The sequence below is a fragment of the Argentina anserina genome, chromosome 1 (assembly GCF_933775445.1).
Source record: "Argentina anserina chromosome 1, drPotAnse1.1, whole genome shotgun sequence".
Classification (NCBI taxonomy): domain Eukaryota; kingdom Viridiplantae; phylum Streptophyta; class Magnoliopsida; order Rosales; family Rosaceae; genus Argentina; species Argentina anserina.
In genome coordinates, this window is record NC_065872.1 from 4,429,103 (window position 1) to 4,549,044 (window position 119,942).

General features: G+C 37.9%; 16 protein-coding genes and 1 non-coding gene across 22 annotated transcripts; 6 read left to right on the forward strand and 11 right to left on the reverse strand.

Moving 5' to 3' along the window:
• Positions 1-16,147: 16,147 nt before the first annotated feature.
• LOC126796666 (serine/threonine-protein phosphatase 7-like) lies at positions 16,148-19,091 on the reverse strand. Of its 4 annotated transcripts, XM_050523413.1 has the most exons (4): positions 18,989-19,091; positions 17,304-18,549; positions 16,585-16,677; positions 16,148-16,487 (listed from the first exon to the last, which is right to left on the reverse strand). In XM_050523413.1, the coding sequence occupies exons 2-4, from the start codon at positions 17,388-17,390 to the stop codon at positions 16,407-16,409; spliced, it is 261 nt and encodes an 86-aa protein (XP_050379370.1). In that variant the 5' UTR covers positions 17,391-18,549; positions 18,989-19,091; the 3' UTR covers positions 16,148-16,406. The 4 variants fall into 4 exon arrangements, 1 of the variants encoding a protein (XP_050379370.1); XR_007672422.1 differs by lacking the exons at positions 16,148-16,487; positions 16,585-16,677 and having other exon boundaries at positions 16,712-17,439; positions 17,827-18,549; XR_007672421.1 differs by lacking the exons at positions 16,148-16,487; positions 16,585-16,677 and having other exon boundaries at positions 16,712-17,450; positions 17,827-18,549.
• A 4,783-nt stretch (positions 19,092-23,874) lies between these two features.
• Positions 23,875-26,727, reverse strand: LOC126796602 (putative pectinesterase/pectinesterase inhibitor 45). The gene is made up of 3 exons (XM_050523364.1): positions 25,453-26,727; positions 25,200-25,360; positions 23,875-25,062 (listed from the first exon to the last, which is right to left on the reverse strand). The coding sequence occupies exons 1-3, from the start codon at positions 26,382-26,384 to the stop codon at positions 24,362-24,364; spliced, it is 1,794 nt and encodes a 597-aa protein (XP_050379321.1). The 5' UTR covers positions 26,385-26,727; the 3' UTR covers positions 23,875-24,361.
• A 3,134-nt stretch (positions 26,728-29,861) lies between these two features.
• LOC126796619 (probable pectinesterase/pectinesterase inhibitor 12) lies at positions 29,862-32,019 on the reverse strand. Its single transcript, XM_050523365.1, has 2 exons — positions 30,932-32,019; positions 29,862-30,611 (listed from the first exon to the last, which is right to left on the reverse strand). Exons 1-2 carry the CDS (start codon positions 31,881-31,883, stop codon positions 29,923-29,925), a joined length of 1,641 nt encoding a protein of 546 aa, XP_050379322.1. The 5' UTR covers positions 31,884-32,019; the 3' UTR covers positions 29,862-29,922.
• Positions 32,020-39,033: 7,014 nt separating this feature from the next.
• LOC126796635 (pectinesterase/pectinesterase inhibitor PPE8B) lies at positions 39,034-41,776 on the reverse strand. The gene is made up of 3 exons (XM_050523367.1): positions 41,332-41,776; positions 40,372-40,893; positions 39,034-39,908 (listed from the first exon to the last, which is right to left on the reverse strand). The coding sequence occupies exons 1-3, from the start codon at positions 41,645-41,647 to the stop codon at positions 39,205-39,207; spliced, it is 1,542 nt and encodes a 513-aa protein (XP_050379324.1). The 5' UTR covers positions 41,648-41,776; the 3' UTR covers positions 39,034-39,204.
• A 4,904-nt stretch (positions 41,777-46,680) lies between these two features.
• On the forward strand, positions 46,681-53,162 carry LOC126796586 (alpha-aminoadipic semialdehyde synthase). Its single transcript, XM_050523362.1, has 24 exons — positions 46,681-47,061; positions 47,156-47,242; positions 47,360-47,489; positions 47,714-47,887; positions 48,127-48,209; positions 48,314-48,424; positions 48,509-48,584; positions 48,701-48,872; positions 48,951-49,047; positions 49,162-49,331; positions 49,450-49,504; positions 49,603-49,743; positions 49,960-50,304; positions 50,476-50,556; positions 50,789-50,854; positions 51,031-51,148; positions 51,249-51,378; positions 51,475-51,554; positions 51,693-51,851; positions 52,017-52,254; positions 52,338-52,446; positions 52,531-52,692; positions 52,778-52,847; positions 52,937-53,162. Exons 1-24 carry the CDS (start codon positions 46,813-46,815, stop codon positions 52,987-52,989), a joined length of 3,156 nt encoding a protein of 1,051 aa, XP_050379319.1. The 5' UTR covers positions 46,681-46,812; the 3' UTR covers positions 52,990-53,162.
• Positions 53,163-54,012: 850 nt separating this feature from the next.
• LOC126796657 (uncharacterized) lies at positions 54,013-56,566 on the reverse strand. Its single transcript, XM_050523390.1, has 6 exons — positions 56,043-56,566; positions 55,855-55,952; positions 55,702-55,726; positions 55,077-55,197; positions 54,850-54,984; positions 54,013-54,648 (listed from the first exon to the last, which is right to left on the reverse strand). Exons 1-6 carry the CDS (start codon positions 56,410-56,412, stop codon positions 54,444-54,446), a joined length of 954 nt encoding a protein of 317 aa, XP_050379347.1. The 5' UTR covers positions 56,413-56,566; the 3' UTR covers positions 54,013-54,443.
• A 750-nt stretch (positions 56,567-57,316) lies between these two features.
• On the reverse strand, positions 57,317-59,644 carry LOC126794351 (glucan endo-1,3-beta-glucosidase 5). The gene is given in 7 exon segments (XM_050521048.1): positions 57,317-57,626; positions 57,629-57,808; positions 58,029-58,091; positions 58,094-58,731; positions 58,950-59,002; positions 59,308-59,380; positions 59,499-59,644. Coding segments are annotated over 7 exon segments (1,437 nt in total). The 3' UTR covers positions 57,317-57,342.
• Positions 59,645-59,870: 226 nt separating this feature from the next.
• LOC126796560 (brefeldin A-inhibited guanine nucleotide-exchange protein 5) lies at positions 59,871-70,795 on the reverse strand. Of its 2 annotated transcripts, none has more exons than XM_050523361.1 (34): positions 70,696-70,795; positions 70,452-70,594; positions 69,792-69,885; positions 69,463-69,715; positions 69,104-69,222; positions 68,966-69,024; positions 68,684-68,741; positions 68,500-68,584; positions 68,205-68,399; positions 67,991-68,049; positions 67,821-67,890; positions 67,665-67,733; positions 67,259-67,381; positions 67,125-67,178; positions 66,960-67,048; positions 66,639-66,735; positions 66,440-66,538; positions 66,116-66,316; positions 65,891-66,001; positions 65,634-65,818; positions 64,811-65,437; positions 64,254-64,671; positions 63,873-64,112; positions 63,637-63,760; positions 63,395-63,543; positions 62,650-63,006; positions 62,278-62,444; positions 62,003-62,202; positions 61,632-61,792; positions 61,383-61,499; positions 61,125-61,261; positions 60,746-61,037; positions 60,333-60,428; positions 59,871-60,177 (listed from the first exon to the last, which is right to left on the reverse strand). In XM_050523361.1, exons 2-34 carry the CDS (start codon positions 70,561-70,563, stop codon positions 60,115-60,117), a joined length of 5,280 nt encoding a protein of 1,759 aa, XP_050379318.1. In that variant the 5' UTR covers positions 70,564-70,594; positions 70,696-70,795; the 3' UTR covers positions 59,871-60,114. The 2 variants fall into 2 exon arrangements, with proteins under 2 accessions (XP_050379318.1, XP_050379317.1); XM_050523360.1 differs by having other exon boundaries at positions 68,205-68,408; positions 70,696-70,794.
• A 260-nt stretch (positions 70,796-71,055) lies between these two features.
• On the forward strand, positions 71,056-71,129 carry TRNAN-GUU (transfer RNA asparagine (anticodon GUU)). The gene has a single exon. It is a non-coding gene; the product is annotated as a tRNA-Asn (tRNA).
• A 434-nt stretch (positions 71,130-71,563) lies between these two features.
• LOC126792359 (RING-H2 finger protein ATL65) lies at positions 71,564-72,334 on the reverse strand. Its single transcript, XM_050518804.1, has one exon. It carries the CDS (start codon positions 72,265-72,267, stop codon positions 71,677-71,679), a length of 591 nt encoding a protein of 196 aa, XP_050374761.1. The 5' UTR covers positions 72,268-72,334; the 3' UTR covers positions 71,564-71,676.
• Positions 72,335-73,682: 1,348 nt separating this feature from the next.
• Positions 73,683-78,104, reverse strand: LOC126786915 (uncharacterized). Its single transcript, XM_050512877.1, has 10 exons — positions 77,857-78,104; positions 77,470-77,526; positions 77,309-77,376; positions 76,095-76,305; positions 75,918-76,015; positions 75,168-75,240; positions 75,015-75,074; positions 74,859-74,909; positions 74,676-74,754; positions 73,683-74,195 (listed from the first exon to the last, which is right to left on the reverse strand). Exons 1-10 carry the CDS (start codon positions 77,929-77,931, stop codon positions 74,119-74,121), a joined length of 849 nt encoding a protein of 282 aa, XP_050368834.1. The 5' UTR covers positions 77,932-78,104; the 3' UTR covers positions 73,683-74,118.
• A 9,003-nt stretch (positions 78,105-87,107) lies between these two features.
• Positions 87,108-89,139, forward strand: LOC126789538 (protein TIFY 3B-like). 2 transcript variants are annotated; one of them, XM_050515729.1, is made up of 5 exons: positions 87,108-87,296; positions 87,947-88,055; positions 88,161-88,347; positions 88,432-88,489; positions 88,575-89,139. In XM_050515729.1, the coding sequence occupies exons 1-5, from the start codon at positions 87,196-87,198 to the stop codon at positions 88,726-88,728; spliced, it is 609 nt and encodes a 202-aa protein (XP_050371686.1). In that variant the 5' UTR covers positions 87,108-87,195; the 3' UTR covers positions 88,729-89,139. The 2 variants fall into 2 exon arrangements, with proteins under 2 accessions (XP_050371686.1, XP_050371694.1); XM_050515737.1 differs by having other exon boundaries at positions 87,111-87,296; positions 87,953-88,055.
• A 1,747-nt stretch (positions 89,140-90,886) lies between these two features.
• LOC126786490 (protein FATTY ACID EXPORT 2, chloroplastic-like) lies at positions 90,887-93,619 on the reverse strand. The gene is made up of 3 exons (XM_050512330.1): positions 93,172-93,619; positions 91,578-91,712; positions 90,887-91,405 (listed from the first exon to the last, which is right to left on the reverse strand). The coding sequence occupies exons 1-3, from the start codon at positions 93,590-93,592 to the stop codon at positions 91,266-91,268; spliced, it is 696 nt and encodes a 231-aa protein (XP_050368287.1). The 5' UTR covers positions 93,593-93,619; the 3' UTR covers positions 90,887-91,265.
• Positions 93,620-96,118: 2,499 nt separating this feature from the next.
• Positions 96,119-98,338, forward strand: LOC126782380 (N-acylphosphatidylethanolamine synthase). Its single transcript, XM_050507614.1, has 4 exons — positions 96,119-96,524; positions 96,621-96,706; positions 96,951-97,088; positions 97,588-98,338. The coding sequence occupies exons 1-4, from the start codon at positions 96,185-96,187 to the stop codon at positions 97,885-97,887; spliced, it is 864 nt and encodes a 287-aa protein (XP_050363571.1). The 5' UTR covers positions 96,119-96,184; the 3' UTR covers positions 97,888-98,338.
• A 2,247-nt stretch (positions 98,339-100,585) lies between these two features.
• LOC126782371 (kinesin-like protein KIN-14E) lies at positions 100,586-108,094 on the forward strand. The gene is made up of 23 exons (XM_050507602.1): positions 100,586-100,823; positions 101,073-101,145; positions 101,272-101,403; positions 101,485-101,723; positions 101,836-102,163; positions 102,363-102,462; positions 102,547-102,728; positions 102,927-103,042; positions 103,176-103,278; positions 103,535-103,687; positions 103,780-103,926; positions 104,059-104,256; positions 104,641-104,805; positions 104,888-104,995; positions 105,100-105,240; positions 105,361-105,555; positions 105,649-105,775; positions 105,908-106,110; positions 106,202-106,384; positions 106,606-106,701; positions 106,811-107,008; positions 107,187-107,458; positions 107,572-108,094. Exons 1-23 carry the CDS (start codon positions 100,672-100,674, stop codon positions 107,762-107,764), a joined length of 3,804 nt encoding a protein of 1,267 aa, XP_050363559.1. The 5' UTR covers positions 100,586-100,671; the 3' UTR covers positions 107,765-108,094.
• Positions 108,095-108,234: 140 nt separating this feature from the next.
• LOC126784759 (2-oxoglutarate-dependent dioxygenase DAO-like) lies at positions 108,235-109,914 on the forward strand. Its single transcript, XM_050510260.1, has 3 exons — positions 108,235-108,803; positions 108,995-109,310; positions 109,450-109,914. Exons 1-3 carry the CDS (start codon positions 108,475-108,477, stop codon positions 109,705-109,707), a joined length of 903 nt encoding a protein of 300 aa, XP_050366217.1. The 5' UTR covers positions 108,235-108,474; the 3' UTR covers positions 109,708-109,914.
• Positions 109,915-113,113: 3,199 nt separating this feature from the next.
• Positions 113,114-116,951, reverse strand: LOC126784748 (probable L-type lectin-domain containing receptor kinase S.5). The gene is made up of 2 exons (XM_050510249.1): positions 115,447-116,951; positions 113,114-114,167 (listed from the first exon to the last, which is right to left on the reverse strand). The coding sequence occupies exons 1-2, from the start codon at positions 116,726-116,728 to the stop codon at positions 113,314-113,316; spliced, it is 2,136 nt and encodes a 711-aa protein (XP_050366206.1). The 5' UTR covers positions 116,729-116,951; the 3' UTR covers positions 113,114-113,313.
• Positions 116,952-119,942: the final 2,991 nt, after the last annotated feature.

The window sequence follows — 119,942 nt, forward strand, 5'->3', positions numbered from 1 at the left end:
AATTCCAACAGTCAAATGAGTTCCGAATTGGGTGAAATTTTTACAGAGTCACTACATATATATACCGATAACATTAGCTTGTATCGATCGATCCCGAAAAGTTTATTTCATATAGTCGCTTCATAATGCAATAGTTTGAATATAAACATAATATAAATAGTTATGATACATTAGTTGACACTTCAGCGATTGATAACTCTAGTTCGAATATGGTCGATCGACACAAGCAGATGTGATCGGTATAAATATTCAGGGAACCCGTAAAAATTTCATCCGTTTTGGACATTATTTGACATGTCTGTACCGACGGTAAACTAAAAAAGTGGCGTTTTGACATATTAAAATATCCATTGACCGGGGCTTTGCCAAATGAGTTTCCTTGGTGTGACCGCACACAATCGGTGACAAAAATTAGGTGATTTCAGATATGCAAACGGTTTTCGGTGTTCGCATTTTGGTAATGAGTCTTCCTTTATGACATATTAGTATTGCTTTCGGTTTATCAGAAATTTTGACGGTCAGACGAGGTCCGAATTGGTTGAAATTTTTACAGGGTCACTAAATATATATACCGATCATATCGGCTGGTGTCGATCGATCATGAGAAGTTTCATTCATATATTTACTTCATAATGCGATAGTTTTATTCTAAATCTAATAAAATATGTATGTATAATATTTTATTATTTAGTGGGTTTTTACGGGCTGGTCTTTGCGGGATTTTGGCAGGCCGGGGTGGGTTTCACACCTCTAATCTAAGCCCGGCCCTCTACTCACAGAAGCGGGCTTTTACGGGCTTTCTCGCTGGCCGGGCCGAATAAAAACCTATCGGACTTGCAGGCCTCCGCGGGTTTTTCGGATCCACGTGATAAATGATGAGGCATATTCATGTTCGTATATGCCGGGACATTGAAGGTTAAGTCAATAATAAATATTTACTCCTTTAATCAAACGCCATATAATCCTTATCTGCTTACGTAATTCTATGTCTGTCAACCAAGTAGTCAGTAATCTTATTATATAATCGATCGTTCTCCCTTTCTAATATGAAATTAAATTTGAATTGGGGGGGGGGGGGGGGCTAGAATCTTGATTAAGAAATAAGAAAGAGCATTATTAGGTTGGTTGTATGACAATATGGTGTCAGATTCGGCCGCACAATTATATGTGCCATGTCTCATAACCTTGCGACGTCAGTAATTAAAATAGTAAAATGTCATTTTTAAATAAAAAGACAATCATATCCACGTTAATTCAATGACTCTAGATTATTATAAAAATATATTTTTTCGTTATCATTTATTCTTATTTTTTCATTACGATACTGCTTTCAAAGTGTAATTAATTTTTTAATATATATTACGAAAGTAGGCATATATATATATATATGTGCTTAAATAAAATTATTTCATCCGAAAAAAATATAGACGTGTGTGCAAAAAAAATATTTTAAAATAAAAATATTTTCATTCAAATATATATGGTAATTGTCGGCCATATATGATAATTGTTGGCCAATATTAATTATCATGAAAAAAATAATTTATTACCTTACATGTCCCATAAAATTTAATAAATTGTCATAAGATTATAATGTTGTTTTCATCACTTATAAAGTAACGTTTTGAACCAATATTGTAAAATAATTTTTGAATAAATGTAATAAGGTAACTAAATTGTCTGGAGTTTAATTTCTATTTACAAAATATGGTATAATAAATATGTCCATGAAAATATTTCTTTTTTTATAAATAAAAATATTTTTAAATTTAATAATCATAATGAATAAATATTAAGAATATGATTGTATTTTTGTTGAAAAAATACATTTTATGATTATTTTAATTACTGATCTGACAAGGTTATTAAACATATCATATAAGATTGTGGCGCTGAATCTGACGCTACATTATGGCGCCCTAGCAGTGCTCTATTAGAATTCTATTATAGGAATATTTTACGCACATTGTATATCTTTTGGTAATATTATAGGAAAATTAATTAATTAACAATGTATATAGCTCCACAAGTATATTATACCCCACACTTGGTTTTTGTTAGTTTCTTAGCAAAACAAAACTAAACAAGACACGATTGCCCCTAAATGATTGCCTCATAATCTCAAAACACATAGCTTTCAAGTTTAAGCATTTGAATGTAAGCACATAAATTCCAAGTTTCATAAACATGCTCATAGTATGAATAAGTCAGATACGAGAAAATAAACATTTAACATGTTTAGTCAATACAATCCCCTTCACAAGTCATACTATCTTCTTTTCACTCATATTCACGGTTATCATTCACAAACAAGTATATGCAAGAGAAAGGATATTAAGGTATCAAATAAGTTGCATATTTTAACAAATGAGAGCACTTTGTGAATAACATAAGAAAACCTCATTTAACAACTAAGTGCACAAATGAACTAAAACCATATGCTCAACTTTTGTGATCATCTCCACAAAATAATATTTGCTCATTTTAAGAATCATTAGGATCATTAGATAAGATAAATGTTTAGGCTTAGCTAAATGCATGGAGTATCAAGGAATCACAAAAGTAATTCTATAGACTTAGAAAAGTAAACATTATCCTTATGACACCACACACCATCAGAGGCCAAATATAACAAGTTGGGCATAATCATCATTTTAACCACAAAGTGAACATGGTCAAAGGTCAAGTAAAATTTTTTAGATCTTCAACTACAACTCAACTCCAAATCACAAATGGAAGACAACATAGCATTTTTTTTCTTTTCTTGCCGAGTTCATCATTCATTTTTTTTGTTTTTTTTTTCGGCAATGCTTGCTTAAAAGCTTGTTGATTTTTTTTTTCAAATGTCTTCCACCCCACACTTATTTCATGCATCATCACAACATTATTTCAACAAGAATTCTCTCAAGTCTATATGACAAGGTATAGGTAATTATACTAAGCATGAAGATAACAAAGGTGATGAAGAAAATGCTCAATGTAGGCTCAAATAGGGTTCAACTAAGAGGTCTCAAGTATGACACATAAAATGATACATAGTTGTTTGGCTAAAGTGGTGGTATTCCTAGAAATGATCCATAAATCATTTTCAAAATCAGAATATTTTATGACTTAAAAGTTTCAATAATCACAAAAGTGAGTTCTAGTTAATTCTAGAGTCCATTAAAAACTATGGCACATAGCTATTGAATATGCAAATAATAGTGAGGTTCATGAACAACCACGAAATTTCATATTATATCTCATGAAGAAAGTACATATATGCTAAAAAAACTCACAGTTTGTTATGAACTTAAACTAATCAAATATGTATGTCATATTACATTCAATCCAAATCTCACATGTTCATACCAAATCCACATCATGAATGCAACTTACAATTTAATTCGTATGAAATGCAAAACCATCATTTATGCATTTAGAGACCTAATCATCCTAGACTTTAGGGGCATCTTAAGACTCAATAAAATAATACAATTTTTTTCATTTTTTTCATTCATTTTTTCAGATTTTTTTATATGATAACACAAACAATAAATCAAAATAAAAACAAACAATCAATGATCTTGCAACCCTACCCCACACTTAGCAAATTATATTGTCCTCAATGTAAGCTCAATAGTAAGAATGTAATTCACAAGCATAGAGTAAGATCACATATTAACACATACAATTCAACCATGAGAGTGAAGAGATTAGAAAATTCAAACTCCTGTAGACGATTCCTCCATAGATACAGTTGAAATGGGTTGCCTCCCATGCAATGCTTGAGTTTTATAGTCTCTCAGCCTAGACTCTCTCATGTTCATTCTCCTTTAGGCGCATCTCTCACAATTGTCTCCTCATGCGTGTGCTCCTCAAATGACTCATAGTAGGGCTTAAGTCGATGCACATTCACCTTGAATGTCTTCTATGTTTTATCATTTTGAATCTTAACTGCACCATGAGTAAACACGTTAGTAACAAAAAATGGGTTAACCCAACGCGAACAAAGTTTCCCTAGAAACAACATAAGCATCGAATAGAATAACAGAACTTTCTGACTCACTTGGAACTTCTTTCCTCTAATTATTTTTTTATTTTTTTATTTTTTTAATGTTACGAAATCTACAAGTGTAAAGTATTGCTAAGTCTAATTGATTTTACTCACACACAATCCTAACATTTAAGGTACGTGGAGCAGAGAAGCTAACTGTGCAATTGACTGAAACAACCCCAGGTAAGGGTCTTGCTTTATCTGATATACATTCCAAGTTAGAATATCATTTTCTTTTGAAACTATATACATCTATTTATACAAAGTTATTTTCTAAGTTATAAAGTGAGGTGGACGTGCGGCCTAAGTATGTTGTATAGACATAAACTCATTCTTTCATTTCAGAAGGCTAGATAACTAGATTCAGAGATAGTCGCAAGACATGACTCATTTGTTGGATACCACGGAGGCTACACCCTCGAAAGGATGTTTCCACTATCGACTCGATCACCAAGATGTATGTTAGTCTATGGGCCTCTGAGATCCAATTTTGTAAACCTTGAACCAAGGTAATAAAAATAACATGGCCCTTACTCAGCTCGAAATAAATTTGTGTGTTACATTGCTCGCAAAGTGTTAATAAAAGCCGCCCTCAACCTCAAGTGACATTTGCAAGATACAAATGAAGGGTTAAGGCTAATATTAACAAAATGGACTTTACATATTCCGTTTAATTTATAACTTACAATAGATTAAGCATAAATAAGAATTTTAGCCTCCTTAAAAATTTATCTAAGTGTAACAAGTATCCTATATGCATACTACAATAAAATTAAAACATTTATCACAAAAATATAGAACAATTTTTTTACTGTGCATACTTTATTGTCACATAGTACTGTTCACATATATTTATTTATTAATTTTTTTCTTTTTTCGATTTATTATTTACTGTACACAAAAATTTATTTTTACAAAGATAAAGTTTTTTTAAAAAAGATTTACACTTTAAACAAAAAAGTAAAAAAAATTACAGAGATTTACTTTTTTTTTAAGATGTAAAAAATACTTATAATTGTTTTTACTGATTGTTAGTATTCACAGGAATTGATTTTTACAAATATACATTATAGTAAAAAATTAACACTTCAAATAATTGAGATTTTCTCAATTTCCTGGCAACGATGCCAAAATGATATAGCGTTAATTAAAACGTCTATAATAAACCCTGTAAAACATCATTGTTAGTATATAATAAGCATGGATAGTTCTTTCTGAGGAATTGAAGAGAACTCTAAACTTTTATGTTAACAAATAATGGGGGTTTGAGATTGATTATTAACTATTAAAATAAAACCTAAATTACTATTTACATGATCGACTTCTATTTAACAAACTTAAACCATATTTACCATTACACCACATAATTACAAGTTCGAACCTATCATGCATTCTAATTTGACCAATTACATTCTTTTTATACACTAATACAATTAGAGCCTTAGGGGATCATTTAATTATGCAAGATTTTAATTAACATTTAGATTGGCTTAGGGCCTAATCTAAATTTGCATGCAATCGAATTCAATAACACTTAGAAATCAAATAAGATTACATTTAAGTACAAAATCTTTGTTGGAGACATGTTTCGTGTATGGCGTCACACACCATGGTTTCACATGGAAATTTCCAGAATTTTTACCACTTTTAATTAACACAAACCGAACCTACTTAGGGCATGATTCGATTTGTTTCAATATGGTTGATGAATCTAGCACTCAAACACAATCTTAGGGACTGCATCAAATCACTAAATTCATATGCACATATCTAAAAATTATCTAAAAGTATGAGAAATATGATTAGAACACAACAATAGAAATACAAACTCATTAAATATAAGAAACCATCAATTTGGCAAAGTACCAAAAATCCAATAAAACAATCTGAAAATTTTGATTCTTAATACAAAACAATAATCCCACACAAACATCATACTACAATCTTCATAGACAAAGTATTGTAGAAAATCAAAAATGAACAAACACATGAAGAAGAGTTGCGAGAATCACATGTTGTAGGAACCTTGGAGGTGTGTTTTCAATGATGATTTCGGTGGAGATGGAACTTGTACATGGGGGAGAATGACTTGCTGTTTTGGTAAAGGATGTTTGAGGTAGTATTTTGGCAAATGTTTTGACTCTTGAATGCAAAAGAGAAGTGATGTTATTTGAGAGGTGAAACCATGTATATATAGAGGAAAGATGGAAGGTTTGAACTTGTCTCTTTCTTCCTATAATAATGCCATGTTTTATCTCCCTATATAATGTCATGTTTTATTTCATAAATCATGTCATGTTTTATGTCCTAAATCATGTCATGTTTTATATCCTAAATCATGCTATGTTTTAATTATCTCTTTAATCCAATCTGAAAATAAGAAAATAAAATCATAAGTAAGAGATAATTAGTTTCGAAACCTAACAAGGATTCCTACTCAAACTAGGACTCTAGACCAATTATGCGTTTTAAACTCGTGTAAACACAAAAATGCATCTAATACCGCCAAAAACTCTTACTACGGCACAATAACTGAATAGTACAACAATAAAGACTAAGTAAAGTACACATGGAGGTAAAAACATATTAAGAATGTCGCACAAAGTGCTTCTATCACCTAGCAGTGCTCAATTAGAATTCTAGTATTGGAATCTTTTACGCACATTGTATATCTTTTGGTAATATTATAGGAAAATGAATTAATTAATAATGTATACAGCTCCACAATTATTTTAATTATATCCCCTGGAGACCTGGCTAGAGTTATAATTTTTGTGCCATGCAATTTCATGACACGATCGAAAAGCAACGAGTTACGAGTATATACTCCTTGTTGATTTGGATTCGAGGCAATTTTAATTAGATGTAATACATCATGAGCAAATTCAACCTACGGTCTCAATTTCCTTCCGATCATGCACCACGCGCGTCTGATAGTTGTTTATTCCATAAAAAGAACGTCAATACTGAATAGTAATTCCGAAAATAAATCCTATACAATTTGATACGTAAAGTTGTCATTTTCTCATGACTTATATACGTCGGTTTGAAATATTTGATGGAAATGAGAACGACGTGTTTGGTAAATTGTTGACCAAAAGCAAAGGTAAGTTTATTTCTTTGGACAAAGACAAAAGACATTAATTAAGTTCATTTTCCCTCTAGTTTAAAGAATGACTGTTTAAAAGGGACTTGTGGGCTTTGTGGTGGGGCTGGATTCGGTTAAAAACCGAGGACTTTTACCAATACCGCAGCCAAACTGATGTTTCTTGGTGATAAAAAATTCAAATCGCAACCGAGCTTTCAGCTCGGTTTTACCGATCCTCGGCACACTTCGGTTTCGGTCAGTGTCGGTCAGCAACCGAGAGTACTTCTAAAATCTAATGGGATGTTTTGATTGGTGTTCTTCGTACCCTTTTATAAAAGATTCAGATCTGAATCATCTAATTTTGGATATTTGGAGTTGAGGATGATTTGATGATGGAATTCAGGTGAGGATGATCTAATGTTAATCTGATGGGGATTGGGGGAAAGGAAAAAGAAGAGAAGTACAAGAGATGTAGATCAAACTCACCATGAACTAGCTGGAAATGCAGAAAGAAGAAGAAGAAGCAGAAGAGAAGTTCATAAAACGAAAGGGACGAGAGAGAGACTGAGAAAGAGAAGATGTGGTTGGTGGCAGACAATGATAATTAATGGGTTTGATAGAAAATCATAGCTATCAGATGAGTAAACGTATGAAAGATGATTAAACTACGACTTGCTTCAATGGTGAGGAGCAGAGCTGGGGTGTAAAAGGAATGAGGAGTTCGACTCTCACCTCCTACATAATTTGAGTATTTTTGCGTAATCGTATACCGATGTATTAAATTCTTATACTGCAGCCGAGCCGAACACTCGGCAAACCGAAATCTCGACACAAAATCGGACCGGATCGGTTGGAAAATAGGCTGACTCGGTAGGATTGGCTCAAAATGCGAGCCCTACTTTGTGGCAGTACTCGTACGAGTGGCGTACTACTTTGGATATTTTGATTAGGTCAGGTTGCAATTGTCAAATAGTTATGGTCCTCATCTAACGCATAGGTCATTAGTCCCTATCAGAAAAATGTTATGCTGACTATGTTTGATGGACTACGCAGCTCTTATTGTTTGTGATGTTAAAAGTGTTAAACTTGATTGATTAGCCAAGGTACATTAGCACATGCAAAGGACTGTGATTGATGCTCACTAAATTCATTCACAAGTCACCCGCGATAAATTTTATATAGTAAACACGCTAACAAAATAATTTAAGACAAAATACTCGTTATTCTTTAAATTTTATTTTTTAAAATAGTTTAATTCTCCGTCTTAAATTAAACCGGTTAGTCTTTAATTTCTTAGTTCTTAACAATAAGATCTATTTCGTTGAAATGGTAAATATAAGTATATTAAAGTGACTAAAACACCCTCATTTAAAAATAAGTTTTTTTCTCTCTTTTCTTTTCTTAATTATTCAATTTTTCCATCACACAAACACACACTCACAAATGAGTGATGAGTCTGAAAAAACACATAGTTACCTCTTTCTCTTCCTTCATAGGTTTTCTTTTATATTCTCTCACCTCTTACTCTTTGATTTCTCTTTTTTCCTCGTACGTCTTTAATGTGGTAGATGTGTAGATTTTTTCATAAGAATTAAACGATAAAACAATATCAAGAATTGAATTTCATTTGGAGTGGTGAAGGGGTATGGTGATGGATCTAGTAGGATACTTATAGATGCATGTTTGTCTATGACGACTCCTGTAATGAGAAAAAACAGAGAAAAGAAAAATAAGTGGAGAGAAAAAAAAATTTTAATAGGGCATTTTAGTTATTTTATTAATTAATTGACCATTAACTAGTTTAATTTGAAAAGTATGAGATAAAATTGTTTTTAAAGATACAGTTTAAAGAGTAAAAGTATTTTGTCCTACAATTTATTATAATGAAGATATTCATCACTAAGAAAAATGTATTATAGAAGAGCCTTTAAAAAACAATGTCACACCAATGGCAGATGAATCGAAGGTTCTATTTTTCGGTATAACATGGTAAATGAAGGTTAAACACCATGACATACGGATACATATATGAAAAATTCAAAATTCAAAAACTTCTCTTAACACTTAACAAAAACCAAAACCCTCAATTGAAACAAAAACAAAACCCCTTTCAGCAATCATAAATCAAAAGAAAAAACTTCTGTCCATACTGGTATGGAGGCCTACGTCCATACTCTCCCCTCTCACTGAATTGCAGCTTGCCACATCTCATTTGTCTTTATCCCTTTTATTTTATATTTTTGAAAGGATTTAAAGGTGAATAATCAATAGCAACGTGAAATGAAAGAAGACCACGCGCGCGTCGACCTACGCTTCGGCCACACTTCTTTAGGGCGAGTTTGGCTTCGATGTGAATTTTTTATAATCAGTTTCAGCTGAGCTGATTGAATAATCAATTACAGTTGAGCTGTGAGAATAATCAACTGTGAGTACTTGAAATGTTTGGTGAATATTGGTATAAAAGTATGGTGAGTTTATAAAAGTGTGGTAGTAAGGTAATAGACAGAAAATAATATATCCCTCAGAATTAGAAACTCCAATTTGTAGCTTTTAGAATTTGCATTGGTGTGTGTGAAATTCTTATATAATCATCTACAATTTTTATTTGTCAAACACTTTAATCAGATTATTTGAGAATTTAAGCCCATAATTTGACAAAAACTCAAGGCCAAACTCACCCTTAGTTCATCCTCATAACCAGAAAACCATGATCGTATCAATCCCAATTAAGTGACTCCCATCCGATTCCCATATTAACTTGTCTCACATTCTATTTAACATTATTTCTACCAACCATGGATTATACCACCAAATCCAAAACCAACCCTTTCACAATTCCACCAAGCCCAAATAAACTAAATAGCAAGAGTGTGTTCCAGTTAATTCAAAAACACCAATCCCAACAAAAAAACATTTAAACCCAAATTGAACAAGAGCCCAGATCAATAAACCCCTTAATCGTCCAAATCCGACTATAATTTCAACTGGGTTTACTTGAAGCTAATCCACGGGAACACAACCCAGATCAATAAACCCCTCATTTCCAGCTCGTTTTCGACCGATTTTGGTGCGTTTCCTAATGTTTCCTTGGGACTAGACGAAAGAACAATTCAAGACGCATTGGAGTTTGCGTCGGATATGCCGGGAGTCCTACCAGAGGTGATCAAGTATGTTATGAAAATGACAATATTGCCCCTCGGGTTTCAGTTGAAACCTACGTAGCATGGAAGTGTGAACTTAGTCACGTTTCCCGCTTTTGAAGTGGAAGCGAAGCGAAACCGCGTCAGAATCGATTGGAAACGTCCAAAAGCGCATTTCCGAAAAAAAAAATAGGTTTGGAAGCTCGTTGGAAGCGTGATATTTTTAATTGGAAGCGATAGTAGCTATTATGCCGGAAGCGTGAAGTTTGGGTATGGATTTTGGGTGCCGTTTTCAAACTAACTTTTGTCATATAGAAACGATAATTAAGGGTTACAACATGTCTAAAATTGGAGAGGAGATCGATAGAGCAGAGAGAGACGAAAGATGATGAGGAATATGAGAGAGAAAAGACGGAAGCCAAGATCGCTCGGTGACCTTGAGCCAGTCTTGATGGCTTCTGTTCATTCGGTTGAGCTTCGTTTTAATTTCAGTTTGTTCTTAGGCTAGCCTTCTTCCTTTTTCTAGTTCAAGATCGATCTGGGTCTTTACGATCCCTATGTACTAGTTCATTCCTCATATCCTTCATTTGATATAATAAAAGGAAAGACCGTTTGAACGGCTAAAGAGAGAAGACAGAAAGAAGATGGCTCTGACAAGGTTTTAAGATAAGCTATTATAGAATTGATAGTTATCCCATAATCCCGGTCCAATCCCATTTGGGTAAGTAATTGAATTATTATTATGTTTTATTAATTTATATTTAATATAAAAATGAATAAAAAAGTTTGATAATTAATTATATATATAATATTATTTCGACGCTTATAAAATATACCCGTTTTTAATTTTTTTTAAAAAAAGTTTACACGTTTTTAAACGCTTCGTTTCCACGTACATGTACCCGATTTCATGCAGCTTAGATTGAAACTGTTTTACGCCGGCTAGGCAAAACCCAGTTGCATATATTTTACCATTCTGATTTGAATGATGATATTTCTAATATTTTAGTCGTACATTGTGAGTTGTGAGAGAAGATTATGCGTACGTAGGTATGTAGAAATGCTTGATTGAATGCACATTTTCGGCTTTCGATGGCCTTTTCCATATTGGCAATCGCCATTGTAAGAACAGAAAACTCCAAAAATGCTTGCAGTGCAGATGCAGCAAAACTTGCTTTCTTGCTTTTATACTCCGTCTTCTACGCATATATAGTTCAACAGCATTTCTCCCAAAATCGTCATCTACCTAAATGCTGTAGCTTCCTTGAGCGATAAGCTAGCTGAAAAGCACCCAAGATTTCATACAAAGTTCCTTTTAACTCCCATACCAACAAAAGATGAGAGCAGAAAGGCACTAATCAATGTGACTGCAATGAGCAATGGACCTGCAAATTTATACTAGCTGGGGTCTGCAAGTACTTGAGGAAGCGAATGAGCAGATCAGATGACAGATAGTGTGGATATCTGTGAATCGGCACTGATTGGTTATGCTGCAGTTTAGTTTTAGATCCTTCTCTCCCTATAGTGGCAACAAACAACAGTCAGGGGGTTCTCACACTGCAAATGTACACATCCGATTTATAACTCAATATGGATTTCATGTCGTGCTGAAGCAGATTGACTAGGGCACGAAATTTATGTAATGACACTTCTTTTGGGTTAAACACATATCAGTAGTGTTTCTTGCTCAAGCAATTGAATCATATTTCGCTCATGGGGGGCAAATGACACAAATTTGAGTAAGTGGTGGGAAGTTGAATCTTGATGCTTTGAACATTTTCAATGGAAACAGGTAGTTGCTCAGAAGCATTTCAGAGGTTAACACAACTGGCTTAACAGGGCCAATCAAGTTTGATACTGATGGGAAGCTGTACAGAGTGATTTGATTTGGCCTGGGGCAAACAACACAGGATTATGGTACCCATTCGAGTCAGCTACCGAATTTGGTTGCCCTGCACATCAACAATCCCATTCGTATAAATATGGCCTCAAATTACATCAACATAAGCTCACTCAATTGCATCAAAGATCCGAAAACACAAAAACTAGAACGCAATCCAAATCAACTCATTCGAACATGATCACTAGAAACAGGAAACCATTCAATTGATTCAAACAAATAATTTAGCCACAAATATGCACCACATTGCATCAAAACACTAAATCCTTCCCGGCTCGGAAAAGTCGCAAACCAATGCCTCAACCCATCAGCATCCTTACTCTCACAGACTCGCACTCAATCTCATAACAAGTCCCAAACTCATACTTAATTAGTCTCATCCACCACCAATTTCAACCCTTGCCAATCATACACAACCATTCACATTCCCCACAAACCCTTACACCCCGAGCACGGTGATTTCTTTGCCGCCATCCTCTTCTCCGGCTCAGCGGCGATTTCGGTGAGAATCGGTGGACGCGGCGGCGGTGGTTGTAGTTGCGGCATTGATGTTTTGAGCGGGAATTTCTCGTGACCAGTTTGGGCTCCGACATTGGGCTTCATTCTTTGTACTCACAGAGGCCCGGATATAAAAATAAATGGGAATTCATTAATTCATATCGCTGAACCGAAACAGTAGGGGTAAGACTGACTTTTTCACAAGCATCTTGATCTTCTTCGGAGTATTTACGGGAATATAAGGCGGCTACCCGGCGTGTGTTAAGACTCTAATGTCAATGCAATCAGATAAACAGTCGGAAACGCGTCATAAACAGACGAATTCGCGCCAAAAACGATACGAATACGTCCGGAGACTTGTCTAAAAGACATATATACCCTTTACGTCTTCTTAAAATGTTTCTATTTGAGCGGGTAATTATCGTGACTAATTTGGGCTCGGGTACTGGGCTTCGTTAGTCACTGATTCAAACAGGCCGGAAGAGCACACCCGAAATGGGAAGGCCCGTAGTTGAGTTTGCTTTCTTCTTCGTTTTGCGTTTTTAGATTCAGGGATTTTCTTCTTCATATGATCATATCTCCATTTACAGTTGCAACATCCTTCGAGTCTGGTATCATCACGTAGACAATTGTATAGATAGATCGATGTATTAGCTTTTCTGCAATTTAGATGTTGCAGCTATTCTGGGTTTGAGCATAATCTAATTTCTCTTAACATAAGCTTGTGGTTTAATACTTTAATCATGTGTTAGACCTTACTGATGAGCAATATTTATTCTTCTGCTTGAGTAGCAATGACGGGACACACACACATAAATTCACTTTACAAATTGAAAAGAGCTAGATGCTGATAACATGGCAGCCATAACAAACCCTAGAAATCTTAAGTGAGCAAAAGGAAGAAGATGAAGAAAAGAAGAGAACCTGAACAAGCTTTCTGTGATTATCAGTAAGTGCCAAAAACGTAAAGAAGTTACAAGACTACAACCCTATTTATACTTAAGAGTGACAAAAGGGAAATTAACTATTACATCTTGCAGTAAAAACTTGACATTGTAACAACTTTGCCACATCATTATGAACATTAGGAAGACTTTCTCATGACTTGCATACTCCATACTCGTTAACCGATGCATCCAAGAAAATGAAAGCTTCCACGGCCAGGACTTTCACTTTTGTCTGGGAATATTATAAGCTGCAGTTAATACATCCGCACTTCTGCAGACCTCTAAACACAAACCAGATTTAGTTAAGGCTAAGAATGTAGCAAATAGCCTCAAGCTTGTAGGATGGATGTGGGTAGTTATGTCCTTTGATTTTAGGACATGTTTTACCAACAAGTATTAGTACTTCGGTTGACACGATGTTTGATCAGAGGAAAGGAAGATATAGCTAGTGGCACATTGATACTGAGGCTTCCTATGATTCTCTCTTCTTATTGACAGTTGATTAGTAATGCTTCATAGGCTAATTACTGATCCATGTACCGCTTCGTTGTTTCTGTCACTGGCTACTACTCTACCTGACTACCTCAACCAATAACTCCTCTACCACCTTTACTTAGCTAATGCGAATTGAATTTTAATATGATACGATGTATGGGTCTGAATTCTGAAAAGGCATATGCTAAAATATCAGCCAACCCTTCATATATGCATGGTGCACCTTCCTAATTCCTTGGTTTGTTTGAAGCTCTTTTTTTTAGTAACAAGTAGGTTGCACTTTCATAAATAATGAAGATTTTTCAGCCTTAATCTCGCAGTCCCACTAGAATTGTTCTCCAACGAATTGTTTCCGTTCTCCCATGATAAGCCAGAATAACAACCATACTGAGAGCAAGAATTTCCAGATGGAACTAGTCCAAAAAATCCACACCTTATCTCAAAAGGAAAACATTGTCATATCAGCTCAATAAAACATCCTACTAAAGATGTGATGAGGTTCTCATTTACACAAAATGCCTATGATATTGCGTAACTATCAACATATATGGACAGATTCCACATGGTCCATCTATATACCAGCGCTTGCTTTCAATAAGTAACCAACTCATAACTCTGACTCAATCACTGCCACAATTTGTCGAATTCATCATCCAGCCAAATACTAAATGCTTGTGAAACTATCACAACAGTTGGAACACTAGTAACCGAGAACATATAGAAGGTTTACCAAAAGAAAAATTAAGGTTTAAGTCACGCCTTGTCCCTTGACTCCCTTCAACTCAGGCCTTGATTGGCAGTCACACTACACTATCAATAGTATGCAAAATCAAAAGTGTACAGGTTGAAATACAAAAAGAAGAAGATCTAAATTTGATAATCATCATACAATTCAATACCATCAACTATCATTTGCCTGTGATCAGAAACAACACAAAAAAAAAACAGGCTGAGAGTTTAAATTCTGGCACTACCTTGACCCCAATACAGAATATTCAATACAAGATAGCAAGCAACTGAGAATTCAGCTCAAATCAAGCAAGCAAGCAACCTCAGTAAAATTGACCTCAAACTTCTGAAAATAATGTAAGTCAAGTCAAGTGAGGTCGATTGTAAACCATCAACAAGATTTATATAAACAATTACATGCTCAAATGCAACTCAATATATTACCGAACGTAGACAGAAGCTGAGTAATTGAAGAGGAAGAGGGAGAAAACCCTATACCTGGAGCGGGCTGCCTCTGAAGATTTGAGCCGAGGTTTCCTCTTTTCTATTTCTCGGGTTTTTATACCTACTTATGGGTATAAATGTCTTTTCCCAACGTTTTCAGAGCGTGTTCGCTCGTTTTCGTCGCATTTCCGACGGCTTTGGTGTGTTTCCTGACGTTTCCTTGTAATCAGTGATCCGTCTAGACAAAACTCCAAGAGGCATTGGGGACTGTGCCATATATGCCGGGTGACCCGCCGGAGGTTATCAAGTTTGTTATGGAAAAGACGATATTGCCCCTCTATTTTCTGATTCGACTGTTTATAGCTGGTTAGGCAAAACCCAGTTGCTTATGTTTTACCATTCTGATTGGAATGCTGGTAATTCTAACTCTTTAGTCGTACATTGTGAGTTGTGAGAGAACATTACGCGCACGTAGTTTCTGTAGAAATGCTAGATTGAATTGTAAGAACAGAAACCTCCGAAAGTGCTTGCAGTGCAGATGGAGCAAAACTTGCTTTCATACTCCATCTTCTACGCATGTGGTTCGACAGTACTACTCGACCTCACTATCTACACGTCGGTTTCCTTCAGTAGTACATTAGAGGGAACACCAAGTGAAATGCAGGTTTTAGGAGAAGAGATCGAGCTCGTGCATGATCAAGAATTGTACTAGTTATGGTTTCGATGAAAGTTGATCGATATCTTCCGTCTAGCTTGCAGCACCCGCTTCGTGTACTCTTGTCCCAGTAACCATAGTTTACATGTGGAGATGTTAAGACAGTAAGTTTCCATCCCAAAAAAAAGAGAGAGAATTAAGAATGATGTGAAAGAAATATTTATTTCAGAAATAATAACAGTTTCCAAACACATGTATGAATTGTGTTACACTACCAATTACTAGAAAGGCTTTTGTATATCCTAAGATCAGAAAAAAAAATCACAAAGAAAGAGATTCGCACAATAAAACCAAGAAACCCCCCGCCTTTAGTCTTGGTGTATAGCCTAGTGAGATCCAAACACGACGGTAATTAAATGAGAAGTTCCAACCGAATTTACATATTGTGATGAACACCAGCTGATGGAGGGATCATCAAGGACTGGTTGCCATTGATGCCCAGTCCAACTCCTCATCAGAATCAATTGCATTTTCATTATCATAGTATGCTTTTACCTGCAATGCAAAGCAATGCCAATGTAACGCATTATAACCAACTGAAAAGTTGTCAAGACCAATTAACTTACAATTGATATACAATAATAACCAATACCTGTGGTCTTGGAGTAACTGCTTCAAAACTATGAAATTCAGGATGATCAAAATTAATGTAAGCCTCTTTATTTCTATACCTCTCCTCAGTACCCTGCAGGGGAGACAAAGTGTTATCAAAATGTGATGAAAGAAATGTCTTTACAGACTGGAGACGGTACTCCCACAACACCAAGGGAACCACAATTTCAATCAACAAATTGGCGAATATTTAACTTATAACTTAAATCGGCAGATCAAATTGCTGGTCAGTTATGTGTGAATCCTTTCTCTCAAGTATTAATTTAGAGTACCTTTCATATAATTCAAAGATTCGAATTATGATCAGATAAGGTTAACATAATTTAGAGTACCTTTCATATATAATTCAAAACGAGAAAATTATGGTAATTATCACTTCACAACCACATCCTACTAATGATGCGATCAGGTTCTGATTTCCCCAATATGCATGATCTGGCATCTCATAAGAAAAGATGCATTTGAAGCCTAACATATGAGAGGTGTTAAGATAAGATATTTCCATCCTGAAAAGAATAAATTAAGAAGCTGAAAGAAAAATTTGTTTCAAGTGAAATTATTTTATGCTCAAATTTCTTTATAAAATTTTTAAATAGAAGAGTGCCAAACTGCCCATAACTGTTTCCAAACACATGCAAGAACTTCACTTAGAACTCAACTTATAGACTTGAAGTATAATAATCATCAAATCCTGAACACCTGAAATTGTGGATAATCTGGCGCACTAAATAAAATAATGAGCTTCCCAGACTCTACGACGTGATCTATGGTGTACCCTTTATCCATTCCTCCAAGACCAGGCCTCTACTCACGTGCATCAGGGCCTTCATGCGATCTGATAATCAACTGAAGTTTTAACAAGGTAGAATAACCACAATTTCAGTGTTGCATTTTACTGATACATGAGCAACATAAAGAAATCATTAGTGTAGAATATGAGAAACTTAAAGAATATTCCCTATCGATGCAGTATACCCTCAATCATGCCTTGATTGGGAGTCACATTGCAGTATCAAATAGCAAGATCTAAAGTGAACATGACTAAATACAAACCAGAAAATCTACAGGTAAAAATCAACACATTTCCCACCTTAACATACATTTTGAAAACAACAACTCAACTTTCATTGCCTATGATCAGAAATTTTGACACAAGACATTAGAGTTTTTGTTAAAAGCTATGGCATACAGGATGATCAATGTAATCCCCTTTGTTTCTAACCTCTCCTCAAGTCCTCGGTACCCTGCAGGGAGAGGAGGTCATATCATGTGCTTCTATTTTCCAACACACTCACCGTCCTCTCTCCCACCCTCTTTCTTCCCCTTTCCCTGCTGATAATCAGATATGTCCTTGTCCAATTGTTGTATCAATATATTCTGTTGCCGTATAACTTCCTCTAAGTCCTTTTTTTCATTCTCCAACTTCTTCATTTCGTTCATCAGCACATTATGTTCCTCACAACCCAATTTCCACCACTGCATATCTGCATCAGCTCGCCGTAGTACCCCTTCAATCTTCTCAGTCAACTTCTGCTTCTGTAGCAAGTAATCAACAACTTCACTGCTCCTACTGGATGAAGTCCCTCGAGTGCATCTTGATGATGGTTTTATATGAACTTTTCTAGAATCTAACCTATCTTTGCACTCTTGCACCAATCTAGACATCTCATTATAAGCATCATCAGTAACCTTGGCGCAGTTTCGAATCTCCGTTGAATTTTCTTTCAACAAATGAATACGTACTTTAGTGTACGAGCTGTTGAAGACCGTATGGCAGAAATTACATTTCCATTTGTAATATCCTCCCTTCTTCTCCTGCTTCTCCACATATTTCCACAAGGGTGCTCTATCATCAATCACCTTGGTTGCAGTATCAGCAAATCCACTACCACTGTCCGCATCAACAGATCCAGGTGCTTCTTCAGTACTCATAGCTTCTGCACATCTAAATTCAAATGTACAAGTTGATGAAGTCAAATGAGTTGTAAACAGCTTATGCTTTCATTATGAATGACAATCACCTCACAAGTAACTCAATAATACAACTAAAACAAGCAGATGTATAACAAAGCAAAAGGAGCTCAAAATTCCTCAACTCCAACTCCAACAAAACCCAATGAAAACCACCCAATAAAGCATTGAACAAACAAAGAAATGCAGCGAGCAATTAAAGCAAAAAAATAGCCGAAAAAGTGAAAACCAAGCAGTAAAAGGACATAGGTTTCCAAGAAAGACCTCAACCCAGCAAATAAAGCATCAAAGTTGCAGATACGAGCAAACTTAAACTTGGATTCAAATGTTCAAGTTAATGAATTCAAATGAGTTATAAACAGCTAACCAGTAAAAATGAAGCATCAAACAAGCACACAAGAGAAAACGGAAACCTGATCGAAGACGACTAGCAAACCCAGCCTCCTCTTTCCGTCGTCGGAAGTCGGAACTCCGTAAGAGCGGCTGTCTTAGAGCTTGGAACATAACCCGACCATTTGTCGAGTCTTGTTTTGTATTGGATTTTGGTTTTTCATTTTTCATTTCCAAATAAGGCTGGACCACATAAACTAGCCACCTAAGATATATTTTTTTTTTACAACCTAAGATTTCGTCAAGCCCGTCTTAATTATTTAGTTAACTGTTTTAGATCTAATTTAGTACAGTTTCAAACTAGTATGAACGTGTACGTTCAAACTCTTATTTATTTGTATATTTTAGAAATATAAATACATGATTTTAACTATTTAAAAGTTTAATTTATTACTAAAGATCATTTCTATAAAAAATCAACATAAACAAAAATCGTTTACTTTGTCGATTGCATCAAACAAATGAACGATTATGGTGAAAGTTAATAGTCTCATGATCAACCGTCAATTTGTTTGATGCAATCGATTATGAAGACGATTTTTGTTTACATCAATGTTTTGCAAACATGATCTCTATTAATTTAATTTACATTTGAACGGTTAAAATCATGTATTTATATTCCCAAATTGTGCAAATAAATGAGAGTTTGGACGCAGCATATATACTAGTTTGTACGCAAGTTTTTTTTCCAAAAAACAAAAACAGTTTCTATGTCGATTTTTAAAATTCATAGTATTTGGTAAATTCAGATGAAAAAAAACAGAAAATTCACCGTGTCAACTTTTAGAAGCAACTTGTTTCAGGTTGCTTTTAGAAATTGCTTTTACTAAAAGCTCAATAAGTGTGAATATTTTTCTGTAAAATCTCAAATAACTCTCTTATTTATAATCATCCTCAATATGTTAAAATAAAATCATGTCATTTTTTTATCATTGACCATATCTACAACAATTTTATTAAGAATTTACCAAACAATTGTTTATCGACCGTACTTGTAAAAATAATATTTGTCAAACACCAACTTGTTTTAGTTCAAAGTTGATTTTTTTGCAGCATAGTATAGCAATTTTTTTAAAAAGTTGCAGCAATATCAAACTAGTTCATATATCTGTTTTATTTATCTCTACTATTAATAAAGTCGGGAGAAGAAAGTACTACCAAATTAAGAACTTATGGATCTACACTTGAAATCATTACTCTCACAAATAAACGAAAATAGTTGTAAGATAAAAAATAAAATAAGTAAAATTTAGTGATAATTGTGGAAAACGAACCATGGGTGGTATGAAGTTATGAATTATAATTATCCGTAGGTAGTAGGAAGTTAGGAATTATAAATTACGTTAATATCTTGAAGTGATTAAAATATCTTGAATTATCCCAACTTCAATGACAGTTTCACTTTCAAATGAAAAGTTTGCTAAAAAAAGGAGTGAAATTTGCAATTCTCATTTTACAATCTACACTCATCATTTCTATATTTAGTTAAAAAATTTATAATTAAAGAGATAAAAACGTATGTCACTAAAAATTAAAAATAAAAGAGAAGTCACTAAAAAGAGAATAAGAAGTGTGGATTGTAAAATTGAGAGTGCAAATTTCATTTTAAAAAATAATTAATCAATGAAAAAGGATGAAAGATAGTTCAAGTGGATTGGGCTAAATACACGAAAACAAACCCCTGGCCCACATAGCTAAACTAAAAACTAATAACAAGCAAAACAGTCGTTCACATCTGGTCTAGGAGTGGACACGGGTCTATTCGGTTCGGTTTTGAACAAAACCCATAACCCAACCCAAATTTTAAATTCGGTTCGGTTCAGTTCGGTTTTTTTTTTTCGGTTTTACCCGTATGTAAAATACGTAATATTATATATTAATTTTAAAAGTACAAAATTTAACATAAAGATGAAAAACTAATAGTCTAATGATTATTTCATACCTAATTGAATTATGCCTCATCATTTAGCCCGTGGATCTGAAAAGCTCGCCGAGGCCCGCAAGTCCGATGGGGTTTTACCCGAAAACAACACTAATATGTCATAAGGGAAGACCCATTACCAATATGCGAACACTAAAAGTCGTTTGCATATATGAAATCACCTAATTTTTGTCACCGATTGTGTGCGGTCGCACCAAAAAAATCCATTTGGCAAAGCCCCGGTCAATGAGGATTTTAATATGTCAAAACGCCTTTTTTTTTACCATAAGTATGGACGATCAATCAATATCCAAATCGGACGAAATTTTTACGGGTTCCCTAAATATATATATTGATCACATCTGGTGGTGTCGATCGACCATATTTCGAACTTGAGTTATCGATTGTTGAAGTGTCCACTAATGTATCATACCTTTATATTAGATTTATAATAAAACTATCGCATTATGAAGCGACTATATGAAGGAAACTTTTAAGGATCGATCGACACCATCCGATGTGATCAGTATATATATTTAGTGACCATGAAAAAATTTCATCCTATTCGGACCTAGTTTGACCGTCAGAATTTCCGGTAAACTGAAAACACCACTAATTTGTCCTAAAGGAGAATCCATTACAAAGATGCGAACGCCGAAAGCCGTTTGCATATCTGAAGTCACCTAATTTTTGTTACATATCTTGCGCGGTCGCACTGAAGAAATCTATTTGGCAAAGCCCCGGTCAATGAGGTTTTATTATATGAAAACGCCTCTTTTTTGGTTGACCGTAGGTACGAACGGTCAAACCATGTCCAAAATGGACGAAATTTTTACGGGGTCCCTTAATATATATACCAATCACATCTGCTGGTGTCGATCAACCATATTTCGAATTAGAGTTGACGATCACCTAAGTGTCAACTAATGTATCATAACCTTTATATTAGGTTTAAAATAAAACTATCGCATTATGAAGCGACTATATGAAGGAAACTTCTAAGGATCGATCGACACCAGCCAATGTGATCGTTATATATATTTAGTGACCCTATAAAAATTTCATCCAATTCGGACCTCATTTAACCGTCGGAATTTTTGGTAAATCGAAAACATCACTATTATGCCATAAGGGAGGACCTATTACAAATATGCGAACGCCGAAAGCCGTTTGCATATCTGAAATCACCTAATTTTTGTTACTTATCATGTGCGGTCGCACTGAAGAAATCTATTTGGCAAAGCCCCGTTCAATGAGGTTTTATTATGTGAAAACGCCTCTTTTTTGGTTGACCGTAGGTACGAACGGTCAAACCATGTCTAAAATGGACAAAATTTTTACGGTGTCCCTAAATATATATACCAATCACATCTGCTAGTGTCGATCAACCATATTTCGAATTAGAGTTGACGATCACCTAAGTGTCAACTAATGTATCATAACCTTTATATTAGGTTTAAAATAAAACTATCACATTATGAAGCGACTATATGAAGGAAACTTCTAGGGATCGATCGACACCAGCCGATGTGATCGGTATATATATTTAGTGACCCTATAAAAATTTCATCCAATTCTGACCTCATTTAACCGTCAGAATTTTTGGTAAATCGAAAACACCACTATTATGCCATAAGGGATGACCTATTACAAATATGCGAACGCCGAAAGCCATTTGCATATCTGAAATCACCTAATTTTTGTTACCTATCATGCGCGGTCGCACTAAAGAAATATATTTGGCAAAGCCCCGGTTAATAGGGTTTCAATATGTGAAAACGCCTATTTTTCAGTTAACCGTAGGTACGAACGGTCAAACCATGTCCAAAACGGACGAAATTTTTACGGGGTCCCTAAATATATATACCAATCATATATGCTGGTGTCGATCGATCATATTTCGAATTAGAGTTGTCGATTTCCTAAGTGTCAACTAATGTATCATAACATTTATATTAGGTTTAAAATATACTTATCGCATTATGAAGGAAGCAAGACGGCTAAATAATGTGCCTCTTATATATTAGGTCAATTATGTTAGAAATTATGTGCGGGTGTGAGGCCGACCACACTATTTTTTTATTTAAAAAATAATAATAATGTAAAATTATAAATATGACAAAATAATGTCGTTTTGTAACGTTGACCATTGACTTCGGGTTGTTCGGGTCGGTTCGGTTTCTAAGGGACTGAACCCAAAACCCAACCCAAATAGAATCAGTTCGGTTCGATTTTTTTATTTTCGGTTCGGTTTGATTCGAGTTTCGGTTTGTTCGGATTCGGTTTGGGTTCGGGTCCGGTTTTTTTCAGTTTTCGGGTCAGTTTGTCCACCCCTAATCTGGTCTAAGCATTTGAACTGCAGAGTTACCAAGTTGTACGCAAAACAATATTGACTACCTGTGACTCATGATGCTTCAACACCCCCAATTTGTAAGCCTCCTCTTACTATATCTATCACTTCAAAGAAAAAGGTTTCTGCTTTAAGTTTATCGAGCATGATTCTTTTAGGAAAAAAGCAAGTCTCTGTCTTTTTATGAAAAATTCTAGGGTGCGCTGCTGCTGTATAAGATAAAGCAGCTGTATCTATCACACAATCATACTACCACCTCCACATGCATTATATTCTTCCATCTCTATCACCTTTAGATCTTGATGTATGTTGTACAACAGATGTACCTTTTTTTTATTGTTATGAGTAGTTATAGTTACTGAATTTCATACCCATTCAATGCGAGAATAAGAAAGGTAGAAATTTGAAGGTTATATTTGCTGAAAGTAGAAGCTTTATTGATTCAATTGTGTTCAAGTTTCATACATCTTCTGCATGTTCAAAGCTGTGAACTGGTTGGCTGCCTACCAATCCAAAATGGGTTATTGGTTCATAGTCATCATAGATTCATAGTTTAGTTACTACACTGAAATTGGCCTTCAATGATATGATCTTTCTCTGTTTGTGTTTCAGTGTTTGCGTCTTGATATGACGTTATGACCTTGTATTGTAATCCAAGGGTTATTATATCTCGTGTTTTTGTTGTTGAACTTAAAACACAGAAGAGAGAGAAAACTGGGATTTTGATTGAAACTGAGCTTTACCAACAAAACAAAAAAGTAGAAAAATGAGGATCCATTTTCTACTTTGCAGCAACAAAATACACTCTTTCAACTTACAACCCTTTGTGACAAAGTTCTGAAAACTCCGAAACCTAGCATCCAATGTTTGAGTACGAGTACCACCTCGCTAGCATTTCTTAGGTTTCTACAAAACGAACATCTGTTGCACGTAATCATTTTTATGGTAAGGCTAATGTATATTAGTGTGTAGCAAGATACAACAGGATGTCAATTTCTCTGCCTGGATGATCATCCGTCTGATATAAGAAAAATTGACAACATCAGTTACGTTCGACACACATATGCTTCCACGAATCTTTCTTGAAATTCTGATCACTTTGGTATATGAAAATGAAGCCCTTAGCTAGTTATCAAATAGGCCAAATCGAACAGGAACACCATTGTTATTCTTGAGCCAAGCATTCCCTTTCAAGAAAGGACCTACGGTAAATTGCATAGCCTCATCCTTGTTGAGTACCTTGACACCAGGCCATTTTACTCTGTTATCAGTCTTGGACCCGTCTCCGTTGTTGTTATACTCACCATAAAATAGAGTCTTTTTTCCGAAATCTCCATCCATCTCTTTCCAACCTTCTTGGTCAATCACATTGTCTATTGTAGACTCCATCACTATGGTTCTTGAGTACTCCTTCCACGGCCTCCCAAGATAACTCTTAAATTGAGATTTGTCAGACTCAAAATCTTTGTCCGGTAAGATTTTGCAATTTTGCAACACTATTCCCGTGGTTTCACGTTTGTCCGTTCTTCCTTGGGCTGTAACTGTGTTAGAGTTGTTTTCCTGAGGTTTCCGGATATAAATTAAGCAGTTCTGAAAGATAGCAGCAGCATCACCAATGATAAAATCAATGGTGCCAGAAACAACGGAGCTTTTATAAAATTGCCTATGAGCCTGTACAAACAGTGTGTTTTGGTACCCTTCAAATCGGCAGTTGAGGAATACTGCACGGTCTGCTACGACTCTGGCTGCCACTGCCTGTTGCTTGGCACTACCAGCTGTGTTTCTGAATCCCATGGACTTTGCAATGAAACCTTCTCCTATGGCCACTGCAGTACAAAGTTGAAAAAGAATGAGCAAGATTGTGTATATTATTGCTATAACATGGTAATGAGGTAAGCTTACACCCAATGTTCTACTGGCATTAAGTGGAGCACCCATTATGATGTTATTTTTTGAGCCGTACCAAAAGTTGCAGTTTTCAAAAATCTAACTCCATCTGCAGTGTTCTGATTCCCAGTGATGATGCTCTTCTGTGATCCATCACCATATATGGTAACATTTGGCATCTTCTTTGTCACAGTCACACTCTCATCATAGACTCCTTCTTTGACATAGATGATATACCTGTATTGCCATAAGCACACAACTGTGTAAACACATGATGCACTTTATGACACCACTCTATGCATAAAGGAAGTAAACAACACAACACTGACCTTCCTTCGTAGTTTTCAGGCATGGCCGACAATGCTTCACTAATAGATTGGTAGTTTCCACTGCCATCTTTCGCCACGGTGACATTAGGTGTGGGCTTTTCATCGTTTCTCTTCAGCACCCTTCGCTCGTCATGGGTCAGCCAGGAAGGAAAGCCATCCTTGTTCTGTGCCAGAAGACGACGTGATGAACCTGATGATGCTTCAGTGCCAGGTACCTTTACTTCGGAAAGTAGTGAAATCACAGCAAGGGAATTGCTAGTGAGCTCCTTGGTGGCCTCCAACGTCTTGGTTAGTTTAGACTTTGCATCTCCATCAGGAAACCCATCTATGCATGTTTGCCCATACGATATGACCGCACTCAACCAACTGTTCATGAGACCAATCCTCATTTTTCCAGAACTGGTAGTGTTGCCAACTTGATACACTGATTCTTCTAGTTCTTCCTTGGCGTCATCAAAGAGTGTCTTGCAATCCTCAAAGGCTTGCTTCTCTTCCTCTTTCTCAAAACTGAGCTCGCCGGCTTTGGTAAAGGCACTCTTGGCCTCATCTGATGCTCCAGATATGATGGCCTTGATGACTTCTTTCGGTTTGGAGACAGGTTCCTTCTTAACTGAGAAGACTTCCTTGCACTTGTCCTGGTAATCAGTTGATCCGCACATCTGCTCCACAATCTTGCTAGCAGTTGCTGGCTTATCGTTTGGAGGGGGTGCATTATTATCTGGCCGGTCTCTCTTTGGTGATGGTGAAGCAGGTTTGCTAGCTTTTTTGGTTGCCTTGTCCGTCTTCAGTTTGTTCACAACGAATATGGCTCCAACGATAATTCCAATCAGGAGGATTACCGCAATAACTGCGATGAGAATCCTCCTCTTGAACTTACGGGCATTCTCGGCCTTTCGGCGCTCAGTTATCTGGTCGAAATCCTGGAATGCCATTGCTGAGGGTGGCTAAGGCAGAGTAACCTCTGCCTTAACAATTCAAGCCAGCCACACACAACACAGTGGGAATACGATGCGAAAGAGATGAAAAGAGGAAGATGCTACAGCTTCAACCAAAATTTCCTCTCCTTATCCCTCTGTTCTTTCTGTATGAAATTTGAGTCCCATTATTATTTTGGCAATTGACACAAGAGGTCTGGTCAGGAGAGTTTTTAGGTGTTCTATTTTTTTTTCTCAAATTAGTTGTAGATGGCAGCTAATGTCCTTTCCTTTCCAACCACAACTACCCGCGAATTCTTTCCTCCACAATTCAACTTCCCCAAATTACTTTTCTACCACACTCAAAAACTATATATGAAACATAGTTCACTTCTGTCAATCAATTCTAGGCTCTCTTCTCTCTGAGGTTCTTATTAAAGCTATAACGAACTCATGTCTACTCTTGTATCATATATATGTATATTTGACAATTACATCTCCACATTACATATAATGTGTAGAATAAAAATTTCCATTGATCTTAACTCATCACAAGGTCTGCATTATACATGATACACCACTGATTATACTACAGCTATACAGTTGACAATCTGCATTGAATACAATGAATACGTGATCGCACAAATAGGAAATCATTTTGGCAGAGAATCAGGCTTAATTGAGGAAGAATTCAACATAATGTTAGAACAATCATATTTTACCATGGTAGATTATCACATTGTTACAATAGATACATAATGTCACAGTCATAAAATTCGAATGATAAAAATTCAAATTCGAAGCCATGAAAACTCTAAAACAATCTCAAATATATTGAAATTATTTTATCATAACAGTGTATTGAAACTGAGTCCACAACATGACTCAGTCGACTTGAATATAACATAACAAGTTTATACCTCAGTATTATAACCAACGTAAATGTAAAATTCACTCAATCTTCACCACAAACAGAAAAAAAAAATATTCATAGTAAACATTTCGAATATGCTAATCCCCACCTGCAGAACTATCATCTACACTATCGAATTGATGCACCGGGATTGTAAACACAAACTCGGTAAGCTTGTCGGCCCGTATGAGTAAACCAACAGTAAACCAACAGTAAACATACATCGCATACAAATGAAATATGTCAAATAACATTTAAAGACAAACGTATTGTGCAACCCATCTGTTACTCAAAATCATTTTAAAAACATAGGTACTCATGAGACTCAGGCAACCCATCTGTTACCCCTCATGCAGTACACCGACAGGTACTGGGTAACCCATCTGGTTACCTAAAATCATGTAAAACATGGGTACTCATAAGACCCAGGTACTCATCTATTACCCCTCATGCAGTACACCGACAGACACTGGGCAACCCATTTGTACCCAATGTCACTAAAAAAAATATGGGTACTCATGAGACCCATGCAACCCATCTGTTACCCCTCATGCAGTATACTGGCAGACAGATTAGAGCTCTAACTGAATCGTAACTGTCACCCGGCCAAGGCTTGGTTCCAATACTGTCAACACGTCCGAAGAGAGAAAACAAGTCCGAAGACAGAAAAAGTTTTTACAAGACTCTTGCTCAAATAAAATAAATATAATTGCCACAGTATAATTCATTTGGAAATAAGAACGTAACAATATATAATATAGCAATCCATATATATGTATCATATTTACCATTTTATACACATACACAACCCACTATATTATATACATGTCATAGTTCGATCTTTTTAAGAAAACGTAAATATGAGTCACCGCCAAGGGTAGACTCGTCATAGTGAGATTTACCACATTCACCACAGTCCATAATTACTAAAATCTTTTTAAAATCATTTATTAAAATAGCGTTTCACTTATCCATGAACCGTAGACGATCAAGTTCACGTAATTTAAACCAAAACATATTTTTAAATTAATTTTCATAAACTAGTGATGCAACGATTATGGTGACAACTCAAACTAAATTCAATAATCATAATATTACTTCGATCATGATGATTATTGTGAGGTTTACTCACATTATTTCATGCGTGCAACTTCCACGACACCGAAAGCGATTCCCTCACTCGTTTCGTCGGTCACCTAATAGCATGATAGAATGCTTAGAAAACGATATGTAAAATATCATGTGACGATTTCATTACAGCTAAATGTTGTTCATAAAACATTGTTCATGTTTTACTGTTTTACAAAACACTGTTTGTGGTTTACTGTTTACAGAAAATTGTACATAATTACTGTTTATGAACATTGTTCACAGTTACTGTTTATGAACAATGTTCACGGGGCGCCACTGTTTCTCGACCACCACCAATCACCACCATAATCTAAATGACAATCCGAACAACTTTCTATTTCACCACAAAGTCTAATTTTGAGCCTAAACACTTTAATTTAATAAATATCGAAAAGCCTCAATTGAAAACCTATGATTTCTTTTATTCGATTCTCCTAACACACAACGATTTGTGTTAAATATTTTAGAGGGTTTGTACTTTGTAGTATGGAAGGAGACCTTCAAAATGGGACAAAAATCTCACCGATTGGTTGCCGGAGGAGGGAGATCCGACGAGTTGAAGTTCGGCAAAATATGCATTTTCGGGGGAACTTCCAGGCTTCATCGCTCCCAAACGGTGGCGAGATGGCGCTGCCACCAATTGACAGGGGACGCAACAACCTTTCAAACGTGATCAGTGCGCCGCTCTATGTGGTCGGACGGCGGAGATCCGGCGGCTCAAAGTCGGCTGCTCGGGGAGAGATTTTTTGGATTTTTTTCGGGGGTGAACAGTACATATCCAAATTCCTGATTTTTCTTTCCATTTTTATCTTTAATTCCCCTATTTATACTATTTTTCAAAAATGTCCAAATACATTTTGATTCGTAACTTCTTCATACGAACTTCGATTTAGGCGTGCCGCATGTCCACGAATTCGTATTAACGAACATTACGACTTCCATGAATGAAGTTTTCTGAGATTTCAAAAGGATAAAAAGTCAACTCTTGACCCGTCACGGTAACGTTTCCGTGTATAAATCGATCGAACACTTTTGTTTTCTCCCTCGTACTATATAATCAGATTACCACCAATTTAAATATCTCCGAACAATAATTAGTAAATAATTATAAATTTCTGAGATATTACACATAATTGCACAAATCACTCCATAGGAAATCATTTTGGTAGAGAATCAGACTTAATTGAGGAAGAAGAGATATTTGCTTTAACATAATGTTAGAACAATCATATTTTGACCATGGCGGATACATTGTTTTTGGGTTGCCGCCTGTTTGTGCTATTAGTGACACATTTTGTAATTAGAAATTGAAAACTTGTGGTAAATTGTATGTCTAGCATTTGCCCTTTTTTTTTTTTTTAATGTTCCTCTACCACTCATACAGCTAGAGCTTCATGCGCTTTTGTACCTTCCTTATATCTATCTGAACTCTGATGTATAAAAAACATCAATACGATGCTGAAAATTCTTCATTTCTTTGAGACAAGAACATTCATACAAACACTTCAGAGATCAGATGCCATCATCATAAGGAAATGAAGTGGATTGCAACCACTCATCACCTACAATGAACTCTGATACACTGAAATTTGAGGCATCATAGTAGTCCATAATATGATACCCTGTCCAGTTTACTCTACTGTCCGTCCCTGAACCAGGTCCATAATTTTCATACTCTCCATAGTACAGTGTGTCCAAGCCTAGATCACCAGACCAATTTGTCCATCCACTCGGGTCGATGAAGTCATCTATGTAGGACTCTAGGAAAACTGTCCTGGAGTAAACCATCCACGGCCGGCCTAAGTAACTTTTCACACTGTCCTTGTTCGCGTACAAGTCATCGGCAGCCACAATTGAACAGTTCTGTATTGAGATTCCGGTATCCTCCTCTTCCGATTCCCTGGCTTGTGCTGTGATCACGGTGAACTGTCCCGGCATTGGCATCTTGGATACAATGTTGCAATCTTGGATCACAACAGCGGCGTTGCCAAATATGTAGTCTATGGTCCCTGAGATGTCACATTCCCTGTAAAACTGCCTGAAAGAGTGCACATACATTGTGTCTTGGTAACCGCTGAAGGCGCACTTGTACAGTGCAGCAAGGTCTGCATTCACCCTCAACGCAACTGCTTGGTTCTTCTCGGGTCCTGCTCTGTTTTCAATGCATATGTCTCTTGCTAGAAAGCCTTCCCCAGATACCGCTGAAAGTTTAGTAAGTTGAGCAAACAGCCAAGTATGATTAAACAGCTCCAACTTAGAAGCCCACAAAAAAAAAAACCTCTCATAGTACCCTTGAAAACGTTTATGTATTTTGTTGATTTCACTTAAATGTGGGGACGTACAAGATATATATTAAGATGCCTGAAAGAGATTCTGAAAGGAGAGGGACGCGTAAACAGGTTAAGACAAAATGTTCGATGAATTATTTGAAGATAATAGTTGTAAAGACTCTATCTGCTCCAAAATGTAACAAGATTAGTGATGAACATGCAATAAAACAAAAAATGCATTAGCTAATTACCTAGTGTTGCAGATCTAAAAGCGGTCCAACCATCAACAACACTTCTGTTACCAGTGATGACAGTGTTGTCACTTCCATCTCCAAGAAGAACAATGTTCGTCTTCCAGCTTGGGATTTCCACATTTTCATCATAAACCCCTTTCTTGACATAGATAATAGTCCTGTCATAACTATTATTAGGAGAAAAATTAACAGCATCACTGATGGCGGTGAAGTTCCCACTACCATCAGCGGATACTGTCAACACTTCACTCGGATCATATTCGTTGCCGGAGCTCTCTAGAATCCGGCGATCTCTCCTAGAAATCCATGTCGGAACTCCCAGAAGACGCCGGTTTTTGCGACCTTTAGGACTATGCACTTGACTATTGAGAGCAGATAGAGAGTTGCTAACATGCTTGTATGTACTAGTTAAGGAGCTAACGAGGGTAGGCTTCATAGGACCAGAAGCAGACTCCAAGCCTTCCAGGCAAGTGTTCTTGTTTGTGAGGGCAGCACTGAGGTAGGCTCTTGCATCCCTTAGTTTCTTGTTGTTCGAAGACTTGACTCCAGAAACTGATCGCTGTATGGAAGAGATTGTGATCTGGTGGAGGTCTTTGCAGTCCTGGATTGCTCCCCTTTGTTTCTCAACAATGTTCGAGTAAAGTCCTGCCTTGTAGAAGAGATCAGAGAGCTTTGTGGCTTCAGATAGCGCGATTTGGAGGGACTGGAGGAGGTAAGTGAGGATTTTGGGGGAGATGTCGATGGAGATTGAGAGCTTCAGTGAGTCGAAACAGACATCCGGGTAGGGAGTAGACTTGCAGAAGGATTTGACGGAAGACAAATGGGGATTAAGATTACTAGTTGTTGATGATGATGATGAAGAAGAAGAATTTTGGATAGCCTTAGATGTTAAGAAGAACATGCAGAGAAGCAGAAGCTGCAAAAACACTTTCGGGTTGGAAGAAGCCATAGCTCATAGGAGACTCGGTGAGAGATAAAACAGTCAAAACTTAAATATGTAAGAGAGTAGAGATACAAGAGAAGCATAAAAGTTAGTAAACTGGTTAGTGAGACTTAAGTAATCTCTTTGGGAACGCAAGTGTTGCATGTTTTGCTTACTGTTACTTAATGATTAGTTAACACGGATTCTTATAAGGACACTGAAAATTGTCAAACTTTTTCTTTCATCTATTGTAAACTCACGGGGCATACAGATGATATAGTTGTCATGCTGTGACTCTCGTCTCGTTGAAAAGTTCCAAAATGGTTATGAGAAGGGGACTGTTTTCAGAAAACGTTGTTCTTTCATGTGCTTATGGAATAGATATATTTTAGTATGCATTACGCTCGATATGCGTAGTTGTTTGGCCTGATATCGAGTAGGTATGGGAGGAAGGTACTCTGAATTCTGAAACATACTGTTTGGCCTGTTCAAGAGGGAAGTCATGGACATTATGGGGCGCCTGTGGTTCGGTGGTTGTGGCTAAGCTAGGTGAAAGTAATCTTCGGTAATGTGAGTTTTCAATTGAAGCTGACATGGACTTGATTCACAACTCCACAAACTCCCAAATGATATGAATCATTGAAAAGGATAGTCTAAATTTGAATGATATCGATGGATGAAGCCAACAAAGTAGACCAACATACCTTAATGGCATGTTTACTTATTTGAAATTGAGTTGTATTCCGCCGGAATCAATTCAATTCCGGCGTTTACTTGACAAGAGGAATGTAATTCGTGGTGGGACCCACCTATAAAATTAGAATGAATTCCGGAAAAGTCATGGAATTGTAATACGAAAGGGGGAGGTGGGAATGGGAGGGAATGAATATTTTTTCCAAAAATATCCTTACCCCTCTACTCATATTAGTTGTGTTTGGTTTGACATGTAGACAATACATAGTACCTTAATAAACCTCTACTTAATTAGTCATAGGTACAAAATGACCTACTTAAATACATATTTTGATCAAGTGTTGTAAAGGAAACACTAAAGAGAGAGTTTTTTCCTATTTGTAAAAGGGTATTTTGGTAATTAACTTAAATTTAATTTTGATTCCTTATTACAAGTAAACAACAACAATCGTAACTAATTTCTTTTCTATTCCTTCATATTATTCCATTTCGTCTCTCATTCCTTCCGATTCTTATTCCATATTAATTACATTGCCATAAATTTGAAGACAAGAAAGTAGAACCAACATAGCTTAAATTTCACTATCAGACGATCGAATAAAACCCTGAACTCAAAATTCATAATTTTAGCTAGTAAACAAGACTCTGATGAAACTATTATGCGTGCATCAATAAGCAAATTGAGAAACGTGCACTTATGAATTAGATCATATATATCAATAGGTCTAATCTCATATTTACAAGTTGAAAAAAACGAATAGTATAAGCACATCATGCACGTTCATCAAGTTGTAATTCGTAAACCAAGTGTCGGTTCACATCTATTAAAATACACGGTGTGAATTCCACAGATAGAAAGTTTAGACAAACATGATATTTGAGAATTGCAACTTGTGGTCTGTCTGGTGAAAAATCACGGGGGACAAAGACAATATGTACGTGCATCGATATTAATAATTTTGTCCTAATATATTTGCCGATATCTCACATGTCCAGATTCTTTAGTCTTTACAACAACTTTGTATCCTTCTTTATCTGCAGATGTACCTGTCTCACCGATTCAACTTGACTGACTATTCCGGCACCGCCAATATATGCTAATTTTCGGTCTAGAAATTAAGAAATGTGACAAGAATTTTATACAAGTTCAGACAGAATTGGCTTATTCAGATTTCGATCATAATCCAGGACTAATAATAAATAATATTGTGAAATGCTTGCCCTGTATAAAAGGAAATTGTTTGGTGTTTGGTGTTTGTTGTTGTGTTTTATATCCAGCCAAATATTCAAAAGATATCAAGGGTTATCTCAGTCACAACCTATTTCGAAGAATCAATGCCAAGATGAGAGCACTTTGCAACTTCATACATTGAGAGTTTGAGACTACGTGATCGGTATGGATCACAAGCACTGAATCGAAAGCAAGTGATCTGAAAGCAGATATATTCAATTGTCAAAAATCAATGTATGGCATGCATCTTATGCGTACTTCACATTGCATGAATAACTATTTTTCCATTAATTTTCAGTGTATAAATATTTATATACACTATCATTGGCTGATGTGACGAACTCTTCTGATCTCTAAATGCCTTTGGGAAAACAATAATGGATCATACTCATTATATATAGTAAGAAGAATAAATTATATACGTAGAGTTAATTGATCATAGGGAAACATCGATCAATAGCTTACACCCTAGTGCTTATAATAAACTGCCAAACTCTACGTATGAACTTCGAATTCTTCATGCCTGATCGATCCGACGTACTTGTCAAGTTTCCTTATGCCACCCGGCCATTTGACTCGGTTCACAGCTCGCTAATGAAGACCCCTAGCTAGTTTATGATCGACTTACTCCCCCGTAAAACAGAATCCCTAACGAGGCTAAGGGATCCGGAAACCTTACAGGCTGCGTATTCATTGCAGAATAAAGAGTGAAAGACTGCTTGATATAAATTGGAGAAAATTGAATATAATCCAAAATAGCTAATATGTAAGTGAGGATCGAATTTAACCTCATTTTCCCTCAATTATAGGTATAATATAGTAAGTAATCTAACAAAGAGATCAAAAAAAATCTTCAACAACAAATATACAAAATTTCAGCCGATTTTATAATCGTTAAAGTATTAAACTAATCAAAACCAATGGATGTATTGAATTTGCCGAATCTGAACCGTTCATATTTTGAGTAGGAAATTGAAGTTATGAGTACCTTAACGATTATGGAATCGGCTGAAATTTTGTGGAGATGATCTATACGTTATTACCTAAATATTTGACGATGAAGATGTGAAAAATCGATCGAAAAGTTGGTCAAATTGAAAATTCGTACCTTAAGCTAAAATAAGGACTTCCTTACCTGAAAAGCCCCGTATATATATATATATATATATATATATATATATATATATATATACACACACACACACACACTTGAGAAATAGGTTGACGAGAGAATATAATCCTAATACATAGGTAAATAAAATAGAAATCAAATCAGCTTTTAGTTAGGCAAATAAAACAAAACATTTAATTACCTCTACATTAGAAAGTTTAGATTACCAAAAATAAAATATATTAAAACATTTCAATTAGGAAAACTCCATACAAATTTAATAAAATTGCAATTAAAAAGATCTACAATTAACGTATTTAATGATGACGTTATTTTTGGAAGTTGACTTATATATGTTTACAAATAAAAATTGTGGCAATTTGTGTAATTTTTCTTAAAATAAAACCTAATAGTTTAGATTAAAATGTATTAAAACATTTCAATTAAGAAAACTCCATACAAATTTAATAAAATTCCAATTAAAAAGATCTAAAATTAAGGTATTTAATGATGACGTTATTTTTGGAAGTTGACTTATATATGTTTACAAATTAAAATTGTGGCAATTTGTGTAATTTTTATTTAAATAAAACCTAATAGTTTAGCTTAAAATGGGAGTGAGTTTAGTTTAAAATTGGGTTAGAAAATTGGGTGTATAATGAAATACTACATTAAGTCATCGATCACAATTGAGTGAGCTCTATAATTATCTAGCCCCAGTAACTAATATAAAGTAACTTTTTAAGGGAATTATGACTATCTTTTCCAGCAATCTCGTTCACAAAGTCAGTAGTTGATCATGAAATTCATGCTCAACCACTATCGGATGTAAATCCAAGGGTTGAAAACAAAATAACTCAATTTTAAAAATATTCTCATCAACATTAGATTTACATCTGGTGGTGGTTAAGCATAAATTACATGGTCAACTACTAACCGTGTGAACGAGACCTCCAATACTTAGATTGTCAAATACAGTCCTGAAAAAAAAGATTGTCAAATACAGATAGCTAGAGATAATCTAAGCACAATATAATTTGGAGAATTAATTAGATAGAATGCGAGGCGAACAATTAGGTCATTGGGGGCCATGCATGCACATTAATTTCTCCAAGCCTCCAGATAAATATAAACCAACAAATGGCGTAAAATACAAAAGAAAATTTTCAATTTTCCCGGAAAACCACGTGATAATATTCATTGGTCTTCTATTACAATCACTATTTGACACTCAGATTTTAATATATATAAAAATACATATTTAAGCTATTTTATTAAATATTATTTGGGTTTCTTTCTAAAACTCTACTCCCTACACTTTAATACCCTAAACTCTAATACCCTACACTCTAAAACACTATATACTAAACCCTAAACCCTGAACTTTAAACTCTAAACCTGAAAATCCTAGTTCAAAATCATCAATACCCATGTAGGTCATTTAACAAATAATAAAATATATAAAATTATAGTTTTAGTGTAATAAATTCACGTGTCAAAATATAACAGGTGATAAGTACCACTAGACATTACCACGTGGTTATCTAGGAGGATTGGAATTTTTTTCCTTATATAATATAAACAGAAACTAGAGCAATCAAACATATGCATGGGAAGAAGGGGTGTCATTTTCTGAAATAAAGGAAATGATCGAATACTTTTTTTTTTGTTAAGAAAGAAAATGATCAAATAACACATACAGTAAAACCTTGTTCAATTAATACTCGATTAATTAATAATTTCACTAAAATCATACTTTTTACTGGTGCCGATTTGGAGCTAACGTGCTAAATTAATATTTTGCTAAATTTGTAAGATAATAGAAATTTGAGAATTCATATAGACCCAATTGAATATATAAATTAATAATGACATAATTTATATAATAAATTTTAAATTTATGAGGATTTCATTGAAGAATTTTGTTGATTTCATTATTATCAAATAAATAATATAATACATCGAACAACATAATATTTTGAACAATGGTATATGTAATAAATTCAACAATGTGATGCATGAACAAAAATTAAAACTTTTTTCTTTGAAAAAGTGAAAGAAAATATTTATTATACCCTGATAAATTAATAAGTTATTAATTAATCGATATATTAATAATCTATTAATTTATCAATATATTAATATCTCGCTAAAATAATAAATTTTCTTAGTCTCGAGCATATTAATTTATAGAGGTTTTAATGTATATATGAAATAGGTAAAAGATGGAATCATGGAAGCATATATATATATATATATATATATATATATAGGGTTTCTTGGCTAAGGAGGGATTTTCATTTTTGCACCACTTTTCGATCAAATTTCCTCATATCCACCGTCTATTATGTAAATCATCTATGTAAAATTTCAACCAATTTGATGATCGTTAAGGCTCTCAAAATTGTGTTTTCTATTAAAAAACGAACGGTTTATATTTGACAGAATTCAGTCAGTCCATTTTTTATTTATTTTGAGAGCCTTAACGATCATGAAATTGACTGAAATTATTACATAAATGATCTACATAATATTATCTAGATACTAGACGATGGAGATGAAGAAATTTGATTAAAAAGTGGTGTAAAAATGGAAATTCGCACCAAAATCATTAGTGCGGACCCCCTTAACCAAGAATATATATATATATATATATATATATATATATATATATAATCCCACACATACATCATACTACAATCTTCATAGACAAAGTATTGTAAAAAATCAAAAACAAACAAACCCACGGAGAAGAGTTGCGAGAATCACACGTTGTATGAATCTTGGAGGTGTGTCTTCAATAGTGATTTCGGTGGAGATGGAATTGCTATATGGGAGAGAATGGCTTGTTGTTTTGGTGAAGGATGTTTGAGGTAGTATTTTGGTGGAGTTTTGGCTCTTGAATGCAAAGGAGAAGTGATAATATTTGAGAGGTGAAGCCATGTATATATAGAGGAAAGATAGAGGGTTTGAAATTGCTTCTTTCTTCCTATAATAATTCCATGCTTTAATCCCTTAAATCATGGAAAGGTTTATTCCCTAAAACATGTCATGCTTTAATCCCTAAAACATGTCATGTTTTATGCCTTTAATGATCATTTTCTATTTAATTGTTGCATGACTTGGCTCCATCTTTTTTTCTTTAATTATCTCTTCAATCCAATCTAAAAATAAGAAAATAAAATCATAAGTAAGAGATAATTAGTTTCAAAACCTAACAAGGATTCCAAGTCAAACTAGGACTCTAAACCAAATATGCGTTTTAACTCATGTAAGCACAAAAATGCATCCAATACCGCTCACGACTCTTACTACGACTCAATGACTCAATAGTACAACAATAAGGGCAAAACAAAGTACAAATTGAGATAAAAACATGTTAAGAACGTCGCACAAAATGTTTCTATCAATATAACGGTCATTTTCTAAAAGCAAAGGATGGCTCATGGCTTTAAGGATCGGAGGAGCTGGCCGGCCATGGCTTAAGTATGTGAAAGCGCGTTTGTACATCTCGATCTAGCAAACTACCTTTGTGCTTCAATGGCAAGAAACCTTCTAAACCAGTCCATATCGATCACCAGAAACAAACGCGTTTCAAGAGCTCATGAGATTTGTTGCTTTTATTTCTTTTAACTATCTACAAACTAAAACTCATTCATCTTATTACATGCATTGATCGATCAGTCGGCATTATCATTTTACATGCACATTATTATCTATGCGCTTATTGTTTTGTTCTCAATTGCGAAAGGGAAAACCACGAGACAATTCCCGCCCTAAAAAGAAAAATCAATGCACTAATTATTGATAAGCTATGATTGAATTAAGGCAATTTTGTTCTAAATTAACAGACCAAAAATAATAATTGAAGGTACTGTATCAAGATTAATCTTTGCTTGTTAGTAATTATAGAGGCCGGCTAGCTAGTATATGTTCTTCCATATCCTAGCAAGGTAGTTTAACTTAACATAACATACACTAAGCTAGTCTCCCATGCAAGGTGACAAGCCCTAGTATTGTTACTTTGTTATGTGACATTTTGTGCCAAGCTTCATCATCATACTGTTTTCTTTGATTTTAAGTTGCATGAAATGATGAAAACGTTTTTGCAAACTGTACGTGGACGTTAAAATCTCAACAATTCACCCACAACATGATAATGCCAACATAACAAAACCCTATGTATGCATAGAAACTTATTTACTTATCACGTACTGCTCTAAAGGGGGAAAAATTGGTTCGAGGACATACGATTTACGTTCAAGAGTGAAAATCCATATCAACTGCTTAAACCCTTATGGATCCCATCCTGATTAAACCCCAAAGCCTGCAGTATATTTGACACCAGTAGAGGGCAACCACAAGTTTCCTTCAATAAAGTCGGCTACTGTATAGTTCTTGGCCTGACCGGACTGGTTAAACTTCTGATATCCCGGCCAGGTAACCCGGCTGCCCAGGCCCGCTCCAGGACCATAATTCATGTACTCTCCATAGTATAATGAATCTAAAAACATGTCACCATTCCACTCTAGCCACCCTGCAGGCTTTATGATATTGCTCATGAAGGACTGCATGATTATAGTTCTTGAATATTGCTTCCATGGTCTACCAAGGTATGTAGGTGTGCTAGAGTTAACTGGGGTGGCTAACAAGTCTGGATGTGCCGATATGTTGCAGAATTGGAACGAAAAGCCTGTCGGCTCATCTTTGTACTTTCGGCCGTGAGCTGTGATGCTGTTCTTTTGGTTATGCAAGGCTTTTCTGGGTAGGATTTGGCAATTCTGGAACATTACAGTGCCGTCACCGAAGATGAAATCAACAGTGCCGCTGATCTTGCAGTCTCGGTAAAATTGGCGCATCGAGTGCGTGTATAGTGTGTCCTGGTATCCCCGAAACTCACACCGGTAAAAGACCGAGAGGTCGGAATCCGATCGTAGCGCCACCGCCATGTGCTTCTCAGGTCCGGCTGTGTTTTCAAATGTGATATCGCGCGCTATGAATCCTCTGCCACTAACAGCTGATAAATACACAGAACAATAAGATTTTGATCAGTAATGTCGAACATGTCAAAACTCATAACAGAAGTAGTATGGGACCATACATATATATACCTCATAAGTTGACGTGTTTGATCTTAAACCCTAAACCCTACACAATAAATTGACCCCTCTACTAAAAAATGAGTCTCTCCATGTGACACTAGACTTGCAAGTTGCAAATATTGGGGCCACAGACCTTAAACTTTAGTCTCATTTGCCTCTCATCTACCATTTTAATGAGGTTAATTACCATAACTAAATTGGTTGGAACATCACTATCCATATCTCACGAGTACGATATATCCATTTAGACTTAGAAGAAGGTTCCTAAACATAATTGACAGCGACTAAGAACAGCAAAAAATTGAAGAGAACTACAAATTCCCCCTGTTTGTTCAAAAATAAAGAGTCTAATGAACAACAAGAAGCAAAGAGTGTTACCGAAAGTTGCAGAGCGAAACGTGGTCCAACCATCCACAAAATTGCGATTCCCACTGATTACAGTAGCATCCATGCCATCTCCGACCATCATTATGTTCCATTTCTTCTTCTTGATCTCCACATACTCCTTGTACAGCCCTTTCTTGACGTAAATCACATAGCGCCGCATGCTGTAATCCGGTGCTGATAAAATCGCGGCGGTTATATTTGTGAAGTTCCCGGTTCCATCCTGAGCTACCACAACGTCTACAGGCACTCCATTAGCTTGTAGCAGTTTTCGGTCCTCGGATTTAAACCACGCCGGGGTTTGGCCATTCGACTCGTGCTGATCCGAAACAGGGTGCACTTGGCCGAGTAGTTCAAGGACCAAGGAAGTTATTTGGCTAAGGCTACCAGACACCAACTCTTTGACAATGCTGTTGCTGCCCTCAAATCCATCACGGCATGTGTCCTGGTTAACCAGTGTAGCACTCAGCCATGTTCTCAGATCAGAACTCAAATTCCCAGTGCTGTTATGTTTGCCTACGATTGATGCAAAATTTGTCTCTTTGTCAATTACTAGCACTCTAGCAGTGTTAACTTCTTGTGCAACAGAACATGGACTCAATATAGCTTATAGGGAATTGTGTGTGTTGGAATCAGTGTGTCTGAAAAATGAAGTGAGTTCATTACATTGATTTTATTTGCACGTAATAATTAGTGCCACCAGATCCAGGAGGAAAATGAAGAATTGTGACACCCATCACTCTAGGCTTTAAGTTCAGAAAAATAAAAGCAAAAACAAAAAACAATGAAAAGTTGATATAGCTTCATTTTAGTCCACTCTGTGACCTCATGAAACAGAATGCAAAGTTGCCAAAACAAGCACTACTCTCAGTAGTCAGTACCACACAGACTAAATATACCCCTGCAAATCAAGTAGCTAGCTAGCTATTATATAATGAAGTCAAAAGTACTCACCATTCTGATTCTGGGTAGCAGAGAGAGTCCAGCGCAACTCGTCGTTCGAGATATCCATCAAGTCCAGACAGTCATCGATGGCATTCGAATCCCGGAAATTCCCGAGACCCCTAGCTACGTCGGAGAGAATAGACACCACCTCCTGCATAATATCAATCGTGTTTACGATGGACCCTGCAAACTGCGAGTTGGGAACTTTCAAACACTCGGACTGTATCGTGCTTGTGATACTTCCATTTCCACAGTGAGCATATGGGAACGACAAGAGTAACAACACAAGTACAAACTTCCTCATCCACTTTTGATCGGAAGCCATGAACAAATTAAGATATGACTGAGGAAGTGATGAGGATTTGGGAAGAGGGACAAGGTATTTAATGCAATAAGAGATTGGGCTTGGGAGGTGGTTAGATTGGCTGGTGAGGGAATTTAAGAGGGTGGTGAAGTCATGGTGCCAAATGCAGCTTTGGGAAGACTCGATCGTCTATTTATATATAAATCCAAGTGTCGGCGGTCTTGATCTACTGTGCAGCTCAGATTCGAGGAAACTGTTCTATATTTCACATGCAAAAGCTTTCAAAGGCAAATAAGAGCGTGTTTTTTTTTCTTGTCTGTGATCAAATACGAGTGTGATCATCATCATCGCTATGTATATATATGGTTCTTCTGGAAGATTTGAGTACTGATTAAGCTAGCTATATCTCTTTTATGACATTTTGATGCATTCTTTTCAGGGAACTTGCCATAGATTTTACTAGTTGGGGATCCAAGAGGTGATATATATGTCAGGTTTCAGTGTGCTTAGAGCCTTAGACAGCGAGACTGGGAAGCCATGCATTGCTTTAATTTCCAAGAAAAAGGAGAAATGATGCTAACATGGTAGATATATCTCAAATTTGAGTCATTTCTAGTTCTGGATTCCAAAGGGGCCAGTTACCTTGCCGATTTCATAAGCAACACACATAAGCGTGGCATTGACCAAAGTGAAAGGAAAAGAAAAATAATTTTGCATGGTTTCCCGAAGTGGTATAGAAGTTGTAATGTAGTCCATGATAATTTTAAGGGATGGTGCATACTAGGGTCATGAAACATTAGTATCACTAATGTAGCTATAGAGCCTCGGCTTAATTAAGAACACTAGCATGGCAAGTATTATTGATGATTAAATGATTAAGTTCTCGTAGTTAAATTAATGACTTACTTTCATTCTATGATGAACACTACAAAACTTAGTTGACAGACCATATCTACGATCGGCGAATCAATCATATCGCAGAATTATATATTGAAATAATTGAATGGACGATCAGGAAGATAAATAGAAGGCACATGCTCTTTTAGCCTGCCTACATATCAGCAACTTAAAGCCAGAAAGAAAGGATTTCCTTTCCTTCTAAAATTGTCTTCTGTTTTACCAAACTTCAATCACTCTCGTCTTACCTTTAATTAGGAAAGATAATTATATTCATGACCAAAATATAGAACAGCCGCGAAAATCAACCAAATCTAAGCCTTAAATATATATATAATTGACACACCACTTTTGTAGAGCAGGTAGCAGGATCAAATTCAATGGGATTCTAGATAGAAATCATACAACACAATAAATAAAAAGGCATGCAACCAGTGATGGGTGGACCAATATGTATATAAGCCGTGTTCTATTAATCTTTGAATCTTTCACATCTTATAAATTACACAGATTTGAATCAACTTAAATTATAAGAAACTTTAGTCTTTAGACTAATGCAGGCCACGTACACAGACAAATAGGTCATTGGCCATGATGCATTAGTTGTATATACCCACTTTTAATTCACTGTAGAAATTAAACAGTTTCCGCAATTACTGATCTGAACGAATATCATCATAAAATCGACAGGATTTGAAAAAATATATTTACAATATGGAATGAAAGTGAAGGCAAAGCAGATATAAATAGCTATAGAAAAGAAAGTGTCATTTTCGGGAATCAAAGAAAAGGAATCCGAATTATAAATCGTTCAGAAAGAGATGTAAGCATCAGATACAGAGTCCTTTTATCCAAAAGGAAATTAAAGACAGAATGGGATGGCTCATCCGCTCATGTGCCTCTCTTTATCTAGGCGAAAACGCGTCTCTCTACAGCTTGCAAGCTCAAATTCTTGTTTGGAATAAAAGCTTAGACGACTCCTTCAATGGTGGTCAAGAAAAAAAAATCAGAATAAGATGATTTATAATGCGTCATTATGCTATCATAGCTTTGTTGCATTGCCTGGGTTTTTTGTGGAAAGCTAGCTGTGAATTTTCCAGAGGGATAACTGGATAAGAAGAGCTAGAAGCAGTGGCGGAACCTCTTGAAGGACAGAGGGGTGCATGGCCCCTCCGGCGAAAAAAAAAATTCTCTCTTAATTAGCTGTTAATATCATAATTAAATGGTACATTTAGTGTAAATTGCACATCCGACATAATTAATATTACATTCAGTGTATATTGGTCCATTCGAAATCTTTTCTCAAATTCTGCCTTTGAATATGGTCGTTGTCAACCGGTTGGCCTTATTAGCATCATCCCACATGCAAATTATCATCGTATTGATGAGTTCAGTTCATCTTTAATAAAAACAAGAGAACTATATATAGTGATTATGGATGATAGAAACTGAGGAACGAGGCCAGCTGGGAATATTACGAACTTGCTTAGCTATAGTTAATTACAATCATATACTTCTTTGTTTGCGATATAAATCGATCTAAAGGAAAACATATGATATGCATGTAAGGTCTCAATAGAAAATCTTGATAGCTAGACTATGACGTGAAACTGTAGAGATCATAACACGATGTCGATGACATACAATTGAAGCTAAATATATAATCCGCAAACACAAGCCAATTCACAGTTGTCTGATGCTAAACTCGAAGAATGAGACTTGTTGAACCCCAAATTATTAGTTAACCCGAATTACTTAAACATGTTTGCGATCGATCATCATGTAAATTAACTCTAAATGAAAGATGAAACACTATGTTTTTTATAAATTCAAAATTAAGTAAGTGATTATCGTGATCCTTACAACTCAGTATCTATATACACTGCCTGGTACACATTCGAAATTTGTTTGATGTAAATATTACATGTTCATAGAAAACAATAAAATAGAAAATACTATTTAAGGAAAAGATAAAAAAACATTACATGGTCATGAAGATCGATCAAGATCCTTACGACTAAGTCATTATCGTAAATATGAACAAAATACGATCTACTGCTTCATCATGTTCGTAGGACATGTCAATATCCGCATTATATATACAAATTCTATTACCAAAGGGACAGTGCAATGTTGGCTTTTATTTGTTGTATCAAAAGCGACTTCATTTCCATGTGTTCAATGCATCAAACGTAGGATATATATAGCAGGGTACCCCATAACTTTAATTTTCATGTGCACTCTAAACCAGGTGGTAAGTCGTCTTTTCAGTGTTATTATGATTGGATATTAACATCATGCACCTCATGATCTGATTCCCTTCCTTTTCTTCTCCAAGCAGAGTAGAGTGAGTACCTTCTAAAGTTAATGCACGGAAGAACATTCAAACACATATATGCGTAATGTGTGGATCGGAGCTATGTCAAGTAGGTTGAGGACCCGACCACAGCTACTGCAGTATCCTTTTATTGGGTACGTTCCTTTGATTGTTAGGGAGATCTTTGCTTTATCTTTTATGCCGATATGTGGGGCTGTCTTTGGGGAGTCTATTATTGTTCTAATGCCATTGAAACCTTGATCGAGCCTTCTCTCATTGATTTCTTATTGAAATTTCTCAATTGCACTAGCTAGCCTCTTGTAATGGCGGAGCTTAATTACCATGAAGTGCTTATGAAAAAAAAAACTAGAAAATGTGGGGAACAGCTTTAGTTCTCTAAGTGCATATATGTATCAAAGTTTTGTTTGCCTTTCATATATATTAAACATTTAGTGTAATTTGAATAAAACCAAATGATAATGAAAAAACAGGTAAATTAATTACGAAGTCAACTTATTCAAGTTATAAATAAAAATCATTAGACTATAAGGTGTTCCGTCAAAAAACGAGGAAAGTAATAGCAATCTTGTAGTTGTAGACTTGTAGTTGTTTATGACAGCAAACTTGGACAGTGTTGCCCAAGATTCGAACCGAGTTATCATCAGCCCATCTCTGTTTATTGAAAAGATTCTAGCAAATTAATCATCTAGCCCATCATTAGCATAGTTATCATTTGCTTTCGTTTTGGGTCATTTAGCAAAAGGTAGTCATGGCATTTATCGGCTTACCTTCTTCTAGATTAGCTCAACATCATTCTGAGTTAGTGATAACTTTCTTTCGAGTTCGATCAGTCCATGAAAGAAACAATTTCATGTTTGAGCTTGTAAAATTAGTGGACAACTTGATATTTGTTCTCGATTAATTTCAGGTTAACCTTGAGCTGGCTCGTCTATAAAGCTTAAAAAAATGCGACTAATCATATTAAAATCGTAACAACCTCGTATCTCTCATAGATGATGTAACATTTACAAGATCACACAAATAAAACTGTAAACAAATTAAGTCGTATGATGACATTAGCCCATCGACACAAACCCTATAATAAGCTCATTTGTTAATCCTCCCTCTTTGATGCGAACCGAGTCAAGTTAAACTTAATTGTCATTGATCATATCATGCAAACAATGTTTCCACACACAAAACGCATACATGATGAATTGATGATCGAGAAGTAATATAATCTTTGAGCTCCCCCGAGGTCTTCTAGCTACTTTGATTGATGGATAGAATCGTGAGAAATAAAAAGAAGGTGAAAAGGACAGGTTCCGAATTCGCACGAAGAAATTGATTGACACACAAACATCAGTATCTAGTTTATGGGGAGTGACACCATCTGGTTTCCACAAAATGAACCTATCCATCATGCATCATCAATCAAGATACATAATCAGCACAAGCAAAAACTTAGGGAAATAATAGTATTGTATACAATCCTGATGAGCAATGGCAATGGTGGAGGAAAGCATGCAAGAAATTCAAGCACGATGACTTGTCCCGACCGGAAAATACAAGCGTCATTGTCCATACCAAAGACGCCTGGCACGATATGGGCGCTTGCAAAGTGAAGCATGAGTAGGATCCAAGTACCAAGCACATCCCCAAGCTTGGGATTCGATTTCGATCAGTTCGATATATATGAGTTCGTCATTCATAGTCGTTGTCATGGATTCAATGCCAAAATCGCACATGTCACATGCCACGTTACGCCAAACTTGTATTCATAAAAAAGCTGCTTGCTTGTGATTTGTGATCACTTCTCGCTCTCTAACCCACCGTCAACTCCTCCTTTCTCTCTGAAACCTCTGACTCACTCAACCACCAATACAAGAAACAAGACCAAGAACTCCACAACCCAGACGTGTAATCATCCTGGTTTTCATTTCTGTTGATCAAGACTCGAGCTTTATGCACAATGCTTGGGAATGGGGTTGTTGGGATCGTCTCGGAGACAGTGAACAAGTGGGAAAGAAGAGCACCATTGACCCCATCTCACTGTGCTCGGCTGCTTCACAGTGGCAGTGACAAAACCGGAGTATCTCGGATCATTGTGCAGCCGTCGACGAAGCGCATCCATCATGATGCATTGTATGAAGAAGTTGGCTGTGAAATTTCAGAGGATTTGAAGGAATGTGGCCTCATTTTGGGGATCAAACAACCGAAGGTGTGTTAACAATTTCCAGCTAATCAAGATTCCTACTTTTGGTTTTGCACATATTTGAATCGTTGATACAATTTTGCATGGGATTTTGGTGCAGCCGGAGATGATTCTTCGGGATAGAGCTTATGCGTTTTTCTCACATACGCACAAGGCACAGAAAGAAAATATGCCATTGTTGGATAAGGTATTGATTTCTGATAGATTGTGATGTTTATCGATTCTTCTGTCATCTTGTTGTGCATATATGTGTTGTGCATGTTTTCATATAAGTTGGTTGCTGTTATGTCTGGTGGTGGTGCAGATTCTAAAAGAAAGGGTGTCTTTGTATGATTATGAACTAATTGTTGGGGATCATGGGAGGAGAATGCTTGCATTTGGCAAGTTTGCTGGTAGAGCTGGAATTATCGACTTTTTGCGCGGCTTAGGACAAAGTATGTTACTGATTTCTGGTTTATCAGTTTGTTTTGGTTGAGTTTGGGGGCCAAGAAAAAGTCTTTTTAGCTTTAGCTAGTATAATTTCTAATGTGTGCAACTTTTGAGCTTAAAAAAGTGGGTCATCTGTGATTTTTTTTTTTTTGTGTTTTAACATTTGTTCTGTATGATGTTTGATTGGTTTGAATCTTTTTTTTTTCTAACAATGATTTGCTTTTTCAAGGGTACCTAAGTCTCGGATATTCGACACCATTTCTTTCGTTGGGTGCTCCATATATGTATTCATCTTTGGCTGCTGCAAAGGCTGCAGTAATTTCTGTTGGAGAAGAGATAGCAACTCTGGGATTGCCGGCGGGAATCTGCCCTCTTGTCTTTGTCTTCACTGGTTCAGGAAATGGTACACTGTATATGACATTGGTTTTATTACCATTAGCGATGTCGTCAACTTTCTGCTTCATAGTTCTAATGACTTCTCTGGTTCAAGAACTAATCATTTAGCTATTGTAACAAGTACAAGTGCATTCCTGAGGCTGTCTCACTTGTCTTACTGACTGTAGTACATTTCTCAGCTGATATATAGGACTCTACAAGTGCTTAATTATGAACTAATTTCATCACCATTTTTCCATGTTGTAGTTTCTTCTGGTGCACAAGAAATTTTTAAGCTTCTCCCTCATACTTTTGTGGAGCCAAGCAGACTTCCAGGAATATTTGAGACGGTGTGTTCCAAACTCTTTCTGCATAGTTACTCATAAACATCTATGAGTTTAAATTCTTCTTGTCCTTGAGTTTCACATGTTTCACTTATTGGTTAACACATCAGGATGCTGGTCAACCCACCAGGACATCAAAGAGGGTCTTCCAAGTATATGGTTGTGTTGTGACTTGTAAAGACATGGTTGAACACAAAGATTCCAAAAAATCATTTGACAAAGTAAGTTCCCCGTTCGTCATTTTTATCTACTTGATTGTTGTCATCGTCGAAGATAATAACCCAAATTATTGTATTGTATTTCAGGCTGATTATTATGCACATCCAGAACACTACAATCCAGTTTTTCATGAAAAGATAGCTCCTTATGCATCTGTAATTGGTCTGTAGTTTACTTCATCAAATATTATGCTATTAGTCTATTAGAGTTCATATTGATGATTCAATGTTTACGTAGATAAATATGTTATTATTTTATTCTTTCCTTTTCTGTGGCAGTGAATTGTATGTACTGGGAGAAAAGATACCCTCGATTATTGAGTACCAAGCAGTTTCAATTGTTAACAAGGAAAGGATGTAAGCTTGTTGGTATCTCTGATATAACTTGTGATATAGGCGGATCAATAGAGTTTGTTAATCAAACCACACAAATTGACTCACCTTTCTTCAGGTATAGCATCAGCACATTTATTAGTCAAAATGGTAGACTACATCTGTTTTATATAACATCTTCGACCATGGTTTTCAGATATGATCCGGTAAAAGATTCTTACCATCAGGACATGGAAGGTGATGGTGTCGTATGTTCAGCTGTTGACATTCTTCCAACAGAATTTGCAAAAGAGGTACCTTTTGTTCAGGCATTTTGTTCAGTAAATGTAATCATTTTTAGGACACTTCAAGAACAGAAAGTGAAACACTACTCATTTTTATGAAACTCACGGTTTTCTTGTGGAAAGGCTTCCAAACACTTCGGTGACATATTATTGGAGTTTGTTGGCTATTTGGCTTCTACGAAAGACATTAAAAAGTTACCTGCACACTTGATGAAAGCTTGCATAGCCCATGGAGGAACACTTGCCCCATTATATGAATACATTTCTCGCATGCGAAAATCTGATGACTCAGAGTACGTTTCAAATCCATCTCATGTATATACTTGACTGTTTTTCAATTTCTTACTTGTCTTTTCTTTGTTGATATAGCAATTATTAGACTAGTCACATGCTATCTTCCTGTATTTGCAGAGACACATCAAACAATCATGCTAGTTACCATTTTAACAAGAAGTACACCACATTAGTAAGCATCTAAAAGTTTTTGGATCATGATAATTGATGTTGCTGAATTGGTCATATTTCATCATCGATAAACATTGATGAATTCACTCTAAATGACAGGTTTCTCTCAGTGGTCACTTGTTCGATCAATTTCTGATAAATGAGGCCTTAGATATTATTGAAGCGGCAAATGGATCCTTCCATTTGGTGAAGTGTCAAGTTGGTCCAAGTTCTCATGCTATGTCATACTCAGAACTCGAAGTGAGTAGGCTTCAAGTCCAATTTGATCATAGGATAGAGACTATGCTATACTTATATTTTCTTTCTCTATCTGCCATTCTGCCTAATTAACTTTCTCATTAAAATTACTTAAAATTGTCTCTTTTTTTCGGCAGTATAATTTTGGTCCAATTAGACTGCAATTCTTAGTTTACATACTTAGGTATCTTGCATAATATTATCGCATGCTATGAACAGGTTGGTGCAGATGATGAGGAAGTCCTGGATAAAATTATTGATTCTTTGACTTCTCTTGCTAATCCAAATGAAAATCAAGTATTAAAGCAAGAGGCAAATAAGATTTCACTTAGAGTTGGTAAAGTCCAGGATTGTGGAGTTAAGAAAGAAAATAATACGAAAAAGAAGGTTGGAGTTCTAATCATTGGAGCAGGCCGGGTCTGTCAACCAGCTGCTGAAATGCTAGCATCAATTGGTGGAATATCGTCCCAACAATGGTATAAAACATGCATGGAAGGTGACTTTGAGGAGAACATTGATGTGCAAGTTACTGTTGCATCTCTCTATCTAAAGGATGCTGAAGAGGTAATATAATAATATTGTCGTACGCAAAAATAAGTCAGAAACTATCATCTTCAACTCTTTCATTAATATATGAGCAGTATAGTTTGTTTAAGAAGTGATGTGTGCAAGGTTTGCTCTATATCTCTATGTTTTACTTATTGTTTCACATCGATACTGAGATATTTGATGCAGATCACTGAAGGTATTTCAAATGCAAGTCCAGTTCAACTTGATGTGTCAGACACCAGTACTCTTCATAAGTATATATCACAGGTAACTACTTTTCTGAAGTATACTGAACAGGTATGCAGTAAATGTACTGCAAAATACTGAGATTAATGCTTGAAGGAGCAGTTATGCAGAAGAAAATTTCAACCCATACTTGTCCAGCATATTTTGTCCAACTTATGTCCAATATTTTTCTCGAGACATTTTCAATTCTGTTCACCTCTTTTTTTTTTTTTTTTGGATACAATCTGTTCACCTCTTTGCTTCCATCATGCAGGCTGATGTTGTCATAAGCTTGCTGCCTGCTTTTTGTCACGTTACTGTAGCAACTGCATGTATTGAGGTACTTTACAGTTTACATTGTCTCAAAAGTAACTTTTATTTGTTTGTTTAGAACAGAAGCATAGAGATCACGGAAGGTTCCTAGGTATAACTGATACAGAAGTCCTGATGGGTTAGGCTCTCTTTTCTTTTTCATGTTTTTTCTTTTAGATAAGAAAATGTTGACTGTTCATGCAGCTCAAAAAGCATCTCGTCACTGCTAGCTATGTTGATGATGCCATGTCAAAGCTAAATGAGAAGGCAAAGACTGCCGGTATTACAATTCTTGGTGAGCTGGGCTTGGACCCTGGGATAGGTAATGCTAAATCTGACCATGGACATTTTACTTCATAATAAATTTCTGGAGAAATTTGTGGAGGCATGATCTCTACTTCAATTATTTTGTCCTACTTCAGATCACATGATGGCGATGAAGATGATCAACCAAGCACATATTCGAAAGGGGAAAATAAAGTCTTTCATTTCTTACTGTGGTGGACTCCCATCCCCAGCTGCAGCAAATAATCCTTTAGCTTATAAGTTCAGGTATGTTTTGGATTAACCACCTTACTTGATTGTATAGGTGGTTACAATACAGACAAGTACAGGGTTTTTGACATCTAGTTTTATCGATCATTACAGCTGGAGTCCTGCAGGAGCCATTCGAGCTGGACGCAATCCTGCCACCTACAAATCTAATGGTGAAATTTTAAATGTTGATGGTAAGTGGAGATTATGGATGAAAAGTTCAGTGATACTTAACTATACACAATATGAAATCAGTTCTGTTTGCATAGGAAGATGTCATTTCTTTACAAGGTCCTTGTTCTGTCACTCACTTTTATGGTACAAAATTATAGGGAAGGATTTATATGATTCAGCTGTTAAATATCGGGTACCTGCCCTTCCAGCTTTTTCCCTGGAAGGCCTTCCAAATCGTAATTCGCTAGTTTATGGGGACTTGTATGGTATTGGAAAGGAAGCATCAACCGTCTTTCGTGGAACCCTTCGCTATGAAGGTATGGCATGTATGAACTTTTTGGTTAACTTTTGGAATCCCACATAAAACTTGAGTACATACTTTGCTAGAGACCTAGAGTGTTGAGATTTGATAAATAAAATACAAAGACATCAGGTGGTTAGCTCAGTGAGGTATTTGCTTACAAGTTTGCACTAACGAACAGGGTTTGGCCAAATAATGGGAATATTGTCAAGAATTGGTTTATTTGAAGCCGAACCTCATCCACTCTTTAAGGATGGAAAGAAGCCCACATTCCGGATGTTCTTGTCCGAGCTTCTCAAAATCAAAAGTGAAGAAGTGGATGGATCTCTGAGAGGAGAAAAAGCCATCAGTGAAAGGATTATCAGTCTTGGATACAGCAAACAGCAAGAAGCTGCAGTAAGGGCGGCTAGAACCATAATGTATGCTCAATATCTCTTCCCCACTTTCCTTTCTTTCCAAATCAAGTAATGCTCAATTGTACTGAATTGTTATTGTGGAGTAGATTTTTGGGACTGCATGAGCAGAAAGAAATTCCAGCCTCCTGCAAAAGTGCTTTTGATGTCAGCTGTCTCCTCATGGAAGATAAGTTGTCATACTCAAGCACAGAACAGGTAAATTCCTTTTCAGTAAATTTGAGTACAGATTTTGGTGGCCAAGTTATGTGTCACTGCAACTTGCGGGATTCGTGGTCACAGGATATGGTGCTTTTACATCATGAAGTGGAAGTTGAGTTCCCAGATTCCAAACTTAAAGAAAAACACAGTGCTACTCTTCTAGAGTTTGGAACAGTCAGGAATGGTAAAATGGTCACTGCCATGGCTTACACTGTTGGTACCCCGGCAGCCATCGGAGCTCTGGTACTTTGTTACACATTTGTATTCATTACAGTATAGAGAGAGAGAATAGTGCCTAAATGAGTTTTCCTCTATTGTGATGTTGCAGCTCTTATTAGGAAAGAAAATAAAAACAAGAGGTGTCTTGAGGCCTCTTGAACCTGAAGTATACGTCCCAGGTAACCATGCATGCAATCAAGCTTGTTTATTTTTCGGATTAGTGTATCAACAAATGGTGTCTTAATGTAGTCATTTGTGGTATCTGCAGCCATGGAAATCATACAAGCATATGGTATCAAGGTAATGGAGAAGGTCGAGTGATCCAAATCATCACTTTTCCCTCGTCTAACTTATATGTAGACAGTTTCGCATCAAATTTCTTCAAGATATCCAATATGATCCGAAACGACTCAGCTGGAAGCACAGACCCTTGCCAACACTAGTCGTAGATATGTAACGGGGCTGCAATGACAAGGTTTTGCAAAGCTTTCTTGGTCAAAGGGCACTATGGCAAACTGGAGTAGCTTCCTATATGCTACATTTTGTATGCAAAAATAACATTGTGAACAACATGGTTCGTATCTCAATGCATACCCATGGTCTCAATTCATAATGGGTTTCACAGTTATAGTTTCGTTGCCAAAATCCTGCCTCTTAAACTATAGCACAATGAAACTGCCGGTCCTCCATGTTCTTGGTCGGTTAGGCCGACGCCCTTCAGCTCGATAATTTGACAAGGTACATCGTACACTCTGGCTGTATTTCAGAGTATCTGCATCTTTAGTAGCAGAACTACGGCCTCTAATATCATTTAACTTAACATCTGTGATGTTGAACCTTGGCACTTCCTGCACAATATGAAACAGTTTAACCAAAAGTTTGTAACTACTTGTTAACTCTCAAGTGAAACTGATTGTGATAGAAGTCGCAAAAAGACTACATCCAAGTGACCGAACACCATACGTACCTGTCTCCTACAAGTCTACAACCACCAGGGTTATATTCTTCATAAATAATGATAGAATTGGATTGTCCATATTAACCATTTCAAGTTGCTCAAAGGCATCACATGACACACTTCCAGGTTTAGAATGCCCGCAAATCTGCAGTGTTGCGTACAAGTCATTAACAAATCAGCCAGCAACTTTGCCGCGGCCTCCGGTGCTTATTACATGGCCATGATGGCCTGGACGGCATTGGATACGTTAATGTACGAAGACGAAGATAAAATGGCACAATTGCAAAGACTAAAACCCGCTTGTCCTTTTAGTTTTAGGTTGAGAACATATGATCCGTAACTACAAAGAATAAAATTAAACAAAAATAATGCTTCAAACAGCCTCCTTGACATCACATGAATGAAATTCTTTGAATCAATTTGGTCATCGTCCATATATACATTTCTTTCGAGTTCTCCTCTAACCTCTACTCTCTTCCTAAATGTAAAAAGATAAGGAACAGAAACAAGTTCTGGCTTAGACCAATTGCATCGAGTTATCTGGCAATGCCACAAGTGTGCCTTCCATCATAAGTAGCAATCTGAGAACTAGTTTTTCTGCAACTCAGAAGAGGGGAACATTTGTCTTCCCCCTCATCATTCTCCTACGACAGTTTTCACCAGAAAATAAACAAACCTATTTGCATGTACTTCATAAAGTTTCTTAACCAAGATCAGTATAGGTTTGTTATTTTCCATGAGGTGCCTGTCAAGCAATAGAACGAGCTCAATGTATCATGACAACCTAGTGATCAATCTTGTAAGGTGTCAGAAAAACCTACGAAGTAACCCATGCCATTAATTGCTTCTCCACAGCTTCCCAGTTATGAACCCTGGTCACTAGGGGATGTAGATCGACAGAATCAGTCTTGCACCAAGGATATGAGTTCTCATAATCAAAAAGTAGAACCCTCATCCCAACTTCCGCACATTCAAGTGCATATCTTGGGTTGTCATCAATCAGAACCTTTGCTCCTAGAGACCTGCAAACCCATAACATCAGAAAAGAGGCTGTAGTGATACAATAAGGTAATCCACATAACAAACAAGCAAGTAAACATGCACCATAAGATTTGGAGAACAGAATACTGGAACATCATACTCAGTTTGGAATTGAAAGTTCTAAAACAACACAAAAGGGTTTTTTTTTTTTGGGCGCGGGGGATTCAGAGTTTGTGACATACCTGCATATTTCTGACTTCGGTTTTGACTCTCCATGTAGAGCAAAGTGGTTCCCAAAGTGAATCTCCTGAAATAGTCCTGGAAAATGACTTTCAATCCATTGAATTGTATGGTCCTTGATTGCATTCTGCCGAGACCTTTTAAGTTTCGCACACATGCCAAAACATGTTAGTCCATGCTCAGGTAAAGATAATCAAATATTGAAACGAACTCGAATAATTGTACATACGTGACGACAGACAGGTTACAAAATCCTGATAACTTATGAAGAGTCTCCTTAGCACCTGGGAGTGGGTGGATTCCATTCTTGAAATATGATGTTTTGAAGAACTCGTGAACACGAAGATCGGCTGTAAACAAAATAGAGAATATCAACCACCAAAAATAAATATAAGAAAGACATGACAGAGTTTGTCATTGCAGTTACAAGTCTACAAAGCAATATCAAACCAATGATCAGGTCATAAGATTCTAAAGTATTTACCTATATGATATATAAAACATAACTAACTATATGATCCATGTTGAAAAGGTTCACAGAACTAAGATTACTTTATTCCAACACCTCCCATTGATCAAGTCAAATGTCTAACTAAATCACCAGCTATTCTAAAACCTAATTATATTTGACCTTGACATCAAGAGAATCTGGTGATTCAAAGGTTCTAGAATCAAAAACAAGAATAACAGCTAAAAGTCCTCTCTTTTCTTTTCTTAAAGAGCTCATACATGACCTTTGGCATCATAAGATGCCGATCATAATAAGAATATGATGACGTTGGGGAGTACTACAACAGTACAACCACATTATAATGCAGAAACAGTAAAGAGGATAATGGTCACAGTATCAGTACCTTCATCGCGTGAACAATTCCATATCTGCAACAGAACAACATGATGTCATCAGAATCTGCTCCCAAAAATGTAAACAAACCCCCCAACAAAAGGCAGGCATATTCACTTCAAAACGTCTGAAATGCAAAACCAAACATTACAAACACAAATACCTTAAAGAACTCATACACATGATACTCCGAAACAGAATGCTCCGCCGCGTAACGATCCGCAATGAACCTGTTGAGCGCCGACACGAAGTTCCCCAAAACTGGTCGCAAAACACAAATAAAAACACAAACTCAAACAACAAACACAACTCATCAAAAACCAAACACAACAAATTAAAGAACGTACGGACCCTCGTCCACATCAACAGCCACCACGAGTTTATCCCCACCCAAGCTACTCGGGCCATGAAACCCATTACTCCTCCCGTGAAGAAACCCACTCTGCTTCCGCACCAGCCTCACCGGATCCACAACACTACTCTTCACTCTATGACTCTCACTCCCGACACAACATTTCACCGTCAAATCACCAACCCTCCGATCCCCGATCCGCCACGCGAGACGATCCAACGGCCAGCACTGCTGCGGCTGCGGAGGAATTGGGGTCTGGACGTGGAAGCCTTTACAGTAGTAGTACGCGGCCATCGAGAGACCTGAAGATTGAAGCTTTGACGAGGTGGAGAGAAAGTTAACGGCGCCTTGACGTTTCAAAAGCAACATAACGATGCCTAAAGATCATCCACCCCCACTCACAATCCCAACACCATTGAATATTTTGAATTGATTGATAATTTTTGGAGGGCAAAAACCTCTAAAGGTTAAAGCTTGGGGTGGGCGGGTTCGGTATGTTCATGGCTTCCATTAAAACTCTGCTACTGCGTCTTTGAGCCAATCAGACACAAATAAATTGGCAAAATCTTAATCCGGGAAATCTTTTTTTTTTCTTTTTTAAAATTAAAGCTTGTTTTCAGGAATTTAATTATTGGATGGAGCGTAAATGCGGGGCTAGATTCCTCTATTTCCCTCCATTCCGTCATTTTCGTTTGGAGGTAGGGCCCAGGGGTGGGGGATCCGACGGTCGTGGAACAACTGACTTTCCGGCACCGCCTGCCGATGGCCAACCATGTATTTTTTTTCTTCGTTCTCGATTTTGATGTCGGGGTTCTCTTTGGCCATGGAAAAAATTGACTATTTTTCTGATTTTTTATGCTAATTTTGGGTTCCTCGAGTATTGGGAGATTGGTTTTTGTATGGTTGGACTAAAATGTGGTGATGTAGACGTTTGGTTTTGGCATTCTTGAGCTTGGGGTCTATGATTGCTAGAGTTTCAGTGAATTTTTGTTTTTGGGTTTCTATCTTGTTGATCAGTGCATGATAGAGATGGAGATGAAAATATGAAAATGTAAGTAAAACAAGTTGAAATAGAGAGCTACTTGAGATCTCAACTGGTTCTTGTTCTTGATGAACTCAAAACAGTCTAGAAATTTTAGAGGGTTTGCGAGTGTGGCATAAGAAAAGTTATGATTCTAGTTTTAAGAAGCTTAAATTTATTTTTTAGTTTTATTTTAAAGAATTTCTAGAAAAATTTACAACAAAATTATGATTCCACAAAGATGCATAAGTATGGCCTCTAAGTCCAAAGAGCAAGGATTAGACGATCAATGTGGAGACTAGTAGAAGGAAAAGTAAAGCCATTACGACTCTTTGGGAGCTATGCTCACTCAGCCCTGCAGCCAATGAAGGAGGAGGCCGTCTAGGAGCTTTTTGATGCTTCGACAAATCGATCATGATCTTAAACTGACAAGTAGTATTCTGGCCATTCGACGTCGGAGATGGATCCACAGTTGTGGTGATCGACAGATTCGATAATTGACATGCAGATTTACTTTGGTTCTTGGTTTGGTAGTACATATTGAAAGCATAAGAAGCATTCTCCTTGCGTCAAGCATTCCACAAGAAGAACCATATCCAAGGCTAGTGCAATCGGCATAAGAGCAAGCGTAGTTGATGCTCCCGGCCAAATTGGGGTCCGAAGTGCTTGCTGAAGGTGACATTATGCACCATTGTCTGGCTAAGTATTGTACTCCTTTCGCAGCCACCGAATCTTTCCCATTACCTGTTCAACGTACATACCGAATAAGTTAGAACATCAACGATGTCAAGGGATTTCGGCTTTGATTCCTCGACAAACTTGCAAGCGAATTAAATTCTAACGCAACACGTAGCAACTGAACATTACCGTTCATGATACATCGATCACTAGACGAAAGATATGAATGATACGTAACGAAGATATCAAAAAATTCCAAAAATGATACTAAAATTGAGAAAAGTACCTATATCCAATGAGTATATGAGTGAGCCATCATAGTTGAAGACGCCCCAATGCCGCTCAAATTCCCAGGTTGGACACTCTTGTCATCTTCATCTATGAGTCCGAATATGTATATGTCAGGCGGGGTTGATCTCTATGGGGTGCCTTGCTTTGCAAGTATGCGACCCAAAAGGCCTTGATTGAACCTTCTTGCATTTTCTATGTTAGCATTGGGGTCACCATCAGTCGGCCACCCTATCTCTCCGACAATAACCGGCACCGAGGGGAAGCCATTCTTTTCCAGAGCAGCAATGCAGGTGTCAAAATTGGCGTCAAGAACGTTGGTGTAGGAGATGGAGCCATCCACAACGGGTTTTGCACCGTTGTCGAAGAAGGCATATTCTTTGGGAAAATCAGGGTCAGCTTGGAGACTAAGGAAGGGGTAGATAATGATGGTGAGAGCACCACCATTGTCACTGAGGAACTTGATGATGGAGAGCATGAGACTATGAATGTCAGACCGGAAATCACCTCCGGAGGGTAGACCGGTGTCGGTCTGGTAGACGTCAGCGTTTAGTGGAACAGTGACCTTCACTTGTCTTCCTAGCCCAGTTTTTATGAGGGCTGCTTGAATGTTTTGGAGTGCTGGAAATGTGGTGTTGAGGAATGTGTCCTTGTAGGTTTTGAGGAAAGGTTCATTTCCAAGTTCCACTAGATAGATTGAACTTCAGCAAGATATAAGGTATGTGCTTGGGTTCGAAAATGTTCACTCAAGTTATTTACTGTACTTAAAAGCTCTCGTTGCCTCAATAACCTTTCAATTATCTTTTGCAAATCAAGAATTTAGAGCATAATATATTAAGCTCAACAAGCACTACAAGAGACAACCCAATAAGAGAAATCTCCTAAGACTTCCAAATACAATCTATGCAACTAGACTCACAAACCTAAAGTATACCCACCTTCTAAATCAATGAAGTAAAAGAACATACGATGCTAGAAAAATTAGAAACAAAAATATAAAAGAAACAACTAAAATCCCTAGCATTGTACCCAAATAGATTCAATTCATTTTATTTGATGGAGAGAAAATCTTCATTCCTTTGAAGCGAGCTTCCAAACCCAATAGAGGCCCACAAAGATCCACCCTAGCAAGATGCATCTAGTCTTCTTCGCCGGCACCGCCGTCTTCCCTCAACAAACAAGAAGCACCACTCAATGGCCATCCCCCCGATCTCCCGATCCCCTATTTCAGCAATATGACTAATCACATTTCAACCCTCGACAGGGAAAGAAAATACATCAGCTAGCAATAGATCTCCACCACCATCTACAAACCCAAGCACTCCCAGATCTGGTCGACGACTACCCAATCTACAACACCATCCAAGATCCGAGTAGCCGTAAACGATTCAGCCGCACCATCAACACCGACGTCAACAACGGGGGTATGAAGAGAACTGCCCAATTTCAAGAAATTCCGTCGAGAAACCCGACAACATCTCCAAGGTTTAGTCTAGAGATAGGTAGAGCAGCCCTCCTATCTATAAACACAACAGATACACCAAATCCACCGCCGCCGTCAAGGGAGAGGCGAGGCAGAGAAGGGATTAGCGCTCGCTCGAGAGAGAAAAGCATGGAGTGCACTTTTCCCACCTATAAAGGTTGCACAGCGAAAGTCCATCCAAATATAATTTGGGTCTTCTGCTGTTCCATGTTAGAAATTATGATAATTCTTTAGATAGTTTGTCAAACATAATCGAGGGCAATCAAATAGCTCTCATAACTACAGATCTATTTCTGGGTTTTCAGTCAAGATACTTACATTGGATGACAACAACAAAAAGATGATTATAAACCCGACTCAAATCTATGTTCCCCCTTTTCGTTTACCTCCTTTTCTACATTAACATCATTACAACAAAATTTACTGGGGAAGGTGAAAATTGAAAAAAATAACCTATACATCTATCTGAAGGAAATGAAATTTATAGGCACAGGAGAAAGAATATTTAACCGAACAAAATTAGACAATCGGTGTATAGAGCTTGAAGCAGTGATGCTGAAGTTGGGACACTTGTCAAAGTGGTGAGAAAAGGAAACAGCAGCTAGGGCAGAAGTGCTTTCAATTGTGCCCTAAATAGATCGCCTAGAGCTCCACGAACATCCATCTGAAGAAATAAAGGCATTTTTAAGTTTCCCAGTACATAAGTTTATCTCTAACTAATAAATGATTAACTGTTGAGGTGAAGCATCAAGGATGATCACGACAGTATTGAATTACGTAGGTAGCACCATGAGATATGAAACAGGGAGAGAAGATTACCTGGTCGCAGCATACAAGTTTTGTAAGCAAAGGATAGAAGTCTCTTAAATGTCTTCTGAAAATTTGTTGGTTCATAAAGCACATGCCTTTGAGCACCTGAAAGCCAGAAGAGTAAGAAATTAAACATCTGTAATGACTACAATACGCATAAACCAATGTGGGAGATCAATCACATATAATTTTATTCCATAAACAAGACGAATGCCTAACACACTCAGGTTTCATGATAACAACAAAATTGAAGACCCTGCATAATGAAGTTGTAAGAATAACAAACTACAAGGACTTTCATACGATTGGACTCTGGGAGTGGGAAGACTTCTGGAGTCTAGGAAAGCTATGTAATATGAAGTGACCTTGAGACATTTGGGTAAAAGGAAAAATTAAAAAAAGAAATTCATTTACATTCATACCTTAACAATTATTGGCGATCGTAACTCCAGAACACGATGAATATCCATATTAGTCACATCTCCAGAACTAGACTGCAGCTCAGATGCCTCCCTGAGTACCTGTTCACAGAATGACACAAGTTTGTCCTCTGCTAATCCTTCAACTTTCTCTTCAGCATTGGAATGCTCCATTGAGCTATCATTAGTTTCTGCAAGTCCCTCTTGAATGGGAAACCCGGAAGTTGCCTTCTGTAAGATGTCCAGATATATGCAAGTTCCTGTTAACTCCTGGCGAAGAAGATTCACAGGTGGCCTGGCCAATGATTGTGTAGTCAGATACTATGTTCTTCAAGGAGATGAATTTCACAGAAAAGTACTTGCATACAAACTCGCATCCTACCTCTCATCAGAAGTTTGGTGCATGCGTGTTCTGAGATTTGTATATGAGTTGTAGGAAGCTGCAAATTCTAACGCAGACAGCAAAGTGTCCATTATAGCTATCTTCTGAGGTGCATTCAACTTGCTCCAGTATCTCTTCTGCAAGTTGTGAAGTGGTTCTATTAGAAAGGAGTTCTAAAAAATTTAACAGTTTAAGATCTGACAGAGGGAGAGAGAGAAGGTAGGGTATAGAGAAAGATGGAGATAGTAAAAACAGAACCTGGATACTATCAATGGCCCCCAGAAGTAATAACTGAGTGATGCATTTGCCCCTACAAGTTCCCAATACAGAGCTTTCTTCATCATCTTTCATATCAGGTTCAATAACATCAGGAACCTATGCAGCATCCAAACAGACACATCATATAGCTATCAGAACATGTGGTGATACATGCATCACAAAACCAGAAAATCTGGCTCTAATCAGTGTAAGAAGAGTTTATAGAGTGAATATCCTGTCGCATCATACCTTGACTGGAGAAGATGGTACAGATGCATCAGAACTCTTAGGCTTGGATGAAAGATTTCTGAGAAAAAGGTTGTCCATAATTCTTTGACCTATTGTTTGACTACGTTGGAGGTTTCCATCATCAGCAGACTTTGACGCACTTCCTGACGGAGAGTTAAGGCCTACATGAAAGAAAAATCAAGATAAAATTCAATTTAATTGCTAGAAAAAGGTTCAAAATCTACAGTCTTGAAGCATGCCCCTTTGGAACAATAGACTCCTAATGTTCTATTTCTTATAAATGCGAACTACCATAAACTAAGTCTTGGAATTTGCATCTTAACAAAAGCCATTTTAATAAAGAAGAATTCATAAAATTTCAAAAACCTCACCTTCGGATCCATCCAAGTGAACACCTTTGACTGATGCATTTGGATTTCTATCATTGGAATCAAACTGACGGTTGTGTCCCCCATCATAGTCAAGAGACAATAAAGCCTCGCCGGAATTGTTTAATGTCCTTTCATTCTTCAGGTTCTCAAAACCCAAAGCATTTAGCAGTTCAAGTGGTTGTGTTGTGTATAATGCGTCTCTGATGACAATAACAAAAAGATTAGTAGAATAAATAATAAATCGACCATTTTATCAGATAATAAGAGATACACACCTTATGCTTTTCAATAATGTATCCCAATCACTCTCACTAAATTGATGTCCTCCAACTTCAATGAGATGCACCAGTGCACCCAGAGATAACGAAACCACAGCTTGATCAGTCTTTTTGGCACAATCTAACAGCAGACTGAGTAGTGGTGGCAACATAAAACATACCTCCTGCACATAGGAAAGACTGTCTCAGTCACTACTATCCAGAAATTAACTTAAATTTTACAAAACCATAGTTGTACCACAAAGCCAATAAATAACAATACCAATTTTTTTTTTTAAAAAAAAGCATTGTTATCCCCTAGCATGCATAATTCTTCGCAAAAAGCAAGTAACAATACGATTTCTCAAAGCCTGTTTAGATCAAAACTACCTTGTAGAAAGTATTGAAAAGGTTGCAGAGCAACTGAAGTGAGTGAATGCTTGTTTCACGGAACCATTCCTCATCAGAAGAGGCTGAGCTTTCCTTTCCAGCATGTCTTACATGATCAAATATGGGAAACAAGACTCGATGGAAGATGCTCTCCCAAAAGGATGACGAGAACTTGCTACCTCTCTCATTTAGTAGATCAAACAAAACTTCAAGCGCACAGCTTCTGACCTCTGGCCTTGTATCTGATGTCAGATCAGATAGGCCAGCCAGCATTGGGAACCAATAATGCTCAGTCACATCAAAAGTTGTAGTTTCATTTTCTTCTATAGGCTTCAAAGCACCACCAGGTATAAGACCCTACATTGGACAAACCAAACGTTAGATGGGAATATCTGGACAGCAAATAGACAGACCACCAATAAGCCAAAAGCAACCAAAGAACTATAGGCATCCATCCAACCAACAATAACCAAATCCACCAGCAGCCAACAAGCCCAATAGCAGATGAGTTTTAGTTTTTCAATAGCAAGAGGGTGACTACAATATCACAGCAAAGGCAAAGTTATTTCTTCCTAATAATTTGACCATGGGTTGTGTCAGGTCATACTGCCAATGCCACAAAATTCATGAAAGTCATTTTGTAACTAACTTTATTAGCCTTGGCAGAAGGGTTAAGGATTCAGTGTTACCATTAATCTGTTATTTTTATATGTGATACTTGCAATACAAAGAAAGACTAACACACCTCAGCCAAACGATCCTCACATATGCGCAGGAGTGCAATAGCCTTCAAACTTATACGGTGCGAAGTTCTATTATTTGCAAATCTGATAAGACAGTTGACACAGTCCATAAAACAATCGCCAACAACTTGATCGAAGTGTTCCAAGATCACTGCAAGTTTCCAGATATTAGATATCTCGATATTGTAAAAGAGGAGATACCACAATGCCATGAAGATCACAGAAATGAAAAAGAAATTGATACCTTGTTCGACATTTTCAAATGCACTCTCAACAATTGATTCCAATTCATCATCTGCAGAAGCTGTGAAAATCATGAAAACACTACGCCAACCAGACTTGATGCTCCCTACTTTAGATTTTATCATCTGCAAAGGACAGTAGAATAATTTTGTTTAAAAAAGATCAGTTGTAGATAGAGAAGGGATAATCAGTAATAAACAGAATGTACAATCAGGAAAGCAAAATATGTAGACATACTTGAACAATGCAGTCAACAATGAGGCCCCTTATGGTTTCACTTCGACTATTGCGCATAAGAACAACGAAAGGCTTAAGAATGTCATTTTGGAATGTGAAATTGGCAAGTTCAGCTCGTTCCAGATACTTCATACCAAGCTGCCTTAGCGAATCAATGGCATACATGGCAATTTTCTCATCATGATGACTCCCAGCTGAAATGAAGTGATTTGCCAAAACAGACCATATTCTAGCCCAGACCTGTAAGAAATTTGCAGAAACATTCAGATGATGAAGACATAAAAAATCCTAACTTATTGAGTTATAGTTAGGGATGGCTATCTTCAAGTAAACATACAACTTTTTATGAGCAAAACAAGAGGTTGCAATAACAATATATACCATGCGAATACGAGCCATGTTGTAGTAGCTGATCTCAACAAGTTTCTGCAAGCTAAAAACCCGAGCTGGACTTTGTTTTAGTTCTTCAGCTGAAACACCACAAAGTGCAGTGAAGAACTCCACTATCGAATCACTGGGAAGCTGAACACTATTCACAAATACTTGCTCAGAAGGTTTTCCTGCCAATTCTCTTAGAGATTGAAGAACAGCATCTTTAGAGATCTGGTTTGACCCCTGCATGACTGTTGCAGCAATAGCAGGGGTTGAGGTAATAAATTCAAGCCGCGACACACATTCCAAAACTGCATTCCACGTGTCTTGAAGGGAACCAGTCTCTGAGTCACAAAGAGCTAGTAGCGTTCGCAACGCTTCCACATTTTTACCACGCATTTCCTTTGGAGCATGCAAGAATGTAAATCTGAGATGCAAACCCAAAGCTCCAATGAGCATTACTATGAACATTACTACAATTTTAAAACAGTGAATACAGAATCTTCCATACAAGTGAATACAAGATAAGGGCAATTAGTTTCTATACAATGACAAAACAATTTTACCTGACAAGAGATGTTAAGAATGCATAGCGCATGGTATCCATTCCCAGAACATGTGTAATGTGTATTCCTGCTTTAAATCCTTCCATGCAGAGAACAATCCTCGACTTATTCTCACCCTCTTCCATTGTAACAGAAAAGGTAGCAAGCAAAGGCCAGCCAACAGCTTCTACCATAGGCCTTACAAGTTCTATTTGCTGTGTAGTATGGAAGACCCCTCTTTTTGCTCCTTGATTCCTAAATATATCTTGTGCTCTCTTTATAATAGCTTCACTTTCAGACTTGGTATCAGAAGAAACTGTCCTTCTGGGTAGAGCCAGATTAAGAATACTGACGAGGCGCCCTCTCTCTTCACCTTCTGGCTTATATTTGCCACCTTTATCTAGATTCGTACTCTCATCTTTCATCTTTATCTCTTCTTTAACAATCGAATCATAGATTTCTTCCAGAAGTTCTGTTGGGGCACATTCTTCTGGATCTTCAGTAGCATTCATGCGCACGAAATCTGACTTGGACATCTTAGGCCATACCATTGGATTATGTGCATCAGTATTCAACATAATAACTGCATATGCAAGAACATATGCAGTATCTGCATTTTTGAAGAGGCCTGGATTATCTGCACAGTATCTGTGCATATGCAACACAATAAAACTCACTGTTAATAGTAAATACATCTCAGTACAAAGTATAAAAGGGATAGTGCATTATGTAAGCATGATTTAAATGTCGCAACTATGCATGGAAGATTAGTGCACACAAATATAGATAACAGACAACAACAATACAAAATTTATTAAAAATATATATATAAAAAGCTCAGTACCTTTCTGCAAACTTTTCCATGATGCGATCTATCTTTTGAGCTTCCCCTGGAAGTCGGAATCCTTTAAGAAGTTCACGAATTGCAGTATCAAACTTCATTCCCAAAAATTTCATGGAATCGACATAAGCATGCATCACAGAAAGCGGAAATTCTTCATGATGGCCCAAATATTCACCAATCATAGCCTGCAAAAATAATAAGCATTAAGAAATCTATAGCACTGTAGAACATAAGTATGAGATGAACGGAGAAACAACCTTGTCTAAGCTGGGAGTACTTCTCAAAAATTGGGCAACTGAACTTGGTGTGTTTTCCACTAATTTATTCGATCTCAGATACTCTACACCCTTAACTGGCTGTCTGTTGAACTGCAGCATATTAAATCAATAAATCAGTTGTAGGCTAAAATAGAACAAGCAAAGCAGTTGTATCGAGTTAAGCAAAAGGCACAATCAGGATATCGAGTTAAGCTGATCAATTACCTCAGAGATGGCCGCTTCCAGTGTAGACTTATGAGCTTTTGCCTTCTCAAAGTTGGTGGTTGTATCTTGCCTGCTTTTCACATCAACTGACTCTTTGGCTGAAGCATCTCCATCTGGAGACTGGGAATTTTTAGTTTGGTTATCTGATTCTCCACGTGAAGTTTCCCAATCTACGAGTGATTTAAGCACATTGACAAGACACTGGCAAGGTCAAGAAAAAAAGGGTCATTCAGCAACTCGTGCTAGCTATAACTAATATGTAGGGCAACAAAGCACATAATGAACTAGCCAAATCTGAAGAAAGGAGAAAATCGTGAAACATACCTGAAGAGATGAACCCTTTATTGAAGTAGTCGGGGATGCAGTAGCCATATTTGGATCTGCATTTTGTGTCCCTTGGGATATTCTTGATAGAGTAGTAACCTAATTAAGAGCCAGCATGCATTGCGGTATTAGATGTACAGGATAACCATATTTGGATAGCATGTAGAACATTATTAAGAAACGGTAGGTAAAATTATACCATCCGCTCAAACAAGTTTGGTGCCTCAAGATCACAGTCATAGTTCACGAATATGTCAACAAGCATCTGAGGATCCTTGCAAACTTTTTCGACCATCCTGCAAACCCACAGGCCACAGCTCGTTAGATGACCAGGAAAAGAAATTTGAAATGTAGTGATCATAGGAACCATGCAGGAATTGAGAGTAACATTGCACGATCCTAGCAATGTGACTATTAGAAAGGGAAAAGAAATTTGAAATGTAGTGATCATAGGAACCATGCAGGAATTGAGAGTAACATTGCACGATCCTAGCAATGTGACTATTAGAAAGGGCAATACCTCAGAACACTCATTTTCTGGTTCATGGGAAAATCCGAGCTATCCAGAGACCGGAGAACTATCAAGGGAAAGAAGATGCCAATTTCACCCTGAACAAAAATTGTTGGTGTGAAGCAGAGTATGAAAAGGTAATTTTTCTACTACTTGGGAAGATCAAAGATGCACCTTGAGACTTTCTCTAAACCGCAACAAAAGCACTAAAAAAATTCCAGTTGCGTACTGCAGTAAGGAAAGTAATGATCAGAAACAAAATCCTCATAGATTTTTCAATCTAAATTGGATGATGACTATATGTAAACCTGAAATATGATAGGGGAGGGCGAAACTGAAGCCCGCAACAAAGCATATGATAGGTATGCTTTCACAGAATCAATGAAATGGAAGTTTCTAGTAAATGGATGACCAACTCCTTCCAACAAACCCTGAAATACCAAGTAATAAATCATATTACTTAGAAACACTGACAAGAAGTAAAAGGAAAGCACAAATATTAAGTTGATGCAACGGAAGTCATCTTTATATAGATCATGTGTATATTCCTTTCTCCATCCATGGTCTTTGAAGGAGGAAGGCCATGCTTAATAAGTTCGAGAAATCACATTTCAATTAAAAGTTTCAAGTTATTTAAAGTATCAGCTGCATTTGTAAGCAAACATCTATCCAGAAAAGCATGCACAAGAAATCACAGCTGATTTTAATTATAACCTGCAACAGCTCCAGAGATAAAATCCTCGTCTTCAACGTGACTTCATTGTTATCTTCCTTCATGCCCATCTGCAGATCAAGTTTCAATATTCATATAGAGGCTTCAAGTTGCTTGAACAACCCAACAATTAAAACATATTGTGCAAAAATACAAACCTTGCAGAGGGTTCGGAAAACCAGTAAAGCATCACGCTGAACTATGCTCATACTCTCCAGGTCAATCCCTCTTTTAAAATAATGCATCAGTTAGATGCATTAGAAAAAAATGTGAAACACTGGGTGTTGGGAATAGAAGAAAAGAAAATCTTTAAATATCATATCCAAACCTGATTATCTTTTTGCCATCTTCATGATGAACAGCTTTGTCCAGGACGGCCTCTAAACCCTAAACATTGAAAAAAGACGTACAATATCAGTACAAAATAAACCTCATAGGTTAAACTATCCATGAATTTAGACACATAGTAACCTGGGGAAAAGTACAGCCCCTGAGAGTGGATGAGGTAGTTAGAGCATGAATCACTGAAGAAAAATATGTACCTTAATGTCAGCACCACCTGCAAGATTATGAAGTTCCTCAACAGATGCAATGGGTGTCTCTTTGACCTGGTTTAGTTGATCACCCAAAGTCATTTCTTTCTCATTTTGGTCTGCCACAGAAGTTTCTTCAGCTTCTGTATTTGAATGTTTTTCTGTAGTGGCTTCTGTATGTCCAACAGAACCAGATGATGAAACCTGAAGTTCCTGCCAGGACTTACAAAAGACAAGTTAAAATAACTAAAGTGAAACAAAATTATGAGAAGGAGCATCCAGAATAGAGGATTTAAATCCACACCGGGTCAGTTTCCATTCTCCTGAATATGATGCTGATCATTTGCGTAAGCATTGCCTTTGATGTAGCTTGGTTGACAGGACTCTTGCTACAAATTTAAACTATGGTTCATTAGCGCAGTTTGATATTAATATTGATAGTGATATAGATATTGATATTGGGATCCTATTAAAAAATTAATGAGTACCTGTGCAGAGCAATATTATAGCAGACTCTGATAACTCCCAGCAACGGTTCCCCATGTACTGCATTTGAATCAATTCTTAATAATTGTAAGAACAATTTCTTGCAAAAGCAATGAGAGAAAGAATATGCTTATATAAGAGAAAGGACATGTGCAGATAACATATGTATGCACAAAACAATGAGAGACACTGAGTGCTAATGTACATGAGCAAATCACATTGATAGGCAGATATCACGAACTAGAAAAAAAATACCTAATACTAGTAACTCTCTGATAACATACCTCTAAACTTTGTGGATGCCACTGCAGTCAGAAGGACCTTCAACACTTGCAGAACAGTACTGCACATCGATTCTTATAATCACTAAGAATAGTAACCCATAAATTTTGGAGGAAAACATTAAGTTGTGCGACACTCACCTATCAGATGAATTATTGTCAACACAACTGCAAACCCTGTTCAAAATATCAGTAAACACTGGAACACTTTTGTTGTCTAAACCAGGATCTCCCTCTAAATGATCGTACGCAATCAGTTTCTGCACTTTGCGATATGAAAGACTAGTTAGCTAGTGAGGTAAGTTTGCATGTTATAGATCTCAACAGGAAACAATTCTTTTAGCCAATGACGCTATGGAAAATCATTTGTGGAACAAAGCAAAGATTGTCTCATGCATGTACGGCTCCAACAGAATATTACTACTTCGAAAGCACAGAATATTCAACAAAACATAAGAAAAAAAATTGAAAAAAAAAACATCAAAACTGGTAGTGCATACATGAAGACAATCTAGAGCAGGTTCAAGAACTTTTAGGTTCTTTGTATCGAATGCAAGTCGCAGGGGATTCAAAATAAGCTCAGCCTGGGTGCCTTCTAAGGTGTTCCCAGCAGTTGCTAGGACAGTTGATACAGTTCCACTTATGTTCACTGGCCTGGCAACAGAATCTGCCTCCTCGGCAGTGTTTGAGGATGTTTGAGACTGACCTGGTTCTGCACCAGTTTTTGCATCTTCACCTTCTGCGTCAACAGAACTGCAAAATGGAAGTGATTTCAAAAGTCAAAACTAGTCATCATGATTGTAATGCAAGCTGCAAATAATCAATCTACCTTCCATCACCATCTGGAGAAGTAGCTTGAGGCTTCCCACTTGGAGCAGTCTGCGGAATGGTTTGTTGAGCCTGATTGACTTCTTTTGCATTGTCTAAAGACACAAAATAACAAAGGTACATGAGGAACAGACAGATCGCCGGTGCTTCTTTTTTAACATACACAAGCTTAACTTATAGCACACTATCAAGAACGACTGACATCAAGTTGTTCCCTGAGAAGAATAACCTCTCCTCTAGACTAACACTTCTATAAAAACATTTATAAACAGTGACCAAAGCACAAGCAAAACAAAAGACACAATAACAACACATACAGCCTAGTCTTCATTCACCGGAATCGAGCAAGCACTACATTGAACTTATACAGACAGCTAGAAACACTAAACAGTCATCTGTTCGTTTCACCTTCCCCGGTAACACTAGAGTTTCTTAAATTCTCAAAATCCCGAGTACTATAAGAGCACCATGAACTCATTATTAACCTCACAACTTCTCTAATTACACTACACGAGCAGTAATCACCAAAATTTGATCACACATCAAAATTCAAACATGAAATCAAAGCTAACGATCTCCTATCCAGCTCCGAATCTCGAATCGTATAGACTTAAATACATGCAAATGAAAATGTAGATGGAGAAGGATGAGAAAACGAGACCTAAGTAAGCCTGAATTGCCTTTTGAAGATCGGGATACTTTTTCGGCGAGCACTCTTTGAGCATGGACTCATAGGCTCGCGTGACGAAGCCGCCGGCTGCTCCTCCGGCCATGACTCCGAATCCGACTCCGGCTCAAGCTCGCCTGCAAATTCGGATCAAATCACGATCCGGCGGCACAAATTCAGATCATTCTATCAGATTTCGCGTTCGGTAAATACAGAGAGAGAGAGAGGAATGCGTTACCTGGAGGAGGTTGATTGTACAAGAGTGATGACGATGAGAATGTGAATGAGGTGGGAGTGAAGCGGAGAGCTGAGAGGAGGTGAGATCTGGAGAAGGAGAGGTGGAGGATGAAGATGAAGATGAAGTGGATGGATCTAAGGTGAGGTGGAGGAGAGAGAGTGTAGAGTGGTGGTGGAGTAGAGAATAGAAAGAGAAGAAGGGGGAGTTGCAGAGCCCGGAACTTTGTCTCCTCAGACTCCGGGGTTTGGGGTCTAATGAGACTCCGCGCAACAAGAAAAGTAGAAATGAAGCTGATTCTGGATTTCCTGAAAGATATTGATGCCTTAATAATATATATTTGACTCAATATGATAGCAAGTTGCTGGAATAGCTCAGTTGGTTAGAGCGTGTGGCTGTTAACCACAAGGTCGGAGGTTCGAACCCTCCTTCTAGCGGCTATTTTTTAATAATACTTAGGTGTTGACCAATTAAATTCACCTGTTATTCAGACCATAGTGGACCAGTGGTGATGGCATTTCAATTTTTCTTATATCCTCTTAGAAAGAGTGATGATCAGTTTTGATACTTAATGCTTTAAGTGTTTGTGAAGGTTATGGTCAAGTGTTAATCAAAGAGTACCAATTAAATTCAAGTCAACTGTTTTGGGGTTGATAAAGCGATAAACTATTGGGTAAACGTCGAGCATTGATTTTAGTACTTCAGTGAAGCAAGATTTCTAATTGCAAGCATTATGGAAAAATGTCCTTGCTTTATATCAATTATATGTCAGTTTTGGTTAAACTGGGGCTAAATGGTGTTGCATGTTATAGGAGTTTCAAGTAGTGCTGCTTTTCCCTTTGTTGTAATCACAATTTCACAAGAACAGAGAAGAACAAAGCCCCAAAGGGGCCAAGTAATTCACAAAATTCTACAGTATTTATTCATTTCTCTAACTAATTAAGAATCACAATTTACACATCCAGACTCCAAAAATCAGAAACACTATAACACCAGATCCTCCCCAAAAAGATAGAGCAGTCTCTCCACCGCCCAGCTCGGCTGAGCCCTCTGCTCCCAGCTCAGGCTCTCGATCTGCGACGACGTCAGCAGCGGCATCCTGCACAGCGGACACGTCTTGTGATTATCCTCACTCCCGGCGCCGGCGCCGTGATCGTGGCCATCACGTCCGTTGTAGTCCAGCCACCTGTCAATACACTCCGTATGGAACACGTGGCAGCAGTTCCTCAGCTCCCGGACCTCGTCCCCCATCTCAAGCTGGCTCAGACACACCGCGCAGGTGTCGACACGACAGCTGTTTTTCCCCTGTCGTCTCGTCACTTCTTCAAACGTCGTCCTTATCAAACTGTCTCTGATCAGCTGGGACGACGATGAAGAAGGAGACGTCGTACATGCGTCGAGCTCGGCGTGGAAGAGACCGGAGTCTTCGTCTTCGTCGGAGAGGAGTCTGCGGCGGAGCCTGAGGGCCCAGTAGAAGGCCCATCTGAGGACGGCGATGACGAAGGCGGCCTTGTAGAGGACGTCGCCGACGAAGAGGTCGGACGACGAGATTGAATCGACGACTATTAAACCCATGAAAATAAATCAGCAGAAGAAGAAGAAGCTAGAAATGAAGGAAGGAAGAAGGGGAAGGGGAAGTTGGGAATGAGATTCAGCTGGTTTATATAGAGGTTGGGAAAGGAAAGAGTGTGGGGCCCGGGGGGCACTGGTGTGACGAATAAGATCCCCGAGTCAGTGAGGTCCGTCCGTAAGCGGTGTCAGACACGGTGAGAGGTGCGCATCCGAGTCAAGTTCACTCTGGACGGTGGTTCTGTGATTTTTTTAATTTTTCTTTATCAAATATAATTGTATTTATTTATTATTCATGATGAGGAGGAGGAACCGAGGAAGGAAGATTAGGTTGATGAAATTATAATATATAGTTTTTATATACATCATCATTAAAGTTAAAAGCAGGTGGGATATGATCATAACAGCTTGATCAAACTTTTTTTTTGTTCTCTTCTCTTCTCTTCTTTTCTTTTCTGTTTGTTATTTGGAGTTAATGAGCAATTTGCTGATGTTTTGTGGCGGGAACTTGTGAGAACAGCTACATGTAGCAGGGACAATCAGTTCAGGTTGTTCGGATGAGGTAATCTTAGTGATGCTCAAGCAAATGGGAGTATACGCACTATGGAACTTGGTCATCAATTTAGGATGCAAGATATTTATGTTAAGTATGACCATTTTTTGCACAATTTTATCATTATTATTCTTTTTTTATACATTAATAATTATGTTAAAGTAATGAAATTATAAGGGTTGCAATATAAAATCAGTATGTTCTACATTGATGTGATAACTAACTATTTGATGCTTACATAATTCAAATGGGCATCAAAACAAGGGAATATGGTTGTGATTCATTACTTATGAACAAAGGGCAAGAATTAGAAACTGGGGAAGTATAATAGGCGGTTTCCTATTGTTTTCGGGAATCAACTTACAACATAAAAGATAGGTAATGTCATCATTCATCAATAGATGAGTAATCTGTTCCATGCTTTTAGAAACTTGGTCTCGCTCAATCCATTATCCATTTGAATTTTCCTTAACACACGTGTTGGATTTGATTTTTTTTCTCTTAATTCATATGCGTTGGATTCAGAGTCTATTTGAATGGATATGTTAATCTAAAATTGTTGCCTTTTTTGTTTCCTTCTGCAAACAGGTTTGGCAAAATGTCACTCCCGCACTCCAACACTACCACCTATAACTTAAAAATCCATAGCTAAGCCAAAGTTGGCAAAGATACATACTTGACCATGACTCCTCCCCAAAAATAAGTAGTAGCATGACTCCTCCCCAAAAATAAGTAGTAGCATGACTCATAAACCATGTTTTTATAACCAGCATGAGGCCAATCCAAGTCATATCCCACCAAATTTGGTACTACAAGCCTTCCAAATTTTCCCACAGTTTCACTGCAAGTTATGATAAGAATGCACCCCACTTCTGACCCTTGCTTTATTGCTGACAGCCACAAAAGTTAGACAACTAAAGGTGATGATGATCATATAGTCTTTCATCTTTAACCAAACATCAATACAAAAATCTATTCAAGATTCGAATAAAGGTACAGGATAGGGTGATGCTGATCCCCTTTTCCCACTTTTACATCTTATATTCAACTTGCCCATTACAATCAGATTTAAGATGAAGTTTTAACAAGAGGTTTCTTTCACAATCGGATCATTCGGATGGAGTAAAGTTTCGTTTTCTGTTGCTTTGTAATGTAAGAAACTCCAGCCTGCTTCCTTTGTCAATGCTTATCATACAACAGACAGTGTCAAAAACACTCTCCAGTTGAAACAAATGATCGACATGCACACGTAGCTTAAATGTTTGTAATCACTCTCTTGGATGACACAGGGCAAGCCGCAATTCTCACACTCTATCTTCTTCGATCTTCTGTCGCATCTTGTATTGCAATGTCACAGGAGCACAATCCAGTGGCGTTTCTCCTGTATGCAAAAATTAGTCAGACTAATGTGTCAAGAGGTGAGCTATTGATATATGCAGCTGCCCACTAGCGAGTAGCTACCAATTAGTTTCTTGGCTGATCCAAATGTGAGCAAATGGTTCGACTACGAGTAAATTCAACGAAAGGAACAGTTTATCAACTGAGTTCAAACATGAACAGAGTTAGTCTGAAAACAAAGGTGTTTTTATCATCACCAGCTCTCCCTTCAACTCTTTGGCATATGATTGGAGAGGTTCACAAAAAGAACAACCATGTGGACTTAGAATTAGTCAGCATCAAATCTGAAATTTCATCTTTAGTACTGTGGCCGTTTATAATTTCCCTCCACTGAATGTTTATGTATGCCTAGTAAAGCCTTTTTTATTTTGGTGAATAAAATAACTCGTTATCTTTAATGATTACTTCTCCATAATGAAAAATTCAACTAAAAGGTACATATTAAGAGGGTCAAGAAAATTACCCTGTGCATTCTTGTAGTCCAGGCTTGCTCCAGAGTCCATGAGGGCAAAAGCTATTTCAGTTTGGTTAAAGACTGCTGCCTATAACAGTAGCAGAATAAAATTATTAGGCACGGAACCATATATGCACGCAGAGGATGCTTACTACAGAGAGAGAGAGAGAGAGAGAGAGAGAGATCACATACTAAATGTAGCAAAGAAAACCCTTGCCTGTCGTGGTAATTAGCATTAACACCCTGCCAAAATCATAGTACGTATTCTTAGATCTGCTTTCCAATAATGATTTTATTCAAGCGCATATACCTCTTTTAGAATGTTGATTCTATTCTACATCTTAATACCTCACTCAGAAGCTTCTTCACAGCATCAATATCACCATTCTTTATAGCTTCTCTCATACCCTAAAAGCACCAGGTTGTATAAAATCATTATCAAGGAGAACTAACACCATAATTCAGCATTTTGTGACAAATTTGAACTTCTAAAAGGTATACCTCCCCATTGACTTCGTAATCTATCTTCTTATCAGGAATTCCATTGTTCGCTTGACCAAGATTGAACACAGAACTGCAAAATATTCAAAAGAAATTAATACAAAAGAGTTCACAACAATAACTACATGATTTTTTTTCTTGTAGGAGAGTAGGAGAAAGCTAAACTGGGTAATAATTAAACACCACAGAATGATGATGCACCACAACGTAAATGGACTTTTGGCCTTTTCTACTTCACTTCAGCTTGTTCTATTTTGCTTGCTACAAAGTACAAACTAACTTTTGATTTAAACGACCGACCCACTCCAACTACTGAACCCAAGCTAAAGCAGACATTATATGCACATCAACATCGGGATAGATAGAAATATAAATGCTCCTCATAGCCAGATACACCATTGTTTTTCCATTCAAGAGAAGAATTGTCACTGTAGGAAACACCAATTTCCACTTAGTAAGGCAGCATGCTTCTCCAGTAACCACATGTCTAAACCTAGCAGCCAGAACCAAACATTGCAGCATTATACGTGACAACCAGCCAGACACTTCCTGAGGTTTATATTTCTTTCTCTGCTATAACAACTAACCTTCTAAACTAACACAGATTTTGACCAACTGAGGTTCCAAGTTTCAAAGTCCCCATTCTCAAGTAATACTGGATCAATACGTTAGAATCACATATATGTGATTAATTATGAAAGGTGAATAAATATTGAAGGTAAAGAAAACAAAGCAATTGAGTTAACCTACCCATGCTTGCTGTTTGAAGTAGAAGGTTTGGATTTTACAGCGGTTTCTGTTTTCTTTACTTTTGGAGACTGAGGGAGAGGAGTGGGTGTGGTTTTGATCTGCCACAAACAAAAATAGGGCATGAGAATATATAAGCCACCACAGACATCCAAAAGAAAAGAATTGGAGTATACATACCTGTATAGGGGCTGCATCCACAGATGGGGCTGGAGCTTCACAAATACACAAGGGCATTCCACACTTACACTCTAGTACTGCTGACACAGGCTGAGACTGTATAGTCGGTTTAGCCTTTGATTCTGCACCACCACCAATATCCAATGTAGAAACAGAAGCTGTTATAGATTCAGTTGCATCTGAAGAAGCTTGTACATCACCTTTGGCGGGTCTGCAAATTAAAATCCATAGTTACACATAAATACTACTTTACCATCATTTTTACTAATAAACTAAAAAAGTAGAACAGCTGAGAGACGAAGGAAAGCAAGGATTAAAGTCGCAAGTAAACAAGAATGAGGATCACATCTAAGTGGAGTAATTGATTAGGTAGTAAAGTAATAGCTCGCAAGGTCTTCAATTATCTTTACCAAGCAGTAAGCATAACCCTTTTCAGCCAGCGGATACTAGAAAAGTATGAAGCACAAGTGTACGTGAATAACTACAAATTGAGCAGCATGCACAAAATTCTCCAAATGATGCTAAATCTACATTATTTCTTAAATGATATAGTCATAATAGATGGCATGCCATAAGTATCCTGGCACTTGGCTAGGAATACTTTACGTGCTGCATCTGGCCAGCAGCTACGAATGAACCACCAAACACTGAAATGTGATTTTTCATTCCATGTTTCCTTCACATTTATCCATGAAGGCCTAGTAAAGACATCTGTGTCGCTACTTAACAACCAGTGACCTTAGTAAACCATTAGCTTCCGGGCCCAAGGAAATGAGATAACCTGACACTTGGGTTATATGAACCTTTTCTGTATCCAACTCCTGTAAAGCTTGCTTCTTTAGTTGTCTGATTTAATTAGTTGATAGATTTCTGCGGTCTCAGAGTTCACACAGTTTTCAAGAATAATAAGATGTCATAAGTCTCTGAGCAGCACGAGTAAGCTATTTCCATGCTTGATCAACTCTATTAGGTAGATTATATAGAATTGACATATCAATAATATCACAAAGTTTCCAAATCATCAAGCATCACTCAAATACCATCTTTTGAAACAAGGATTCGCTAACAAATTTAACATTAACAACCTGCGTTCTCCATCTAGTTTGAACTAACATTTCCCTACTCGATGAACAAAGGAGAACCACAACACAGCACAATGAAAATGTCTATATATGAATATCTGCAGAGTCCAAAAAGAGGAACAATCACTTTACCGGGAGGAGCCGTTAAAACAATCACTACAAACTCTAGCCGGTGAGTAAATGCCAAACTGCGGTAGAGCCTGCATTTCCAACAAACACACAATTGCTCAATAAAGGATGATCAAATCAGTAAAACTGATAATTGAAGCAAGCAATACAAGTAACACACACACCATTTGGCTTGCCGAATGCTCATGGCACAATGTCCGCCCACAGGATCGGCAATGATGCTGCATCAAATCAAAAGCTAAACCACATCAAATACTTCTTCTCCAAAAATAGTATCTTTTCACTACACAACCTATAAGCCCACTTGTTTTACATCAAAAACACCCCTTTACACACATCAAACGAATATTTACTAATCCAAAACACATCAAGATCATCATCACAGAAGTAAACAAAAAAGACCCTTTTGGGCATGAACATCAAGCTTCGAGCTTTGAATTTGGCCCAGTTGGAAACAGTGGATAAAGTACAAAACTTTGAGATCCAACAGAGCCATGCAAGTGAGAAATTGATCAGATTCGATGAAGAAATCGGAAAATTGAAGTGGGTACCCGTCGCCGGAAAGCGTTGAAGCTGCATTTGCAGACGTCGCAGCGCGGTGCTTCTTGGAATGATGGAGGCTCCATTTTTTTTTCTCCCTCAAATAAATATTGGGGATGATCGATTTCGATATATACAGATCAAATATTCATTTCATTCTGATCGATCGTTTAGTAGATAATGTCTCATTGTTTCGAATTTTCGATGGAAGTCTCGTCTCTCACCCGGTAGAGTTCGGGTCACCCACCCAGAATATTTGATATTTTATTGTTTTTTTTATGAAAATAAAATGCATTAAATAGTGGTGCCTCCAGACACCCTAAGTTAACAGCATCAAATAAAAGCCTCAAAGAACACCTTAAAGCCTCTTTCGGCACTTTATCAAGTCAAATCTTACTGTCTGAAACATCATGACCTAGGTGGTCAATAACATCGGTTACAAAGTTTGTCTCTCTAAATACATACGGAAAGAAACACACTCAAAGAAGGAAGCTAACAATCTAATTTGGTATTTTATCGTTAATGGGTCAAAAATTATATCAGATATTTGAAAGAGAAAACAACAGGCAAGTAAATTTTTTTTGTTTGTTTGAGAAAATACAGGTAAATATTATCATGTTAGAACTTTAGATCATCTCATGTATGAATATTCAATATGTAAAATGATCTTTATTGTTAGTGTAAGAGTGAGAGACGCCAGTCACGCCACCAATCTTCGTTTATTGTATTGTCTTATAACTATAAAGGCATCATAATAGTTTAAATTTCAAAATGTATACATGTCGCCTCATATCTTCAAATTTTGACACAAACAATAAAAAATGGACCATAAAAAATTATCTCTAGCTTTTTTGATAGTGAACTGAAAGGAGTGTCTTACCCGACATTAGTTTAGTTCACTCCAACATCTCATTCTATAACTTACCCTAAAAAAACAAATCACAAGCTACAGAGCATCTCGAAATCATACCACAGATCAATAATGTGGTTGCCACTCAAAATATCAAATTGTTTCTTCGAGAATTTACTTGGTCTTCGATTTCCATATAAAGAAGGAAGGGTTTAATTTCACATGATCTCATACTTTAATTATCGTGAGCCTTACATAATGTAAAATATCAATTGTGAAGAGTGAAAATATATTTCTTATGAACCAGTGCCGCCGGAAGAGCAAGTAAGCTCCAGCCTAGTGTCACATCCCCCAAAATTAGCCAAATTTTACCTTAGAGCATTCTAGACGAATCCGGAATATGGCGGAACTCTTTGGAAGGTCCTAGAAGGCGTTAGAAGTCTCAAGAAGCCTTGGGATATTTCCGGACATCTCTATAACCTTGGAGAGGCTAGAAGAACTAGACCACTCAAGAATTCTCTAGAACACTCAAGGTTCATCTTAGACTTGTGTAGAATTGTATAGAACTCTCTAGAGTCATCTACATTATACAGAGTCCTTGAAATCTCTAGAACTAGTCAAGTAGGATGAGGAGGCCTATAAATAGCAAGGCACCCCTCTCATTTGCTCCATCAAGCAAGAAGCAAGCTATCAAGCATACTTGTAAGTTCTTTCTTTGTTTAATATAAGTTCACTTTCGAGATATTCTTCTTTGCCTTTCAATTGTTCTAGCAGTGCGTTTGCGAGAGTAAGGCTGACTTAGTATAAGAGAGTTGCTAAGGCTGCACGAGTTGCATAGCAAAAGAGTAAACTTGTGACACTAGGGCCCTACATTTTAAGGGGCCTCAATTAAAAGAAAAAGAGTTGAATTTATTAATTATTATTTTTAGTAACGTAAAGTTAGCATTATCTACTAAACAAGCATGAGATTAAAATAAAAATAGTCTAACTTTTTATAAATTAGTGTGTTTCTATATTAAATCTAACAAATTATCATCATTCATTCACAATTTTGTTTATAGAGCATGTAAAACATCATAAAATAATCGTAATTTGATGAAATTTAAACTTGTGAGCTATTAATATGTAGTAGATGATTTTTTATTTGTGTTTAGAATTTTCTTAAGCATCTATTTAAGAGCCTCAAAATATTTTTCCGCCTTAAGCCTCCTTAGACACAAGGTCGGCCCTATGTGAACCTTACATAATGTAATTCATGTCATCACCTTACATCCTTTTCACCCAAATTTATATAGGATTCAATTTATTATGGGTGAAATAAATCATGGACATAAATCCATGAAGATGAAATATTAAAAGAAAGTACTATTTAGGAACCTTAATTTCAACTACATGATCAAGTGGTCCATAGAACATCGAATCGGTGACATGCGACATGTAGTAGGGAAGGTTCGAAGAAGGCAAATTTTTAAGAACAATACATGAAAAATGACCTACTCTTAATTTTGGTACATCAAGTTTTAAAGAATTCAGTTTGGTACATAACATTTTAGATTCTACCAAATTATAGTGTACGGCGTCAAGAACACCGTCAACTCATCATTTCTTAAAGGACAATTTTGGGTTTCCACCATTCTCTGATTTCTCTATATAGCTCCATCTCAAGTCTCAGAGTGTTTGCATTATTTCTTTCATCTTTGTCTCCCTCTTGCACCACTACAACTACAAATGCAAGATTGATTTGAATCCAATTATAGGATGCGAAACACAAACCAAGGAAAATTTCTTCAAACCACAATTAATGAAATATTTCAAATACCATATTGAAAGTTGAGGCATAGATATGGGTACCAGGGTCTCGATGATGAAGGTTTCTTTGCCATAAACATGAACACAAGCTTTAAATAAAACTCTAATATGCACCAGCAAGGCAACAATTCAATGTTTGGGTGATTTGGGTGTTGATTTTGAAAGTTGATTCACTAGTTAATTCTAAAATAGAATTCATATATTACAAAAGCTCATGTTAGTAGAGGGAAAAAAAACTCAATAAAGCAAGGCTTTGTGATTGATATCTTGTGGGAGGAGTGAGGATGAACCCTAGTATCACGAGCTTACTCCTTTGCTATGCACTCATGCGACCGTAGCACATCCTTTTATGCTAAGTTAGTCTTACCCTCGCAACACCTAGCTAGAAAAATTGAAAGGTAAAGAGAATATCTCTAAAAGAGAACTTCTATTAAGTAAAGAAAGCTTACAAGAGTGGTTACAAGTATGTTTGAAGGCAACTTACTTGATGTCTCCAATGTGAGAGGTGTCTTCATATTTATAGGCCTCCTCATCCTACCTCTATAGTTATAGAGAATTCTAGGATTATGTACAAGTGTAGTTGGTTCTAGAGAATTATACACAAGTCTATACAAGTCTAAGAGTTACCTTGAGTATTCTAGAGACTTTCGAAGTGATCTTGGTCTCTTAGCCTCACCATGGTCCTAAAGAAATCCAGAGATGTCCCAAGGCTTCCCCATTTTTCCGAAGACTTCTAACGCCTTCTAGAACCTTTTATGAACTTTCAAAGAATTCTCACGAGTTCTGCCACTTTCTAGATGCGCCTAAAATGCTCAAGTGTTCTCCGCAACCTTCCTTGAGCCATGCTTACTTCAAAAATACTCAAGGTAAAAATGGCTAAGTTTGGAGGGATGTGGCATCCTCCCCCACCTAAGCCCGTGATGCCCTCATCGCGCCTTGCACCTTGTATAGCTAGAGTTTGTCTTTGAACTGTCAAAGCGTATCCTCGGACTCCCAGCTTGCCTCCGTATCGGGCAAACCTCTCCATTTGATGAGGTACTCCTTATAGCTTGGCACGCCTCGACGTCGAATGACTCGATCTGTAAGTACTTCATTGACTTCTTTGTCAAAGTTCGTGACAATCGTTGTAGGTGCCCGATGTGATATTCCTCTTGATGGGTCCTCCTTGTCCTCATTGTAGGGCTTCAACATACTCACGTGGAAAACCAAATGTATCTGCAATTTGGGCAGGAGGTTGAGCTTGTATGAAACTTTGCCTATGCGCTTGATAACTTCAAACGACCTTTCATACCTACGGATCAAGCCCTTGTGCACCTTCTTCAATGTCTTGAACTGATGCGGCAAGAGTTTCACAAGTACATGGTCATCTTCCTTGAACTCAACATGTCTCCTCTTCTTGTATGCTCACTTCTTCATCCTCTTGGCAGCCTTGTGCAATGTCGCTTGAGCTAACTCAGTTTACTCATGCCATGACTTGGAGAACTTGAATGCGACTGGACTCTTTTCTTCATAGCGAGTGGCAAGGGATAGAGGGGTTGTAGGCTGCTGTCCCAACATGATCTCAAAAAGACTTTTGATGGTGGGCTCGCTTTGCTGCAGGTTGTAAGAAAACGACGCCACATCTAGAAGCTTGGCCCAATCCTTTTGGTTGGCACTCACGTAGTGCTGTAAGTATAGCTCCTAGAAAGCATTGACGTGTTCCATCTGATCGTCGCTTTGTGGATTGAAGCTTGTTGAAAAGTTCAAGTATGATCCCATCATCTTGAACAGCTCCGTTCAAAATCTCTATGTGAAACGTGGGTCTTTGTCGCTGACAATGTTCTTTGGAACTCCCCAAAACTTGACTACATTGCATAGGAATAGCCTTGTTGTCTCCTCGGCTGTGCAGTCAACTGATGCGGCCATAAAGATTGCATACTTGCTAAATTTGTCCACTATGACAATGATGCTCCCAAACTCCTCGGACTTCGGCAAGCAAGTGATGAGGTTCATAGAGACACTCTCCCATAGTGTCTCGGGAATGGGCAAGGGGTCAAGCAAGCCCCCATGTCTGATGTTGGACTACCTTGTCTTGTTGACAAACTAGACACGTCCGCACATATTTTTCGACCCTGTCCCGCTACCTAAGCCAATAATACATGGACTTTAACAAGGTAAGTGTACATTTCATACCTGGGTGGCCGGCCCACCTAGAATCATGACATTCCTTGATAAGCTCCTTATGTAAGCTTCCTCACTTCGGTACATAGATGCGGTAGCCTTTGGTATAGAGAAGTTCTCCCTCTAGCCAAAACCTCCGCGTTTTCCTTTCCTTGACTAAGGTAGTGAGGCTCTGTGCCTGAGGATTAGCCTTGAGTCCCTCCTTGATCTTGCTTATTAGCGGGCTAGTGACTTGAGAAATGCTTGCAAACTCCGCCTTGCGGAAGGCATCAGCTACTACGTTTGCCTTCTCAGGGTTGTACTCCATCGTGTAGTCAAACTCCGCCAAGAAGTCTTGCCACCTTGCTTACTTTGAACTTAGCTTCTTTTGTGTTTGGAAATAGCTTGTTGCTACATTGTCGATCACGATCACGAATTTGGTCAAAAGCAAGTAATGTCGCCACACTCGAAGGCAATGAATGATGGTACTCATCTCTTTCTCTTGCACGGTGTAGCGCCACTCCATGTCATTGAGCTTCCAACTCTCATAAGCAATTGGATGCCTCTCTTGCATGAGAACTCCGCCAATGGCAAAGTCAAAAGCATCAGTGTTCACCTCATATGGCCTGGCATGGTCGGGTAAGCTAAGCACGGGCTCCTCGCATATCGCCTTCTTCGAGTCTTCAAAGGTTTCTTGGCACTCTGATGTCCACTCCCATGCCTTGTTCTTCTTGAGAAGGTCAGTTAAAGGTGCGGCCCTCATCGAGTATCCCTTGATAAAGCGGCGGTGATAGTTAACTAGCTCAAGAAAAGATCTTAGTTCATATACCTTGGTGTGTGGCTCCCATTCTTAGATGGAATGCACCTTGCAATCTTCCATCATAAGCTTGTTGTCCTTGATCTTGTTCCCTAAGAACGACACCTCTGGCTTAGCAAATTAACATTTCTCCATCTTGATGTATAGCTGGTTTTCCCTCAATACCTTAAGCACTTCCCGCAAGTGCTCTACATGCTCCTGTAAAGTCTTGCCATTTACCACTATGTAGTCCAAGTAGACGACAACAAACCGATTAAGGTAGGGGTGGAATAATGTGTTCATCAAGGTGCAAAATGTCGCCGGTGCATTAGTTAGACTAAAATGCATAATCAGAAATTCATAAGAATTGTACCTTGTGATGCATGCGGTCTTCGACTCATCCCCCTCCGTGATGTGCACTTGGTAGTACCCCGAACGAAGGTCAGCTTTGAGAAGTAGCGTGCATGGCCCAATTGATCAAAGAGATCGGCAATAAGAGGAATATGGTACTTGTTCTTTACTGTGATTTTGTTGAACCCCGCGTCCAAAAGCTTCTTAAATGCCTCCTTAGCTCTGCTAATTCCGGAGCGCCATGCGGTAGGCACCTATGGCGGGTGGTTTAGTCTTGGGCTCCAACTCTATCTCATGGTCGATCTCTCTCCTTGGGGTTAGTCTCTTGGGAAGCTCTGCGGGTGATACATCCTTGAACTCCTCAAGAACTGCTGATACCTCCTTGGGCATGGCATCTTGTGGCATTGGCTCCTCATCATCAAACTCACTAAGGATGGCTAAGTAACTCTCATCTTCCCTCTTGATGTCTTTCTTGAATTTCAATGTTGACAACACCTTGATGTCTTGCTTTGCACCTCTTGTTGTCGGTACCACGCACTATCTTTCGCCATCCATGATGCACAAACTATTGGTGAATGGCACCGGGAACACCTTGACTTGGTCATGAAATTCCAACCCCAAGACTACCTTGTAGTCATCCATTGACACCATCAAGAAGTCTAGGTTCCCACACCTAGCTCTCATGCTTGTCTTGCTACTATTTGTATAGGGCGGGAAGGTCAGTTAACCGCCTTAATGAAGCCCATTCCATTGCTCGCCTTTAGTCCTAGCCAGCGTGCCTCCTCAATGGAAATGAAATTGTGGGTTGCCCCCGTGTCAAGCATTGTTATTGTTGGCTTCCCACCTATGCTGATATCGGTGAAGAGCAAAAATTTGGCTTATACCTTAGGTATAGAGCGGATTGCATTAAGCACCTACATAGACCCCAAATGTTCACCTTCATCACCACCCTCGGCTTCACTCCCGCCTTGATGACTTCCCAAGAGTGCGCTTAGAGCTCTCCTTTATGGACAATATCTCGCCCAATGCGGACCGTCACAAAGGAAACACTTGTTGTCATTAGGCTTGTCCGAGCTCCGCATGCCCCTTTGCTTGCCCTTATCCTTGAATCTTGCCGAGTAACTCTCGCAGCGGGGCTCATCCTTGCGTTGGCTTTTGTCTCCTCCACCTTTGACATATCTGCTCTTCTTCTCCTTTGGTTTGGTGGATTCTCTTGAACTTGATAAATCAACTAAACCCTCGGCCACGGCTATGGCGGTGGCAAGGTCTTGCACTCCACGTCGCCTAAGCTCCGTCTTGGCCCATGATTGGAGACCATTGATGAAATTGAAGAGAGCATCATTGTCAAACAAGTCGAGGATCTCAAGCACCAAGTTAGTGAAATCTCTAATATAATCACGAATAGGCCCCGTGTGCTTGAGCCTTTGCAAGCGAGCTCTTGCCTCATCCTCGACATTGTCGGGATAAAATTGCCTATTAATCTCTTTAACAAAGTCATCAAAGGTAGAGATGGTGCACGTACCTCTTTCGAAATCTCCTCACCTTCTCCTCCACCAAAGCATGGCGGTGTCGGTGAGATATAGAGCCGCGGTTGGCATCCTCCTCCGTGATGCCTACGGCCCTGAAGTATTGATATAGCACCCATAAGAAGTTGTCTACTTCTCGAGCGTTGCACATCCCTATGTAGCTCTTTAGCTTTGGCACCTCAATTCGCTTGGTCTCAACGGGGCTGCTAGTGCTAGCCCCCGTGGCTAGTGCGCGCTTGCATATAGCAAGATCTGCTTGTATTGCCTCCATATGTGCAGAATCTGCCTGCATCTCTTCCATGCGTGCAAGCATGCTATTGTGCTCCTTTTCATGAACTTCACGCATCCGGGAAAATTCCCCTATGAACTCCTTGCGAATCTTGTCCATCTCGCCCTGCAAGGACTCTTCTAGCTTGAGCATCATGCCCTTGATCGCAATGTGGATAGCTGCGTCCTCCGCCTCTAAGCCTTCCACATGTTGGCCTATATCTTCCACCTGGGCCCCCATGCCACTCACGCTCTCCGCCACATGAACTAGTCGTAAGTCGATTGAAGCTATCACGTCCTTGAGTCGTTCCTTCATTGGAACAGTCAGATCGACAAGTTCTTTGCGACTCCTATCCTGCGTGTCGTCGGAAACATTACCAGCAAGATTGTCATTCTTCGCCATTGTGTCGATCTAGCCTCTTGATCGAACTCCGGCTCTGATACCACATGTCACAAGGTTACTCCTTTGCTATGCACTTGTGCAGCCTTAGCATGTCCCTTATGCTAAGTCACCCTTACTCTCGCAACACCTGGTTAGAACAATTAAAAGGCAAAGAGAATATCTTTAAAAGAGAACTTATATTAAGTAAAGAAAGCTTACAAGAGTAGTTACAAGTATGTTTGAAAGCAACTTACTTAATACCTCAAATGTGAGGGGTGTCTTCTTATTTATAGGCCTCATCATCCTACCTCTATAGTTCTAGAGAATTCTAGGACTATGTACAAGTGTAGTTGGTTATATAGAATTCTACACAAGTCTAAGAGTTACCTTGAGTAATCTAGAGACTTCTAGAGTGGTTTTGGTCCCTTAGTCTCACCATGGTTCTAGAGAAATATGGAGATGTCTCAAGACTTCCCCATTTTTTCGGAAACTTCCAACTTCTTCTAGAACCTTTTATGAACTTCCAAAGAATTCTAGAGTTCCGCCATTTTCCGGATGCGCCTAGAATGCTCAAGTATTCTCCGCAACATTCCTAGAGCCATGCTTATTTCAAAAATACTCAAGGTAAAAATGACTAAATTTGGCGGGATGTGACACTAGGCTAATAAAGAGCTTCCCTCTTCTCATAAATTATAAGGTCTTTTGGGTTTGAATGGAAAAATTGAGAGAGAAAGAGACGGAGGCATGCACACGGGGTTTGGTACGAAGAGGCTGAGAATGAGATAAAACTCTCTCTTCCTCTTTTAATAGGACCTCATCTCTTATACATTAATAGTAATAACTAATTATTAATTGACGGATTTATCCCTCAAAATTTGACGGAAACACACTAAATTGCGGTAGATAGGCATGTACATGTTTATAGTCGAAATTACAAATTCATATACTGTTGTGATTGTTTTGCAACTTAAAACATGAGAATTAAGAATGAGTCACTTTTTATGTACTGTTTGCCTTTATAAAAAAAAAGAGTTTAAAAGGCTTTGTAGAGTTGGCATTAACGTTATTAAATTGTCGAAAAGCATCGGTCTTTAAAACGTGGGAGAATAAAAAACTGAGGAATCATTAAGGTTTGGTAGCCAGTGGAGCAAGTTTTTTGCTTATTTCTATTATGTGAAAGTTTCGAAGCAAACACAAGAGAGAAACAGAGAAAGCAAAAGAGAGGAAGAAATGGGTGAAAAATTTGAGCTTGGAGATGTGAAGCATCCCAAAGAAGAAGCTATGGAGCTTGAGCCCTCTAGTCATGATCTGCCCAACATTAAGAGCAACAGGTACTTCTGCCCTCATTTGTGATTTCTGTTACAAATTTACAAGCTTTAGTGGTTGCATGAGGTCAATTTGTGAAGATGAAGAAAAATTTAGAGGTTTGGTTTGATGGGTTTTGAGAAGTTTATGTTTTTGGAGTTTTGGTTGAGAGGAATTTGTGAGGAAAGACTGGAACTTTGGCTATTTGTGATTAAGATATGGTCAGTTTAGCTTTGTGAGATTGTGAGAGCCCCACAGTTGAAATGCACTGTTCATATTTGTGTTCCCACATGTTTTTTCAAGGCTGTGTAGTTGTTGGTTAGCAATCTGGCTAAAGTAGGGTGTTGAATGATGCTCTAGGTGAATTTTCAATTGTGATTTATGATGCTGGAAAACAGTAGCAGCTGATAAATTTTGGATCTCGGATTTGATCTGGAAATCAGTTAGAACAATGATGCTTTAAATTTGTGAAAGAAGAGAAGTAGATGAGCTAGTTATGTGCAAATTTTGCAAGAAACTCGACACTTTTACTGCCGTGATTATTACCACTTTGCTGCTGTGAAATGCTCAAGTTAATTTGTGTTACACATAGAAGATGTTTCCGTATTTCTTCTTACTCAATTAGCTAGGTCATGTGGCTTACAGAAACTCATTTTGTTATTATTTGATGTTTGAGGGCCAGAAACAAGCCATCTGCAATTAGTATCCCAACTCGTGCTCCAGCTCAGCTTACAATCTTCTATGCCGGGAGTGTTAGTGTCTTTGATGCAGTTACTGCAGAAAAGGTGTGGATTGAACTTCAATAACCTTAATTTTGTAGACAAGTTGCGTAACGTACTGGGTCATTTGTGCACTTAACCTAATCTGTCCTGCTCTTATTAACTTGCTAGGTTCGCGAACTTCTTATTGCGGCTGCTGCAGCTGCTGCTGAAAAGGTCATTGATGTAAAGAATAGTGGCAACAGCTGTCCTTCAAGTCCACAGATACAAACTGGGTCAAATTCTTCTACTGCTCCTAGTTCACCAGTTGTCCAGCTCTACCCTGACCAGAATAGCTCCATATGTAAATTGCAAGCTGGTAATATTTGGTTTACTAAATTAAGGCATCATTACTAACACAAATGGCTTTATGAATCACGCTCTATGTTCTGTGTTGGTTCAGAATTCCCAATTGCAAGGAGACACTCTCTTCAACGCTTCCTGGAGAAGCGTAGGGACAGGTACTCCCCGTTATGAGTCATCACATTGAAGAAATTAAAGTTTACAGAACATTAATTAGTTTTCTTCCTGTTTTTGTTGCTGCAGATTGGGCAGCAAGAGTCCGTATCCTGCTTCACCAGATACACCGGTTGATGATAATGCAAAGACAAACCTCAGCAACAATGCTTCTTCCGGTTTGGGTTGTTTTAAACAATCTGCCGTGGCTCAGGAACAAATTCAACCAAGTTCTGCTGCCTAGCCTGAAGCCCTGAACTCTTATGAAGAACTTCTGGATGACATGAAACTTCTGTCTTCATTTAACTCTCAATATTTCTACGGTCTTGTGGTAAAAACTATGTAACTTGTGATATGTGTGTTTCACTTGCCTGTTTAGTGTTATGTTATCGGGCATGAGATGCTTACAAGTTCTCCCAAGCAATTGAGCATAGAGAATGAACCTCGGGACAGATGGAGGGTCAGGACTCTGTTCAGTTGCTAGTTGAGAAATTGTAATCATGTGTCCTCGGTTATGCCTAGGCATTTGAAACTGTATTTGAATTTGGATTGTCTAGCATATGACTGTTTGCAACATTGTAGCCTTGCCTAGATCAAATAACGAACTACACTGTTGTTGCGTGTTGATTATTAAGTATCATTGCCCGTTTGTCTGGATAGTTTTAGTATTAACAGTTCCACTTGGTCTACACTCTACATCGCTACTGGTAATGTACATTTCGCCTGATGGAATATATACTCGTACAGATCTGGAAGAGCACAAATCAAGTCTAAAGCTGTTTCAAACATGTACTTGTTTGGAGATCGACGTAGCGTTACCAAAGAGGCGACAGGAAAATAAATCAAATAGGAATATCCTCTGGTACCATAGTTACAGGGGGAAGTAATTACTATTATATATAGTCAATTAATTAAGGAAAGAAATATAATTGAAAAAAAAATGCAAAATTTGATCCGGATTTATACTATCGATTGCTATCAAATAAGGGAATCCTAACTAGTAAAAGGATACACACGTACACCTTTAAGCTCCTATATATAGAATGAATAGGGTGCCGGACTTACTACAACTCTACAAGCCCTACGTGCGTTGTTTAAAAACGAGTCTTCAATGTCTACTTCTCAAGGCGGCACCGGCTACACGAGGCCGACTCACCCCGCTGATAAGTACACCGAGAAACTCAAATGTATTATCGCGATCGGGGGCATTTTGGTATCTGCCTTGATTGGCTTCACTTCTTCTTCACTGTTTTGTTTCTGAGATCTACGCCCCCCGAGTTCAGGCTGGTGGAGTCGGCGACGGTGACGTCTCGACTCAACGCCACTGCCTCCGAGTGGGACATCACTCTTCTCGCCACCAACCATGGACGTGTCACATTTTCCATCAAAGTCTTCCAGGTCTTGGCCGTTTACCGGAACTACTCTCTCACGTTGACGCCGCCTGCTCCGGTTGTTCTGAAAAAGGGGAGCCAGACACGTCTTGATGTGAAGCTCGTGACCGGCGAGGACAGTGTAAATGAACTCGAGGTTGCAAAGGCAATCAACTACGACAGGACGAGGGGGTATATGGGTTCTCGACTTGAGGTGAAGGCTCGTTATGTGCCTCAGGCAAAATTGTTATCATTGTTGGGAGGAGATTGTCTTGAAGCCAAATGTGATCCGGTTGATCTCAGATTTTCCGATAATGGGACGGCCACCTTGATGAAACAAGCGCAGTGCTACATCACGGCAACGTGGGGGACATAATAATTTCTCGGTAATATGAGGCACTGGGGCAGAGTTCAGTCGTTTTATACAAGCACAACGTTATTATATCTAAAAATCTATTTAGATTCGTTCTAGTTTGATGGAGCATCGTAATTCAATATATTAAAGTTTTTTTTTAAGTCTCTAATGTTCGTTCTTCCTTTCAATAATTCCCCACGCTTATGTAATGAAATGAATAAATTTATTTATTTCTGCTGAAGTATGGTTGTGTGGCAAACTACGAAAGTACGTTCGGATACGTACGAAGTTTCCGGTTGGAATATCCCGGAACAAGAAGTACATATCTATAGAATAAGGCAATGTTGAAGTTTTAACAGCAAGCAATATCCTGTTTCTATAAGAATTATGTTCAATTAACTCACTAATTAGAGAGAGGTGCCTAAGCATGTTAGAATGTCATTCAAAAAAAAAAAAGTTAAACAGAGGAAAGATACGAGCCTAACTATTACCATTACAATGGGAACACATTATATCGTTGAAAGCTGCTGATGAGCTCCTAAAAGCGGAAGGGGAAGCTATTTTCGATCATAAGCAGTAATTTGTGTTAACTTCATAAAAGATTTGTGAGCTTGCAAAGATTTCTGTCGATGTTTAGTAATCTACGAATCATATCACCATGATCTTAGCTGAATTTGGATGGCAGGTATCAGACCGACCAATGGACATGAGCCTATTTGTTATGGGAACACATTGTACTGGAAAAGAAATACAGCAAACAGATCAACCTCACAACAGATTTCAAGTTCTAATAAACCAATTCTGGCTACGGAGTCAGCCAGCCAGAGACGATTTGTGAATAAAAACGGCAACAGAAATTGAAACACATACAAAACAGATCTGCAAACTTAAAATTTCATCGTAAAAGTTAAACTTTCAAGCACCACATCCTACAGTCAAAAGCCTAGAAGTTGCTCATACTCCAAAAGATCTGGCATTAGATACCAGATATTTAGGAAAAAATGGGGGAAAGATCCAAAACATCACAGTAACTCGTGTTACTACATCGAGCATATTTCAGTGCATGCCACGTATAATTCCATGAAAGTAGCCACCGGTCATTATGAGTGAAACAAGAGATACAACGCCGGCTGGAAATATCTTTCCCGACCTCTTAAAACGAGAGCCCATCACAACCAGAAGGGCAGCAGACAGCCCTGAGGTAGGAGAAAGTGTAAACCATTAAGATTGAAGAGAACTGCATACCAAATAAATAAATATTTTACTAGCGCAGCATTTGTCCATATAGAAAATCCTCTCAATTAAACTAGCAATTAGCAGTGCAGTTCTCAAACATGTAACAATTGAGCACAGCAGATGATTACTTACCAAGCCCAAGGGACGATGCAAAAACTGTCCTTTTAGGAAGCTCAGTATAAACAAGAAAGAGCAGGGATGCTGATATTCCTCCGGCCAACAGTGACTTGTTGCTGCCACTCTTCAAAAAGCCCATAACGCCACCCACTGTCAACAAACTTAACTGTGAGAGTCCAATAGAATCATGCCACAGACTCAATACGAACTTAAAAAAAAAAACTAAAACGTGACATGTTAACGGACCTGCCGATATGCATAAGAATTGGACATAATAGACTGATGTACTTGTATTGGTCATTTCTTTCCAAAAGATCATCATTCATTCCAGAAAATTTTTCATCTGTCCACTCTTGGGACACAATATGCTAGTTAAAGAACTGAATCCAAACAGGTTATCTACATCACCATCTAGACCTCCTTGTGGAAGAAACCTTCTCCAGTAGGTAAGACCCCACGGTATTTAAGACATGGTGACATTCTTGAGGAAAAAGGATACTGGAGTAAGAAAACTTTCAATCTGAAAGATAATTCTCGATAATCTTTGACACTTTGCTTTTGTTTGGTACATGATACTTAAATAGCTTGCCCAAATAAAAACAATGACAAAATCACATATAAAGCCTTTCACCTGATGCTTGAATATAATCAAGTCAACTTTTAAGTACAGAGTACATATGAGTAAACTAATACAGATTCAGTAATTGCAGAATGCAGACATTCGTTTGCAATGTTTTAAGTAAACTAATCAATAATCACACACCTGAAATGCATAAAATTGCAGTTCATGACATGAGTCTCACCTTTTCTAAATTCAAAACTGTAATCAAATTGCTCGCATACCTGGCTGAAACCGGAATAACAATGTAATCCTAAATAAGGTGTTTTAATACTCTATGTCCTTAAATTTTGTGGCATGATATCAATGATGATAGTGGTTCTTGAGTAACACTATGTTCAGTAACATTCTGATTGGTAACTGCTCAATCTGATGGGATGTATCAATTACTTGTTACTTGTTACACAAGTTGGATAACAAGTGCAACACCAACTCAATGAATGCTGAAATGCAAACTCCTACCTAGCTTGCTTCTAAACACAGGTGAACAAAAGCAGAAATCAAGTGTATACACCAGCGGACACTAAAGCCAACCAAACTGAAACCAGAATTAATTTTACAAGCCAAGCCAATAGAAAACCGACCAATACAAACAAATAATTCCAAAACAAAAACAGCTGCAGCACGGTCACTCCCAATTTCCCAATGCACATAACCAGAACCTTGCAAACTACATTAAAAATCACCAATCAAACACACAGCTCTTGAAAGTAACCAATTCACCACTTCAGGCCCGGAACCTACTCACAATCCATGTATTTCACTAAAACATAACACACTCGAAATCTTCGCAAATCTAATACAAGATGACAACTTTACAAAGCTAATGCAACATAACACTATCCAATCCGAAAATTCATGCATTTCCAACAGTCTAATCCAACATTACATTTTAAATCTTCACAATTTAACAGAAGTAAGTGATTAACAAACTTTCGGCAATTTCAAAAAAGCTAAACTTTGAAGCAAAGCTAGGGTTTTAGATTATACCTCCAACAAGCACAGCATAAGCTAGGGTTAGCTTCTGCGACATCGACATCCCTTTTCTCTCGCTACTATCCTCACCTCCCTCCTCGCCTCTATCGTTACTATCACCACCACCACCTCCTCCGCCACCACCGCCACCGCTGCCTCTGCCGCCAAATTCGCCTCCGTCGCCGCCGCCGATCTCGGGCTCGATGACTATACCCTTGGTCCCCGAATCAACGGTGAATAAGCTGGGAGCAGAAGGATCGGAGACCACCCCGAGCCTCAAGGTACGAGCATGATCGGAGGACGGTCCGAATCGCAGGCGCGTAGCTCCGGCGCCGGTTAGAGAAAAAGAGAGGGCGGTTCGGGGGTTTAGGCGGTTGTGGGTTATGGGGCGGTGGAGGAGAAAGGAGGACTGAGAAGAAACGCACAACTCTGCCATGTGAGAAATGTGACGATGTGAGTCTAAACTTCCATCGGATTTATTTGTTTCATACTTTCATCGTTGACAGACTAAAATTTCGGCGACAAAGCAAATATCGAAAATTTGAAAATTAAGAATTTTAATGAAAATTTTAGAAAAAATTTGATTTTAAAAAAATAATTAAATAAATGGATGGAAATTTATATAATAACATGAAAATTTTGAATGAAACTTTATGAAATGTTTATTTAATCAATTATCTACTATATGTCATAAGAAATTATTATATAACTATTAGTTTATAATGAGTTATATTAATTTGAGATGAAATAATCGTCGAACATTATTAAAATATTACTTAATATATATATATATATACACTCAAATGGAGGCTAGGTCACCACGTATTATTTACATATGATATATTAAACATGAAATTACATGAGTGATTTAGAACAACATAAATTATCTATGAGGTACAAAACTTTTACTACCTTCATTATGTTCTTGAGTAAAACTCTGAGTATATTGTAAAAAATAGTCATTAAATGATACATCCTCTTTATAATTTTGCATATATTGACTTATATGTTAACTATATGGGTCGTGAGTGATTGACTGTGGGTTATGGTACGGGTAGTTCCCGTTTGGATCAAGTATTTTTCGACTTTGATCATAACCATAGCTTTATGAAGATTGTGTCCATATATTTTTACTTAATTGCATTTCATTAGAGAATAAAAATGGTGGATAAGGCATGTTGAATTTCCTCTATAAGGGTAATGTCCATCATTACTTCCTCCTATACCAAAAAGGTTTGATTCCCCTCAACAACTGGTTCGGTTTTATTTCAATTTTAAGTGAATGTTGAGACATTGAATGCAATATATAATAAAAAGAGTCATATATAACAATAAGTTGGTGTAGTAGAGTTGACTATAACTTTGTGTTTTCAAAATGATGGATCAAAGATTCGGTTATCCTAACTAATGATTTTTTATTTTATTTGAAATTAGCCTGACACGTGACGATATTTAAAAAATATTGGGAAATTTTGAAAATTTCCATCGAAAAATGTTTAGTATGTAACATATATATCCATATGCCAAAAAATGAAAAATTTAAAGGAAATATCGAGGAAATTATGGATATTTAAAGTCCTTGCTTTCATTACTAACCCGTTTTATACTTATATAGTTTAACCTCGTTTAACCTTGATAGATGAATGTTACAAAATAATTACTCCGATGTGGACTCAAGATCAATATATATTACTATAAATCTTATTACTCTACTATTTCTCTTCTAGCAAAATACTTAAGATTACCGTACGAGACGGGGTTATGTGTTTTTTGATGCAGGGGTTATGTGTTATCTGCAAAAAATTGCTAATGTGTTTAATAATGTAATCATAAATTACGCTCCACTAGATTTCTATAAATAGTTTTTGTTGTAGCTTATACATGTATAAATGTAAATGAGCCGAGCCGAGTCGAATACTATGTTGTTTATGTTTGACTCATTTTAATTTGATCGAGCTCGAGCCGGGCTAAAATTTAATTTTTGTACTTAATGTTTAAGCTTGGCTCGGCTTGAAAAAGCTCGACCTGGGCTCGAGCCGACTCATTTTATAAGATGAGATCAAACTCAAATTGAGCCGCCTTGAATCATATAATATTAAAATTTAGAAATAAAAAGAAATATTTTAAAATCGAATGTCTTAGCATCACACAAAATCCATTTTATTTGTAATAAACTAAAAATAACAAATCAAACTCGTTATTGAATTTAAAGTCTTTAACTAATTATTATATAAAAAAACATTTCAGTTCTTTTAAACTAATATTATATTTTTAATATTATTTCTTATATAAAAATTATACTTTATATACTATAAAAGTTAATAAGTTAAGCTTAATTAATAAACGAGCCGACCTTTTAACAAGTCCGAACTAAACGAGTCGAACGAGCTGAATACTTATTATTCAAGCTCGGCTCATTTTCAAGGCCAGACTTAATATTGAGCTCAAAATCGGCTCATTTAACTCTACAAGCTCGAGCCAAACGAGTTAAAAGAGAGCCGAACACAACCGGTTCGAGCCTACTTACAACCCTATATACCTGCCAATTGAAGTTGCATCATTAAGCCATGAAACCTCATTGACTTCACCGGCCAGGTTGCTAAAGATTCCGGTTGCAAGAAGCTACTAAATCCATAATAATTGTAATTACTTCGACCTTTAATCGATACCTTCTAACCCCCGAATCAAGGAAGATGCAACAAGATCTAACTGTGGTACCCGAGACCCATGTTTGTGACCATCGTCAATGCCTCAATCGGAGATGACTAGAGAGAGATCCGGCAAGTAACCATACGGTCATTTCTATTATTTTATTAATCAAGATTTAGGACAGTCAAAGTAGTCATTCTTAAAAAAAAAAGGTAAATGTAAAAAAAGAAATTGGGCCTATAAAAAAAGGTATGCCCAGGCCCGATAATCGAGGCTCTATATGATTCTTCCAGCGCCAGAACTCTACCCAGTAAAACCAAAACTCACTTGAAAATCTCCACATGAAAAATCAAATCAGCGTTCTAGGGTTCAGTCAATCATGGCGCGAAGAGTGATGGGATGGGCGGGCCGGCCCGATTACATGGGCGGCATTCCAAGGAAGATAGTGATCGGAGCCGTCGGAACCTTGGCGAAGGTCTGGGTCAACTTCCTCAACTCCACCACCGTCCACAATGCCGACACGCTTCTCAACCTAGTCCGCTCTCGCCCTACCGGCCTCCCTCTCATCACTGTCAGCAACCACATGTCGACCCTGGACGACCCGCTTCTCTGGGGATTCAAGGGCTTCCCGATTTGTGATGTCAATCTGTCGCGGTGGGTGTTGGCCGCGGAGGATATCTGTTTCAAGAATCCGGCGCTTTCGTATTTTTTTCGATTGGGTATGACTGTATGTATGTATGTGTGGATTTTGTTTCGAAATCGGAATGTTGGGATTGTCTGTGTGTCACCGTGTGTATTTTTTGTTATGTTTGCAGGGAAGTGTGTACCGATTACGAGAGGCGCTGGGATTTATCAGGAGCATATGAATGAAGCTCTTGAAAGATTGAGTGAAGGCGCCTGGGTAAAACCACTTTGCTCTCTCTTGTTAGTCTTGTAGTTGTGCTAGTAGACTTGTAGTGTTGTACAGACTACAGAATGCCAATGTGCTTTGTCTTACAGTGTATATGAGACATTGCGTAGGTTCTAGTTGTTGGAAACAGTTTCAAGTTTGCGCTTTGTTTGATGCGGTAGTTTGGAATGTTAGTGTGTTGGTGTTTGTGATGTTGTTTGAGCGTAAAAAGTTTTGGATTTTTTTTGGATTGCAGTTGCATACTTTTCCTGAAGGGAAGGTGTATCAGGAAGACGCGCCTATAAGAAGATTGAAATGGGGGACTGCTAGTCTCATTGCTCGCGCTCCAGTAACCCCAATAGTTTTGCCGATTGTACATAGTGGGTTTGATCAGGTTAGGTTTCTCTTTGTTGCCATCATACGGGCATTTTGTTTATTTAATGCTTCTTTATTAAGAATCAGTGTACAAGGTTACTTGAGATTGACCAGCTGCTTTAGATGCAACTGTCTTCCATCTGAATAAACATATGTTCTAATTCGTAATAGTCTGATAAGAACAATGTGTTCCATACTAGTTATTAGGTTCTGTAAGTAAGTGGTGCTTGTATCCTTCTAATTCTAATTATGGTTGTTTTATGTCTCCCTTCGTCCCACCTTCATTTGTAGTCTTGTCCTTATCATTCATATGTGCTCTTTTTTTACAACTGCGTATCTGGCCCTTTTAAAGTCCCGTAGAATTATATAGACAAAAGGAATTCAAATGGCAGAGGGTTGCCCAACTATGTTCGTTCACTTCATTGTTTCTTCTGAATGCATTGTCTAATGTCATAAGGATGTCATATATCTTTTGTGGTCCGTTTTGTTCAACTTGGCTGAACCTTTTAAATTTTCAGGTGATGCCTGATAAATCTTCCCGTGGTAAAAGGCCTCCCTTTCCATTACTCAATAAGGAAATTAAGATATTTATTGGCGACCCATTGGAATTTGACATTCCTAAAATGAGGCAGGTGGCTACCTCTTTGTCTCCCAAAATGGCACATCCTTCTTTAGGATGGCCTAGCCTTTGCCCAGGTGGTTTGGATGAGGCAGCACAGAGATGCTTGTACAGTGCAATTTCAGAGAAAATCCAAATTGCCTTGGAGAGATTACGAATCTTTGGTAGAAGTTATAAAAGAGATCAGAATCCGTGCTAGTTAGTTCTGTTGTCGCTTGGTAGAAGTTACAATGTTGGTGGCTAGCCATGGGGTCGAGGGTATTTGGCTTCTTATCGCTCTTGGTGTTTTCAACATCAAAACTGATTTGTTTTGGTTTTGGAATTAAATCTTGTGACACAGGTCGATGCTGACGTAAAATGTAACTGGGAAAGCTAATACAGAGTGTACTGAAAGAGGTCACATTTACGGCTGTTGCTGGGACGATCAATGGTGACTGCTGGCAGGTTTCTCCTGTAAATGTGTCGACAGTGCATGGTTGTTATTCTTTAGGTAATAGCTTATTGTAATCATTATGTAATACAACTCAAGAAATGCAAGCATGTATTTGCATGATTTATTAAGCAATCTATTCTTTTCATTAGAAAAGAGGAGTATCGGAAGGTTATTGTGGCCAATTAGAAATGTAAGAAATAAAAGTGATTTTTTTCAGCTATAGCATGCGCTATTTAGTCGGCATCGTTAAATGAAAAGATATCTGATTTTCTACTTTTATTTACAGTATTGATCAATATGATAAAATAAATTTACAGGATTAGGATCACCTTAAGTCGACCACCCAATTTAGCGATCTAATAATTACATTACATCACATGTAAAATCTTTTTGATTAATTCTCTTTGCGTTGCACGCTTGATAGTTGAGCATCTTAAAAAGTGAGTCACATATAGTACGTACACGAGGAGCAATTGGGCAATGAATGGGAAACAAAGTATGCAATGATGAATAGGTTGGTATATTTAGAACACAAAAACGAATGATTGATCTAATAACGTGGCTGTTGTTAGCAAAGCTAATGATCTGTTTGCTTGTAACAAAAGTAACCATCATCATTGTATGAGAAAATTTGGTACCCTATTGATATCTACTTCGCTGTCTCAAGGCATAGAAGGCGCCTTTGCCTCGGCCCTTGTTGGGACCTTTGCCTTACCTGCTGCTATAAACTATTTGGTGTAGTAGTGTAGTTGGTTTTGCTTTTAAGCACTTGTTCTTATTTGCCTCGTGTTGGGGCTCCTCAACTTTTCCATGATTGCCATTACTGCAATTTAGGCTTATAGGACTTGCTCTTCTTTCTGGTTTCGTTGTTTATGGTTGAAGATACCAGAAAGCAATAAAGACCTTGTATCGTATAGGAATATCTCTCCCTCTGAGATTTGATATTTGTTTCCCAATTAGGGGTATTTCTCGTGAGTATTATTTAAAACACCTACATTCAATATACTCATACCCTTTGAACCCTTCTTCTACATGCTTTGGGATAAGCCGGCATAGCCTGCCCTTGAAAACCAGTCATATGCTGTACTTTTGGCCTTTTCCATTCAAACCAATATGCAATTTATATTAGGGAAAATAGAGTGTCTACATGTGTAAGTACATAATGGGATTATGGAGCCCAATTATTCATAAAATGTGTATATCATTCCATGGTAATGTGGTCCACTACGGCCATATACATGTACTTTTGGACATGACATGATGCTCTTGAGAAATTTCTTACCTTATAAGAGATGGGTGGGTGGGTGTCTCTTTGATCGTAGAAGTATTACACATGTAGGGTTTGGAGGAGAGCTTCCGATTGTCGCATACTAACATTACTATTACATGTTACGTCAAGATTTATTTACTCGTATTCTTAAAAAAACGGTTAATTACATCAAACAACGGTTATTCTTAAAAAAAATAGACAATCAAGATCATTTATTAAATGATCCGACTCTAACCGTGTCATAATAAAAACAATAGAGAATCTGATATCTCAACATTATATCTTTTTTCTGAAAAATTGTCCTATGATGACTAAAGTTTACCAAAGTGAGATTGCTCCCTTCTATAGTTGGAAACTTGGAAAGAGAAAAGAAAGAGCAGGCGGCGGCTGTGGAAGGCCCTATGTTTGGCATCTCCCGCCCCCAAAGCATCGCAGAAATGACCACACTACCCCTCTCCGTATATTTTTCAAATCTTACCCACCATCATCCATCCACAGAAAAAAAGAACGAGAAAATCCAATACCTACGCAAGGGAGGGGCATTTACGTAATTAAGAAATTAAAAAAAGCTCGGAGGATTAATAAACACAGAAAGTGACAAAACACCACAACGCTGAGAAAAGGTGGGAGGTTTAAATAATAATACCGTATAGGAAATGACGAAAAAACCCTTCGTCATTTATAATAGTCCCGTGAATCTCTCTGCTTTAACCAGTGTTCTCTCTCAGCTCAGATCTCTCTCTTCGTTTCGTTCGTTCATTTCTGTCTGTGGGTTTTCAGTATCAGGGAGACAAACACCGACCCCTGTTTCTTCTGTTTCATCACCCATTTGTGGAATGCCCACATTCCATGTCTGGGTTCTTATTGTTTTGTTGAGGTTCCAGCTCGATCTGTAGGTTGGCTCAGAGCCAAGAAGGCCCAAGGTAGGAGCCTTTTGCTTCAGCTTTGATGTATCAGCAATTCTCAGGGTCTGATCATTAATGGGTTGCTGGGTTTTTGCTCAGCTAGGGCTTTTCTGCTATAAAGTTTTGATCTTTAATGATTGTGTTTTGGTGTGTCAAGATAAATGTATTGGTTGTGTATTTAATTGGATAATGCTATGAATAATGTGTGTTTGCCTAGCTGGTTTCTGCATTGGAATTGTTTTGGGATTTATTATTTATTTATTTGGTGGTAATAGGGTATTGGATGAATTGAGTCATGGCTGCATTGTAGGTGCAGGATTGAGGGGCTGGAGTTGGTTCTGGTGAAGTGAATATTGTGTGAGGGGTGGTAGTGAAATGACAATGGATCTACACCCGTCAATGGCGCAAAGTGTGAGAACAAGCCGATCGTCTTTTAGCTCCAGCAATGGCAATGAGGGTGTGCACAGCTCTGCCGCGTATTTGAATGGGGATGATTATGACAGCGATAGCTCCAGTGTGGCACCACCGTAAGTTTCTTGCTCGAATTGTGTTCAGTGTCTTCCTTGTACTGTTACTGAAGTGGAATTTATCAGCTTTTGAAGCGGGGCATGGAAATTTTTAGACTTGAATGAAATGAGCATCAATGTGTTTATTGATGATAGTATTATTAGTATGATTGGTTCTCAAATTTACTGGTTAGCAAATCTTTAGAAGGATTTGCAGCTGAGTTATGACGTTGCATTGCCTCTTACAGTCACCATTCTTTCCACGTGCAGTACACCAAGGACGCTGGCAATGGATATCCCTGCAGAACTTGCTGGTGCCATACCCTTGATTGATAGATTTCAGGTAGGAACGTACAACTTTCTTACTATTAATGTGGTACTATAAATTGCTTACACAATTTGGATTGTTAGTTCCACAAAAGTCATATTACACAAAGGCACTAAGTACTTACTGTCCATTCAACTATAGGTAGAAGGATTTTTAAGGTTGATGCAGAAGCAAATTCAGTCTGCTGGAAAGCGGGGATTCTTTTCTAAAAAATCTGTTGGTCCTCAACCCCGGGAAAAGTTCACTTTCGAGGACATGCTGTGCTTCCAGAAGGTATTAGATTCTAATTTAGACTGCATCATTATTAACAAGAAGTTAAATAAATCCTTAAAGAGCTAACACATGCTTTTACAGGATCCCATACCTACATCTTTACTTAAAATCAATAATGACCTGGTCAGCCGGGCGGTGAAACTGTTCCAGACAATTCTGAAGTACATGGGCATCGACTCGTCTGACCGATTTACACCACCAAATTTAGATGAACGGATTGAACTTGTTGGAAAGTTGTATAAGCAAACATTGAAGCGAACCGAGCTCCGAGATGAACTTTTTGCACAGATTTCTAAACAAACAAGAAATAATCCTGAAAGGTATGCATCTCTTTTGGATTCTCCAGTGGCTTTAATTTTTGAAATGGTAGTGGCATGTTTATTATCTTGTATGCTTGATATATTAGCTTACCTGATTGATTTTGCATCACAGGCAATGCGTAATTAAAGCATGGGAATTAATGTATTTGTGTGCATCCTCTATGCCCCCTAGCAAGGACATCGGTGGCTATCTGTCTGAGTACGTCCACAATGTTGCACATAGTGTGAATGTTGACTCTGAGGTTCGAGTCCTAGCATTAAATACTTTAAATGCTTTGAAGCGTTCTGTTAAGGCTGGACCTAGGCATACAATACCATGCCGGGAGGAGATAGAAGCACTTTTAACTGGTCGAAAGCTTACAACAATAGTGTTTTTCTTGGACGAAACTTTTGAAGAAATCACATATGACATGGAAACAACAGTAGCTGATGCTGTTGAGGTACTTCAAGCTCAACTTTACACTATTGGGACTGTGAATTAAAGTTACTATGGTCCCGAAATTGTCTGAATGATTGTTGGCATACCGTTGAACTTTACGGTGTTATGTAACTTTTACGTCCTTATCAAGCTCACTTCAATTTCAAGTTTGTTCTTCATAATTTCTCCAAACTTATTAGTTATGGTCCATTTTTTTGCAGGAACTTGCAGGGATAATAAAATTGTCAGTATTTTCTAGCTTTAGTCTTTTTGAATGCCACAAAGTTGTGACAGGCTCGAAGTCACCTGACCCTGGGAATGGTACTCTTTTTTAATCTCTCCGGGATGGCATCCTGTTATTGCATTCAGTTTGTTTCTCTAATGTGCATGCTCTTGTGATTTCAGAGGAGTATATTGGGCTAGATGACAACAAGTACATAGGGGATCTGTTAGCAGAATTTAAAGCAGCAAAAGATCGAAGTAAAGGAGAAATTTTGCATTGCAAGCTGACATTTAAAAAGAAGCTTTTTCAGGAGTCAGATGAAGCTGTAGCAGATCCAATGTTTGTGCAGTTGTCCTATGTTCAAGTGTGTTACTACTTTAAAACTATTGTTGAACAGCTTATTTCATTGTTTCATCGATTTGTTGATGTTCATATTCTTTAACCTGTTGCTAACTTGCTCTTTGAACAAAAGTATTGGACATGTTGCTTCAATGATGAATGCCTGGGCAATAAGGTTTCTCTTCTACTAAGTTACTTATAAAGTTTGGTTATATTGTTACAGTTGCAACATGATTACATTATGGGAAATTATCCTGTTGGAAGGGACGATGCTGCACAGCTTTCTGCTTTGCAAATATTAGTTGATATTGGATTTGTTGGCACCCCTGAATCATGCAAGTTAGTATTTTCCCTAGTTGTTCTTTGTTTATGTTTGCATTTCACTTTCGACTTGTGTATCATTTGCAATCATATTGGTAATCTCACACCTTTTAATTTCCTGATTCCAATTTGTTGAGGATATGATTTTCAGTGACTGGAATTCGCTTTTGGAACGCTTTCTACCAAGACAAATTGCAATCACACGCGCAAAACGGGAGTGGGAGTTGGATATTCTTTCCCGTTACCATTCAATGGTAATATGAAATTAATTAATTTAATGAATAACTAAAAGTTCTCCAACATAAACTACTCTCTTTTCTTTTGGCATTGTGCTATTTTTATAACAATGGAGCTTTCAGTGCATACAAATCAAAATCAGCTGTAGAGAATCTACTCAATAGATGTGAAAAACTTACAAACAACATTTATTTGTATAACAGTTTACATGAGATTTTATATTTTATTTCTTGTCTTTTTTACTGATGTAAAATGCCTTTTGTAACTTGGTAGCAAAATTTGACAAAAGATGATGCAAGACAACAGTTTTTGCGAATACTTAGAACACTTCCTTACGGAAATTCAGTATTCTTCAGTGTTCGCAAGATAGATGATCCTATTGGACTTCTGCCCGGGCGTATCATTTTGGGGATCAATAAAAGAGGGGTGAGTTTGAGTATGTATATTTACATTTGTAATGTATATTCAAATGTACCTTGTGTAAAAATCAGTTACATTTTGACATTTTCATTCTACAGGTTCATTTTTTTCGTCCTGTTCCAAAGGAATATCTACATTCAGCAGAACTAAGAGATATAATGCAATTTGGTAGTAGCAATACTGCTGTTTTCTTTAAGATGAGAGTTGCAGGTGTTCTTCACATATTCCAATTTGAAACTAAGCAGGTTAGGCTATGTTAAAATCTGGCAGCTCGCTAATTGATCATTTAATTTTCAGGCTTCTACACCTTTACTTCTAATTCTTATTTTTTAAAAGAGGAAAACAAAACCTTTATTGTGGCTCTCCTTTTGATACAGGGTGAAGAAATTTGTGTTGCTCTTCAAACACATATAAATGATGTCATGTTGCGGCGCTATTCTAAAGCTCGAACTCCTTCTACTGGCTCAACGAACGGAGATATTTCTAATAATTTGAAGCCCTCTGATGAAGTGCATGAAAGACGAGTGCGAGATCTGTCAAAAGCTGTTGAAGAATCTCAACGAACTGTTGATCAAGTAAGAACCTAATTTATCAATGTTCTGAACTAAATAATAGCAGTAACTAATCGGTAGTTTTGATATTTTCATTTTACACCATGAACCTTCCAAGGTTAAGGAGATGAGTTTATGGACCTTTAATCCTTTGATTGTATACATGTAAATAAAACATAGTGCGATGATACTTTATTATCACATAGGTCATCTAAAATTCAGCTTGACATGATTGCTTGATGAAAGCAATTCATTACAAGACATGTGGTCCCTCCAATAAATGGCCTTGCTACGATGATAACATCTGCTTCATGTAGACTAAAAGCTTTGAATTATTAAATTATTTAGTGAAATCATTACACAGTATGAAACAAATTGTGTTTTAAATTAATCTGTATATTTCTTCAGTTGCTGGAAGAGTTGCGTGAAAAACAAAAACAAGAAGCAAAACTGCAAGATGATTTGGATGATCTGAAGAAATCATTGGCATCTGAGAAGCACAACTTGTCAGAAGTTGCAGGCGACCGCAATAGAATGAAGTCACTGTGTGATGACAAGGACAAGGCACTTCAGGTCAATATAATGATTCTTGCAAAATTATTCTTTGCAGTAAGTGAAGCTTAAATTCATTTTAATTGATTACGGAATCTTTTAGGCCGCACTGTCAGAAAAGAAGAGCTTGGAAGCACAGTTGGCAAAACTGAGTAATCAAGCGGTGCAAAAAAATGACAAGACAAATCTGGCTGGTGGAGGAAACAACCAGGTATTTTGTTGGCAGCAGTATATCAAATGCTATCAATTCAGTAAATCTTGTAAATTCAAGTGATACAAAATTCACCATGGTGTGTGGTATGATAAATTATGTAGGTTTTGGAGAAACTCAAAGATGAGATAAAGCTTCGTACTGAGGAGCTGAAAGAAAAAGATGAAACTATAAGGAGACTAGCAAGTGATAAATTATTACTGGAGAAAACCATATCTGGCCTTGACAAGATTAAAGCTGATGAGGTAATGCCTTTGAAATACGAATTTGGTGACGGAATCTTTGTTCTCCGTTTTGAGTTTTTACCTTTATGTTTTTTTTGGCACACATTAAACAAATTTACCCACTATGAGTGTTGTCTGCAGATTGTGTCTGTTGAGAAAACTTTTGAGCAAGAGCGCAAAACATTAAAGCTTCAAGTTTTTGAACTTGAAAAGAAGCTTGAAGGAGTTAATCAAGAATTAGCTATTCTGAAGCCAACTATTGCAAGCCGAAACTCTGAGATTGGTGCATTACGGAATAACCTTAAAGAATTGGAAGAATTGAGAGAAATGAAAGAGGTAGTGATTGATTGTTATCTTACTTGCTTGGATGTTTTTCACTTTTAAGTTTTTAAAATTTCGATATTTTCTGATTAATGCGTCTGGTTTCAGGATATTGATAGGAAGAATGAGCAAACAGCTTCCCTCTTGAAGATGCAAGGGGCTCAACTAGCTGAAATGGAATCCCTTTACAAGGAAGAACAACTCCTAAGGAAGCGCTATTTCAACACCATAGAAGGTTGATATTTTGTAAAACTGTTTCAACATATGAGTTAGCTTTCAAATTTTTATTCACTTGAATTTAGAGTTAGCGTTCATTTAATCTCACTATTTGTGGCAATATAATTTGGTCCAATTTTGCACCTCTCAGATATGAAAGGCAAGATCAGAGTTTATTGTAGATTAAGACCTATGAGTGAAAAAGAGATTGCTGAAAACCAAGGATGTGCAGTTTCAAGTAGTGATGAGTTTACAGTTGAACATCCATGGAAGGATGATAAACAGAAACAACATACATATGATCGTGTATTTGATGGTAATGGCACCCAAGAGGATGTATTTGAAGATACAAGGGTGAGTTTCTTTACTTCATCATATTCCTTTTTTTTGTGATAAAATGTATGCCATTTGTAATTTACTAACAATTTATCTTTATCTAATGCAGTATTTAGTACAATCTGCTGTTGATGGATACAATGTGTGCATCTTTGCTTATGGGCAAACAGGTTCTGGGAAAACATATACCATTTATGGTACTGAAACTAATCCTGGACTTACTCCTAGAGCTACTGCCGAACTTTTTAAAATCTTGAGGCGGGACAGCAACAAGTTCTCATTTTCTTTGAAGGTATATTTTTTCAATTTTATCGAATGAACAGTTGTTACCACGTAAGTTAAGTTTCTGGCAAATGTTGCATTGATGCGTCTCTTCCAATTGGTTTTTGCATACACAAGTTTTAACTTCAGAAGACTAGTTTGTACGTTCCGCCCTTTGGCACATGTAGAATAAAAAACTTGAACTTTAATCTATCATATGCGTTTTGATTTAATTTATATATTCTAATGCAGGCGTATATGGTGGAATTGTATCAAGATACACTCGTTGACCTTCTATTGCCCAAATATGCAAAGCGTCAAAAATTAGATATAAAAAAGGATTCAAAGGTATGTGTTCTCTTCATTTATAAGTTATGTACACTTTGGATCCAACCTTAAATATTTTAGTTTTTCCCACCTGTTTGAGGTCGTTGTTAATAGTTTTTTGTCGTGCTAGGGAATGGTGGCAGTTGAAAACATAACGGTACTATCGATATCAACACATGAGGAGCTGAAAAATATAATACAAAGAGGATCTGAACAGCGGCATACATCTGGCACTCAAATGAATGAAGAAAGTTCAAGATCTCACCTCATAGTGTCGGTCATCATTGAAAGTACTAATCTCCAAACACAGTCTGTTGCTAGAGGAAAGGTATACTTTTCCAAATTTCCTATAAAATCATATAGATAATACATATGTGTTCGCATTTGGGTTGTCACTTTTTCGTTCTTTGTGATTCTGATGAATACGACATTTACTTGTTCTGAAGTGAAATGATAACTTTAGGCCTGGATATTACTAATATCTTTCATCCACTAAACTTTTGCAGCTAAGTTTTGTGGATCTTGCTGGTTCGGAGAGAATCAAGAAATCAGGTTCTGCCGGCAGTCAGCTTAAAGAAGCTCAAAGCATCAACAAGTCACTTTCAGCTCTCGGAGACGTGATTGGTGCTTTATCTTCTGGCGGGCAGCACATACCCTACCGGAACCACAAATTAACGATGTTGATGAGTGATTCCCTCGGTGGCAATGCCAAAACGCTGATGTTTGTCAATTGCTCTCCTGCCGAGTCAAACATAGATGAGACATACAATTCTCTAACGTACGTTACTGTTCTTTATTCATATAGGTTTTTAGTTTTGAGTTACTTTAATTCAATTCTTCATTGTATATGGGCGTTTTATGAAAAACAATACATCATTCGTGTTGATTCAGGTATGCATCAAGAGTTCGGGCAATCGTGAATGATCCAAGCAAGAATGTATCTTCAAAAGAGATAATGCGACTGAAAAAGCTGGTTTCTTATTGGAAAGAACAAGCTGGAAAGAGAGGAGAAGATGAGGATTTGGATGAAATTCAGGAGGAGCGGCCACCAAGAGAGAAAGGAGATGGCCGGCACTCAATGTAGTGCTTCGCTCCCACTGGGAAAATTCATACCGGAGTTACTGGTTTTGCAAAAAGGTAGACAGAAATTTGGAATGTAGGGTTTCAGTAAGGTGTACCAGATCAGTATACTAGATTTAGATCGACCTGTCTATTCCAGTTACTATCAATTTCTAGGATCTTGATGATCTCATTTTCTCATTGTACTACGAATGAGGATGTTGTAATTTAATTAGGAGGGATGTAATCAAGTTGTACACTTGTATAGTCTATATCTTGTGTATATATGTCAAACTCTTCTTAATTTGTATATGGAGTTCCTCATTTACGAAATCAAATCCTCTTCTGCACTATTACCATACCTTCTCCAATGCAGTACAAGAGTGGTAATTGCGTACCCAAAAATCTCACCTCAAAATTAGAATAGTGAAAGTTGCACGACATGCTATGTATGCAAATAATTGTGCCAAAGTTTCTTGCTTTGTCTGTCAGGCGTGTTACTTTAAGCTTTTACCAATGGAGGAGATAAGAGGTGCAGAATTAGACATACAATGAAGGATTTGGACAAACAATGGAGTCCAAGATAATCCTCCAATCCAAATAAAGAAATGAACTGGGAACGTTTTTGGAAGTACAGATTACAACTACAAGGAACTGTCCGTTATAAAAAGCAGACTGAACTGACCCATCCATAGGGTGATTGCCAGAGAAAACCAAGAAGAAAGAAACTCAAAAATGGCTGTTCCTGTTATTGATCTGAATCAGTTTCCAAATTCTGAAGAGTACAAAAAGCTGAGGGAAGCATCAGAGGAATGGGGCTGCTTCAGGTTAGTCAACCACAAGATCCCATTGACACTCATGGCAGAGATGAAGAAAGTGGTGAGATCTCTTCTTGATCTTCCCACAGAGATCAAGAAGAGAAACACTGATATCATAGCCGGCAGTGGCTACATGGCTCCCAGCGAGATCAACCCTCTCTATGAGGCTCTCGGACTCTACGACTTGGGTTCATCTGAGGCTGTTCGAACGTTTTGCTCGCAGTTGGAGGCTTCATCTTACCAAAGGTTAGCTATGGCTGCTCTGCTAATTGACTCCTTCATTTCTAGTTTCTACTTATTGTAGTATATGATCTGATTCATATAACATGTTAAATAGGACCAACATAACATGTTCAATTAGACGACTATAAAGTAAACATGGTCTATGTATTGAAGTTTATATGCTGAAGTTAAATTTTGTTTGATTGAATAAGCAGAGAGGTCATAGAGAAGTATGCAGGAGCAATTTATGAGCAGATAGTTGATATAGGACACAAGTTGGCAGAGAGTCTTGGGGTGCAGACTGATTTTCTGAAGGGATGGACTTGCCAATTTAGGATTAACAAGTACAACTTCACTCCTGAATCCGTTGGATCATCCGGAGTTCAGATACACACCGATTCCGGCTTTCTGACCATTCTTCAGGATGATGAAAACGTTGGAGGTCTAGAAGTAATGGATAACTCTGGTGTGTTTGTACCTGTTGACCCTTGTGCAGGCACTGTCCTTGTCAACCTTGGAGACATTGCTAAGGTAGGTAAATGCAAACAGAAATTGCATTTCAGTGATTTTTGCTAATTTGCTTTTTATTATTGGATTAAGTGCTCAAATTTCTGTTTCTCTTATGCATCTTCTTGTTCTTGTTGTTGCTGTTGTTGGTATTTGCATTAAGGCATGGAGCAATGGGAGGCTATGCACTGTGAAGCACAGAGTGCAATGCAGGGAAGCCACCATTCGAGTCTCTATTGCATCATTTCTGTTAGGCCCAAAGGAGGAAGCAGTGGAAGCTCCTCCGGAGTTTGTCGATTCCGAGCACCCGCGTCTCTATGCCCCTTTCACTTATGAAGAATATAGAAAGCTCAGAGTCTACAATAAATTACACGCTGGTGAAGCTCTTGAACTTGTGCGCAAACTGCGCATGGAGTCCTAATTAGCTGATACGATCCAAGCTAGCTGGCATATATACATGTCACCTTGCCTTATACAAGTTTACTAAATAAGCCATTCTAGACCCGTATTTATACTAACGGAATATGTCTAATATTGGATGGTCAAATCAGATTTGTTCTATGAATCTATCAGCTGTTCTTGAATATACTACCGGTTTTAACATGCAATGAAAAAGAAAATCAATGAAGTTGGAAATTTGTTTTCATTCTAAAGGCAGCCATACATAAAACATAAACCACACAACAACTCAATGCGGGAGAGTTATCTCCAATTTGAAGTCCGGAGTCGGTAATGCTCCCGCTGGCACACGTTTTAGGCCAGTGAGGACATAATTTTAAAGAAGTAATCTGTAGTACATATCGAGCTGTAAATACTCCTCAACCCAGCAGGAATGAGAACATGTATGAGTCCAATCAGGAGATACCATACCATACCATACCATACCTGTCATCTAAAATGTAAAGATGACAGGTTACTTCAAATCACTCCTTGGTTATGTAAAAGATACCTGTGCATGTAAACCGATACATCGATTTGTGCTCAAGTTTCTTGCTTTTATTTCGGTCTGGGCATTAGTTTGAGCAGTTACCAAATATGCAGTAAATAAGAGATTGAGAATGGGGTTTCATAGATATATAGGAAATTGGACGAACATTGAAATCAATCAAACCGTTACATCCATGAAATCCTTGACTATGTAACAGATGCTCTGCATGCATGTAAAACCATTCATCCATTTGTGCTCAAGTTTCTTGCTCTGTCTGGTCATCGTGTTACTTGGGTTAGGCTGTAACCGATGCAGATAGCCAATGCATGAAAAGACCATACATCCACAACCATTGCATCCCAAGATATTACTCCAAATCCAACTCAAAACAGAGATGTCAGATATGTAGTCTGACCTTGATAACATGTTTTCTCTTGGGTTTGTTCTGCTATGTTTAGCCAGTCAAAGACCGATTATAAAGACATGATTTCAATCGGTTTCCTGATCCTGAAGAGTACAAGAAGCTGAGGGAAGCATCAGAAGAATGGGGTTTTTTAAGGCTAGTCAACCACAAGATCCCACCGACTCTTATGTCAGAGATGAAAACAGTGGTTACATCACTTCTCGATCTGCCCATGGAGATCAAGAAGAAGAACACTGATGTCATAACTAGCAGTGGCTACACGGAACCGAACGAGATCAACCCTCTCTAGGGCTGGGCAAAAAGCCCGAAAAAGAAAAAAAACCCGGACCGGACCGCCGGGCCCGTCCGAGCGGGCCGGGTTTTTGCCGGGCTCATATGTTGTCATGTGATAAACGGGCCGAGCTTTGTTATGTTCGGGCCGGTCCCGGGCCTTCAAATCTTTAAACAAAAAAACCCGGAAACCCGGGACATTAGGTGTTATTATGTAATTGGTTTTCGTAAGTGATCATAAACTTATAGAATAGATACAATGACACTGGAACATAACCAAATAACCTTAAATTTAACTAATTTCAATCCCATAATTCCCATTGTCGTCGCCTCGCACTGCCGATTCGCCGCCAACTAGCCAAAAACAGAGTTAGGCCCGGAAAACCGGGCGGGCTCGGCCCGGATATTACCGGTCCGGGTTTTACCCGGATCCTGCAATTAATTGATTCGGGCCGGGTTTTACCCGGGTCCTGGTTTTTTTAGAAAAAAACCAGGGCCCGGAACACTACAACCGGGCCGGGCCCGTGCCCAGCTCCCTCTCAATGAGGGCTTCGGTCTCTATGACTTGGCATCAACTCAGTGTGCTCGTAAGTAAGAAATCTGGTGATTCTGATTTAATTTCTTTGATAACTCCCCTTTTCCTAGCCTCATCCTTTATACTTTGTTTCTGTTTGGTGTTTATTTGGCTGAACTGTTTCTTTCATTGCAGATGCTGCCACTGGCATGGTTGCAGAACTGGACAAAGGTGATTATTATGAGTACTTTTCTTAATATTAAGCCTTCTGTTTGTTGGATTGTAAGCTGATATCTTTGCACTAGCTTTATAAACTTCTTATAGAACATTATGTAAATGTAGTTATCATACTCAATGTTTCTTATTGTTGTCTTCTTTTTATAATGCAGGAAACATGCGTGTGTGGGTGATCAAGTCTTCTCTAAGCCCCTGTCTAGTTATGTAATTTAATGGAGTAATAGTGTTGATGTCTCTCATTTTAGCTGTAATGGAAAAAGGATGATGTATCAAAATTTTATAAGGCATTTATGTATTTCTTATGGTTAAAGTGAGCATAATATTGTGATGTAATTGTGGTTAAATCATGGTGAATGTTTATAGAGTTAAAAGAAAAAAGAGCCCGGTAAATTGGGTGTCAATTGTGTATTTATTAGATTGTTATAACAAAACATTCAGCAAAATAACAATATGCCATGCATGTTGTCAAATTTTTTTAACATCGAAGTGTGTTGCTAAGAAGTATAACCTTGCATATTGTTAGAAACTTATAACATGTAAAGTGCGTTGTTAAAGAGTACAATGCACACTTTGTATGTTGTTGAAAATTTACTATAACATGCAAACTTGTTGTTACAAGATTACAATAACGTGCATGTTATCTTTTTTACAACGGGTAAAACGCGTTGTTAAAATTACATAGACTTTTAACGACTTTGACATCTACAACATGCGTTGTATGTTGTCAATTACTTTTGACAACATGCAATGCACGTTGTTAAATCTGTTTTGTGGTGTAGTGAAAATATAATACATAGAATTAAGGCCTTGAGGCCAACAATCATTTTCCTTCTCGGAATTATGTTTTTTACATGCTTCTTGTTGTTGTTGGTATTTACCTAAGGCATGGAGCAATGGGAGGCAGTCCGGTGTGATGCACAAAGTCCATTGCAAGGAAGGCTCCACTCGAATCTCCATTGTTTCACTTCTGTTTTGACCAAAGGAGGGAGTAGTGGAAGCTCCTCCTGAATTTGTTGATGCAGAACACCCGCATCTCTCTCGCCCTTTCACTTATGAAGAACACAGAAAGCTCAGGCTCTCGACAAAAATGAGAGCTGGTCAAATTCTTGAGCTTCTGCGCATCAAGTCCTAGATGATCGACTGATATGATCATAGCTCGCTGGCATATGTCAGTCTGTCATTGAGGATTTCTTTTCTGTTTTGTATAATCAGGGAGTGTTTGCTTGTGATAACTGATATCTTACATCTAAGCTTCACGTTGCATGTTAATGTGAACGTGGGTTGCATCTTTCAATTCAAGTTGCTTTGTAAGAAAGGCTTTTTACAGACTAACTTATTTGGTTCAATGAAATAAGCTCATCATCACAAGTTTTGCATTCTTCACATAAGTTGAGCTCCATCACAGGCCTGATTCAAACTTAAGAGGCAACAGTCTTCTTCGTAACTATCATACATCAGGTAAGGTCCATAATTTTCATGATAGATAGTAAGCTTACAAAAAAAATCAAAATCTGTATCATCGATAAGTTTGAAATGTACAAATGACACATGGGACATTCACCTTTGGTGTGAAACAAAAGAAAAACCAATCCAATCCTATGAAATTTCTTGAAAAATAAAATAATACCTTAAAGGACTAAACATGGTCGAGATCTTAAACCAGAGAAGAGCTGTCACTATATATTCTTGCACCTCCATATTGGTCCAGGCTATCCCTGCTGTCCAGATGTGGGCTCCAGTCAGACGATGCTGACATCCCGGCAGGCCACGACGATGTCGAGTTGACGGTGTTGGCAATGCTGCTCACTCCTTCCGGCATGGAAGGCCACACGAAAGACGGTTTGAAAGGCGGAATTTGGAGCACTGGTGTAGACTTAGAAATTATTTGGATTATGGTTTGGGTCTTGGGTCTCTCGTTCGCAATCAGATGCGAACAAGCCAATCCAAGAAGCAAAAGCCTTTCGGCCTCTTCAACCACATAGTCATTACCCAACCTCTCGTCCACAGCCTCAAGTAGACGTCCTTCTCTATGCAACGACCAAACCCAATCCACTAGAAGTTGGTATCCTTCGATTTTAGTCCACGGTCGTTGTCCACACACAACTTCTAGAAGCACAGCTCCAAATCCGTACACGTCGGATTCACACGTGGCTTTTCCAGTATGGAAGCACTCGGGGGCGATGTACCCCATCGTGCCCTGGATACCTTCAATTTCGGCATACGATGTTTTCTCATTGTCCAACGCGCGCGCCAGGCCAAAGTCGCCTAGACGCGCGTTAAAGTGAGTGTCGAGCATTATGTTACTTGCCTTGAGGTCTCGGTGGACAACTCTTTGGTCGTACTCATTGTGGAGGTAGTGTAGGGCTGAGGCCACACCCGAGACAATCTTGTACCTCTGACTCCATCCTAAGGTTGTGTTTTCCGACTCAGAGAATATGTGATCGTCCAAGCTCCCGTTTGGCATGTACTCGTAAACTATGAGAAGCATCCCATTCTTATGGCACCAACCTGTTTCACAAAACATAAATGTTTGATTAAAGCAAGTCCTCTTCAATAACAAATGACTATAACCACTAATAAAACTAATTAAGAGTGTTGATCACCAGGTGACGCTCAACAGTCGTCCGATCTGGTCAAGCAGTGGACAAACAGTCATATCAGACGGCTGTTAGGCGTGACATGGTGCTCAACAGCTAATCAGATCAGATCACCTGATTAGCTGTTCAGCAGCGAACTAATCAGATACCTAAAGATATCAGTCATTTCAGTCAATCCTCATGTGCGTCGTATCTAATGTTGATATGCACAAATGTTGACCGATACTATTCCTAAAGTTTCCACTGGCTCTGACATTGATATAACATTATACGTACGCACTAAATATTCTACTTTCTTTGGTCAACTACTACATATTTACTAGGGCTGTTAATCGGTTCCGGTTCCTGAAGGAACCGTTGGAACCGAACCGTTTAACAGCAGTTTGGTTCGGTTCCTAGAAAAAAAAAAGTTAAACAGTAGAACCGAACCGTTTAAAAAACAATTCGGTTCGGTTCGGTTCCTAGAAAAAAATGTATAGGAATCGTTTGGAACCGTTTTGGGACCGAAACCGTTTGGAACCGTTTTGGGACCAGAACCGTTTGCAAAAGGGAGAAATTGCTTTAAACTAAAGTACTAGTCATACTCCATTTGGTGGAGGACAGAGACTATCCCCTGGTTTGGAATTATCTTGTCTCGAATTATCAATATTCCCTCATTTCTTGTCACCAGATATAAGTATGATATGCTCAAACTAACATCATTCTTGAATTTAAGACAATTTTTTTTAGAACCGTTTGGAACCGTTTTGGAACCGAAACCGCCATGGAACCGTTAAAAACCGAACCGTTCAGTTCCTATTCTGAAAAATACAATAACCGAACCGTTTAAATAATACGGTTCGGTTTACAGTTCCACCTATTTTTGGCTGTTTTGGAACCGTTTACCGCCCTAATATTTACCAAGAGCCAATATAGTCGAAATCGTGTTAGGATAGGTGAAAACGACACGGCGTGTGGTGAGACGAAGCCATTAATAAGATAAGAGTTTAATACCAGATGCAAATCCTCTTGGTCTTATCTATAAGGTTAATGTGCATCCAGGTCCCATTTCGTATGTCACACCCTGAACACTATAGTAATTTAACCATCTATGACGACTCAGCAGTAGATATACATGTGATTTAGTTCGTTAATCGTGCATGGACGTGAGTTTTAAAATGATTTGAAAGACTAAGTACTAAAGTACTTACCGAGTAACCGGACGAGGTGTTTGTGCCGGAGACGGTTAATGATAGTGAGCTCGGCCAGAAAGTCGTCCCTGCCCTTGACCTCATCCCTAGAGAACATCTTCACCGCCACTTCGAGGTTGTTCTCCTTAGCTAGCACAGCTCGGAATACCACCCCGAACCCGCCCTGACCTAACTTGTGCTTGTTGTCGAAGTTGTTGGTTGCTTTCTTCAGTTCTCGGTAACTAAACTCCCTCGGTGTTCCGGGAAGGCTCTTCAACGCACCCAAAATGTTAGGGTCCGACGCCCTGGCCTTTCTCTTTTTGTACATATGATAACCCACCCCGATCAAACACAGTAGGACCAAAACCACCCCCGCACCCACCCCTAGTGCTATTTTCAACACATTATCGTTGTCCCCTCCACCTTCCAAATCCGGCAGCATCTCCACCGACAAATTCCACCTCAACACGCAGTTGAGCTGGATGTAACTTCCGGTGGAGGCCGCAAATCCGAAGTACGACTTTTGGTTGACAATGTCCTTGAGGTTGAGGTTGGCCGTTAGAATTGGGGTGGTGGGTCTCAGCCGGATGGTAAATGTCTCGTCGGCGTTCCTGGTCTGGTTGGCCATGAACACTGACAGATTATGTGACACACCGTCGTATTGGATCCACACCATATAAAACACAATCCCCGGTGGAGCGATCTCGATCCCGTAGTCGGAAAGCGGCACCGTTTTGTTAGACTTAACGGAGTTGATATTTAGCCCCATGTGGTTGCTGTCCGGATCAAACGCTCCCTCCTTTAAAGTGTCCAGCTCGATCGCCACTAATTGATTACCGGCGTTACCATCGGTGGTGACGTTAGTCAACCCGAGATATTGACCGGAACTGTTTGCCGGGATTGTCAAATTCGGAGCTATAATGAAAGCGAGGCCCTCTCCTGGGATGGTAGAGTTTTCGTCGATGTCGGAGTTGTTGAGACGATAGACGTTAATGAGGAAGGAGGTGTTGAAAGAGGCAACGTATCCCGGGGAAGTAGAGTCGACATCGGAGTTCCAGAGGACGAAAGATTGGTTGTACAAGACTCTGCCTGACTTGTTGGCCATAGTGAAGTTGTCGTTTGCGGTGTCCGGCGTGATCTGAAGAGCGCCAAGGTTGATCGTTGCCGGCTGGATGACGGCGAACCTGTCGTAATCTGTTGTTGGATTGAAGGGACCAAACTGATTGTCATCCACGTCGTAGGTCTGAGCGTCGGAGAAAGCCGCCGCCGGCAGGAGCAGGAGGGAGAGAAACAGATTCACCATGCCAGATGCGTTTTCAGCTATAGCTGCTGGAAATGCAGCGATCAAAACAAAAGGAGGATAGAGATGGAAGAGGCTCTTAGGAGTTTTGATTTCTAAACAACGCAGCAGAGCCTGCAATGCTTCATTTCTTTACTACGTTTCTCTGCAGCTTTGTTTTGTTCCCAGAAACTGGTCTTTGTATTTTGAACCGGAGTTTCGGTGATATAGCTCGGAACTTTCCCATTAAACTATTAATCAACCAATGAAATTCTAAGAGAAATCATATTTTTCTATTTAGATAGGGTCAGGTTGATGATAATTTCTACATTGTATATTGAAGATATTTTTAGCTTTATCTACCAATTGCGCAGCCAGGCACCATTCACTATCATTCGTCCACCTCATTTTAGGTTTTTATATAACTTGCTTCGTTTTCCGACTTTCAATTCGTTATTTCTTGGGGGGAAGCTTTCTTAGTGGTTACTTGGTTTTCTGAAGTCCAATATTCTTCATATCGATCAGGTAATTGGCATTTGGTGAATTATGGTGGCGTGTGTAATCTACGTGTTTACTAACCGTGATTGAGAGAGGGAGGGAGACCCTCAACTTGATTTGCAAACTAACAAAAAAGAAGTCGTTGCTTGATTAATTGGCAATGCTTAATGTTAATATATGTTATATATAGTTTGTTTGCTACACACTTGTATTGCTAGTGCAGTTTACTTGGGTTTAATTCATCTCTGGTTTGGGAGAAATGCAATTTGATATAATATATCTCAATCGTAATAATTAATCGATCAAGCATGAATTAGATTAACCCTCAAGGGCCTCAAGTGTGTAAGACCAACAACAATACATGATAGGATTGATAGCTCAACTCTAATCCATAATTTGAATGGGCCTTGGGCCGTTATATGCACCGTGTGTGCCTTTTTTGGTTTAGGTAGATGTTGCAGATTTGTTAAATGGGCGCTTCCTCCTAGAGGCAAAATGAGACTAAGTGTCATCGAGTTATTCAGGTGACAACATTGTTAGGGAGCTGTTTTATTAGACATTAGTATATGTAATTGTTGTTTTATCGTTGATTGGGTTACGTATATAGTAATTTCTCCACTATGTTATTACTAGTCGAAAGCAAATATAGTCATTATTTGTGTAGTACTCTGCTAGTTGGTGCTTTATTGAGTACTTGTTTGAAATGATTTTTGATATTATATCAAGTATTTGTAATCATGAGTTTAAGCTTCATGTGCACATTATATTCGACAATTTAATTAATAAAAGCTTAAAGGCAGCCGTACTAGCCCTTTTATATATATATTTTTTAAAGGAGATAATTTTAAAGTTTAAACAAACAATTTCGTGATAATTAAGTTGTTAATCACCAACGTGACTAATCTGAAAACGTAATGTGTATGAATGCATAGAGGAATGATCAGTTAATTAACACCCATTAATAATTTAATATTGTAAAATGTAAATGTGAATGCATCGATCACACCCACCCGATATATACCAAAATATCTCGATCACCATATATAATGCTCTCTGTTTTTCCGTGTCCACCATATATACCCGCCGAAAATCGTCATGAAAATTGACTAATCCGGCCACCATCGTTTACGCTGAAAGTTGTTTGTTACACATGTTATGCTTGCATGTCTTCTACACGATGAGTCAATCACCCTTTCGATCAATTCAATTCAACAACAAAAAATATATAAACTATTTGAATAATTTCATCTTACACTTGTGATTGATCGACATGTATTCGTGAAATGAAAGCGTTTATCTTATGGACTCTAAAAGTGAATGATTATAGTTTTGTAATTAGTCATGATGATGGAAATGTATTACGTATTACTTTTGTTAGAAAAGAGTGAACCAAAAATTGTGATACATTCATATACGTACAGATATGAAATGTATGTACAGAAGTTATGTATGATTGTATGAAGTAGATAGATCGATTTTTCTTCTAATGTTTCGTCCTTTTTTTAATTGTCAACATGTATTCACACATCAAGATACAAAAAAGGATTGCCATTTGCCAACAAGGCCCGCCTACTCTGCAACCAAGCTGCCGCCATCCAAATGCTAGCAGCCGCTGCCCAAAACCCAGCCATAACTGGCAGATCACCGCCCTGAGCCAGAAAGTCGCCGTCACCACAACAAGGCAACGACACCACCTCCTGATCTGGAGGTCGAGATCTGAGGTGCAGCCCCTCAAAACTAGGGGAAGCCCCGATCAGCGCTACCTGCTGCCTACATTTGCCACCCCTCACCAGCATCGCCGGCGAACCAGCCTGAACCATTGCCACCCTAACCTGCGTAGCCGCCGAAACCATAGCACAAACAAAGAAGCCCATGATCCAGAGCTCCTCGCCTTAGCCAAGAAACAACCCAACCAGAGCCTTGGAAAAACACGATCAGAAGTCCGACATCGTTGGCTAAGAGACCGCAGCCTCTCTGCCCCCACGCAGCCGTCCTCCCGCCGTCCCTTGGTTTGAAAAGTATAAAGCTCTCCGCCATCAGTTGGTTTCGTCATACTTACCCAACTCCCTCTTTGCCTGCTCTTTATTTTGGCTTTGTAACAATCATACATATCTTTCGACAGGTTACAGATAATATTTTTAGATAAAGATAAATTTAAAATTTCTGTAAAATTGTACCAAATCGGTCAATCAGTGACTGGGAAAGCTAGTTCCAGTTGAAAGGGCGCCTATGCTCGTCGATCTACAAACATTATAATTGTTATCGGAAGTGGTTGAATTCTTAAAGTTCTGGAAAGAAAATTAAGAACCTACTTTATTCCAAATTGACATATATACTGTGCGAGTCATATAGTGCTTGGCATCATGTCAATACAGTATAAAGATTCTACTTACATTATTTCCTTTTCTTCTTTAATTGTCGAAATCTTAGGGCATTTGCTTATCAAGTCAATTGCCTTAATTTTCTAAAGCATGGATTGTTGAGCACAGGTACTGTAATAAACTCATAAGATTTTCAGGGTGTTTTTGGTGGCATTCATATCACCGAATTGGAACATTCTTCCTTTCGTTCTTTTTCACAACTTATTTATATAGTCGGTGAACTATTGAGGTTCTTCTTACAACGAATGGGAAGTTTTGTTTATGATCAATCTGATCATGGCTAAATGTTACTGTCCAACAGTGCATGTCATTGTGATCCACCTTTGATCATACACTCTTAAACCACAAAGTGAACAACA

What these genes read in the sequence shown, in the direction of transcription:
- LOC126796666 (XM_050523413.1), bottom strand. Translation starts at nt 17,390, where the DNA reads ATGGATAAAGGGTACACCATAGATCACGTCGTAGAGTCTGGGAAGCTC. An exon ending in CAGATTATCCACAATTTCAG is followed by an intron (nt 16,678 to 17,303) that starts GTGTTCAGGATT and finishes TCTCCCCTGCAG; the next exon opens with GGTACTGAGGAGAGGTATAG. An exon ending in CAGTTACTCCAAGACCACAG is followed by an intron (nt 16,488 to 16,584) that starts GTATTGGTTATT and finishes TTTGCATTGCAG; the next exon opens with GTAAAAGCATACTATGATAA.
- LOC126796602 (XM_050523364.1), bottom strand. Translation starts at nt 26,384, where the DNA reads ATGGCATTCCAGGATTTCGACCAGATAACTGAGCGCCGAAAGGCCGAG. An exon ending in CCTGAAAACTACGAAGGAAG is followed by an intron (nt 25,361 to 25,452) that starts GTCAGTGTTGTG and finishes ATGGCAATACAG; the next exon opens with GTATATCATCTATGTCAAAG. An exon ending in TTTGAAAACTGCAACTTTTG is followed by an intron (nt 25,063 to 25,199) that starts GTACGGCTCAAA and finishes TTTGTACTGCAG; the next exon opens with TGGCCATAGGAGAAGGTTTC.
- LOC126796619 (XM_050523365.1), bottom strand. Translation starts at nt 31,883, where the DNA reads ATGGCTTCTTCCAACCCGAAAGTGTTTTTGCAGCTTCTGCTTCTCTGC. An exon ending in TTTTAGATCTGCAACACTAG is followed by an intron (nt 30,612 to 30,931) that starts GTAATTAGCTAA and finishes CTAAACTTTCAG; the next exon opens with CGGTATCTGGGGAAGGCTTT.
- LOC126796635 (XM_050523367.1), bottom strand. Translation starts at nt 41,647, where the DNA reads ATGGCTTCCGATCAAAAGTGGATGAGGAAGTTTGTACTTGTGTTGTTA. An exon ending in TGCTACCCAGAATCAGAATG is followed by an intron (nt 40,894 to 41,331) that starts GTGAGTACTTTT and finishes CATCAATCGTAG; the next exon opens with GCAAACATAACAGCACTGGG. An exon ending in GTTTCGCTCTGCAACTTTCG is followed by an intron (nt 39,909 to 40,371) that starts GTAACACTCTTT and finishes TGTATTTATCAG; the next exon opens with CTGTTAGTGGCAGAGGATTC.
- LOC126796586 (XM_050523362.1), top strand. Translation starts at nt 46,813, where the DNA reads ATGCTTGGGAATGGGGTTGTTGGGATCGTCTCGGAGACAGTGAACAAG. An exon ending in CTTCACTGGTTCAGGAAATG is followed by an intron (nt 47,888 to 48,126) that starts GTACACTGTATA and finishes TCCATGTTGTAG; the next exon opens with TTTCTTCTGGTGCACAAGAA. An exon ending in ATTGACTCACCTTTCTTCAG is followed by an intron (nt 48,873 to 48,950) that starts GTATAGCATCAG and finishes CATGGTTTTCAG; the next exon opens with ATATGATCCGGTAAAAGATT.
- LOC126796657 (XM_050523390.1), bottom strand. Translation starts at nt 56,412, where the DNA reads ATGTTGCTTTTGAAACGTCAAGGCGCCGTTAACTTTCTCTCCACCTCG. An exon ending in ATGTGTATGAGTTCTTTAAG is followed by an intron (nt 55,727 to 55,854) that starts GTATTTGTGTTT and finishes GTTCTGTTGCAG; the next exon opens with ATATGGAATTGTTCACGCGA. An exon ending in GAATTGTTCACGCGATGAAG is followed by an intron (nt 55,198 to 55,701) that starts GTACTGATACTG and finishes TTTTGTTTACAG; the next exon opens with CCGATCTTCGTGTTCACGAG.
- LOC126796560 (XM_050523360.1), bottom strand. Translation starts at nt 70,563, where the DNA reads ATGGCCGGAGGAGCAGCCGGCGGCTTCGTCACGCGAGCCTATGAGTCC. An exon ending in CACCAAACTTCTGATGAGAG is followed by an intron (nt 61,038 to 61,124) that starts GTAGGATGCGAG and finishes ATCATTGGCCAG; the next exon opens with GCCACCTGTGAATCTTCTTC. An exon ending in GATCGCCAATAATTGTTAAG is followed by an intron (nt 60,429 to 60,745) that starts GTATGAATGTAA and finishes TCTGGCTTTCAG; the next exon opens with GTGCTCAAAGGCATGTGCTT.
- LOC126792359 (XM_050518804.1), bottom strand. Translation starts at nt 72,267, where the DNA reads ATGGGTTTAATAGTCGTCGATTCAATCTCGTCGTCCGACCTCTTCGTC.
- LOC126786915 (XM_050512877.1), bottom strand. Translation starts at nt 77,931, where the DNA reads ATGGAGCCTCCATCATTCCAAGAAGCACCGCGCTGCGACGTCTGCAAA. An exon ending in TGTTTTAACGGCTCCTCCCG is followed by an intron (nt 76,306 to 77,308) that starts GTAAAGTGATTG and finishes TTTAATTTGCAG; the next exon opens with ACCCGCCAAAGGTGATGTAC. An exon ending in TGAAGAAGCTTCTGAGTGAG is followed by an intron (nt 74,910 to 75,014) that starts GTATTAAGATGT and finishes TGATTTTGGCAG; the next exon opens with GGTGTTAATGCTAATTACCA.
- LOC126789538 (XM_050515729.1), top strand. Translation starts at nt 87,196, where the DNA reads ATGGGTGAAAAATTTGAGCTTGGAGATGTGAAGCATCCCAAAGAAGAA. An exon ending in ATGCAGTTACTGCAGAAAAG is followed by an intron (nt 88,056 to 88,160) that starts GTGTGGATTGAA and finishes TTAACTTGCTAG; the next exon opens with GTTCGCGAACTTCTTATTGC. An exon ending in CATATGTAAATTGCAAGCTG is followed by an intron (nt 88,348 to 88,431) that starts GTAATATTTGGT and finishes GTGTTGGTTCAG; the next exon opens with AATTCCCAATTGCAAGGAGA.
- LOC126786490 (XM_050512330.1), bottom strand. Translation starts at nt 93,592, where the DNA reads ATGGCAGAGTTGTGCGTTTCTTCTCAGTCCTCCTTTCTCCTCCACCGC. An exon ending in TTATGCTGTGCTTGTTGGAG is followed by an intron (nt 91,713 to 93,171) that starts GTATAATCTAAA and finishes GTTTGTTGACAG; the next exon opens with TGGGTGGCGTTATGGGCTTT. An exon ending in TGCATCGTCCCTTGGGCTTG is followed by an intron (nt 91,406 to 91,577) that starts GTAAGTAATCAT and finishes CTCCTACCTCAG; the next exon opens with GGCTGTCTGCTGCCCTTCTG.
- LOC126782380 (XM_050507614.1), top strand. Translation starts at nt 96,185, where the DNA reads ATGGCGCGAAGAGTGATGGGATGGGCGGGCCGGCCCGATTACATGGGC. An exon ending in GATTGAGTGAAGGCGCCTGG is followed by an intron (nt 96,707 to 96,950) that starts GTAAAACCACTT and finishes TTTGGATTGCAG; the next exon opens with TTGCATACTTTTCCTGAAGG. An exon ending in TACATAGTGGGTTTGATCAG is followed by an intron (nt 97,089 to 97,587) that starts GTTAGGTTTCTC and finishes TTAAATTTTCAG; the next exon opens with GTGATGCCTGATAAATCTTC.
- LOC126782371 (XM_050507602.1), top strand. Translation starts at nt 100,672, where the DNA reads ATGACAATGGATCTACACCCGTCAATGGCGCAAAGTGTGAGAACAAGC. An exon ending in AGCTCCAGTGTGGCACCACC is followed by an intron (nt 100,824 to 101,072) that starts GTAAGTTTCTTG and finishes TTCCACGTGCAG; the next exon opens with TACACCAAGGACGCTGGCAA. An exon ending in TGCAGTTGTCCTATGTTCAA is followed by an intron (nt 102,729 to 102,926) that starts GTGTGTTACTAC and finishes ATATTGTTACAG; the next exon opens with TTGCAACATGATTACATTAT.
- LOC126784759 (XM_050510260.1), top strand. Translation starts at nt 108,475, where the DNA reads ATGGCTGTTCCTGTTATTGATCTGAATCAGTTTCCAAATTCTGAAGAG. An exon ending in GAGGCTTCATCTTACCAAAG is followed by an intron (nt 108,804 to 108,994) that starts GTTAGCTATGGC and finishes TTGAATAAGCAG; the next exon opens with AGAGGTCATAGAGAAGTATG. An exon ending in ACCTTGGAGACATTGCTAAG is followed by an intron (nt 109,311 to 109,449) that starts GTAGGTAAATGC and finishes ATTTGCATTAAG; the next exon opens with GCATGGAGCAATGGGAGGCT.
- LOC126784748 (XM_050510249.1), bottom strand. Translation starts at nt 116,728, where the DNA reads ATGGTGAATCTGTTTCTCTCCCTCCTGCTCCTGCCGGCGGCGGCTTTC. An exon ending in ACACCTCGTCCGGTTACTCG is followed by an intron (nt 114,168 to 115,446) that starts GTAAGTACTTTA and finishes TTTGTGAAACAG; the next exon opens with GTTGGTGCCATAAGAATGGG.